Source organism: Corvus kubaryi, unplaced genomic scaffold, assembly GCF_017639235.1.
Source record: "Corvus kubaryi isolate FWS band 111438036 unplaced genomic scaffold, C.kubaryi_AGA036_p1.0 37398, whole genome shotgun sequence".
NCBI classification, from domain to species: Eukaryota; Metazoa; Chordata; class Aves; order Passeriformes; family Corvidae; genus Corvus; species Corvus kubaryi.
Genome location: NW_024581137.1, coordinates 16,196,863 through 16,341,041, shown reverse-complemented (window position 1 = coordinate 16,341,041; position 144,179 = coordinate 16,196,863). Strand labels below are relative to the sequence as shown.

The 144,179-nt window shown below is 39.1% G+C and overlaps 4 protein-coding genes across 7 annotated transcripts in view; 2 read left to right on the top strand and 2 right to left on the bottom strand.

The window, feature by feature from the left end:
- CAPN7 (calpain 7) overlaps window positions 1-16,669 on the bottom strand; it is a 33,174-nt gene extending 16,505 nt beyond the window's left edge. The window contains exons 1-11 of one of the 3 annotated variants that reach the window (XM_042043893.1): window positions 16,473-16,669; window positions 12,412-12,520; window positions 10,620-10,777; window positions 8,332-8,399; window positions 7,032-7,232; window positions 6,549-6,635; window positions 5,733-5,859; window positions 5,313-5,398; window positions 3,535-3,628; window positions 1,827-1,973; window positions 71-177 (exon numbers count right to left, since the gene is read on the bottom strand). In XM_042043893.1, the coding sequence (XP_041899827.1) occupies window positions 71-177; window positions 1,827-1,973; window positions 3,535-3,628; window positions 5,313-5,398; window positions 5,733-5,859; window positions 6,549-6,635; window positions 7,032-7,232; window positions 8,332-8,399; window positions 10,620-10,777; window positions 12,412-12,520; window positions 16,473-16,574 (1,286 nt within the window). In that variant the 5' untranslated portion in view covers window positions 16,575-16,669. Of the gene's footprint in view, window positions 1-70; window positions 178-1,826; window positions 1,974-3,534; window positions 3,629-5,312; window positions 5,399-5,732; window positions 5,860-6,548; window positions 6,636-7,031; window positions 7,233-8,331; window positions 8,400-10,578; window positions 10,778-12,411; window positions 12,521-16,472 lie in introns of those variants that run through there. The other 2 variants (XM_042043891.1, XM_042043892.1) reach the window with 2 other exon arrangements.
- A 33,030-nt stretch (window positions 16,670-49,699) lies between these two features.
- LOC121671928 (collagen alpha-4(VI) chain-like) lies at window positions 49,700-61,176 on the top strand. The gene is made up of 7 exons (XM_042044258.1): window positions 49,700-49,767; window positions 54,808-55,151; window positions 58,169-58,247; window positions 58,832-58,977; window positions 59,080-59,172; window positions 60,512-60,565; window positions 61,055-61,176. Exons 1-7 carry the CDS (start codon window positions 49,701-49,703, stop codon window positions 61,136-61,138), a joined length of 867 nt encoding a protein of 288 aa, XP_041900192.1. The 5' UTR covers window position 49,700; the 3' UTR covers window positions 61,139-61,176.
- Window positions 61,177-61,220: 44 nt separating this feature from the next.
- Window positions 61,221-93,261, top strand: LOC121671952 (collagen alpha-4(VI) chain-like). The gene is made up of 25 exons (XM_042044299.1): window positions 61,221-61,244; window positions 61,604-61,630; window positions 63,969-64,013; window positions 64,246-64,299; window positions 64,531-64,593; window positions 65,732-65,797; window positions 66,885-66,938; window positions 67,902-67,937; window positions 72,305-72,367; window positions 73,114-73,176; window positions 73,862-73,924; window positions 75,519-75,581; window positions 76,021-76,071; window positions 77,614-77,649; window positions 77,777-77,839; window positions 78,149-78,211; window positions 80,191-80,226; window positions 83,350-83,386; window positions 83,981-83,992; window positions 84,104-84,591; window positions 86,459-86,549; window positions 88,785-89,456; window positions 90,292-90,385; window positions 90,593-90,864; window positions 92,540-93,261. The coding sequence occupies exons 1-25, from the start codon at window positions 61,221-61,223 to the stop codon at window positions 92,710-92,712; spliced, it is 2,709 nt and encodes a 902-aa protein (XP_041900233.1). The 3' UTR covers window positions 92,713-93,261.
- A 31,156-nt stretch (window positions 93,262-124,417) lies between these two features.
- The window catches only part of PIK3R4 (phosphoinositide-3-kinase regulatory subunit 4), a 21,848-nt gene continuing 2,086 nt past the window's right edge, over window positions 124,418-144,179 (bottom strand). The window contains exons 2-19 of one of the 2 annotated variants that reach the window (XM_042044108.1): window positions 144,100-144,179; window positions 143,348-143,930; window positions 141,852-141,986; window positions 139,715-139,936; window positions 138,333-138,506; window positions 136,999-137,144; window positions 135,666-135,869; window positions 134,670-134,871; window positions 132,901-133,100; window positions 131,751-131,961; window positions 131,267-131,432; window positions 130,653-130,817; window positions 129,364-129,575; window positions 128,948-129,079; window positions 127,620-127,720; window positions 126,545-126,633; window positions 125,977-126,085; window positions 124,418-125,032 (exon numbers count right to left, since the gene is read on the bottom strand). The exon at window positions 144,100-144,179 is cut by the window's right edge and continues 54 nt beyond it. In XM_042044108.1, the coding sequence (XP_041900042.1) occupies window positions 124,862-125,032; window positions 125,977-126,085; window positions 126,545-126,633; window positions 127,620-127,720; window positions 128,948-129,079; window positions 129,364-129,575; window positions 130,653-130,817; window positions 131,267-131,432; window positions 131,751-131,961; window positions 132,901-133,100; window positions 134,670-134,871; window positions 135,666-135,869; window positions 136,999-137,144; window positions 138,333-138,506; window positions 139,715-139,936; window positions 141,852-141,986; window positions 143,348-143,930; window positions 144,100-144,179 (3,302 nt within the window). In that variant the 3' untranslated portion in view covers window positions 124,418-124,861. Of the gene's footprint in view, window positions 125,033-125,976; window positions 126,086-126,544; window positions 126,634-127,619; window positions 127,721-128,947; window positions 129,080-129,102; window positions 129,253-129,363; window positions 129,576-130,652; window positions 130,818-131,266; window positions 131,433-131,750; window positions 131,962-132,900; window positions 133,101-134,669; window positions 134,872-135,665; window positions 135,870-136,998; window positions 137,145-138,332; window positions 138,507-139,714; window positions 139,937-141,851; window positions 141,987-143,347; window positions 143,931-144,099 lie in introns of those variants that run through there. The other variant, XM_042044109.1, reaches the window with a different exon arrangement.

The window sequence follows — 144,179 nt, the reverse complement described above, 5'->3', positions numbered from 1 at the left end:
GCTTTTAGAGTGGTAACACAGCTACTACACAGCAAGCATTTTAATTACTTAGGAAAGAACAAGTGTTTACCTCTGATAAAGCATTCTGAAAGTGCTATCTTTATTGAAGGCTTGATTGTCAGAGTGCATAGCAATTCTTTCAGGTATCCAACCAGTCAGTGCATGGAGATCAATATTCTGAAATGCAAGTATTCAAAAGAAATCAGAACAGATAATCCATATATAAACATACGATGTCTGTACACAACTTATAACTCCTTGAAAGGAATCAAGCACACATAAATTACAATACAGCTCTATGCATAAAAGGGTCAAGATTAAGACTAACAAACAAAAACTCCTTTGATTAGATAAGGACAAGATGTCCAAGTAGCTTAAAAAAAAAAAAAAAAAGCTGGAAAATGAACTGATGAAATAAACTGGAATTCCAGAGCAATGGAAGCATATCAGGATCATCAGTCATGCTCAGCTGTGTGATGTGTTCTATTTATTTCACAGATTTACAGACTTTTAAAGCATACGTCAGAAGCACTATTTGGAACCATGCTACTATATATGCATTTTAAATAATTTATATTTTATTTCTAAAGCTCAGGGTTTGGGCTTTTTTTCTTTTTGATAAAGCTGACACTGACATGTATTTCCATAAAAAGATGCTTTAATCTCCCCACTCCTTGAAATATTGCTTATTTCCTATTCTTGTGCTTTGTACTCCTCAAAGCAAAAGCAGAGACTGTAAATGCTTGAAGTGTCAATAACCAGCACTGCTGGGTGGGAACTTGAGGAATTACAAGTACAAGATAGCCTGATTGTAAGTAACCCTGATTACAGAACGAAGCTGGAATACAGTGGAAAGTGGAGGGAACAGGAAGGGTGGAGATTAAATGTCACCAGTCAAGCTGGTTTTCCAGAAAGCAAGTTAGAGGATGACAATGGGAATAAGACACAGTTATTCTCACCAGCTTCTGTCCTTCAAAACAAAGCAGCTTGACACTGACACACATAAAAATGTGTGCTACATTTACCCCTTACACAAAGCCACATTTGTCTCCATAATAATTTGAGAGGTGATGATTACCAAGTATACCCACCAAGAATGTGATTGTCAAGACACCAATTAGCACCATGAAATAAAAAAAAAAAATTTTGACAAGTTTAATAGTTTTAAGTTAAAGTCAGAAAGGCTTCCTAAGTAAGAAATTATGTGGGCTACTCATTTCAGCAAAGTGTCCTTCTTTAAAGAATAACGTGCATGTCAGTTTAGCTGCAGTATGATGACTATTTCTTCAGTAACCACATTATAGAAACCCAATGCGTATTTACGGAGATGAGTGGAACAATCTGATAAACAAACTTGCACAGATCAAAGTACTTGTTCCCTCTATATAGACCTTCTAAATGACTAGACTGTTCCTTTCCTAGCTGACTCCATTACCTAATGAGGGAGAACTGCCCTATTTATTGAAAGGGTTAGAAACCAAAACCAGCAGTATTGATATGGGCAAAGAGAATGTATGATTTCACCCAACACTTCCATCTAGACTCTATATAAACACCTCCCCTCCACAAGCATCAATACTGAAGTCTGAGAACTAAGATTAACTCTGACCATCAAGATGTTTTGCTCATTCTATTTCGATGGCATAATTTAATTAAGTACAGCTAAGAATATCTGTGAAAGAAAGAAACAGAAAAAAATTTAAGAAAATGTCAAACTAAATACCTGTCTCCCCAAGCTGTTCACTTTGATTTCACTAGAAGGAAATTATTTTACCCATTATTATCTATGTGAAACTTTTTCCTCTTAGAAATAATCTCATACTTACAGAATTTGATCCAGGAAAATCATATCCTCCCATGACCTTCATGTAAGCCTTTTCTATTAGTGACACCCATAATTCATTTTTATTATTGGAATACGAGCAGAGAAGTTCCCCACTATGATCAACAGGTAATTGGTCATCTATGATTACCTGTGTGAAATGAATGAAAAATCATCATAAAGCTAATAAAGTATTTTGAAAGTAATTAGAAAATAAACCAAGACCCTCATTAATACAAAGCTTCTCAGACACAGCCAGACCTGACCATTATTCTCACATATGGACACCTCTATCAATCCTGCAGCGGCCTGCCCAAGTGAACAAGAAATTCTGTTGCCAGCTCTTACTTGCACTGGTCTAACTGGGTGACATGTAAATGGCTGCCTTGACTGATGGGGACAGTACAATCTTATACAGTGTGTAGTACTTTACAAAAGGCACTTGCAGAAAAGTTCAGTGCAATTATAAGCATAAAAAGTAAAGAAAGCCTAACAATATTCCTCATCTAAACAGGAATCAGAACATGGATGATGCTTGGTAGCCAGCAGAGAAATAAATATTTATTTATCTTTAAGGAAACAAATTGTGTCGTATCACTTTCACAGCCTCTTGTTCCACATTTAAGCTTCTTCTCTCTGAAAAGGAAAAACAACTCAAAACAGCAGCCGTGACAGTATTAACATTTCTTCTTTAAATTAGGTAGTATATATTCATCATCATTACAGTTTCTTACTGCATATCTGCAGTGGTCTGAAACAGTTTCCCTGAATAGATGTTTCAGTTCCCTGTGGGCACTAGTCCATTACAAATACAGGCTACCAACACAGCACATTCTCTGGTCAAATCCTATCTGTGCAGGAATGAATGGACCTTTTCATAGGAGAGCAAATGGCCATTCATCCTAACAAAAGGCAGCCATTAGGAGATATTTTGGGAAGATTTTTAAGAGCAAGGCAGACACAAAAATGATACTTTCCTGAAACATTCAGACTCTGGAATTTTGTAGCTCAAGGACTTCCTGACCCAGAGGTTATATCTGAAAAATTAAGGGCCTTTGAGGAGTTTCCCCCTACTTCTCCACACCATGAACTTCTGAACTCTCATAAACATTCATCAGTCACTACGATCTGTGCTACAGTTACGTATTATGAGAAGAAATAAATTTTTTATGTTCTTACTTATTGCACTGAAAAGAAAATAAAGTAGTTTGTGAGTTTGCAAAGTTTTATCTTCAGGTATTTCCTCTTCTTACTAAAAATCTGTAGTCAACCAAGGCCTTGCTTGAGTTATCAGTTGAGTGATTCCTCTACAGTCATTCAGTATCTATACTCTTCCTGACACCCCCCTCTGCATTCTTTAATTCTCTCTAAGATGGAGTGGAATACTGTACATCTAATTCATAAATAGGGCATACACTGTTTTGTTCCTGTTTGGTTTTCACAATTCTGCTAAGTAATATAAGGCATTTTTAACATGAATTTGATGTAAGGCTATTTTTATGAACATCTACAGAAGTACAGACAGAAGTAGTATATGGTTGCATAGTTCAAAACCAAAAATTAATCTCAAAAAGGTTTGACCATTAAAAACTACTTTCCAAAAACACCTGCCTAAAGTTTTTGCTATGCAAGCACTTCATAGTGAAGCAGATCAAGCCTTAAAATACATGACTTATGCAATAACAATACTAAGGTTCCCCAAAAACATTTACCTTTCTAGGAACACCATTGATATGAAGCTTCACCATGTATTTACCACATGGATTATATTCTGGTTCTCCTTTCTTATTCTGAGGGTAGATTATACTGTTAACAGTAAAAAAAAAAAGGAAAAGGAGGAAATTATGACATAAATTACTTGGCTATACACTTACAACAATAAAAGATGGATTAACACAGTCTGTTTCAGAATTTACACTGAAGACAAATATGGAATTTTTAATGAAGAGCAACTCACATTTAGTAAAAATAATGATGCTTAAATAGGTTTTATTTTTCAGGTCCTGCTCTTGCTGCAGCTTTCTACTTAATATAGTAGCAAAAAGAATGTAAGTAACCTAATTGTTTCTCAAACAGAAGCAAGGCAAACAAATTCATGTTAGTATTAAGCAAACAGTACTTACACATCTATAATATAAATACAGTATTTGCCTGAATGACAAGTCAAACTTTTGAAGGAGAAGGCAGTGCAGAACTCGCTGCTGTTGAAAAGACTACAAACTCACTTCTCACAAGAATAGGTTAAAACAAAACAATCCAAGAACAGTCACACACTGGTCTGGCAAGAGCCTCCCAGAAAAGTCCAGAAAACCTATGGTACATTTATCATGGGATGCCAGTTGAGTGGAGATGAGATAGTGTTGCTAACATTAATTCCACAGCAAGTTGTAAAATGGATCACCTGTTGCACAGCAGCTAACAAAGTAGGAAAATGAAACTACAGAGCATTATAAATAAAATTTATATTTTAAAAATCCCCAAAAAATAAAGAATCCTTCCAAACTATTTATTACTCCTCAAAGCACATCTGAAGTTAGACTCCAGTGTCTGTATACATATGTATATTGACAGTGAGTTATATCTTAGTTAGCCAGGAGTTTTGTGATTTTTAAAAAATTTTGCAATGAACTATGTTTAATTAGTTAAGGAATGTTTGACTGTGATTTTAGCTGGTTTTGATTTAGATCTGTGTTGGCTGAGTATCAGTAGAAAACTCTGAGAAATTACCTCATTGCACCTGCAGAAAGCAACTCCATGAACCCGTACCCCTTAGAGAACTTAACCAACAGTTGAAGAACAAAATTCAATAAAGAGTTGTTTAATGGTTATCATATAACTAGAGATGAATAAGATATCATAGAAAAAGAAAGCTATCTTGAGCAAGTTAAGGAGTCAAAGGCCCATACACTCCAGAAAACCTGATTAATACACTGCAGGTACAGTAAAGGAGCAACTTCATAGGCTTGTACACCCCAGAAAATTCATCAATTCATCAATTATCTAACCAGGACAGCGAATTTAATAAAGCCCTGTCTAGCTGGATGAAACTTGGGTTATCCATTAAACAAAGACAGATGAGATGTTCTGGTAGTAAAAAAAGAAACAAAACACCTATACCATGATGCAATAAATTGGGCAGGCTTTTGAGAGCATCTATAAAAAGTCTTGGATATTGGAGTGTGTATAAATGACTGAAAATTGTTTTTTCTTTGAACATGTCTATGGTGAATAAATTCCCAATCTGTTCCAAATTTTGACTTAAAATTGTTATTAGGAAGGTTTGTCTAACAGCTTTTTGCTGTTAGATTTAAAACCCTTTGTTTCAATATAAAGTTGGCTTCCAGCTTAGAAGTGCTGATACCACATGAGTCCCAGGGAGACGAAGGTGAAACAAATGCTGTTTTTTACTGTGTACAGCTGTCACAGAACATACTGCAAAAGCTTGGCAGTATTAAGTCTGAAAAGATCTTACAAAGCAACAGCTACTTACCTTGTGATCAATTTTTTGTTGTATCTTCTTTCATATGCTGCACTGATAGCTAGTGATGCCACAAAAGAACAATCTGACACTATTGTCTATAAAGAAAAGAAAACAAAACCAATGAGGACATTTACTAATAACTCAGATACTGAGAGATGAATGCAGTGTGTGAAGGGCAGGAAAACAGTCAGTCGGTAATTCCCTTCAAATGGGACGATTTAAACCAAAAGAAGCAAAGCTACTATTAAAGAGGCAGAAAATGTATGCTTTCTCAACATGAGGCCCCTACAGAGCAACATTTTTTCTATTTATTTAATCTCATGAGAGCCAAGGAAAGCCCTCTCACATCTGACAGGATTCCTTTTTGAACAAGAAAGTCCCCCATGATAAACCACTAACAGCATACATTTCTCCTTAGGAACAATTTACCTGCTTTATGCTGAAACTTGATACAGTATAGATCATTGTAGGGTTATTTGTTATGTCATCTGGTCGCACCCACTTGGCAAACATTGCTTTCTGTTTGGGGGATAATGGTAGCTTCCCACACTTATCACTAGATTTAAGATAGAAAAAAAGTAGAAATAAATCAATAGCAGTTTAGAAAAGCTTTCCATGGTATGTCCAGTCATATATATTTGATAGATGGTACAAAACATGCATAGAACAATTACAAAGCTTTAAAACAAGTTCAAAGAACACTGTTTCTAAGTTTGTGATTTTTGGGGGGGGGAAAAGGCAAAAATGTTAAAAAAAATTCAACCAACCCCAATGTCTTTGTCTATTATGGCTGTGTAATCTTAGCTTATTATTACTGCTTATGAATGAAGGTCTAGCTGCTACACACCACTCTTCCTTGGAATAGCCCTTTGCAGAGGAAACAGCTATCACCTGCATTTTACAAGCAACAGAGCTAACTCATTAGCATGGAGCAGCATCAGAAAACAGACTAAAGTTGCCAGTCCAGCCCAATAATCCAAAAAGCCAAATATAATATTGTCCTTGTAGGCTTGAAGACACAACTGCAAAAGCACTACAGAGCAGGATCAGCTTACAACAACATTTTAAGTTCAGAGTGGAAAAAGGAAGTGGTAGTATTTAAATATCTCCGCCTAAATTATGCTTAAAAGCCTATTTAAACAATTTTAAACTCTGGAAAAAAAATACAGAAATACCAAATATGGGAAAGTTTTGAAAAAGAAACAAAACTAAAAAAAAGAAGTTCAGTAATTGAAGCATACTTACGAAAAAGGCATAGGGAAGGCAAAACGTTCCCTCAGATCAACACTCATGAAAGGTACATATTCAATGCCGTTAATCTTTGAAGTCTTCCTGCAAGTCATAGGAAAGACAAACAAAAAAAGAGTTACAAACCTATCAATCATCTTCCAAAGACTAACTTGCAGAAGGTAATAACAAAATGAATTTTTAAAAACAAGACACAGTGCTTCTGAAAACAAGATAACTACCTCTTGAACATTATATATTTGATAGTTTTCAAAAGCCACAATTTAGGCTAATGATTTTATGGATTATTTAGCTTATTACACCTATAATAAAAATCAAAGTAAAAGGAACTGCATGCAACAGAAGGCAGAGGCTTATAAAATATTACACTCCCTCAATTTCAAGTGAAGTAGCAGTTGTATAATTGTAAAAACAACTTTGCACTTTGGTTTCTCCGAGCCAGATCTTTCATGAACTAATTTTGGAAAATCTTCAACTTACCTGAGTACTTCAATCTCCTCTGCAGTGTATCTCTGACCTTGAGATTCACTAGCTTGTACTGCTCTGATTGTCTGTGGTTTATCATTTAGAGAAAAATCAGGTCCCAATGGAAAGAATGTTCTGACTGGCTGATTTGGTTTAGCTGTAGTTGACTTTTCTTTCTGAGATGACTTTGACATGGATTCCTTCAGTGCTTCTGCTCTAAAGCAAATAAAAAATGCATTTTCTTTACAACAGTGATAAAAATATAATTACAGTTCAATTATTGATTTTCTTTGTTCATGTTCCCACATATGTTAAATGGACTGAGCAAATGCCCAAGTTGACCAACACCACATTTTCTTAAAAAAAAAAAAAAAAAAAAAAAAATCAATTTCTGATGCTGGTACTTCTTTACTCTTCTGTTCTCGAATCAATTAAAATATAGCATTTCCAAATCATACAAGCTACTTTTGACAGAACTCATTAGATTTTTATTGCCTCTAAATTATGCTAATGGGAGAATTTGTGTAAGTGTTCATTATGTGGAATCTCAGAACAAGATCACTGAAACACAGAGAGAAAACTGATTTGCTTCCTCTCATACCTTACAGATCTATTTTGCCTAGCAGGTATAATAGTAGTAAAACCCCATGGGCATTCTCACAACCCAGCATTTCAACTGATTGAACACCGTGTATGCAGGAGCCATATTTTGTTACTGCTGCATTAAGCTTCTGCATAGTCACACACATGCAAAATATTGGGATTTTTTTCTGAACACAGACTGAGAAGGGCTAAAACCCAGCTTATACTGAAACTTTGCCCAACATAGCCTGTGATTCACCATCACAGAGCTGATTTAAAAAGAGGTACATTGAACTTACGTAATTTGTTTCAGACAGAGATTTCACTACACATATACTGTGTAATTAGATTGCTGTCATCAAGGTAAGTTTCCCCGTTTCCAAGCTGTCTTCCTTATGAAGAGACACTGACACCTTGACTACATGCTAGCCTGAATTCAGCATCTCTATGGAGGCCAATAATTGCAGTACTCTGGATTATATCTCCGAAGTAGTGCATTTGTTCTAACAAGCACAGAGTCCTTTCCAAATTCTGCGTGTCCCAAGATTCCCAGAGGGTTGGAACAAGAGCTGCTACACTCAGCAGTGAAGCAGCTGGCAACCAGCTCCAAGGTGAACTCTACAGGAGCTTAGTCTACACAGAATCCACACAGACACATTAGACTGAGAATCCAGCTCAGAGAGTGCACTTAGACCTGACAGCAATTATGTTTACTAACATTAGCAGTACTCACCTATCTAGTGCTTGTCGGGCCAGCTGTTTCAGTTTGGACTGGAGGCCTGCTTCTGAAGTTTCAGTAGCCTAAAGCGCAAAATAAAAAGAAAATCTACACATCCAAAAACCACCAACACATTTTATAAGCTCAGTTGTCATACTTCTAGATTAGAGCAAAGAGTAACTACCTATTTCTTCCAATTCTCATTTTGAAATGAGCAAATGTTTTGCTTTGTTTGTTGTTGTTTCTTAAGCTCAGCATAAAAAAATACTATGTAAGCAAATACCATTTTGCTGTTCTAGTGAAATGTTGATAGAATGGAAGTTATGTCTAAAATTCTTCAGCATGGAAAACACTGCATACACAAAAAGAATTGCCAGTACAATTAATTGTATGAAAACACTATTGGCAGAAAGAAGACACAACCAAATGTTGCATATACTGCTGGGCTTGGATGTGTTCAAATTCTTTTCCCCAAATGTGTTATAATGATCATGGTAACTTAGGAACAAAAATTTAAAATGTTTACTTTCATAAAATACAAACAAACAAGATAGAGTTTCAAGAACCAAGTTTTTAACTTGCAATCAAAGGCATAAAATAATCTATGACAGGGCAACAAAGCAGATATCAAGAGTGTTAACTTCTGTTCCCATTTGGGAGGTCATTTATGACAGTTTATATTTTTGTCTTCCTTACAGATGAAGCATGGCTTCTGCAGCTAAACAATCTGCAGGAGGCACAACGTGAGGCGTGGCTTCTCCTGTGGCACCCACAAGCAGGTCTCAGGTGCTAGCTTTGTGCCTTGACTGATTATCCCAGATCAGGGAGGTTAACTGAGGATACAAAAAGCAAGCTACTTTCACCCCAAGAAACAAAACTAGAAACACCCTCTATAAGCAACTAATTTCATTTGCAAATAAATTACGCTCTGGAGTTCCTGGTTGGAAAAGACTTTTAAAGATTTATGAAGGTAAGTAGTGAGGACTGAACACCAGCACACTCATCTAGGAATCAGCCACAGAAGAGGAGTAATGGCTGCTCTCTGAATACTTCAAGGGTAAGGAAGAAACACATCTCTCCACCTGAATATACTGAGGAGAAAGACAGAACTAAAGCTTCAAGATAGCAGAGTTTCTTCACTCTCCTTTTATCCTGGGAAGAAGAAGGTACTTTTGGGTCATCCCTAGGGACAAAGCTTACCATCATGTCAGCAAAAGAATATGCTAGTCAAGATTAAAAGAAACTTCAGCAGTATCTTGTACCTAATGCAATACCCAATAAATGCAGCTGTTAATACGAGATATTTTCAGACTAACTTCAGTAATATTTGCATGCACTGACACAACAGAAGGAGGAACACAGCAGAGGAAAAGCAGCATGCTGCTGCAGTAAATGCTATGTAATAGACTGAAAACATTCTGCTCCAACAGCTCAAGTGGAAAAACTAGAGCAGTTCTACTAACTCTTGATCTGGTTACACTGTATCACCAGGGGGTTTTAGCCTAGGTAAAACCTGTTAACATAATGCAGAGGAAAGAATTACTCTAGTATGTAGCAACAGTATCACAACACCCTCAACAACCCACAAATATTTTTACATTATAACATTGAAAAGAAGAGAAAAAGAAAAACAAACTTGGTGGAGTTACATTATGATGGTGAGCTCTTCTTGTAATGAGTTAGTTAAGGCAACCGGACTTCAGGGAGAAAAGCAGTACCTGTAATTATATTCTTCATTGTTTATGTAATGGCCAATTCATCTTTATTAATTTCAGTGTGACTTGAATTGACTCATAATAGCTTTAATGTTGAACACTTGAGTAATCAAGTAGTATTTTTAATAGTTTTGGCATCAGTAGACTGTTACATCTTCAGAAAATGTTATACACACAAATTTCCCTTAAATGACTTCTTTAATGTAGTCAGAAAGTAATATTGCTGACACATTAGCAAGTCATCTTCATTTTTAACAGTTTTTAATTTCTGTTTGTGGCATTTGCTCCAAGGCAAAAATCAACATGAAAAAGGTTCCAGAATATTTCTAATTTTTAGTATAATCCAGTTCAGAGAAAAACCACATTAAAATCACAAGTCCCCATAAATTTACGATGCTCTGTAGTAACAAAGACTGGAAGAAACACTAAAAAAAAAAAACAACAGTGAGAAAAAAAAATTAAACGGTAGTTTTTACAAATACAGGTACTCCATTTTCAAGCCAGCCTTTTAGGGTCAGTCACTTGTGAGAGTGGAAGAATTTCTTACCATCACATAATTCCACCAAGTTAACCTGTAGCTTAACATACTGTTTTCAAACAGAGTTCCACTGCTTCTGTGTACAACTCTATAGCTTCTTCTGCATTGCCTTTATCATCTTCATCAAAAGCCTGTGTAACTAGGAAGTGAGCGCGCTCCAAGTCCAACTGTTGTTTTGACTTCAGAGGGTCTGTCTTCTGTGACTGAACTGAATGAAAAAGAAAGTATTTAGCTTTTTACAGCAGCAGACATGTAAAAACATCCTGAACATGCCACCAAAACACTAGCAGCTCTAATCAGATGGGTAATATCTATTTCTTGTCTGGAAACAAAATCCTTCTAAATTTTGCTAAAAACATCTATGCACGGACAAGAAAACACCATCACACTTCCCTGAAGCAGAGGTTAGCTTTCAGGATATTTCAGATGTGAAATAATGTAAATAAAATCTCTTTCATACTACACTGAGAACAAGGATGCTTAATTACGTAAAATATTGCATCATTTGTGAAAACACATCACTATGACAATATACAAGTTCTTTAGGCGTCCATATCACTTAATACCTTTATTAATGACCTGAAGGAGAAGACAGACTGCAGACCCCACCAAATCAATTCACTCAAGCACACAGCTGCTCCTCAAAGGGACACAGACAAGCTAAACTAATGATCTGACAGGAACCTCAGGAAATTCAACCAGGCCAAATGCTATGCCCTGTGCCTGGGACAGACTCACACCCTGCAGGGTACAGCTCGGTGGGGAAGGGCCTTGGGGACAGCTGGATGAGCCACAGCCAGCAAGCCCATGGCTGCAATGAAGGCTACCAGCACCCTGGGCTGTGTCAGCAGGAGCTCAGGCAGGAGATGCGGCAAGCGACCGCTACCCTCTACTCAGCAGACTCTGTCTGGAATACTGCATCTAATCTTGGGTCCCTAATGAGGCTGAGGGTGCAGGACCTGGCCTTTTCAGAAGAAGCTGAGGGAGCATGGCTTGTCCAGCCAGGAGGAAAGATGGTCTGGGGGGGATCCAATAGCAACCCAACATGAGTTACAAGGTTGTCAAGGAAATGAATTCAGGCTCTGCACTATGGTGTGAAGAAAGGGAATGAAAATCAGCAATTATGAATGGAAACCAGGGGAGATTACAACTACATATATATTAAAAAATAATCACTAGAAATACAATTGTACCCTGGGGTCCCAGAGGCATCAAGAAATTTCTATCCTTACGTGTTTTTAGGACTTGTCTGAACCTGAGCAACCATGAATGTCTACCCTGCCTTGAGCAGGCCACAGGTCTACATGCCTGCTGAAGTCCCTTTTTAGCCAAGTGATTCTATGATTCTGAGAATTGCAGGTATGCAAAAATTTGAGAATTTGGTCTAAGTACAAACATGGAAACTAGATCAAACAAGGAAACCTTTATGAGAGCTCCTTTGCCCTCTCAAAGCTAGTAATTCTACATGAATACCAGAACCCACTTGCTTCAAATCCATCATGCAGCTGAGGCTTAGATGCCAGTTTTGACTTGTTCCTGATCAATTTTTGGTGCATATTTAATTACTTTCTCATGTCTGCTCTGCAGATGTGGCTCCTCAGAATATTTAAAAGCAAAGAATACCCACACTCAAGTCCTTAGAAAGTCAGTCTCCACTTAATTTATGATGTATCAGAATTCAAAGCACTGATGTGCTCATTGTATTTGTGGTTCCTCACAAAGGACAAGAAAATTAGAATAATAAAAACAGAGCAAACACCATTGATGTGTATTTCACAGCAGCAAACAACTTTCCACTCAATTAATTTAAGCAGTGGTTTAATTAGAAAACTCCTTACCCACCTGCTGAATGGAGAGCTTGAACTCTCTCCAAATACTCATTTATTTTTTCTTGAATATTTTCCAAGTTGGACCCAGCCATTCCAGCATAAATCAAGGCTTGTGCAGCTTCCTGCATGGAGAAGAATTGAGACAAAGTTAATGTTTGCTGCCTAGAAAATTACTTACCATAAACAGAGGGTCTACAGCAGCCATGAGTCGCATGAAAGCAAGCCCTTTGCTTTCTGCAAAAATACTCAGTGGCTGCAGGGAAAATTCTGCTCAAAAGAAAATGTTTCAAGTTATAAGCTAGATCACGTTTAATTTCTCACATCTGGGACAACCTGTAAGACTATAAAAACATTCAGTTCTGTAAGACCAGATCTTAGGCCTGTTCATATCATAATGTATGAAATTAGGAGATTTTAAGTAAAACTTTTCAAGCATGCACTGAAATTAGTTTGGTTTTAAAGCTGAGGATTTAAGGTTACGAAAAAACAGTAGCTATTCCAGTCATTTGCATTTAATCTGGTAATAATGAAAGTAAACAAATATAAAAGCTTTTCAAAATCAGACACCAATAATTTTTGTTTAGAAAGTATTTTTTTTAGTTATTACTACTCAGATAAAGCTATCAAATCTGGAAAGTCTACAAATGTGAGGTTTCCTACCTTTTCAAACTTGTTTTTTTAAATGTTTGCATGTATACAAAATACTGCATGCAAGTCTCCTTCCAGGAGGGAGTGCAGGCCTCTGGCTCAGAAGCACAGTACATTACCCACATTAAGGCTTTTTCCATACTGTACAAATCTATTAAGAAAAAACGCCTTCAGCTGCATGCGCTGTATATCCCTCCACTGAATTTATGAAAGACGTGTAAGGTTTGGCAGGGTTGCAATAAATAGCCAGAGCTGACAGAGTCTCAGAACCATATGGAGAATCAACATTTGTCACCCCATAAAAATGAGGACAGAAACCTTGTTTTGTCCTCATTATTGACAAGGGAAAACCCCCCACTTTTGTAGCAGTGCTCGCCTTCCCAGCAGCAGAAGAGGAGAGGAGGTGGTCGTGTTGCAGGCAGGCTGGAATGCAGAAAGCAGAATAGTAACTAGAGAGCTGCTTCACAGAGATGGTGCTCAGAGGCTGCCCTGCATAGGGCAAGCACAGATCCATGGCCAGGGGTCCCTTGTATGTTTTATGGCCATTATTTTTGTCAAGCTTAGCAACTTGGTCGCATATTCATCTGTTTAGTTTGTCCAGGCTTAAAACTGATCCTGATAGAGCCTGTATTTGTTATCAGGATATATTTTCTCTGAGAAACATCACAGAACCAAGTACTGCATGCTCCCTGCCAGCATCCATCTCCATATTACATCACATAAAACATCCACAGCCACTGAAAGGTAAGCAGAAGTACCATTTATATATAGCAATTAACTACCACTAAGGTCTAGCACACAACTATTTTTTGCAGGGGAAAAAAGTGCACTACAGCTACGTGCTCAAGGGATGGGTATATTTGTCTGTGACATACTGCAAGTACAGACTGACGAAACAGGTGCTGTATTACAAAGGTATGTGGTCAACATATGATGCAAAGAACAAATGTGGATTTCCAAACCAGTGCTACAAAACCAGTGTATAATTGATGTTGTTTTTGTGATTTCAAGCACAATTGTTTTGCCTGGTTTTAAGATGTAAACATAACAGAAACAGTCTTCTATAAATCAAACCTGCAAAGACCGAGTGCCTGTGGAGCCAGCATGCCAGCTGTTTCCAGTGACCAGATGGATGTGACATTCAGACTTAGCATTTATGATCTCTCCAATGTCACTACTGTTCTTTGTCATGAGTAGCATCCCACAGTCACACTACTAACTACTGATCATCAGTCTGCAAGCTGCTAATGGCTGGTCAACAGCCAAACTTAGCAACAGCCTTCAGCAGTTTTTCTGAAGTCATTGGTGTCCAAATATGATCCTAACATTACTGCAGAGCAGCATTAATTACCAAGCTGCCCTAAGCTAGTTCACATACAGCACTCATGTCGGCATCTATCAAAGTTACACGGTAGCAGAAAGCAAAGAGCACTTGCTAGCCACAGGATCTCCATTCACACAGGTCTGTTCTGGAGTTGTCTATGGCAACAACTGTACCATTTTCCATATTTCATCCTTAAGGTCAAGTTCCTGCAGAAGCCAGTTCAGCACCCAAGCTTTCCCACATGCTTAGTAATTGCACCAGTGGGCTCTGAACTGCTTAGAGCGATTGATAAGACAGCTGGTGACAGGCCAGAGCTTGCACTGTGCTAAAAAAAAAAAAAAAGGCATAAAATATCCCTGAAATAATAAATGCCATTTTGTAACCATTTTGTTTAATCTAACATGGCAGTGATTCTTCAGGCAACATCTGGAAAGCCAATCATATCTAGGTTACACTCTTGTCTCATGTAGCTTCAAGTGCACCAAGACTGCCAGGGCTGCATTTTTCCACTTAGCAAGAATATCACCTGTATACAGTATGTGAAGAAGGTTTTCCATACACTGTTCAAAAGCATACAAGAGCGACTATTTGCACAAAAAGATGTTTCCATCCTGAATAGTACTGAATAATTTCTTCCAGATAAACACAGAAATACACAGTACTAAAGCAGAACTGCACATGGCTATCAGACCATGCACACATGCTGTTGATGAACGTAGAGCTTATCAGTGTTATTATGGGTAACTATAACTTTTGCATATATATGGTTTACATATATAAATTTAGCCCACACAAAATTAAAAACTGGGTTAAAAAAAAAAAATACTCTTCTAGACTTCTTCCTATTCTTTCACACTTACACGCATAGGTCACCATGATATTAACACTATGCTTTTTAAACATTTCACAGATACCTTGTACGTATGAAATAAAAGGCCAACTACAGATCCCTTAACAAGTTAATGGAAGAGAATGACTTTGTCAGGATAATGGAATTTGTGGAATGATTACTGTGATAAGGACAAACAGAGGCTTTAAAGAGATCCCTTCTCACAGGTGAGAAGTTAATGGGATATGGAACTTTAATGTAAATTTAAGACACATAAAACAACAAAATGAGACAATTTGCACAGGTGAAAAATGCCTAATGGTTGCACAAAAACCACTAGATACCAGTAGTAAGCCTACAGGTATTGAGCAAGACACTGAATCAACCTCATTATAGCCTTAGCTAAGCCAGCCTGAAACTGTACTGAAAAAATAAAATCTGATCCCTAACGGAAAGAATACTCACACGAGGTTAAAAACCTGTCACTGACAGCTTGTGAGCTGAAGCTGTCTTACTGCTGAGATCTTGTATTTCACCACAGACTTCTCTATTTACTTGATGACTGTACAACAGCGTTGCTCTCAGCTGCACACCCAGGAGCAGCACTATGCCCACTTGTGGTTCTCCAAAATGCCCAGCGCTTACACTGCCAGCATAAAACTGGTCAGTCTTTCTGGCCTGGCAGGGCCTGGGGAGAGGCCAGGAATGAAAGTGGAGAACCAGCGGGGCAGAGATGTATTTAGGTTACGATGAATCTTCCCAGAAGCACTGAAGGGGCTGTGTCTCCAGCAGCTGGAAGAAGCACCCGTTCCCGTTTTTCAAGCAGAGTACCTGCAGTGCTACCCCTAAGCCTGTCGGTAAACATCAGCGCACGGACAGCGCTCGTTCCCACCTAAAAACAGGACGCAGGGAAAAGGCGTTTCACAACCCGCCCTGAAGGACGCGGCTCCTCCGGAGACTGACAAACTTTCGACGCGCACGCACGGCCTTCCGCTCTCGTCTCGGCGGGCACCGCCTCACCTTCCCCGGGCCAAGCAGCTCGTCCCCGGGGCACACCCGCCGGGGGAGGGCGGGGGCGGCCGCGCTGACCCAGCGCGTCTCTCTCCGCCAGCAGGGCCGTGCCGGGCCGCGGGGGTGCTGAACACCCCTCTCCGGCCCTCCGGGGGCGAAGGAGGAAGCGCGAACCCTCCGGCAGCTCGAGAGCACCATGCGGCCCGCGGGGAAGGAAAGGGGACACCGGCGCCCCGAGGGAACCGGCGTGTCCGCGCCGTACCTTGTAGTAGAAGACCGCTTCCTGGTAGCGCCCGCTCTGGTCCCGCTGCACTGCCAGCTGCGCGAACTTCACCGCGTCCAGCTCCAGCGTGGTGGCGTCCATGACTGGCACCCTCCCGGTGCCGGCGGCAGCTCCCGTCGAAGCCCACCCTGTCCCCGTGCCCGCCTCCGCCGGCAGCCCCGCGCCCGCTCAGCCGCTTCCCCCGCCTCCCTGACCCCACCGCGCCCGTCGGCCGCGCCCCCCATGTCTGGCCACGCCCCCGTACCCTCCCCGCTGCGCATCTGGCCGCGCCCACCGGCTCCCACCGCGGCCGATCCGCCTTGTTTGGCCGCGCCCACCGCACGCCCACGCCCGCACGCCCTGACAGCGGCCGCCCCGCCCGGGGCCGCACTGCGCGTGCTCGGGCGCGCGGGGGCGGTGGAGCGGGCGGCGGGAGTGGCGCGCGGCTGCGTGCGGCGCTGTGAGGGGCGAGCGCGCGCGGGGCGGCGAATACAGCACTACGGAATTACAGAATCAGTTGGATTGGAGATCCTCGAGACCTCTGAGATCATCGAATCCAGCCCGTGACCGAACACCACCGTGTCAACCAGACTGTGGCACTAAGTGCCATGTCCAGTCTTTCCTTAAACACCTCCAGGGACGTTGATTCCACCACCTCCATGGGCAGCCCATTCCAATGTCAAATCATTCCTTCGTTTAAAGAAATTCCTCCTAATGTCCAACCGGAGCCTCTCCTGGAACACGTTAAGACTACGTCGTCTTGTCCTGTCACCGACAGGCCCGCCCGCCCCCCCCCCCCCGCTACACCCTCCTTTCAGGGAGTTGTAGAGAGCAGTAAGTTCTCTCCTGAGCCTCCATTTTTTAGGCTAAACACCTGCAGCTCCCTCAGCTGCTCCTCACAGGACTTGTGTTCCAGACCTTTCACCAGCTCCATCGCCCTTGTCTGTCTGGATTCACTCCAGCACCTCAATGTCCTTCCTGAACTGAGGGGCCCAGAACTGGACACAGCACTCGAGGTGTGGCCTCACCAATGCCGAGTACAGGTGAAGAATCACTTCCCTGGATTCTCTTCCATCCCTTCTCTCCCATCGTTGTCAGTCACGGGTGAAGGGAGCAGGTGCAGCCCAGGGGGGCTTCTGCGGTGTTTTAAAACAGAGTGGGTTGGGTTTTTTTCATTTCTCACTTTTTGATAGAGGTGGTCATGGTCAATCCGCTTGAGGCTGTGTTTTCTACCCTTAAGGAAAGCGTTTTCAGTGTGCACCTGTTTGTCATCTAGGTGTAAAGTGGAAAGCAAACAAAAAACCCAGGTGTATTGTACTGATCCTCGTTAAAACAAAAAAATCAGCCTAGCAGTTTTGTAACCTAGATTGCTTAGCTAGGATGTTCAGGATTTTTGGTTGTTTTTGTGGGTTTTTTTTTTTTTTTGTTTTTGTTTTTTTTTGTGTGTGTGTGTGGTTTTTTTTTTTTTTTTAACCGTAAGAGGAAGTTAGGGGAAATCTGAGGGGTGAGATTCTTGAGGGGGGCCCCTCCACAAGGAGCCACATGGCAAGGGGCAATGGGAACAAGTTGCACTGGGAGAGGTTTCATCTTGACATAAGAAAGAAAGTCTTTATGGAAGCATCGACCGCTCATTGGAACAGCCTCCCTGGGGACATTGCTGGAGGTTTTCAAGAGGGTCTAGACAGGGTGCTAGTCTCATCTATGCTCTTCTTCCCACAGAAGGTTGGACAAGGTTCCTTCTTACCTGGACAGTTTTGTGATTCTACAGGCTTTTATTTCTGCCTGAAAATACAGCTTATTGCAAGGCATTGTTTTCATGAGATATAAAAATACTGTCTGGCAAGTTATTATGCAGCTCTCTCTTATGAGTGTGTCTTTTCAGCCTGTTTTCTGATTATAGATTTAGTAAGAGATGCAGCTAAATGCAGGAGTACTAGTTCCTGAAATACTAAAAGGTATTATTTTTCCTATAATTTTCTTAAGTACAAAGTTAAGTGTTCCCATTCCATCTTCTTCTCTTCCTTATCCCTTTTGTGCTTTACTGACTGCATTTATATAAAATACAGTAAGGTTTAGTGCAGAAAGGAACTTGGGTCTTTTGATCTGCTATGTAGGGTGAAGTTCTTGTATTCTTCATAGCTTTGCTTTTTGGCTGTGCTCCTTATGAGGTTAGTTGCTTTGAGTTTTCTTCTTCTTTCAAAGTACATTTTGTGGTTTTTGTCTGAGCACAGGAAAGATCCACATTACACTAAGAGGTTTTACTGAATAAAGCTGTATTTGTTCCATATTTACCTAATGATACCATGAAAATGAAGGAATTCCAGTCAAGGTCTGCTTCAATTTGATGTTGAGACACAGTGGCGTAACATGTATAGCCTAAAATTAATTTTTGTATCATGGCTTCAGACTAAACTATTTATGGATCAAATACAAGTCTGAAGTATTCAGAGTGACACACATGATGAAAAGGAGGCTGAACTGGGCAGAACCATAGATAATGCTGTTCCTTACTTAAATCTACATGCCAAAACCACTTACTTTGTAATGTAAGCCAAGATCTCTTCTAGTTAAATGGATTCAAAAATGTCACTTAGAAGAATTATTTTTTCACTATTTGATAGTCACTGTGGTTGGTCCTCTTCAGATAATAAATGGCTTATGTGTTTCTGTTTCTTACTAATCTGTAAAATTCTACAAAAGGCGTTTAAATGTACAAAAAAAGTACAGTAAGTTAGTGAGGTCATGACTGCAGCTAAGACTTCATACATACCAATTTTTGCCATTTGCTTGTAGTGGCGTTTTACTTTTGGAGCCAGATATTAAAATTGGCCCATTTTCTTCCTAGATGAGGAAGAATAATTTCTTTCAATTGATGTTGATGTATCCCAGACATTTAAATTTTTGTACGGTTAACTCTTGCCTCCCAAGATATCGTGCAGAAAATCACTTCCACTAACTGAGATTGTTATATCCCTTTTTCCACTTTCACAAATCCCAGTTCCACATCCAGGTCCTCCTCTGCCTCAGTTTCTCTTACCTTTGGTGATATTTGCTCTGCGTATCCCTTACTTCCCACCTTTTGCATACCTTAAGTGCCTTCCTTCCTAATCTCATCTAATGCTTGCTTTCTTTCCTTCCTGCCTGCCTTTTGCAGTCAATATTCTCCGAGAAGATCATAGCTCCTGTATGTTATCTTAATATTATTCCCTCCAGCTCATGTGTTTTTGCAGAGGCAGTATCAGATGAAGAAATTCAGGTCTCTGTTTCTGTGTCATAGTTTCTCATTGCTAACAAGACAGAATCAGTTCATTCTCATTTTTCCTTGCTCTGAAGATGCTTTCATCCCTCTTTTCCTTTTGTCTTACATAATGCTGTAATTTGCTGTCTCCCAGCTCCTCTTCCTGCCTCCTGATTTTGATTCTTGCTTCTCTGCCACTTCTTCTCCTCATGTTTTCAAATATATGTTGTAGGGATAGGCATTTGCATGTTGGTCATGCTTCTTACCTAAATTTTGCTTATTGCCATACCTATTTTCATTTGACTATAGGCAGAGCTTTTAATGCTTTATAATCCTTTCTTTTTTTCCCCCAGGAAAAAACCCCAAAGATACAAACCTTTGATATGATCTGGTCTGTGAATTCCTCCATCGCTACTGTTATAAACATATCTCGTAATATTGGCTTCTCGCAAGTATTAAGGTAGAGATTATATAATGTTAGAAATGCTTTTGCTGTGTGGATGTAGTTTTCTTTCTTTTTAGCAAGAATATTAGCAAGTGTGAGCAAGTAAGATAACCTCCAAGCGAACAGAGGATGAGGCCCGAGAAGCTGCTGATCAACACTTTGTCCAGGGAACAAAAGGGCCCAAAGGCTACTCCGCCCGGAGAACTGGTGGCCAGGAGAGTCCGAGAGCCGTTATCACCGTTCTGCCCGGAGAGACGAAGAGGCCCAAAGCTGCAATCAGCCCTGACTGTCTGGGGAATTAAGAGGCCCACACTACTATCAAATCCCACCTGGTGAAGCCAAGCCCAAGAATCAAAAGAAATAAAACCGCAAGGCAGAAGACTACGCATGCTCTAAAAAGGCGGAACCAAGGAGGGGCCATGCAGAACAGCTCTTGGAAAAGTTTGAATATGCATAAAGAACAGACAGTAAAAATGGTATAAAAAAGGACTATCCCCGAGCATCAGGTGTGCTCTTGGCAGAGCGCCAAGGCACCCGGGCGTTACCTCTTTGCTTTATTTTATGTGTCTCTTATTGTCTTTATATTAAACTTTTTAAATTCTCACAGGAGAGTGAACCTCGTTTTTCACAGCAGGTTGGGAAGTAAATGTCCAAAAGGAGAAAGATGGATTTGTTTCACATATATTGTTGGGAATAAAGTCTCAAGCTTAGTAAAAGAACAACTAGTAAATTAAGAGGCAAAGCCAGCACAACAATCTAACTCTGTATCGACCCCAATTCAAGACATGTATGTGAAACTCAAACAAAAATTTAGAAAATGAAATCTCAAAATTGAGAAAAAAAACCTGTTTGTGGAATTAGGGGAAAGGATAGGTAAGGAATTGAATGTAACCAACTGCTGCGTCTGTGGAGGGCCTCTGATGACAGAGGAATGGCCATGGAAAGGCAGTAGCTTGAGCCCAATGGAACTCCTTAAGTGGAATCGGACAAGGATAAGGGGAGAACACAGACCAGCAGGGTGGGTACTGAGCTCAACAGCGATAGGAGAGGAGTGTCTCTGGCGCAGCGGGAACAATTTCCTCAACGAAGCAGGAAATACTCCCTGTAAGAGATAGAAAGTCAGTAATGGAACTTTTACCTGGTGGGTCCCCGAGAAACCAGCTCTGTATTGGACTCGGGAAAAAACAAAGGAAAAGACACTTTAAAAGTACATCGCTTTTTTTGTATTCATCACCATCATGCAGAATTCATTAATTCTTTGGAGTCGCTGAGTATCATCTTATCAGTCTTATCTTTTTCCTTGGCTCCATTCCGTCTGGTTTCGGGTTCTTTTCTTTTGATAAGATTTTCCAGGAATGAGAAGACCCTCCCCATCGTTCCCAAACTGACCACCCAAACTACAGACATTCTACAGCATTACATTACAGAACCCAGGCAAAGCTTTTCTAACATTAAGGAACATGAAAAAAACCAACATCACAATCCATTCATAACAATGACGTAACATGCGAAAAGCCAACATCACAATACCATTTATAACAGAGGGATCCGCCGGAGGCACCCGCGGTGCTGCGGTCTGGCCGCGGAGTGATCCGCCGGAGGGACTATTTGTGATGCGGTCCTGCCCGCGGAGGAATCAGCGCTGATGCGGCCCCGCCCGCCCAGCTGCTGTCGCTCCCTTTGCCCGCTCTCCCCTCTGCTCCCAGCGCTTCTCCTTGAAAGGGGACAGCTTTTCCTGGGGCTCTTTTCCTGCCGGGCTCCTAAAGGAGCAGGGGCAGCTTTGCTTGCAGCGGCACAGATTAAACAGAGCAGGCCCGGAACAATTCCTGCCTAGCAGGGTTTGTATCACATTCCTAAGCCAGCACGAGAGCAGCAAGTGAGGGAGCGGCAGATGAAGGAGGCTGCGGCTCTGGCCAGGCTGCGGAGGGCTTCATCTGTAAAATAAGAACATGGAGAGACAAAGTAACCAGAAAGGGCAGGGAAAAAAAGAAAAAGCCAAGATAAACGAAACTTTTTTAAAAAAATAATCCGGATACAGAGGGACTTCTGGCTGGAGAACTTGCTGGGGAGCAATCCTGCCCCTCTGTGAGGCAATGCCAGGGCAACTCCAGCTGAAACCTGCACACAAACACCACAAAGATTTCGGATATTTGCAGTAAGCATCCACTTAGCAACTGCTGGTTAATAATTTATTCACTTTCCCATTCAATGGTACATTCAGCCCACAAGACTTAAACACCTTTCTGGCAGTTTTATTTACAGTCTGGAGCGTGTTCTGTAAAACACAGGAGTGCTCACAGACAGACACACACAACATAGGGATTTTCAAACATTTAAACAAGTGCACTTTATTCCAAAGGAAGTCTACACACTACTTTTTCCAAAAAAATATAAAAAATACTCTAGTTACTGTATTTTACCTAAGCCAAGATACTTGAGAATTCTTCCACAAGTGATGCCCCCTTCCCCAAAAAGGGCACTCCGACAAGAAGGAATTCAGGAGACTGCATCACCAAATAAAATCCTAATGGCAACTGCTTCAATGCACCAGAAGAACAAAGAATTCCCACTCTGCATCCAGCAATCCCTGCTCTGCAGCCTGTTTGGATCTGCTTTTGTAGGGCTTGTGGGGCTTTTGCACTCACTTCCTTCTCCAGGGCAGTTCCCACAAAGAAAGAATGAATTTCTGCACACTGTCACTCGGCAATCCTGCATTTCACACACCCCTTGGGAAACACATCCAAAGGGAAACACTTTCCTTTGAGCCCTTTATTTCAAGGAGTCTCTTTTTTACTGAGCATCCAGTGAGAAGTAAACAAAAGAACACGGGCCTGCTACCCTATGGTTCCTAATCCTTACAGTCTTTTAAGCAAAATTCCACCTCAGCATCAGTGGTTTAGTGTGGTGGATCTTAAAGATGCCTTTTGGGCTTGCCCACTGGCAGAGGAAAGCCGGAATATTTTCGCCTTTGAATTGGAAGATCCAAACACGGGGAAAAAGAACCAATTAAGATGGACTAAACTACCACAGGGGTATTGTGAGGCCCCAAATTTATTTGGGCAAGCCTTGGGAGAAATACTACAAAACTTCCCCACTCCCCCAGGATTACAAATTATCCAATATGTGGATGATCTTCTAATATCAGGAGAAGTTGAAATTAAAGTTAAAGAAGCTACTATAAAACTTCTAAATTTTCTTGGGGAAAATGGACTAAGGGCATCAAAAAGGAAATTACAGTTTGTGGAATCAGAAGTAAAATATCTCGGCCACCTGATAAGCAAAGGTAGCCGAAAACTAAGTCCTGAAAGAATTACAGGGATTTTATCCCTCCCTCCTCCCTCTTCAAAGAAAGAGATTAGGAAACTGCTGGGGCTACTGGGATATTGCAGACTATGGATTAAAGGATATACACAAGCAGTAAAATTTTTATATGAAAAATTAACAGTAGGAGACAATATACAATGGACCAAAAACTGAAGTTGAAACTGGCCTCAGTACCATCCCTGAGCTTACCCTCACTAGAAAAGCCCTTTTATTTATATGTGAATGCAGAGAATGGAGTAGCTCATGGTGTTTTAGTCCAGGAATGGGGAGGGGTGAGAAGACCAATAGCTTATTTATCCAAGTTATTGGACCCAGTAAGCCGTAGCTGGCCAGTATGCATTCGAGCCATAGCAGCTACTGCTATTTTGGTAGAGGAGAGCCGTAAGCTCACCTTTGGAAGTAAACTGATTGTATACACACCCCATGCGGTCCGAAATGTCCTAAATCAAAGAGCTGAAAAATGGTTAACAGACTCCAGGATATTAAAATATGAAGCAATTCTGATTGACAGTAATGATTTAACCATAGAAATGAGCAAAAGCCTTAATCCGGCCCAATTCCTGTATGGGGAACCAAAAGATGACCTGGCACATGATTGCTTGGAAATTATTCAATACCAAACAAAAGTTCGGGAGGATCTAGCAGAACAAGCCCTCTTGGGAGGGGAAAGAATATATGTTGATGGTTCATCCAGATGCTTGCAAGGAAAAAGAATGTCAGGATATGCCTTAGTCGATGGGATAAATATGCAGACCATCGAAAAAGGAAAGCTACCTTCAAATTGGTCGGCGCAATCTTGTGAATTATACGCTCTAAAGAGAGCACTGGAGCATTTAGCACACAAAAAGGGGACCATCTATACTGATTCAAAGTATGCCTTTGGGGTAATACATACCTTTGGAAAGATCTGGGAAGAAAGGAGTTTACTAAATTCAAAAGGGAAGGAACTGATACATGAAGGCCTTGTTTCAGAAGTTTTGGAGGCATTAGAACTGCCTGAAGAAATAGCCGTAGTGCATATCAAAGGACACCAAAAAGGGATGACCCCAGAAATAAGAGAGAATAATCTGGCAGATCGAGAAGCCAAAGATGCAGCAGAAAATGGGACTAAATGAATTACGTTAATCTTGACCCCAGAGAGGGAAGAATTGGAAATCCCTAAATTTAGTGAAGAAGAAGAAAAGGAATTACCTAAGATAGGGGGAGAACAAGATCAGTCTGGAAAATGGAAACTCCCTGATGGGAGACAGTTACTTAATAAGCCACTCACTAGGAGAATATTAGAAGATATGCATCAAAAAACTCATTGGGGTACTCAAGCTTTGTGTGATCATTTTTTAAGAAATTATGGGTGTATTGGAATCTTTGGGGTAGCAAAACAAGTAACTGAGAACTGTATAACTTGCCAAAAAGTAAATAGGAAAATAATGAGAAAAACAACAGTAGGAGGCTGTGAGTTAGCTCTGCGACCATTCCAAAGTATCCAAGCAGATTTTACTGAATTTCCCCAAGTACAGAGATGGAAGTTCCTATTGGTAATAGTGGACCATTTAACGCATTGGGTAGAAGCAGTTCCTGCCACTAGAGCTACAGCTAATGTAGTATGCAAAACCCTTCTGGAACAAATTATTCCCAGATATGGAATGGTTAATAAAATAGACCCAGATAGAGGAACACATTTTACATCCAAAGTCTTACAACAAATAAGTCAAGCCTTAGGAATAAAATGGGAATTACATACCCCCTGGCACCCTCAAAGTTCAGGCCGGGTAGAAAGAATGAACCAGACTTTAAAAAGAACTTTGACAAAATTAATGATTGAAACTCAAATGTTGTGGATAAAGTGCTTACCTTTGGCTCTGTTGAGAGTCCGAACGCAGCCCAGGTCAGACCTGGGAGTATCACCTTATGAGATGATGTTCGGATTACCCTTCCTTACCACTCAACATGAAATAGCCACTTATGAAGTGGGAGAAGCAAGTGTCAGAAAATATGTCACCACAATTGCCAGAACACTTGAAAATTTGTGGATGAAAGGAATGATCCCTCAAACCACAACCTTGGAGTTCAAAATTTATACTATCCATCCAGGGGAATGGGTACAAACAAAAACATGGAAAGAACAATCTTCGACTCCACAATGGGAGGGTCCTTTTCAGGCACTGCTAACAACTGAGGCCGCAATCCGGACCAAGGAACGAGGGTGGATCCACACCAGCAGAGTCAAAGGACCTGTAAAAGAACCTGAAGAATGGACTGTAATATCCAAACCAGGTGATACCAAATTGACTCTTAAACGGAGACCAGGTGGCAATGAACTGGAACAATCTAAATAATCCAAAGGATGGGCAAAGAATCACACCTAACTGAGAAGTAAAGCCAAGTGCCCCCTAGACAAATTCTAAGACATCTTGGGGAGGAATATTCCCACTTCAAACGGGAGGGTTGGGGACTGTATCAAACAGGGGATTCTCATGTTCTGACTCCAGCCTGTGACTTGTATTTAGAAGGGGGAGAATCACAACTTCCATCAGTGCCACATCATATACCCTGTTTGAATCATTCTAACATGGGGCATGCCAGTTAGGTCAAATATAAGTGTTTAATCTGTGGGAAAATTGGCATTTCACACCATTGATGTTCTAGTTGTAAGGAGTGTCAAGCACAGAATTGACCCTCTATCCAGGCAGAATTACAAGTAACAGAAGTAATAACTTTGCTCTGCAGATGGGAATTACTAGTGCCTGTTGAATGGGAAATACCTGAGATACAGTGGGATACTACAGTTAAGAAGTGCCAGAAGCTACAAAAAGGGAAGTGACAAGGAAATAGAGGGCAAGACCGGGTTGGCCACTGTACTTGCCACCGAGAAGATCCAATACACCTGCTATGGGTTGCAACCTCATAGGCAAGAGAGGTGGGAGTATAAGCCATGCCGGACCTCTGTTATTCCTTCTTTTGTCACTTATCCTGGTCCCTTTCGGGACACCGGCAAGACTGTGTTACAAATGCTACCGAAAGCTTTACATGGAAAGACACCGGGGCTTCTTTCTTATTACTCATACCCATATCAACAGTCACTGTTATGACTCGTCCAAATTAGGTATTTGCATGCATAAAGGGGAAAAAGATTGGATTACAGAAAATTTGGGAACAAGTGGAAACAGACTAGGAAGTAATTGTCCAAAAGGAGAAAAATGGATTTGCTCCACAGCTGCCACCAGGGGAACAGTCCAAGATTTGGTAAAAGAACAAGTAGTAAGTAAAAATACAAAGCCAGCACAGCAACCTCGCCCTATACTCACCTCACGTCAAGACCTATATGCAAAGCTTAAACAACAATTAAAAGAGGAAAAAGATACCCCAACGTTGGGAAAGAACCTGTTTGTGGAATTGGGGGAGAGGTTAGGTAAGGAACTTAACATAACCAACTGTTGGGTCTGTGGAGGGCCTTTAATGACAGAAGAATGGCCATGGAAAGGTAGCAGCATAGGCCCAGTAGAACTCCTTAAATGGAACCGGACAAATATAAGAGGGGGGAACCAACCTGAGGGGTGGATTTTAAGTTCAACAGTGATAGGGGAAGAATGCCTCTGGTGAACTGGGAAAAATTTTCTTAATGAAGTAGGAAACACTCCCTGTAAAAGGTATAAAGTAAGTAATAAAACTTCGATGTGGTGGGTCCCAGAAAAACCAACTTGGTATTGGGCTCAGAAAAAAACAAAGGACTGTGTATATGATAATGAAATTGGACTCTTTCAATATAACGACACAGGGAAAAATCCCTATTTTGAAATCCCAGAAATATCCAAATTTTGGGAAAATATAAATCAACAAGAAGACAATTATTGGAAAGCACTGGATGGCTTATTTTGGATATGTGGGAGAAGGGCATACCCGAGACTCCCTTCACATTGGAAAGGGAGTTGTACCCTAGGAATCATTCAACCAGGGTTTTTCCTTTTGCCACAACCAGAGGGAGATAAATTAGGAATACCTGTCTATGAAGACTTCAAAAGAAATAAAAGAGATTTGATTGGAGGATTTCAAAAATGGAAAGATGAGGAATGGCCCCCTGAACGAATATTAGAAACATATGGGCCAGCTACCTGGGCACAAGATGGAAGTTGGGGATATTGAACCCCAATTTACATACTAAATTGTATCATCAGACTCCAAGCTCTTGTAGAGATCATAACCAATGAAACAGCTGGGGCTATGGAATTAAGAGTCAGTCAGCAACGCCAAACCAAAGCTGCAATATATCAAAATAAGCTGGCTTTAGACTATTTATTGGCTGAAGAAGGGGGTGTATGTGAGAAGTTTAATACATCAGATTGTTGTTTAAAAATCTATGACAATGGAGATGCCATTCTAGATATCGCCAACAATATCAGAAAAATAGCCCATGTACCAGTCCAAAAGTGAGAATCAATAATGACTGCTAACTGGTAAGATGGTGTATTAGAGAAAGAATGGTAGAAGAAGCTAGGTTTCTTCCTCTTATGTGCTACAGCTGGTCTAATATTTCTCCCTTGCTTGATCCCCTGCTTTATTCAGCTAATCACCAGCGTAGTTCAAGGCATGCAAGTTGTGGCAATGCCTACTGACCCAAAGTTGGCTATGTCTGGAACAGCACAAAAAATTATGGTATTAAAAAGACAAAGTGATATAAAAGACCCTCTCGAAGAAGCCAAATTGATCTATGAAAAGAATGAACGGGCATTAGAAGCCAAGAAAAAAAGAATTATTGCTCAAGCCAAATGATTTATGAAATAGAAAAAGGGGGGATTGTTATAAACATATCTCGTAATATTGGCTTCTCGCAAGTATTAAGGTAGAGATTATATAATGTTAGAAATGCTTTTGCTGTGTGGATGTAGTTTTCTTTCTTTTTAGCAAGAATATTAGCAAGTGTGAGCAAGTAAGATAACCTCCAAGCGAGCAGAGGATGAGGCCCGAGAAGCTGCAAATCAAATCAACACTTTGTCCAGAGAACAAAGGGGCCCAAAGGCTACTCCACCCGGAGAATGGGGGCCCAGGGAGGCCCAGAGCCGCTATCACCGCTCTGCCCAGGGGGGCAAAGAGGCCCAAAGCTGCAATCGACCCTGACTGTCTGGGGAATTAAGAGGCCCACACTACTATCAACTCCCACCTGGTGAAGCCAAGCCCAAGAATCAAAAGAAATAAAACCGCAAGGCAGAAGAATACGCGTGCTCTAAAAAGGCGGAACCAAGGAGGGGCCATGCAGAACAGCTCTTGGAAAAGTTTGAATATGCATAAAGAACAGACAGTAAAAATGGTATAAAAAAGGACTCACCTCGAGCATCAGGTGTGCTCTTGGCAGAGCGCCAAGGCACCCGGGTGTTACCTCTTTGCTTTATTTTATGTGTCTCTTATTGTCTTTATATTAAACTTTTTAAATTCTCACAGGAGAGTGAACCTCGTTTTTCACACTACTTTCACTCTGTTGCGGCAATACAGAGTCAGAACAGGAGTTAGTCCTTTCTTCCTCTGACTGGAGTATACTTGATGCCTGTTGAAAGAGTACAAGAATAGGATAAAGTCAAAGTAATGTTTTGTCTCAGCTTCCTGTGAGTTGAACTCATGTTATTGCCTCTGATACTACTTGCTGGGTTTCTTTTCAGTTAATTAGTCTAATTGTTGCTTTAGCACATTTTGATTTTGGCATTCAAAATATTTTGAGGGAATGTTTAAACTTGTTGTATAACATTCCATTAAAATAAAAAGCCCGAAAAAGAAACCAACCCCCATGCTGTTTCTTGGTGCATTTTTTCACACTTTCTCCCCTTCTTATATGATTAAATTATGATCCTATCACTCACATCTTTTATTTTGCCCATTAATTTGTGTTCTTTACTATCTCTTTCTACCAACATTTTGTTTGTCATACATTCTCTTTTCAATCTCACATTGTTTGCTTTGACATGGAGTGACTGGAATGATGTGCAGTATTAGAGTTGTCTTACTAATTTTGTATCCTTATGCATTGTTTTCTTCTGTTTCATAATGATTCCTAATGCTCTATTTGCATTTTTAACCACTGCTTAGCATTGACTGAAGTTCTGAGTACTCTCCAGAATGACTCGGCTTTTCTGAGAAAGGATAGACGGTTTAGCATCTGCCATTATGTACCTAATGTGGTGTTTTCCCCCTGTGATTTAACAGCATTTAATTTCACAGGCTGTTTACTATATACCCAGGAGAGATCCTTGCACAACTTTCTGTAGTAGGCTTTCACAAACCAGAGTATTTGTATCACTGGCTGTGGAAAATTGCCAGGCTTGCTGTGGAGAATTGTTGAGGCTGGTTGAGCCAATGTGAGATGAGGCACTTGCTTGTCTTGCACCTGGCTAGAGCAAGGCTTAATGACTCAATATGTGGGGTGAAGCACAGGCCCCACAGCCCACATGTTGTCTCAGTGAAGCACAGAAGAGCACTGACACCTCTGTACAGGGGTGTTGATTCTGGGATGGGAATCCCCCTTACCCAGGTGTAACAGGCCTTGATAGAAGTATGAATATGGTTGTTTGAGGAGACAATGATATATGGTTTTAACATGCTGGTGGGAGTAGACTAGCAGGCAGAGGTCAGACAGCCTTTCCTGCTGCTTTGACTTTTTGCGGGGTGGAAGCAATGCTGAAGTGTCAAGGTTCTATTCTGCCTTTGATTCATCTGTAAGTCCTATAGGTCAGCTTGACCAAAGGTAAGCAAATCCCTCATTATCCTTCCTTTATGTGTGAAAAAATATACCCATCAATATCAAAATGAGAAAGGGGCTGCCCCCCCCCCACCTATGACAGCAACAACATTTGACCAATTATATTTGACTATAGTCCCACCCCCATTTACCCAAAAATATAACACTGACATTTGGAATCCTCCATGTAGAGGATGACAATATGACCCCAGTTCACAGACAAGCTGATGGGCTTGCTCCTCTGTCCTCCCCAAAACAGGTAGGTGTTTTTTGGTAAGATTTGTGATTCTGACTGTGTCAGAGCATATCCCGGTGAAACCAAGCTAATTAACAGTGAAGTTAAGCTTAATGAAAAGCTGAATTTGTTACTTTAGCTTGAATTGTTAATTTAGTTTAATTAATCGCTAGCTAGCCTTGATATATTTATCACTAATACAGTAAGTGCATTTATCAATGGCTATTCCAAATCCTTTTTTTTCTTGCTTCAATAGACCAGACCAGTAATGAATCTATGATTGTGAAAGTTCTTATTGAACATGACTAGACTAATAGGGCCAAATTGCTTACAATCAGAAATTCAGCCTAGCCGCACCCAGCCCCTCTGATCTCTAAGGACTAGGTGAAATGCAAGGGGGATTATTTTCTCCCAAATTTCATACTCTAATGCAGCACTGGCTCTTCTCCTTATTATTTCTTGCCATTTTAAGGTTTTTTCTGAGTTTCTGCAGTAGGTGACCACTTCGTTCAGAAGCAGAAGTTGGATATGCTGTTTCATGTTTCATAGTGGCCTCGCCCTACACCATTTTAAGAACCAGGATCCCATATATTTTACCAATGGTTACTTTTTCCTCTACTTGTTAAAGAAGAGCTCTGTGTGGGAAACTTTAAGTACTGTATTGAACTGTCTTCCAGATTTCTACTCTCTTATGAGTGACATAAGAGACTATCCTTTCCCTAGTGCTCTCCTTTTACAAGTTGCTTTCCAAACCTTCTACATGAGATGCTGTTCATATTTTGACACTATTGCTTAGCCAGGACAGTGTTCTCTCATTGCTTCCATGGACTGTGCTGTTTCATGTCTAGTCAGACTATAGGTAATCTCTTGCTATTTTTAGTTCCAAGTACAGCAAGAATATGGTAATTATCACTACTGTAAAATAAATAAAACTAATCACTGTATTGGCCCCCTCCCCCTTCATGTCATTTATATTATTTTAGTCACTGAAGTACGTTGAATAATCTCTTCATTCTACATTAAAAATTTGTAGGTTTGTGTTTTCTAGTTTGATTCAGTACAGTAACTATCAGGTTAATTTCTTTTAGACATGTGATGGTTAGTATTTTAAAGACTTGGGGAGATCTGGGACTTAGAGGCAGGGAGCGAAGTGACAAGCTAAGGAAGGTAAAGTAGCTCTCTAAGGAATGGCTGCTGTTTGTTCAGAACATCACTGAATATCAATATCTGTTTCATCAATAACTTGTTGAACCTGTATACACAAGTGTTAGATGGATTTTGCAATAATTTAGGCAAATGTTGCCTATATTTTTCAGCTATGTAGGAGCAACTCCTTATATCTATATTTATGGGCCTGGTTTGCTTGGCTGTTCCAGAGCAAACCTGTTTATATTCTCTAGTGCATAAAATGTTTTCTTAAACAGACTAAATAATCTTGACTTATTTTTGTGCAAAGTACCACAAATTTGTTGTTACATGGGCTAAGTATTGTATTTTCAGGCCTGAACCCCTACTTATTGATTATATTAAACTCTTTTTGCTACAAAATTTAATTTTCCTTGATTAAAGGCTTCTGAATATGAACCCAGACCTCTGATTGCTGCGTGTTACTTTTATGAAAATAAGAAGGCAGGGAAAGCACAGGAGAAAATAAAGCCTTTAAGTTTGTATATAGTATTTTAATTTTTAATATGCTGGAAATCCCTTCTATTCATAGGGCTTGGATTTATGAAACTATTTCAAAAAAGGAATCAATTATATTTTACCACTAGGTGTCCATCTATGGTTAGATTGAAGCTAGAATTTTTTGCATGGTTAAAGGAACAGAAATTGAAAAAATACATTTTTAGGTTGGCTCTGGTTTAGCTACGAGTGTGTGTGTTGAAGTTGCTTGAGTTAATTTTGGTTTTGAAGTTTTCTTGACTCTGTCACAGAGATTTAGATTTGGTTTTTGCAGTCAAACATCCAGTCTGGTCCGAAATTTTGGGTCCCCCTACCCCCAAGCACTAGAGAAATAGTGGTATGAAATATAAAATCATGTTACTATAGATTTTGTAGATTTTTTTTTTAGTAAGTAACACAGTTTCAGCAGAGATTATTGCAGTCCTCTAAAATTCTTAGTTTCTTGCAAAAAGTAATAAAATTTTCTAAATGCAAAGTGTTCCTCCTCACACTTTTAAAACACTGGTTCTCAGCTTTTTAGGCTGTACTTAGTGGCATCTGTTTAGAAACAACAGTCATAGTGACAGGGACTGTAATCCTTACTATGGAAAGAGGTAAGAAAAGAGAGAAATATATCTTGATAACTATATATCAAAATATTTAGCATAGCCCTAGTTAATTTTCTCAGTTTCAAGGACAGAAAAGTTATATAATAGATGCTCAAGTGTGTCTCTGTCACCTGTTGAAAAACATTTTTGTAAAGAAAGCCTTATTCTCTATAGGATACCAAATTTGTTACCAGAAGCAACCCCTAAAGGGCTAGTATTGGCTGATTTTTAATTTCCTTTTGAAGAAAAATTAAAATTCAGACTCTATGGATTGGGTGAGAAGGGCCTTTTTTTAAAGTGTTCCTTTGGTGCTATTTATTTTCTCATTTCTGATGAAGGCATTTTAATTAGCATGAATGATGTTATTTGCAAGAAACTTGAATTTAATCAACCAAGTCCTTTACTGAAACAGCCTGTTATGCTGTCAAATCTGTACTGCCAGGTAATAAAACATTTAAAACTCTAGACACATTCCTCGTTGTGATGGGTTGGCTTCAGCTGGCAGCCAAGCTCTCACACTTCTACCTCCACATCAGGGCAGGGCTGGGGGAGGAACAGAGAAAACAGAAGAGCAGGAGTGAGAAGACTCATGAATCAAAATAAAGTCAAGGAAATCATTCACCACTCACTGTTTACAAACAGACTCCAGCTGGGGAATTTAAATTAATTTATTGTCCATTAACATAAACATTTAGTTAGTGATTTGGGCACTGGGAAACAAAGATAACAAGCATTTCAACACTTTGTGAAAACACTTCTTTTCCCCCGTTTCCAGGCTTCACTTCAGACACCTCTCCTCCCCTCTTGTTACTGGTACAAGTTAAGAGAGGGTGATGTATGATGCAGGAGTTAGGGGTCAGTATGTAGCAGTTTCTCTTTGCTGCTCCTTGTTTCTCTATTCTTCTGCTGCATTTACTTGTGTGCTTTGCTCAGGTGTGGGTTCTCCACTGATTATAGTCCCTTTGGGGTTGTACCTCCTCCAGCATGGAGTGCCTCCTACTGTGACCCTGTTGCTCTTTTGATACCATACGCTGGTCCTCTCAGTCTTCGTTTTTTTGCCCTTTCTTGCCCTTATTTTCAGAGACGTTTGACAAACTTTGGCTGGCTCAGCTTTAGGCTGTGGTGGGTCCATTGCTGGGTCAGCTGTGTTTGACACAGAGCAGCCCCAAACCTCTTTTCACTGAGGCCACTTCTGCAGCCCCACCACCACTACCACAACCCTGTTCTTCATACCCAGTGTACTCATAAAGGGATCAGCTTGAAGAGAAATAAGAGATCATTACAAATAAGGATTTTTCCTCCTCAGGTTTGTTAACAGGCAGCTCAGTAAAATTAAGGCAGTCAGTTGGACTGGATTAGTTACTGCTTGATATTACATATGTAAGGCACAACTGAAAACCTGTTGGAGGGTAACAAGACCCATATAGAGGATACATGGATTTCAAGTTCCCTTTCTAGGGTTACCCTCTTCTGTTTGCAGAGGGTGTACCCTGAAGTGCAGTTTATGAGCTGAACTAAAGCCACAGCTGCAGAAGGAAACAATCCCTGCTGCCTCAGCTGATATTGCTGAAGCTGGCAGGGAAGACCTTTGTTGAAGACCCTTGTTGGTGATCAAGGGGACATAGGTCAGAAACCGCTGATACCTCCTGTGGGTTGTCCTTCATGTACAGCTGGTATGTTCTTGTGGCTGCTGTTCTCATGAAGGTTTGGGTATTAGGAGTGTTGCCTTCTCCTGTTGGAAGGAGGTTCGTGTAAGAATGTATTTTTGCAATTTTCCAGCAAAACTAAGGTTCCAAACTTGATGTATATCAGCTGCACTGTGCCAAGTACTGTGTGAAAGCAATTCTAGATAGTGAGATCAGTGAGAAGGTAAAACTGCTTTGTGCATTTTGTCTTTTAGAAGGTAATGTACACAGGGCAACTGTTCATTGAGTTTGCACTTGACCTTCCCAAACAGGAATTTTGATTGCATATTGCACTCTTAATTGAGACTGTACCTTTCAGGTGCTTGATTGGTCGCTCTTGACTACCTTTTTCATGCCCTCCCCCACCCCCCCCCAAATCTCACATTTTACTCAGGTTCTGATTGCTCTCTCTGATTTGTTAGCAAGTTTAGCACTTCTAATAAATATAGATCTAAATGGGTTAAATTTCAACTTTTGTCTAAGTATGGAAATGGAATGGGGAAAGTTTGAAGAACATTCACATCAGTTGGACTTGATTAAAAAGGTCAGCTCAGTGGACTGTGGGGAGGCTGAGTTTTTTGGCAAATCCTTGGGATCGCAGTAATGGTTTCTGTGGATTATAACTAAGATGGTTTGATACAGGACTGGGTAGTTTATCCTCCTGCCAATACCACTAATAAAATTGGTCTGTAAACATTCTGATTATTTTGCTTGATGTGCTTACTCTAATTAAAAACTAAAATATTGTTTTAATTAAAGTAACGCTTCTCCATTAAAGTACATTCTTGCAGGATTTCATCAAATAACCACATTCTTTATAACTGTCTTCCAGGGTGAGCAAGATATTGGATGCTTGAAGAACCTTTTCCTTCACGAATGAACTTCATTACTGTACTAATGACATCTGACTGAATTTTGGAGATAGCTTTGTGGTAAAAATATTTTCATGTCCTTAAGCTATAAAATCTAGGTGAAAAGAACAAATGTTTATGAAGGAATGTGGAAATGTATATGAAAGGATGAGGAAAAACTGCTCAGAAGAATTGTAATGGGAGGATGGAGTGCAATTGCTCCAAGAGTGTTTAGACCCACCTTGGTAACTGTCACTTTTCTGAGAAAGTTTTTCCTCATGAATTGACACAGAGAACTAATCTGATAGCATTTGAAGTAGATACCAAGTGTTCAGCTTTCCCTATCTTTCCCTGTGTGCATAAATACACTTGTGCTCAGCCAAGCCAGTTTTTACTACAGATTTTTTCCATTTTTAAGTCAAATGACATGATTTCATCAATCATCAAATTACATGATTTGTTTTTGTTTTTGAAGGAGGCCAGACACATTATTGTAAGCAGTAAGTAGGCAGGCAGCAGACAGATTCCCCGATGAGTGCTAAAATAATGTCATTTATATTGCATAGGAATGCAGCAGGAAAAAAAGATGACATTGAAGTCCTGAGCACACCAATGTGTATGTAATGGTGGACCTCATTCAGTTATTGCAGATCCTAAACTTTTACTTTACCCTTGAAAATTTCACTAGGATTAAGTTGTTCATGGGCATAAGTGTTTGTACAGCTGGAACAAGAGAAATTATAGGTACACTACATTTGAATCCCTTAACCTAACCATAACTCTCCAGCTATTAATAAAAAAAAACCATGCAAAAAAAATCTAGTCCGTTTTTCAAATGAAAAACCAACTATTATTTTTTTCTCCTGCAAGTAACCAGAGTCTCCCTTTAGTCCTGTGGGATGGGACCATTATGCAGTATTTAACAGTGTGATAAAATAACACTGAATAAAGTCTAGTATGTAGTAGGTTTTGTAATCTGCATTGTTACAGCATGTCTGCTCTGAGCTAAATGGCCAAGTACAATCAGAAGGAATTAAGAACAGAAGACCATGACCTGGAAATGTCACTTCTGATCTGGCTGTCATATCCTACAACCTTTCCACATGGTAGTGGCTTTGCATGTGACGGTCTCATTTTCATTATGTTTTTACTTATACATTGAATGTTTTAAAGTTAAAAGGAAATAAGGCATTTGATTTTCAAAGAAATTGTGTCTGCCTCAGACAAGTAAACAGTATGATGATATGAAAATGTCCCTCAGAACTAAGACAATTCCTGTGCTTTGTTTATTTTTAAAGTACTGCAGGCAAGGAAGTTGGCAGTGAACATGGTCTGGAAAACAGAACTTGGACCTCCAACAGTATTGGTGAATGAACATTTCTTTGACTGTTTTGCTGCCTAAAAACAAAGAAGCAGTTTAGAACTGGAACTGGAGCAGCCTGGAAGTTATAACTGTTTTGGGCAAAAATCCCCAGTGTTTCTTGCAGGAAATAGTTTTTCTGCTGTGTTTTACAAGTGACATGTGCATATGCTTTTTTTAAAGCGGATCCTGTTGTTAGAGCTGAACTTCAGGCTCTCTGCAACAATCTTTAACTTGAGTTCTAAGAGGAATCCTTGTGTTCTGTATGATGATAAATTTTTCAGATCCTTGGTTTATCAAAATTTTTTCAAATAATTTTTCCACCCTCCCTGGAAGTCTGTGTGAGAGAAGAGTAAAAGGTCACAGCAGAAATGTAGTAATGCTCTAGGATCAGAGAGCTGGGAGCTAAAAGGTGGATTTTTAATGCCTTATGATTTATTTACTATCAATTCATTGCCTCTTTGTGCTTATCTCAAGTCTTAGCAATCCCAATACCCTGCTGCAAAGCTTTCCACAACTTAAGCACCCAATGCTTGAGCCTCCATTTTGCTTGCTGTGAATCTGCCAGCATCTAGCTTCAGTTGATATCCCATCCTTTTGTTTAAGAGCCATTGTCTCCAACTTGTTCATGGCTTTATAAACACCCATCATATCTTTACTTAGCCATCTATTTTTTTCCACTAGTCTGGGTAGTCACTTTATACTTAGATGTCTTTCCATACCTTTTATTTATCTTCTTTAGCCTGCTTTGTACTTGGATGAATCTGCAGAGTTATTGCTGATTTCTGAAATCACTATTACTTTACTTCAGTGGGGACATGGGAATTTGATCATATGAGGGAAAAAAGTGCAGGAAAAGAAACACATGGGCTTGAAGGATCTGAGTTGTCCAGTCAAATGCAAACATTGCTTCTTCTTTATGTGTCTCATGTGACACCCTGCAATAAAGTTATGCTCAAAATCTTCAAAATAAAACATTATGGCACAAGAACAGAAGTAAAAACCAAAGAAAATTAATGTTTAGGTGAGAGTAATATGTGTTATGAAGCAATAAAGGGAAATCAAGAGAAATAGTAAAGTTGTGCAACTGTGCGTGTTTTATTAACCTGATCTCATCTTTATGTAGCAGTCAAGTGGAAAGTATTCCAGTTTATAATAGATCTCAATAAACCCTCTATTCTTATGAACATAGCAAAGTTCACTTTGCCAGATGTTCTAATTTCCTTTCTTTTGTATGAAAACTGGTGATTGCCAGAGGAGGAAAGCATATTTCCGTAGAAGATGGGTGTGTCTTTGAGGATTTTCTTTATGCGTCGTCTAGTTGAAATCCCAGTAATTGTTGCTAAATATCAAAATTGCCACAGCAAGGTTTGACTTCAGCGATGACCTGTGTCAAAAGCCAGGAGTGTAGAGTTCATGCAGATGCATGAAAAACATGTAAAGTTTATACTATTTCTTTTCAGTGTTAAAGCTTTTGAGGTTTTACTTTTCGCATTTCCTGGTTTGAAATACTCAGACTTTTCAGTATCTGTAGTAGGAAACAAAATTAATCAGTTGGGAGTAGAGCCTATTTAGAGCTCACTGTGTGTTCTTCTAGACAGTGCATGCGTATTCAGATCAAGACCCTGAAGACATGATGAAGATTTAAGCCACTGGAGTAAAAAATTAATGATGCAAGGGTGGCATGCTGGGACAGTGGAATTTTTACCATAAGCCTGAGTTTGATCCCTTTAAAAATAATCACACAAAAAATGTATTGTGCTCAAAAACTACCCTCAGCTACAATGAGGTAAGCCTGCCTATTTCTTTCCCTCCATCTCCCCAGTTTGCTTCCATCTATGAAGTACCTTAATGTTCCCAGCAATGCGAAAATAAAACCAAAACAGGTTCCCAAGAGACCTAGCTTTGCTATTGATAATAAGAAAATAAATTATATAGTAGTTTTCTTTCGACCTGGAGAATTATATTGTGCTCTGAGTTTATTAAGGAATAAAGACTGATCTTGCGTTAAATTCTGAAAAGGTATAGTGATGCAGTGATTGGTTAGACTGGAATGGGTTTAGTCCTCAGTTTTGACTGAGCATTTTTGTTACAGCGGGGATTACTGTAACATGCATATATCAAACCAGGAGTCCTGTGGAAAAGAAATATATATGGATGGATTCTTGGTAGATGTTTCAGAGATGTTTATTTCTCCAGCCGCATGGCCGGAGCTCTGCTGAGGAACTGAGGCAATCACGCGACCCGAGGGTCCTTCCCCAGGCAGGGGAACATAAACCAACCAATGGGGAATGAGGCTGACCAGGGGCAGGGAAACCTCGTGTCTCCCCTCAGGGCCCCTCTCCCAGGTCTACACGGCGGGGGAGGAGACCCCAACACATTTTAATAGTTTTTCTTCATAAGAAAATCTCAACTTTATTAAGACATGGTATTATTTCACTTCTTGCTGGCTTCTGCAATGCAGGTGTAACGCTCCCTGAAAGGATATTCATGTGATGGCTCCAGGCTTCTTAACGTAAGAGACTGTCTGACTTTTTTTTTTTTGCTTGACACAGGTGGCTACCTAAGGCATCAACCTCTTGGCATGATAGCTTGTCTGTGTTAGGAAGGGTAGGAATCAATTTTTCCAGCAGCTGCTGCTGCTCCTCTGACCCCGCTCCTTAGCTTCACTAACCCCTGCCTAGTTTCTTGTTCTTTTATTCTCCACATCCATTCCATCCTTTTATTTAAAACTGGCATCCTTGACATGGGATGCCAACCTGTGTACAAACAGACATAGGTACCCTTGTTGCTTCCAAGGAGGCCGGGGGTAGACAACCCGGTGTGCCACGACCTTCCAATAGAGAGACAGGAGCCTTGTATAGCAGTTCCACAGAGGTAGCCTTCATTGTCCAGCAATCCCTGTGAAGGGGTGGCCAGGGACAAGGCTCCCTGCATCAGGGCCAGGGGGCAGAGGTTATATGGGGTAGGCAGGGGGTGGGGTAGAAACCAACTAGCCAACGGGTATTACCATATAGAAACAAGGCATGCTGGGGGGGGTTCACTTTCTCGACAAGACCCAGAGGAAGGTTGCTTATCTCTGGGGAAGATCGTCTTGCCCTCAGGCCTCTCTTCTCCAAGGGAGAGCAGAGGGCTCTTGTGTCAAGGGTTCCCAGCCCTCTACATGCCCTGTAACAAGCAGCATTTTGTATTAGCTTTATTTGGCAGGATAAATGAATCTGGTGTTACCAACTAATGGGGCTAGATCGTCCCACAGCAATGCCAGCTAGCCAGTTTTCTACATGTAGATACTTGTATTCCTCAGTGTTGTCTGTTTTCTTTGACAGCATGTGTTCGCTTCTGGAACTACCATGGAGCCATGAGATGTCACTGCAGGGTTGTAAACTGAGCCAAAGATATTTGTAAGAAGTTTAAAAAGTCAGGTTTTTAAAATGTGTTTTTATGAAGAATTCTCACCTTCCTAGGGTGTGAGGATTTTTTATCTGTACAGGGTTAAATACACTACCTGTGTACTGTCATCATGCGAATGTGCTACAGGATCAGGATGATCCAGAAACTTTTTCAGGTATTCTGAAAGTAGGTTTAGTCTGACTGTTGGATCAGGCAAACATTCAGCAGTGTCCATCTCATACTCTGACCAATGGGATCCCTAACCCCCAAATTCAGGAGAGACTAGCAAAACATTACAGTATTTGATGCCTGAAATCAGTTTTTCAATAAAAGGTACAACAAAATAGAATTAAAGCCACTACATCCCTGAAAGCATCCCAAACAGTGCAATTGCCCCATTAGTTGGTGTGATGCAGTCCATACTGTGTAGAGTGCCTTGTAATTGGAGCAGGGATAGATTTGCAGGAATCGTCACTCATGTTATCTCTGTTCCAGCATTAGCCTTGCTTATGGTGGCATTATTAGCTCATCCTTCTTTTAGCTTTTACACCTTTCTCAGTTACTGTATTCAGAAGGGATGGACTTTCCTACTAAATTTCTCTTTCACTGGAAATAAAGCAAAAGATCTCTCTTGTATCTTGAAGCAGTGTGACCTGCAGAGTCACTCTTGCAATAGCTGGTCATTGCCAGTGCTGGACAGTCTAAAGTTCAATAGCTTTCCCTTTTCCTTCTAAGGGAAGAGGGAGAGGTTGGAATGAAAGAGGTTGGAGATGAAAGCCCCATCTGTACACCAGATCCTTATCTACTCTAACCTGTGCTATTGAAGTTGTTGGTACTTTGCTATTTGTATCCCAAGGGATATGTTGAATAGGAAATAAATTGGAAAAAAAAGCAAAGTTGCTGCCTGTCTTTTCTGAGACAGCTGATTGCTATAAAACAGAACAAAAAGCGTGGGGTTTTTTGAGACTGTATGATACATAGAAGATGTTTCCTGGGGAAACAAAAAAAAAAAGGATGACACAGCTGTAGGTTAAAGTAAATTGAAGATAAAATGAAATACTGAAGAGAAAAAGTCAGGGTGCAGGGAGGGAATCAGGAAAGCCAAGGCTCACCTGGGGCTGAACCTGGCTAGAGAAATAAAAAATAACAAACAGGTTTTCTTCAGGTACTTAGGACAACAAAGGAAAAAACTGTACCCTCCCTGATCGGTGGGAAACGGGGGACCTGTCTGCGACTGACATGTACAAGACTGAGATACTCAACAACAATTTTTTGCTTTGGTCTTCACCAGCAAGTGCTCCAGTCATGTTGCCCAGTTCAGAGTCCAAAGGCAGGGACTGGGAAAATGCCCATTTAATACCCATTTAGAGAAGATCAGGTTCAAGACCACCTAAGGGACCTGAATGTGCACAAGTTCCAGCTTTCCCAGGTGTCCTTGCCTTCTGTCCCTACCTTCCCAGGTGCCCTTGCACAATAGGTGTGAGGCTCTGCAAGTGGAAGCAAACAATTACAAAGACGATGATTCATCTTGCATGGGGGTGTCACTGAGGTTAAGTCGCTCTACTCCCTGCATCAAAAGTGCTTCCATAAAGAAAAGAATATAGGTGAGACTCCCTTCTGAAGGGAACAGAAAACCCAATATCTCTGATATGGGCAAATGAACTTTCAGCATTTTCTTTCCCATTTAATTTTGAAACATCTCAAACATTTCTGCAGCATGAAGAAGCATTTTTCTTACCTACAATGACTCCAGATAAATTTGGTAACATAGTGGTTGCTGTCTCCCTTTCATTGAAGGGAACTTAACTGTCTGTTGAGGCCAGTGTCTCTGGGTGGTGCTTCGACCCACTTCTCAATTTTCAGACAATCCCAGGAGCTCTGCTTGCAGTGTTTGGAAATAATTAGCATGTTTTAAAAAAGGGACTGAACTGCAGTTAAATTATCTGTATGTCAGCATGTTGTGCAGGACGGCATGCAAGATTCAACTTCTTTTTAGCTTTCCTGACATCAGATGACATAAAAGCATTTGTTTAGAAGCCCTTTTACATCTGAACGGAACCTACAACCTTCCACAGCAAAATTAGAATGTAGAAACATAATGGCTCATGCAAGAATTCTAATCAGTAAATAATTAGAGGCATATGGTAGTCTTGAACTGAAACATTGTCCAGGAAATGTTAGTAGTGCTCAGGGAGAAAACATTGATACTATACTTGTTTTCTTTTGTATGGTCCTAGAAAAACAGAGGATTCTTTTTGTAGATGATGCTGTAGAGGCCAAATTCTATGAATATTATTAATTGTATATTATCTCAAAATACATTTTCTACATAGGCTATTCAGTGTGCATGAAGTAGATTTCAGTGTGCTTTGTCAGTATAAAAAAATGTGGTGGAGGAGTTTATGTGCACAATTCTTGCTGGATTGGAACATCAGGGACAAGGCTTTGAAGGAAGAGAATGCAACACTTTCAGCAGTAGTCTGGAGACCCTCAAGTGATATTCTTCCATCTGCCTAGATAGTCCTATGTAATAATGACTAATCATGTATGACAAAACCTCATTTTGGAGCTCATTTCAGTGTTTAAAAGCTTGGTATTATAGTATTAAAAAAAAAAAAAAAACAGAAAAATTTTTTTTTAGAAAATGCAGCACTTGAGAGATGCCAAATGGTATTCAAATTAATTTACCTTAAGGGAAAAATTGAAATTTTTGGCTTATTTTGGTTCAGTATAAAGCTACATTTTAAAGTTTCTTAGCTCCTCACAAAACTGTTTTTCAAGATCTGCTATAGTGGGATACCATTTCTGAGGATTATTGATGAATGCTTGCATATGCATTGACTTACATTTTACCTAGTGCATTGTGACTTTAGTGCATGGTGAGTGTCACAAAATGTGTTGTCTAAGCTACCTGCATAGGCACACAGACACCTGAGAAAGTGTCAGATTTCCACATGTACTTTCCAGAATTTATTCTGGATTCTTCTCACGATGTGGCAATATATAAAACATGCTGTTTAATTTTCATTGGTTTCACAACAACTGCAGTTGTAAACTTGATTGCCACAAAGTTACTCAGCTCTAATTCGCCTGCATACAATCATTTACATAATTCTTCCACACATTCAAATCCAAATACAGTATCATTCAGTCAAACAAATATCCTTCATGTCAATGAATAAGAAAAGAGCCTTTGGATAAACAAAATGTATTCCAAATGATTCAAAGTAAAATATGCACCTAGTAATAATATTAGGATGCTTCAGAAATGTGTATGTCTCTTTGTTTTGTTCATATTACAAAGATGTTTCATTTGACAAGACGAGGCTTGAACTAATTATGGGCGATACTGTAGTCTTGTGCAGATATTCACAAGCAAAAGTCTTGATTCTTCCTAGCCTCATATTTTCCTGACACCAAAAGTGATAGATTCTGGTAAAAATGCATGACTTTCAGCGCTTGAAATGAGAGGATAATTAGGTGGGGTTTTTTAAGCAAGTATGTTAGCAGAAGTTTTACTTCTATTGACTATTGCAAGGTAAGATTTTTCTAACATTAAGTTTTTATAAAGCAAGAATTTGCGTCTTGCCACCACCAGTGAGCTCATATTCTCAGTCTTATCTCAAAGGTATGTCTAGCATATGTTAGTGAATAATTGATGGTTTAAAATTTGTGTCCTCAGTTTTAAATTCCCCACTTTGTGGTAGTTCAACATGACGTGACTTACACTATTTTTATTCTAAACCAAGACTTTTTATAAAATTAATTTGTTCCAGATGAGTTTGAGTACTCCTGTGGACAGGATGATTTCCCACTCAATATTCCTGGAAGTAGGAGAGTCACATCTGCTGGTTTTCTTAAGAACTTTTGGCTTTGAGAAGCTGCTTTCATGAATGAAATGTTTGTGTTTAGTTCACTTAATATCCTTTACTGAATGAGTCAGTGAAGCACATGTGGGTAAGGTTTAGCCTTTATGCTGCTGACATTTGTCTACTTTCCAGTCAAAGGGACTGGCAAGGATATGAAAAATTACTTATATCATCCTCCAGGTTTAGCTGGCCCATTTTACAAGGTCTGTCAAATGGTTTTGGTTTCCTGCTTCAATGCTTTTTATTGATCACTTTTATACTGTTTTCTTCATGTAAACAAACTTGATCTGTGGCACTGCCATGATATTTCTTTGATACTGACATGATGCTACAGCAAAGTAGGTCTGAAGCCAGGACAGATAGGAAAGAGAGAGAGGAACAATAACAAATGCATCTCTAGTTCCGTAAGAACTTTCTGATGTGGGAAAACTGCTCCTCCGTATGAAGGATCTCTTTTGGCTTCCTCTACTCCTTCTTAACAAATCCCTTAGTAAAATACATATATACAGGTTATTGATTACAGTACCAAGTTGTCATATGAGGTCCCCTTCTGCTCTTCTTTTATTGAGGCCAAAGAACAGAGTGTTTAAGAGTTTGAAAGTGAACTAGTTCTGGGTCAAAATGAGTCATTGCTAGGTAAGAACTCATTTAACAAGTAGACTTACTTGTTAGACTCTTCAGTTTCACAGCTCCATTTACCAGGTTCGGTTTTAAAAATTCTTTCCCCCATATGCGATGAAAGGTGAAACGTAACCTTCACCTTGACTTCTTTTTTGAGGAAACTAAACCAGAAGTAAAGTCTAAAGCCATAGTAATGTGCATAGTTATGTTCATGTTTTAATGACAACATGAGATAGTCTAGTTGAATTCATACACATAGAGGAAGATTTAATTAATTTCAACAGAGTATAGCAGTTTAGATTAGGGTGTAATTAGTAAACAGCTAATTACAGAATGTGCAAAGTGAAGAAGTGAAAGCTTTTCAGGCTCTCAGAATAGCTAGCTGTGGTCTTCGGTAGATGTTGTAAGTATTCCAGTTAGATTTAATTTTCAACTAATGAGGTTTTCAGCTGTTTCTTTTATTTTATTCTGTGTTAGAAAATAGCTTTTTGAGGAAAAAACCCCAGACTTTACACTGAAGATTTCCTGAAAGCAAAGTATTGGGAGTTGGTGCAGGCAACAGAGCAGTGTCAGAAAATTTGTTACCTGAGTCCTATGGAATTTTTACTTCTGACACCTGGCAGGCAGCAAGGACAGCTCTGCTTGTCTTGCTACCATGCATTATGGAGTTGCAGGCTGGTCATGCTGAGCTAAGGGAAGGTATGTAAAACAGAGAACGTTTTTTAAAGGATGCTGAGAACTTCAGAAGGAATTGTCCTGATCCTGAGGGAATATACATATGTACTTGATACATTCAACACATTTCACTTCAAGAGAGGCTAAAAGGGTATGGTGACTTCAGATACAGAGATGTCATAAATAGTTGGGCTCTCTGACAGAAGATTGGTTTTTGAGGGATCTTCTGGACTGAAGAGAGAAACTACAATTTTTTTTATTAATTTCATGATAGGTTAAGAACTGTTTGTGGCTGCGAGGATACCAGGGTCCATTTATAATTTTTTTTAAATGTGTACTTATAGCTATTTGTGCTGTATAAGCCATCAGGAAGATAGAAGTGTGAATAGTAATGAATGTTTACTTACAGGATCATAACATGCTAATTATTAAGCTTTACTCAGAAATGGAAAACAGCCAATAAGCTTATAAAAGGTGCACCAAATACTGAAATGGAAAATCATTATGTCTCTTCATTCTTTAAAATGAAGTCAGCAAGTAAACATCCATCCATCCCATTTGCTCACAGGCGGGCAGACACCGATTTTAACAGTAAATGAAACTGATTTTTACTGTCAGTCAGTTTTTCCTTGTAAGACTGGGTGTAGACTCCTCATGGGCTGGTTGTGCGCTTGTATGTACTTAGGGCTGACTGTGGGGGTGTTCCTATCCTGGTGGCCACGCCCTTTCCAGCTGTGTCCGCATGCCGTCTAAACAAAACCACTCCTTAAAACATATTGAACCTCACGTTGATCACACTGACTTCGTAAGTCAGGTAAGTCATCCAGGGCCTCCTTGCTTGAATCAGTGCCTGGCCCTGTGATTACACCTGGAATCACTAGGAAACTCCTTTTTTCTCTGGGAAACCTGCAATGAGTAAAGCAGCAACTTTCTTCCTGAGACATTTCAGTGCTAACAAAAAGATAATGTAATTGTAGGAAAAAATAAGTGCCTGTAGAGAAGAGATAACTAACAAAAATATTCCTTCCTTTGTGTAAAGAGCTGACACCCAGAAAGTATTTTGCATTACTTTTACAGCAACATTTATCTCTCTTTTGGTACTCTGATTCTCAGTGTTTGAATTTCAATACATGGATGTATGAGTAGAGCGGTAAGGTGGGAGGGTGGGGATGGACTTCTTCTGTTTTACTGTTTGATGAAACCATAAAATTCCACAGTTGAAAACCAGGCTTTAACTTTGCTTTAGTGAGAGAAAAGGGGATGGTGGAGGAAAGGAATAACCAACTGCGGCATGTAAGCTGAAGCTTTGTGTCTGCTGTATTCCAGGACATGAGCTTATATCAGAAGGAATGAAATCAGCCTGTAGAAGCTGAAGTAATCTAACTGGGGTTCTTCAGTAGGTAGGAGAAAACTACGTGGTCACATTTATTTGCACTGGTAGAGATGGGATTTTAAGTTGTAACAAGAAAGATTGCGTTCCTTCTGTTAGTATATACCAACACGAGAAGGAAAATATCCCCAAATCAGGTGCGCAGGGAGATCCTGTATGCAAGATGGTTATAAATCATAGGTGAAAAAGAGATGTTGCTTCAAGATCTCTGAGCTTTTGACAGTGTGCTTAAGAAGTATATTATCATTTGAGAATGCATTTTGCTCTGGCAGCAAAAATCTACAGAATTACTTTTTTACCTACCTGAAACACTGAAGCAGCTGAAGATAAGATTGGGACATTAATTGGTTAAAAAAAGAAAAGCAGTGGCAAGTAGTTTTTGTCAAGCATTTAAAGGATTCAGGAGTACTGTTGATCTTTTTCTTCCTTTGAGATGTATATTCATATAGGTGTATCTCTGGGAACAGCCAGCATAAGTAAAAGTGCTGGCAGTAAAATCAGCTTTAAAAGATGTATTATTTTATACTGTTTTCTAAGGACTTCTAATAATTTTCATACTGTTGTCTCCTAAAATAGAATTAAAATGGAAAGATGTCTTAGATTTTTGAGAATTGCTGCTTTAGCATCTTGCATAATTATGCTTATATATATATATTTATATAAACAACTACAGATAGTAAGTACCTTATGCTAAGATCTTGTATATACTATTTTATGTTCAAATAAATTTTAGAATTAAGATATTGCTAGTGTAATGCTCTGTAGCACTGCATGTTTCTGAGTGAGTTTATTTAGGCTTTGGTAGTATCTAAGAGCTGCATGACATGAATTTTCCATTAAATTTCTTCTCATTTTGGGTTAGTAAATAATGAAGAATACACATAGAAGGCCTAAAGTACCTCTGTCTATGCAGCTTGTAGTGCATGATTGGAATTTTGTATGTGAAGGCAAAATAAATAGTACAAGTAGGAAAATTAGTCTGCACATATTTCTAAATTGCAGTGTTTCTGTGTATTTGAAGAAGCTGCCTGATGTCAGTACGGACTAATTAAGGGAAAATCAAAGCAAGTGGTAAATAGGTTCTCATCTACACTCATTGTTTAGGAAGAGTGGGAGAGATTTTTCAGGTCTCGGGTATCTGACCCGATGAGCAGGGAACATTCTTAGGGAATATTCTTGAGTCATGGGGCAGAAAGAAGCTAAAGGAGGCAAACAGAGACCACAGTTGTTAGGAGGCATGGAAATAGTTGCATAGCTAAACAGTCACAGATTATTTTTTATATTGTAACAGTAAGAGCTAGATTTTGGCATGAAATCTGAATATTTACATAATTGAGGAAAGTCTAGCCCCCTGCTAAAACACCAGCTGTATTTTACTCATCTGACTGTGGGCAGCTTGAAAGCTTGCTGCTATTGGCCTTGAGTTTTTCACATACTCAGTCATGGAAATTTCTAGAGTGAAACACTGATTAGAGGCTTTGGAAATACTGGCAGCAATCTACTTATCTGCCTTTGAATATGTACATGTCTAGCTGGGTCTATAGATCTGTGAGCAATTTATTAAAACAAGAGAGTTCAAGATGTTAATGCTGCTCTGGCATAATAACTGTGCTATCAAAGCAGAAACTGTGTAACACTGTAATGAAAATTAGTAATCATTATTATTTTTGGGGAGTACCATTAAAATACTTGTCTCTCAGTATAAAGTTTTAGCTTATTAACATCTAAAAAAGAGGCTCATATAATGAGGTATAAGAGTGAAAATAGATAACAAGATTAAGTCTCTGTCAAAGTGATCAAGGGGAACTCTTAAGAGATTCATTAACTCTCAGGAATATATGCAGAAAAATTAATTAAATCCAAGACAAAATTTAATTGTGAAGATGGCATGTAAAATGGTTGCAAAACAGTTTCCTTTATGTTAGTAATGCTTATTAAAGAAAACTGTTATGTGCAGAGGCATGAAGGAGGTTTCCTCAGTGCACCAACTCCAGCATTGCTTTCTGTCCTTGTTGAGGACTACATAACACCTGGAACCTCTTTGGTTGCATAGGGACCTCAGTTGCATCTGGAATTTTTGTGTTACTGCAGTTCTAATAAAAGTGAAAAGTACCTGTGTCTGATAAATGTCTTCAAATATAGAAAATGTGGTGCTTTTTCCCCCCAAAGAACTCTTCGAGAGCTTCAGTGCAGCTTGGTGTGGTGATACTTGGAAATGAAATTTTGCTGTTGCCTGAGGTTAGAACATAGATTCAATCAGATAATTTCTATTCACTGCCTTTTGTTACTCACAAGACCTAGGGTAATATTACATGGTGTTACCCTAAGAACCTGGAACTGAACCCTGTGCTATAATGTTAGACCAGCTGTAGCCTTTCTACTAAGTTGTCTTTGCCGATCCAAGATACAGAATAAACAGTGTAATGAGTTGTTAAAGGCAGCATCAAGGGTACTTGTGTCCTACAATAGAAAGTTATTCAAAACTGCTTTGTTCTCATTTGTTTAGTGTGCTTAAGCTCAATATGCCTTAATTTCATACTTTCTGAGAGATTTTCATTCTCATTATCCACAGCATTGAGTTTTGGCTTTTGGGAAATTTTTATACTTTATTCCATTTTTCTATGACAAGTGTCTTTATTACTGGCCCACTGGCATATTTCATTTGTAAATGAATGCTTGTTCTTATCCATGTGTATCACATATAGATACCACCACTAAACTTTTCTTTTAAATCGATGTGTAGGTGGGAAATTTCAAGGCTAGAAGGGAATCTTAAAAGCATAACTCCCAATAATCTTACACTGTGAATAGCTTGCTTTTAGCTGAATTTTAGATCATGGTAAATATAGCTGTATGAATCAGAATAAAGCATGATTGTGAGAGCAAAGCATTGTATAGTTCCTTTTGGTTATATCCTGTACATCAGTGTCAAACTCTAACAGCTCTGCGTTCAAAGCCTGTATGTTAAAAACTGAGGGAAAAAAATGAATTTAAAGTGCTGGTTTAAATTGCATGCGGCTAGAAAGCCTCCATGTTGTTAATAAAATGCACTTACCCAGTTCCCCCACAATTAAAAACCTCTTTTTTAGGGAATTATTCTCTGTATTTCTTATATATTTGGTTTTGATTTTTTTTCCCTAGGAAGGTTTTCAGCATGGTTGCCTGGAAACCACTTCTTCTTCTCTACATTTTCACCTTCTCTACAGAGGCACAGGAGACTGGTAATACACTAAAGAAATGACGCTTCAAGTTGATAGCAAAATTGGTTTTTTACATTTATACCCAATGTGAGAGAGAGATGAAGAATTGATGACATTTTTTTCTAACTAGGAATTATAATTAGGGATAATACAGTATGTTTTTATGAAACTTATATTTATAACTACAATAGGAGAGTTTTCCTAAAAAAATGCAAAATTTAATGCAGCAGCTCATTAAATTTGGGTTTGTTCATGCATTCTGAGGTTTCATATGTGCAAAAGGAACGTAAAGCTCTTAAAATTGTAAGACTGCCAAAAGCAAGGTAAGTTACAGTATTTAGCAGTTCCATTTTGGTAGTCAGGTCTTTTGGAAGATCTGTTTAAGAAGTGTTCTGCCCAGTTGCAGGCTATTTTCTGCATGACTGTTGATTTGAGAAAATAATAACTGTTCCATCCATGCTCTGCTAGCTTCTGGAATTTGTGGAAACACATATGTTTAATACTTATAACAGAGAAATATGCTTAGTACTCTTTAAGTTGGAACTGATTTTTTTTCCCCTCAGAAAATAAATATTAATTAGTAATCTATGCATGCAGAATGGAGCTCAAAGGGCATGACTAAATTTTCCTTTGCTCTCTTGAGAGCAGGCCAACACATTCCTATGGTTGTGTTTCACATACAGAAATGTTTAATATGCATTTACTACAGATAAGTTCTGAGCAGACTGTGAATGAAAATTGTGTTGTAGATTTCAGCATCTCTCATTTTCCTATGAATGGTGTTGCAGAAAGATGTATCTTCTGATCCTCTGTATGATAAACAGGGGAAAAGAAGGAACTAGTGGGTGATGACAATTTAGCAGGATAGATGGAAGGGATTTTCTGGAACAGGCCAATAGGTCTTGGATTCTGAAAAGCAATTAGGATTTAAAATTGCTTTTCTATTAGATTACACAACTTTTAGGGGAAAAGTTGCAACATATTCCTTCAGTCTGCAGGAAAGCTTCCATGACAGACATAGTTTTCCTGGTAGATGGATCCTGGAGTACAGGGACAAAGAACTTCAACATCATGCACAATGATCAATGGCAAGACAAAATCTCTGGGTTTTGTGATTCAGCACAACAATGTGACATACGCTGAATTCCTGTTGAACACTTGTTATAACAAGAATGACTCCTTACAGAAGATAGAAAAAATTACATTACAAAGAAGGAGGCACCAAAACAGGGCAGAGACTCCAGTTTATACTAGAGAATCACTTAGTAGCAAAAGAGGCTTGTCCAGAGCCTTTTTCAGTGAGTACTCTGCTGACAGGGTACAGGATGTAGCAATGGCTTTGAGGAACAATGGGATCCATGTCTTTGAAGCTGACATAGGGATGACAAAATCCCCTTTGAGAGCTGTTTTTAATAGCTGATGACACAGGGAGAGTTCACAGTGGAAACCTTGATGCACTGAAAATCATCAAAAAGAATGTCAATCGGGTCTGTTAATCCAAACATCTCCCTGGTCAGGGTAAGGAACAAACTTTTTGTTGAGTGTATAATGACAAATATCCACATGGCTTTCTGCAGTCGCTGATAAAAGTACCTGAGCTGGCTGGACTGCAGTGCAATTGTTTTACTAGAGAATACTGCCCATGTTACTCAGTTTGTGACTCACAATTTGTACTTTGCTTCAGTCAAGAGCCACTACAGTCTTTGCTATGGTAAATAGCTTCTGAGGTAAGACAATGCTTCACATCAAGCCTTCATATGCGTAGTTCCTCAGTGTCTGAAAGGAACCACAGCAGATACTCCATCAGGTATCTTAATAAAAAGAGGGAAACAGACAACTCAGTGATATTTTAAAAAGAACCTCCTAGAAACATAACTTTGCCATCTCCAGCTGACCATTCTGCTTCAGTGGGACTGTCAGCACCCACTGTCTGTCAACAAGACTGAAGAGTCACAGAGGCACTGTGCAGAGGGGGGGTGTAAGGAAATCCATCCTTGGATATGTGGGAGGTATTGGCAAGATGTGAACAGCAATTCTGAAGTAATTCTGAAGTGCTACCCAGAAGCTTTTCCTAGATGAGAAACAGAAAGTGCTATCCCTTACTATATCTTTTGGATGCCAACAGTGGCTTGAATGCCACACAGCCTGAGAGGCTGCCAACCCCAAAGAAAATAAACATTCAGTAATGCTTTTAGTTAGCATAGCAACTTTTATCGGATGTCACGTGCTGGTTTTGGGTCTGTTTTTTCTGACTTGATGCTGCATTATCAGTTGCCTTATCATGGGGGAATAGCGACGTACAGAGCATACACAGTTGCTCTTTAACATTGCGCATTCATGCCAGCTATGCATTTAGGTAATACTGTAGATGTGGTTCTTAAGTTGCAAAAAGAAAAATGGAGTGCATGACAAATCAAAAAGCTGATATCTTCTGACTGTGGTGTAAGTGCGTGGCATTGATTGGGGATGGCAGGAAGAGACGGTTCTGGAGCATTTCTTCTCTCTGTGCTTATCCTTATAGGGACTGTGACTGTCCTTTAAAGCTCCTTGTTGTCTTCCTGGTGTTTTCACCATAGAGGTGGTATTTTACATGTGTTGGATACATGCTCTTTGTTCTGCCATAAAACTGATCCAATGCAGTTCTCCAGGGTTCATTCCCTTTGTGATCAGAAACCTTCTGAGAGAAAGGAACACCAGGATGACCACACTGCTTTTTGTAACAACCGCTGAGCCTCTCATGCATCCTAGGCTAGTGAGATCTTGAACACCCCAAAACTGGCTGGTGTTTGCCAGGGTGTTGGGGGCCAAAATGAAGAGCTGAGCCTTTCTTCCCTGAGACAGAAGCAATTCTGTGTGAATTATATCCGCTCAGGTAATTTGCAGGGAGAACAGCTGGGCCTGATTCAGTATGAGCTCTGCACTCCCACCCACTCTTTTTCCCATCAAGAGCTGAGCAGAGTCCCAGATGAAAAAGCATTCCTCGGCTTCTGCAAGCAGGGAGAGAGGGCTGCTGTGGAAGTGGAGTGCACTGCCATGGAGCAGTGTGACCATGGCTGATGCAGTAGCACCTCCTGGTGTTTTATGGCAGGGAACAGGGAGATGTAGTGGAAGATACAGCAGTGACCTTTATATATATACCTACAGGCACACTTGTTTAGAGAGAGAGAAGTCAAGGAAAGCATATTTGTTTTCATCTCAGTGATGCATATATTTATTACTAAGCTCTGCATAAATTTGTCTCATAAAATGAATATCAATTTTCTGCGAAGCCTGTTTTATCTTGTCCTGTCATCTTTTTTTATATATACACTGACCTTCTTTCCTGTAATAAATCTATTATTTCCCTTTACTCCAGTAACCTTCTCTTAAACTGCCAGATTTTTCAATTTAAAAAATTTTATTTCAGGGACAGCATGTTGACAGGAGAAAAAAGTACCCTTACAGCAGTAAGATAGGGCAGTTTAACAATGTGGATGTTTGTAGGACAACAGCTGGTGAGAAAGAGTTTGGCAACACAGAGGTGTTTGCTCCTGCAAATAAATAGAGATTAACAACAGGGTATAGAATACCTACCAGTAAATGTTTTACACATTCTCATGCACAACATAGTAGCACAAAAAGTGAACTATTTACTGCTGTTCTGTTATTATTGCTGGTACACTGAGGACTTGACAGAGAACATTTTAAGAGCTGAACAGTGTGGATGACCAACTGTCAGGGCAAAATTTCTGAGTTCATGCTTACCCTTCACACTGCCTCCAAACTATTAAAAGACCCAGGTCTTAGAAGAATCTCATTGTGAACACATACTTTCTGTATGCTCTACAAGAACACATACTGGAAGAAACATCCATTAGATTTTGTGTTCACATGTGTGTAGACATGCATGCATATAAGGATATATTTAACTGATTGCTTTTTGTGAGCTAAAAAGATAAGTGGCATAGATTTTTGATGTTGCTCTGAGGTCTGAATGTCAGATTTTTTTAGCCATATAATCTCATTCAATGTGACCTTTTACATTCAAAGATTTTCATGCTACTTTCCAGCAGATCATACCCTCTAGGGGGCAGTTTGTACCACAAGTGAAAATATTAAACCATAATGATGGTCCCTCTGAGATGAAATTATTTCTAGAAGTTTTTGACTAAAGAACTGAACACATTTATCTCTTCCGTGAGAGAAGGAAAACTCAGGAAACTTATGTGGAATAATGGGAACAAGCCCAAACTAGCAAACACAGAAAACAATCTTGTGATTGCTAAGTGTTTCAGAGTCAATGAGTGAAAAGAGAATAAAATTAGGTAGAGTGCTGTTTTACAGCTAAAATTGCACGCCTCTGACTTCCTTGCAGAGGTACAATAACGAGTAATAATGCATCTAGGATCACAGAATAAAATTCAAAGTGAGAAATGAATAATCAAGGTAGAGAAGAAACAAACATGTTTAATGAGGGCGAGATGATTGGGGAGGGAGAAGGAATTAACCACATCACACTATTTGTTATTATTACAAGGAGCGATGCAAGCACTTCCATCACTGAGGTAGCCATCACCTTACAACAGCTGTTTTTCACAATGGTTATGACATTTCATGTAGGCAGTGCTGCCTCTTTCTCATGTTTGTTTCTTTGGCCTGTTGTTCTGCATTTATATGTATCACCTGGTCTTGTGACAAAGTGACAAAGTCAGTCATCAGGGTTCCCTTTGCAATCGGAATTTGTGTTGTACATTCTCAGTTGGCAGCAAAGCCTATGGAGACATTTTCAAGATTAGGCCCTTTGAGGATACTGGGCAGCTGGAGAACAGACATGTTTTGCAGTTTGGGTATGTGCAGATGTCGAGTAATTTAGTTCTTAGTATTTGCAAGTTCACATGGCCACACTGAAACCTGTGGACTGAGGTATTTTATGTTTATGGAAAACCAAACTTACTGATTCTTACTTCTGGCTTTAAATCTACCATGTTGAATTTTGTTCCACTCCCATGATTCTGACAAAAACCAGGATCACAGAGTGTATGCTCATAGTTTCCTGTTTCCTAGATATATTTTTTTTTTCAGAATGCAACATAGATCTTTCTATAGCAATTGATATTTCAAGGCGCACGCAGCCAGTACCCACAATGCTTCTGAAACAGAGACTGCAAGCATTCCTCCCCAGACTTCTACTACAGATGAAATCACTGCCAAATACCAGCTGTAATGCTCCAGTTGACATTGGGTTCAAGTTCCAAGTATTGGCACAGAACAAACAATTAATCTTTGACTCTGGTTTTGAAGACTATAATGAAGAGATCATCCAGAAGTTCTTAGAGGCACAGACCACTGTGGACACCTACCTGAATGCAGACTTCTTGCAGGCGCTTGAGGAGAACTTCTTTAATGTGACCTCTGCTAAAGTTAAGGTAACTTAATGGTATGATCTTGGAAAAATTAGACAGTTTGGTATTTACAGACTCTGATGCTGAGTACTCCAGGAAGACAAATAAGTAGCTCAGGAATAGATGATGCTAGTAAACAGAATCACAGAATGGTAGAGATTAGAAGGAATCCCTGGAAGTCACCTTCTTCAACCCATCTGCTCAAGGAGGGTCAACTAGAGCAGGCCATCCAGGGCCATGTCCAGATGGCTTTTGTGTATCTCCAGGAATGGAGACTCCTCAGCATCTCCAGGCAACCGGTGCCAGTGCTCAGTCACCCTTGTGTTTTCTTAAGTTTATATAGAACTTCCTGTTTTTCGTTGACCTAATATAACCTGATATATCAGTTCCAATTTTCTAGGCACTCCTGTAGTGAGGTGGTACCCAGAACACTTGGCTTAATACATGTGATGATGAGTATTCACACAGACAACCTTCTTAGATCTACCATGGAATGATTTTACTTTGGGTAGTGGAAAGTAGTTTTCTTTCAGGGACTCCTATTCCTGAAAGGAAACTGCTTTCTTATTCCTGAATCTGCATCTTAGTCCAGAATAGTGACAGCTCGAAGCAGAAGTCACAGAAAAAGGTCATCTGACAAATTTGTTTACAGAAGTTTGTTCATGTCATTAACTTGTCAAATAATTTCAAATAACAAAGCTGAGTTCTACTTACAGATAACAGATGATCAAGAAAATCTGCCTAGGTGCTGCAGTTAATTCATCCATCTTGAAGTGAGGTGAAGGAAAAAGCATAAAGCTTCATCTAATCTGTTCGGAAATGAATAGGGATTCTTTCAACCTGGGTTCAAGAAATTCAGATCTCATTGAAGTGTTTCAGAATCAGTGCCTTGACAATTTATTCTAAATGAGGCACTGACTCTGTAAAACACTGAGCAAGTCCTGTAGTAGCTGTTTGAATATTAGCGCTTACTAAGGTCTCCATGCAGGAAGACCTTCCTACTAAGGAAGGACTGGTTAGTTCTTGCAAAATACATAAGGGGTTTCCTCTTCCAAATTTATTTTCACTTTTGTAAAACACCGATTTTAATCTGACATGGAGTGAGGAAGCCATATTACAAATTCCCCTGCTTTCAGATGAAAGTTGGCATTCTATTTTTTACAGTATTTGCATAGGTATGTGTGTCTTATCAATTTAAGTTGTCATTTGGTGTATATTTAATGGAGTTTTTTTCCAAAGATTGCTTAAAATGTCTGAACAGGGAACATGACCACACAAGATTTTGCTGCTTCTGAGTCTCAGAGAAAGAATTTGTTTGACATAAAAGTAAAAGCAGTGCTTTTTCCCTCCTAATTGCCAATTCTGGAGATCAGCATCAAGCAAGGCTTCTTTCTGCTTAGGCATTATTACTATAAATAAATATGCTGCATATCTCAGCATTTTACCAGTGGATTAATATTCCTCCCTGAAACTGCTTAGGTACAAATTGAGAGTACAAGGCTTTAGAATGCACATGAAATCACAATTTAATCTTCCTAGGATCCTGAGCAATAACATGCTTATTCTGTAAAGATTATTAGTTATAAACCTCATCAGGGACCATGATTCTCTGTTGGTTGAATTTCTTCTTTTCTTTGTTATTTGTTTGCTTAGCAGCAAAAAATCTGGACCTAGTTCCAGCATTTTTAACAAAACATGACTTGGATGTGTTCCAACAAGAGCTTGATGTAAACAAATGTTTTGTAAACATAATAATATATCTTTACATATATTTACATATAATGCCCAAAGTAACACCCCACATTCCCTCTTCCCCATGTTTTTAAACTGGAGATCGTAGGAAAAACAATCAAACCCAGGCCTACAGTGTTGTCTCTAACAACCTGGGATGTGTTTGCCCATCCATGGTCCAGGTGTCCGCTGCTATCACACAGTGCTTGAACAAGTGTAGTATTTGTACCAGTGCCTCCATAGTGTATGCTTGGGAACTTACCAGTTAGGTCTAGCTTAAATTCTTGTCTCCTAGCTGCTTTAGTACAGAAGTGGGATGTTTGGTGTGGCAGTCACTTCATTTGCTTTTGTCATCTGTGGAAAAATTTACCTTAACAAAAGTAACGGAGTTTGCATTGGTAAAAGCTGTGCCTTGCATAGGGAATGTAAAATATGAAGGGTGGGAGGGAAGAAGCTCTAACTGTGCTTGTCCACTTGTTGGTCAGAGAGCTTAGGAGGATTTTAAGTCATTACCATTGGGGGAAGGACACAGTTTACCTGTGCAGCTTCTTTTTGGGCAAACGAACCCACTCTGTGAGTGGGACCTGAGAAGTCTTCTGTTGAAGAGGGAGGAGAGAAATGAGAAAAGACTGATAGGTTGAAGGGGAACGGTAAGAAGTTGTGCTTTCCTCCATCCTGGAAGAGACTTAGTTATAGTTGTTTGGCCTGAAAAGATGGAAATGTAGACAATACAAATTATTAGCATCCTGAGGTGAGTGAAACCTCATGTCTTAAGAAGGAAACACAGGGCAGAGAATGGAGCAGGGTGATGTACTGCCTGTGTGGAAAGGGCAAAAGGACATAAATATCTGCATGGGGTGAGGATTAGACCCAGAGAGGATGCACTTCCTGGTGTTGCTCAGTTGACAGCCAACGGGAGCTGCTCTTGCAGATACAGGAAAATTTGTTCACTCTAAATTCTTCTCCACATTCACATGTATGAGAACTCTTCAGACATAAGAGAAAGTTTTTCAGTAGGTAAGTTGTAAAAGAATTTTTCTTTTACCTCGCATGCTAAGAAGATGACACATATAATAGCCATTCTATGTTCAGCAAGAAAAATCCCTCAAATGGAGGTGCTATCAGGGAAGAGCAGCTTTTGTGTTTTGTTCTAGTTGTTCCTCACTACCATTTTCTAGCACACATTTCAGATCTACCACAGTGTAGTGCAATTTGACCATCTCATAGCCATTTCTCCATGTGAACTGTATTTTTTACAAAGACTGAACTTTCAGTCCCTTTGCAATTGACTTGGCATTACTCCCTGACAGGTTCTGTTAGTATTTTCAGATGGGCTGGATGATTCACTGGAAGACCTGAAGAAAGCAGCAGACTCACTTCGCTTTAGAGGTATTATTACAGTACTACGTTGATGCTCCAGCCTCCTACTACCAAAGGCCTGATTTACAGCTCCCTCATTGCAACTTTTCCATGTCACACTGCCTCTCCATGCTCATGTGGCATTGCCCAGGAGTCCCTGGCAGAGTATTCCCTTCTCCATGTGAAGCAGTGTACATGATGATATGTCACTATTTGGCAGATGACACCAGAAACATGCCTAGGGGGCAGAGGTTCTAGTTTCTGGAGTCCAGCTCCAACAGCTGGAGCAATTCAGGACAGACCCCTTTCACTGGTGGGAACAGCACCAGAGGTTAGATACAACTCTGACTTCTCTAGGAAAAAGCAGGTTTAAGCTTGTGTTTGGGCACTGAGTAGCAGGCTGGTCTGACAGCTAGGGAGAGAAGTCAGTTGGAAAATTACTGGTCTGGATTTTTCTCTTACACATTTTTCTCAAGAGATTGCTTTCTTTTAACATACTGTGTTGAAGTCACGAAGTGTAAGTCCTTTAGGGAATTGCTGTTATTCAAGTTTATATTGTTAGTTAATAGTGTGTTTCAGGTATTCACTAATTTAAATCTGTGCTTATGTCGAAGGTCTTGATGCACTTCTATTAGTTGGCCTGGACAATACACAGAACTTGACTGAATTTTGGGAAATAGAGTTTGGCAGAGGGTTTGGATACAACGAACCTCTGAGTGTTGGGTTTGCAGATATTGCAAACATCTTGCAGAGAAACCTTGTAAGTCCTTCTGTGATATTAAAAAAAGGGGGGGGGGGGGAGGAATCAGTCTTTGTTTTATTATTAATATATGTAAACAAAATGTTTCTTGTAATTTTTCAGGATACTGTTGCAGAAAGAAAATGCTGTAAGGTTATTTGTAAGTGTCTTGGAGAAAATGGTGATCATGGTGTCCGGGGAAGTCCTGGAAGGAAGGTAGGAGGTCTAAGATAGACATTACATAAGAATTGCTTCATTTTTCAAAGTGTTTCTGTTTTTTGTAGTATTTCAGAGCATGCATGCATGTCTCCATAACATTTAATGTTAGGACAGATAAAGGAGTAACATGAAATGGGAACCTTTCTCTGCTGCATGCTTCTATGCGAAAGTATTTTTGTAATGAAAATTATTTGTGCATATAAAAATCATTAAGCACTCCTCTGCACGAATTCATCAGAAAATGAGGGGGATTAAAAAAATTAAGTGTAACTAATCAAGAGGCTTATTATCTATTGGGAACGAGTGACTTCCAAATGACAAGCTGAGAGTAGAAAATAATCCTTTTTCACTAGGTATGTGCCTTATCCTTTTGTGACTGGTTATTCCAAATATCTTTTTCTGTAAGTCTGTTTTCATCCAAAAGGATTGCTTCTTTTAAGATTTTAAATTGTTTAAGTATTTTTGAATATTACAGATATCACTTCTTCTACAGCATGCTAGTAGAATTCCTTATTAAGGTTTTTAATATGTGTAATCTCTATTTGACTGCTATTCATTCCATTCTTTCTACTTATTTCAGGAGCATGTGAGATAAATGATATCTGTAGTTCGCACTCTTCAGTTATGTGGTTGCAGTTAAATGAAGTTTTGGTTATCTCTTAACAAAAGTATAGTTTTCTAATACTTCTTCATAAACCAATTTACCAATTTCTTCCATTACTCTTGTTGATTTTCTTACACCTTTCTGTTTAACTAAAAGGCTAGATTAAGGTGCTTAGACAGTGTTCAGAATGTAGACATAGTTGTTTTGCAACTAGAAATTCCCTTTGTTCCAGTTTCTCTCTGCTCAAGTTTTTGCCCTAAAGGTATGATATTTGCATGACTTCCAACACAAAGTTGAAACGTTCCTATGTGTTTGCAAAGCATTGCAATAACTTTGTCCTAACAAGTTTCCAACTCCTTATGTTTTTCATTTCACCTTAGAATTTCATTACTGTGTAATGCTTCCTTTTCCAAATCACTACAAAGATGTTTAATTTGACCAAGTATCCCAATGAGCTTTGTTAAGCTATCAGAGAGTTTCCTGAAATAAAAACCTGACATTTTATATTAAACACTGTTGTTTCCTTGGGTTTGGGGTTTTTTTCACAGCCGTGTCAAATACATAGGACTGTACAGAGTGTCTGTGTAAATGCAGGGAGCCTGCCCTCCTCGGCATAACCACATCTAATATTCAGGGAATGTTTCTATCTCTAAGTGCAGAATAATCTGATAGAGATGAACCCAGTGTGTTTGGAGAACAGTGTTACTTATCTTTTAAATTTTCGTTTTTCAGGGAAGTACAGGTTATAGAGGATCTCCTGGCCATCCTGGTGAGGAAGGTGGGATTGTAAGTAAACATTTATCTCTTCCTTCTATGATGATGTTAGTTGGTGCCTGAACCTGTCTACGCTTATTCACTGAGTACCCATCAATGTTAACCCAAAATGTGTTAAAGGAGCAGGTAAATACACAGATCTGTTTCTCTGTGACTCTGCACCTCACCACACATAGTTACTCACTTAAAAAAACAACTCACCAAATGTGGGCCAGTTATTCAGTTAAAAAAACTAACCCACCTTCAAGTACAGACATTTTAGCTGGAGATTGGTAATGCAGTATAAACATGGCATGATAGTGAGAGTGAAGAACCAGGTGCAACTCAAATTAGTAACTGATGTTCTCTTATGGCCTATATGAAAATTTCCATGTGACTTGTATTTGTGTCCTTAGTGCACTGAATGGTGATATAGGTCTGTCTTTCTTTAGTCTTATGTGATGAATTAACCATTAATTATCATTGTATGGATGACATTGAACATTTTCTTTTGTTTCTTAGGGGGAGAGAGGCCCAGCTGGTTTCAGTGGGACTCAAGGAGACAGGGGATGTCCAGGTGTCAGGGGCCGTAAGGCAAGTATTTAACTTTGAAACATTTCCTGATGTTGTTTCCCACAAACCTGTTTTTCTGTGCTGGGAACAAATCCCTGTGCTGTCTTCCTGAAGCATGGATGGACAGCAAGGTCCAGCTGTAAGAGTGGCAGACTTTGTTTGCTGTCTCATTTTGAAAGGTATTTTGTGTAACCCAGGCGTGGTTGAGTGGTTCAGGATTTTGCTGACTAAGCAACTTGATGGTGATTTTTCACCACCAGCTCCCAGCTGGCCTTAGTTAAAGCTATAAAGCTTTATGGAATGGGAATGAAAATGAAGCCTGTACTGTCTTCCCAGAGGAAAGGAGTAAATCCTATATGTGGCAGTAGAGGGTTTTACAGTAGGGACTACCAATACTGAGCCCAGCATACCTCTGCACATCAAGCTATTTTGCCCTGCTTCTCAAGCTCAATAAAAATACTTTTACCAAATTTCATCTGTATTTATTTTCAATTCCAGGGGGCAAGAGGCTATAGAGGAAGTCAGGTATGTGTTTTTGTGTGTGATCAATTTTCTTTGGGAGCAATGTTCTGCTTCCTTTTAAGTCCATGTTACTCTGTAAAAGGAAATTATCAACAAAGAAGGAAAATAGTGTAAAAATTTCACAGCACTTAATATACTTTTGCTATGGTTCTGTAAGAATGGATTTAAGATTCCTATCACATTAATCAAAATCAGCAGTCATAATTGTATTTTTATATGACTGCAGTCATAATTGATTTAGTCTAACTGATGGGAAAAGGATTTATTTACTGACTAGTTTGATAATCTGTTAAGGTGGTAATTCTGGTCAGCTGAATTTCATTCTAATTGTTGAGGAAGAGGAGCAGAGGGAAAAAAAGGTTGTGAATAATATTTATTGGGGATCAGACAGCATTTTCACTAGATCATTACTGACATATTTTCAATATCCAAACTTCTCTTCAAACTGTTTTTCATCTCATCTGCTAATATTGCAAGTCTGCTTGTTTAACCTTTCAAACATACCTGTTCATCAAGGAGATATGGTCACCAACTCGTTAATAAAATGTGAAGCCTGGAAGACAATGATCTATAACAGTAATCCTTTCCAAGCTACAGTGATTAAAATGAAATTAACATGTATTGAATGCTTTGATACAAAACCACTTCTGAAAAAGACTTGTGAGCCTCCAACACTCAGAAGATGTTTGCCTCCATAACTGAGCAGCTGCGAGAAAGTTCAGAGAGTGTTTCTGAAACCTCAGCTCTATTTAAAGTACTGTTCTGTACTAACTTTTTAATCTTCTCATGTATTTCTCTTTCCTTTTCAATTTTCTCCTGTGTTCTCTGAAGTAATTTGCCCTCCTTCAAATATCCAAAACATCTGATTATAGAAGAGGGAGACTACTTGCTGATGATTTCGATCTGTCGAAGTTAAAAAGTGCAGTAGGAGATACCAGGCACACAAACCATACTGAAATCCAGTGAATATGTGAATATCTTCATTGTTGTGTCATTATTTCCACAAACTTTATTTTAGCTAAAAGTGTGAAACTTTCAACACACAAAAAATGTGATTCAATTGTGCTAACTCAGTAAGGCTGAGGCAGTTTATTGAAGTTATTGAAGTCTGCAAGGCATTTTACTATAGCTATTTGGAGAAAAGGCAATACTGAATATTTAATGGTATGAAGTTTGGCTCAGGTTTTCTGAGGTAGGAAATGACTGATGGAAAAAATAACACTTCAATAAAAGTCATCATTACTTAGTGTTCAAAATTTTTCTGGAATGCTTATTCAAGAAATTCTTGTTTGTGATGTATTAATCTTATCGAAGTGTACAGCCAGCTGTTTTTTCTTGTAGTAGATATAGAACTGTTTTAAATGAAAGAAGTTCTTCCTCAGGAATTTTAGCTTGGTAGTTTTGCAAAGTCAATTTACAATCAAAACCTACAAAGCAATTGTATCTGTTGCCTCTATCAGAGTGAGACTCCTGATGTTTTTAACTTGTTCTTGTGCCACTTACAGTATTTATTGAATATTATTTCAGCTTTCTGACTAGTTGTCTCTGCTAAGTTAATTTCTTACTACAAATCAAAACACCACAGTTAATTCCTTAATTTCTGTCCTAAAAAAGAAAAATGGAAGAAATTTCAAAATATCCTTTAAAAATTGAATGTGTTATTTGGCTGGGTCTGAAACATTGAGGAGCATACATAAATGAAATAAAATTCTCACAGTTATAACTTTATTTAGATGCCTCACACAAGCTAACACTGCAAACTCCTTAAATATTTATTAATTTTATTATAATTTTTTAATCATGGTTATTCTTCCTGGTTTTTCAATCCACTGTTCATGTTATAAAACTATGCAAAAAAGAAAAAAAGCACAAAACAAACACATATAATGGTTCAAATCAGCATTACAAGGTTATCAGCAGGTTAGATCAAATACTAGTAGTTATATTTTGGAATATATTTGGATTTTGAAGGTGCTGCAGTTGGGAAAAGATCTGAAAGCTAAAAGAAGGAAAAGCAGAATTTAAATCTATATAAATAGATTCTATATAATAGATTTCTATATAGAAATCTATAATTTAGATTTCTATTTAGGTTTCTCTTTTTATTTCTAATTTAGGTTTCTCTTATTAAGGGTCCTTAACCATTAGTTGTTTTATACATTCTTAATTCATTAAAATATGAATTATTAATTCAAATTTATAGTTATTATTCTTAATTATTCTTGCTAACTGTTAAAGACCACAGATCTTCAAGTTTCCAAATGCAGGGTGAGCACTTCTTTCCTCAAAGAGACAAGTGGACTAATGCTAACTGTTTTTTTTTTTTTCCTTATTACTACAGGGTGAACATGGTGAGAGTGGATTTGATGGCACTGATGGAGAGCAGGTAACCATTAGTTTAAATGTGCAGTGCTATTAAAGACACCAGCTCAGGGTTCAAAGGTACAGATTTTGTGCCTTGAATGGGTTTTAATGCTGAACAGAAATTCTGTTGTTGGGTGTTTAGAATTCCATATCTGATTGAAGCGGGATTCTGCCAGACAAAACTTGAGAACCCGATTTAGCAGAAAGAACAACCATTAATTTTTTTCTTCTTTCTTTCCTCTTTCTGAGTATAGGGAGAACATGGATTTCCTGGACCTTCTGGAGACAAAGGCAGCAGAGGAAAATGGGTGAAGTACCGTTTACAGTAATGCTTACATTTTATTGAAACATCTTTTCAAAGTGTAATGCTGTCTGTAAAGCCTGTGAGTTGTTTTTAATAGCTGCCTGTTCTCTAATAAGCTGTCACTCCTGCTCTAAATCAGCATAGCTCCACTGACTTCAACAGATCTGGCCCTCCACCGCCACAGATACTATTTAGACTTGTACCTGAATTGTTTGTGCTCTTTTTATGAATTTAGGGCATAAAAGGCCCCAGAGGAGAACCAGGTGAACGAGGAGAATCTGGTCTAAGAGGAGATCATGTAAGTGCATTCCTTTATTTTTGTTATATTTCACTGATTTGCACCTCGATTTTGGGATGGAGATGTCTGAAATGTGATTTGAAGAGTTTTTCACAGTCCTAGACAATGCAGTACTCTGCAAGGAGAATGGTGTATTCTAGGAGTTCTGAACTTTTTAGATGTAGGTGGACTGATGTGTTTTGATATGTTGCTTGGAAGGAGGTTTTTAAGCCTCAGGTCCCACGCTTGTTTCATGAATTTTTGGTTGGTTGGTTTGTTTGTTTGTTTTTACCAGAGGCAACATAACTCCTTCTGAGGCTATTTATCATCGAATCATAGAATGGTTTGGGCTGAAAGGGACCTTAAAGATCATCTAGTTCCACACCCCTGCCATGGGCAGGGACACCTCACACTAGACTAGATTATCTGGTGAAAAGACCAGGTGGACTAGGTCAGTCTTCCCTGTTGGTTCCCACCCTGCAGAGGAATTTTAGATCACTTGAAAACCCTGTGCACTGACTCTTGGTTAGCAATTTATAATGATGCAAAGGCAAGTTACTTCTTCATGTTCACATTTTTTCCTTGCATGCTCAAGAGACCTATATAAATGCACTCCCTGAGGACTAAAATTCCAGTGCAGACAGCACACTTCTTGTGTCACAACTTTGTCTTTTCACATATATTTCAAAGACTTTGTTCCAAACAATCATACACTGTGCTAACTCCTGTCTTTAATGCTTATATTGAAATGTTCAGGTGTCATGGTAATTTGCCTCTTTGAGAGATAGAATTTCACCTGATCTAGTATTAAGTGGCTAAATGGAACTCCATTCTAGTGTAACCCCCCATCTGAAATTCATGAGTTATTATCTTAACTCTATTAACTATATTGAATCAACCAGAACAGTTTCACATTTTCAGTTTAATTTGTTGCCCATTAGTAATTTTGCTTTTAATTTCTGAGGAAAAGAACTTTGTGGACTTTGCAGAACTTCCTATATAGTGTTCTTACAAGCAGCTTCATTTAAAATAGCCTTTTTAGTTCTTGCTGTCTGCAATTACAAATCTAATTAATTCTATTTCTGTATCCTGCCTCTGTAGTCAAAGTAATAAAGGTGTGGTAACTGAAAATGCTGAGGTTTCCGTTGATCTTTTTCAGGGAGATCCTGGAGCTAACAATAATGTTACTGGTCCAAAGGGTGAAAAGGGAAACCTAGCACCACAGGTAAGCATGTTGTTCTATTTTGTGGGGAGAGGATTTGCATAATTGCTAATTTCTATTGGCTGTCCAGTGACCCAGGAGGTTTTTGTTTGTTTGCATTTTGCCTTTAGTGTTTGTCTGCAACACAGAAAGCCTCAGGAACTGCTTGATACAGTAAAAAAAGAAAAAAAAAATTTAAAATGTTTACAAAGACTATGGAAATATTCTCATAATGTAGAGCTAAGGGAAAATATAAATTTCGTATAAATATATTATTCTACCACAAATTTACATCAGTAACCTGAGAAGCTTCAAGATATGGGTTGTAAGGATACTGTTGAGAATCATGCTGGGAAAAATGCACAGGGTACTAACAGGCTGTACTCATTTTGTTACAGAACTGCTATTGCCTCAGGGTGGTGGGTAAACTTCATTTTGATCTGTAAATAGAGTGTAAGAGCTGGGATATGTCCTTTTATAGTCATGTTTGAGTTTTTAGCAGGTGTTTGAGCAAAACTGCAAGAAAAGAAGCATAAGAGAAAAGTGCAGCTTGCGTTGCCATTACACTTTGTTTGGAAAGAATAAGAAAACCTGATAAGTATTTGGACAGTAGTACATAAATGGTGGTGAATGAGAGCTTAAGTGGGTGGCAAACATATGAGAAAAATCCCCTATTTTAGAAGTCTGATTCTCTCTGAAAAAGTAGGGTTGTACGCACACATGTATGTCTATGTAGAGTGTGCTGAAAGCAGTAGAAAAACTCTGAGGGTTACTTTTTGGAGAGTAATTGGGTTTTGATGACTCTTTGGAAGCAAATCTCATCTTATGTAGTCCAGCTGAAAGGCTGAAGTCAACAAAAATGATTTCAAGGAAGCCTTGACTTAATATTGGCTGTTAGTAATTGGAAATCCAAAGCAGACATGATCTGTGTGGTTTATAATTTTTGAATGGAAATGATTTGCAGAAAGCAAGAATCAGCATTAGTATGACACAATTGATTGCAATGAAAATACTTAGAAGAAGAAACAAAGAAGGAATGTATAAAGAAGAATGTGTATGTACAAGAAAAAGGAAAGTGTTTAAAGAGCTTGGTAATTACTTTGTTTTGCAGGGAGACCCAGGCCCACATGGAGTCCAAGGAGAGCAGGGTGATGCTGGCCTAGATGTAAGAATAGTAATCAATATGGGGTGAAAATAACTGATAAAAGATACAGTGGGGTTCCCACTGTAAAACCCATTTTTGTCTTCTTCCTGTTATCCCACCCTTCAAACTCCTGCATGGAGAGGGAACAAAAATCCTCTTAAGTTTTCATAGTGAAACATATTTGGCTTCAAGTTTAGTAGCTTATATATATTGCAATGTGTTTTCTTCTCTTTAAAATCAGGAATTTGCATTCCTGTTAATTTCAGGTCTGATTCGTATGAAGTCACAAGACTTAAACTCCATTTCTTTTTCAGTGAACCTTAATTGCTTCGTGATTCCACCCTAGATAAATATATCTCTTCTTTCTGCCCATGACTACAAGTTTTCTGTGTCTGTTCAAGCATACAGATAAGCTCACTGGCAGCTGAGCTGCTCATTTTTAGTTCACTGGAGACTAGAAATTGTGAAGGCCCCTCTTCTAGGCTGTCAGAACGGTTGCCTAATGCCAAAGTCTGGCATGATCACTCCTCAGTCAGGCTGCAAAAACATCCTAAAGGCCTGCGGTGATGTGAGGTTTAGCAGTAGCATTCACTAGAGCTGCTGAGCAGTGTGCAGCAGGAAGTGGTGCAAACCTCTGGTCTCACAGGGAGAGAAGAGGGCTTTTGTTCTCTTCTTACAGAAAAAAAGCCAAAGGGCAGCTGACTAGGAAGATGTTTTCCAGAATTTTGTTGAAATGTCTTCCCTCTGCACTCATTAAGGATCTAAAATCTTTTTGCATTTTGGAAAGACTTACTCGTGTAAGAATTTCTGTCCCAAATCCACCCTTTTCTCATTTTTTTACCTTAAATCTTTCTGTGAAAATAATCTCTTCTTTCTTTAAGCTGTATTTGATTTTATTGTATATATAATGTGTTTTATGATAAACAGCTGTTTTACATATTGCTCAGTATTCTGGATGTAATCTCTCATGCCACTCCTTCCTAGGGTGCAGCAGGTCGAAGAGGCCCTCCAGGTATAAAGGTGAGTGGCTGACACTGCAGCTACCTCTTTATATGCAGCTACATGGCCAGCCAGAGTGTTTGTTCCTCTTAAAGGAAAAATTTCATTGTGAGCCAACGCACAAGTGTTTAACAATCAAAAGTCTATTTCAAGCCAAGACAGCCTTTGACTCTAAGGTGGATATATTAGAGGCTCTCCTGACTTGAAGGATTTAGAATTGGAAAGGAGTTTTCATCAAAATAAAAGGACAGTTACTTTTACTATTAGGGCAAGTATGGGAACGTAGCTAGAGAAAAGACTTTCACTAAACATGACAGGAATGAGTAGTCAGGCTGCAAAGTCTGACAGTTTATTCCTCCTTTGCTGCATGCACACAGAGATATGCATGATACACACATTCAGCACAGATAAAATTAGGGCAAGTTCTACATGATGCTTTGCTCAAAGTAAACTTAACAGTGTTAACTGCAGCTCTGAAAGTTGGCTCAAAGCATATAATGTAATCAAGATTTTAGAAATAATAAGTCAATATCTAAAAGAATATAGGATGTACAGAATGGGTCAAACCCACTGCATGCTGACTGATCATTCCAGGAAGATCCTCTGGTGGAAAAAGGTCTCATGTCATTGAGAGATGACAATCTCTCTCTCACTGTTACGTAGTAGCCTTGGTTCTCCTAGGCTTATACCCCACAGAGTCACAATGAAAGAAAACTTTCCTGAGACGTACTTAGTAAAGACATCCCTGCAATTCTCTTAAATGATGATTCAAATAATGTTCTTGGAAAAGAAAACTTGTTTGTTCCAGAGTATGAATTACAAAATACAGTTATCAAAGCAAATCTAAAGGCAGCTATATTCAAGGGCAGGTTAGTGCAAGTAAAAATTAAATGCTGGGTATTCTCAAGTATAGATTACATGATCATTCTAGAAAATCTTGCTTTAGCACAAGTGGTTCGCATTTACCCAATCTCTCTGCAAAGTTGTTGACACAGATAAAGAAGATGGTATATGCCATGGTATAGCATTTCCCCTTTATCTTAGTGCATATAAACCCAAGGAAACATTACAATTTTGTGTATAACACTGTCAGTACCAGCAGGATGGAATATATCTTGAAGTCCTACCCTGTGTTGGAGTCTGGGGAATAGGTAGAGTTGTAGCTTCTGAATGAAACTGCAAACCAGCATTTTGAGTAGGCCAAGTGTGAAATGTTAATAAATAATAGAAAGAACAACCGCAGTGGTGCAATATAGAACATAAATTTCAGCAAAGGAAAAAGACTACTGGGAGGGGGTAGTCTCTTTTATGGCAGTAGTATTTCTTCAGCAGCACAATGTTTGATTTGTCTCTAATTTCTGGTCTTCCTGTTCCTCTCCTGTTGAGAGGTTTTGCTATACCTTTATTACTTTTTTCCTGTGTTTGGCAGCCAGGTAACACAGATTTTTTTACATTTAGAATTATTCAAATTAATATTTCACTGAGAAATGTCAATCAGAAGTGAGAGTTCTGCAAGTTCCCTAAACTACAGTCTGGTCACTTCTCAGATTTTTGCAATGCACATGTATGTCTCGTGCCAAAACCCCTGTCTCCACCTGGTTTCTGAAAGCCCCAATTTGGATTTCACTTTGAGAATCCAGAATTTTCACTGAGGCATTGCAGATGGGAATATACTGGAAGATTTTGATACTGTCTGCCAGCAGGGAGAAAGCACCATGCTTTGCCTATTTCCAGAATCAGCATAACTTGAAAGAATATGAGCTTTTTACAGTTGTTTCCTATTTCTATCTCAGAAATTCTTTATAGGGTTTATGAAGATGTTTTAAATTAAAATATTGAAGAATCTTCAGCAATTCTGCCTCTTAATTATTCCAATCCTTGCTTGATCACTCAGAAATTCATTTCTTAGGTAGTTATGAAACTTGGTGCCTTTTTTTCTTCTCCCCATTGGATTGCAGCTGAACTCTGATGAATGTTTGCATTTTTCTGTCAGGTTACAATAAAAAGAAATAATCCAAGTAACCTATGGGTGTTACAGGACCAAAACTGAAGTCAGTGGAAATCGATCTGTACCATATCTTGGTTGTACTGACAAGCACAAGAACTCTCATGTGGCTAGAAAATAAGAATGTTTAAATTGTTTAGTAAATTCACAGAGTACAGAATTAGTTGAACCTTTTCAACTAATTGAATGTTAGTTGAGACAACCCTCTTCATCTCACTGGAAGCCCCCTCAGCCAATGGTGAAGCCACCCTTTTGTAAAATGGCAGGGAACAAGAGAAATGACTGAAACTCAGAGCAACAGAGAACTTTTAAACTGTTTTCATTCAGGTACTTGATGATGAGCTTTGAATTCCAAAAGCATAATAAAAAAATATTTTTCTGGGTCAGTAGGCATTGAAAGGTAGGTCTCAACTAATGATCAAATGCATGTAAATGTCCTTCACTGAAAAGGTGTAAGAAAGGAATGGCAAAGAGAATTGCACACTTCTGTCTTCCACATCCCCTGGAGAAGCAAGATGGAACAGGAAACCCTGCAATATGACAGTGGCATCCATCCTTGGGTGAGATTGTGGGTGTTGTGTCTTCCCACTGAGATCTCTTGCATGGCAGGATGTTACAAAGCTGCCACAGGGCACAGCTCTATCAGCAGAAGTTATGAGAGCTTCACTGTGAATCTTCCCTGATGTCTCTGGGCCAGGAAGCAGAACTATTTAGTCCTGATGTTTGTGGGGTCTTCAAGGACCCTTCCGTGGACCACAGCATCCTGCTTTGTAAGGAAATATGATATGGCCAGTCCCTCTGGAAGAGGAAGATTTTGTGCTGAAATGGAATAAAGAGGAATCTCTCAGGTAGATAGATATTGGTGGTGATGTACTTAGGGACAAATAATCAAATTAGAGACAGTGAGACAGATTTACCCACCTAACACATAAGGGCTTGTTTTGGGTTTAGCTCTTAATAAAAGGCACTGAAATAATACCCTCATCAACAAAGTCATTAACTTCCCTTGCAGTCTGCATGGACACACTGCTGTTCACCATATCCTGAGAAGGACTCCTCCCAGGACTTGTAGTTCCAATTATCTGTACCTTTTTGTAATAAAAGGAGGGTACCTTTTTCAATTAGTTGAAACAACATAAAGAAGCACAGCTAGCCATACTTAACAGTCAGAAGTAGTCAGCGGGCAGAAGGAACAGGTGTGGTGTGGTATCAGAGACGTGTTTGTCACAGACAAGAACAACACTGCAGTCTGTGTGCTGGAAACAAAGCAAAATAGTGAAGAGCAAAAGGAGAATAAATTAAAGGAAGGCAAGAGAGAGAAGAAAAGAGAGAGGAGAAAAAAGGGCAACCACTTTTCTGAGTTTTGATTCAAAGTAAATTTAAGTAGCTGAAAACTTTATATTGGTTTTGGATTCTAGTAGAGTGTGCCTAAGTAATGTATCCATTTTCATTATAGTAAAAATGATTTTTGTGGAAATCTATTGCTACATGATTTTTTTTGCATCTGGAAGTAACATTTACTTACTGGTGTTCCATTTTAGAGTGTTCTTACTCTGGCTATAAATTAGCTTTCTTTTTTGCTTTTGGCTTTTTTTTTTTTCCTGTTGTTATCTTTTGTTTCATTCATATGGTGGAGAATGAAAGTTCAGCCTTTAAATTCATTTTTGCTCAGAAGATTCTTTCCAGAACCATCTGTTTCCCAAGAATCTTCAGACACATGTTTATGATTTCTCCAGTGAAAGGGGTTCTGCAAGGCCTGGAATATCTTGGTGCTAGTTGTCACCATTTTACTCAATCCAGAAGACAGTGAGTATTTCTTATGGATGTCAGCTAAACTGACTCATCCTCAGATGGCAGCCTTATGGAGATAGGAGCTGGAAGAGGTTTTTTCCCATCATCAAGGCAGATTTGATTTGCCTCACTGAATAACCAGAGTGAAAGATGGGGAGTAAAAATGGGTCTAATTCTAGTGTGATTATGAAGTCACGATTCCCCCTCAGAGCCATTCTCCATGGGTAATGGGAAAGAAGATCTGCCCTTGTGGCTTGGCTTTATGACTTCTGGTCTTTGCAGTGGACAACAGTAATGCACAAATATTGCTGACACATGGTGTAAAATATATTCAGCAAAATAAAACTGACCTCTTCTGCTGCAGCTTTTATATTCATCACACCCCCTAGAAAACCAAGGAAAAGCTACTCTTCTGCTTTTTGAGTTTTCTTCAACAGGAATTTGAAGCTGTTGGAAAGCTGTTTGAGAGCATTGGAAAAGTTTCTATCAACTGATACTCTGTACAGAGATGAAATTATTATATTTTGATGTGCAAATGACAAGTACTAATTTGTCTGGGTTTGTTGTTGTTTTCTTGGGTTTTGTTTGGCAGGGTGAGCAAGGAGATCCGGGGGAAACAGGTTACTCAGGAGAAACTGGTCTTCCAGGCCCACAGGTAATTAACAGAATTTCTGAGTTGTTTTTATGTTAGTTATGGAGAAAATAAATTGTCAGTCTTGGTATTTTGTTTGTATTTTGGAAAGCTTTGTTGACTTCGGCTAATGAATATTATGAGTAAGACTTCTCCTTGGTAAATCTCTTCTGTAACCCCGAGGAATTAAATGTGGCAAGTTACATGGGTGCAACTTCTAGTGAAACTAGAAGAGGAACATGAGTAGCAAAAATAAGTAATTTAGCCAACACATCTCCAATTTACATGATATTATCAAGCAGATATCTTCAAAATGAATTAATTAGAAATTGCTAGCAATAAATACATAAAATCTATTGCATTGACAAAACCAGTGAGAAAAGCTTTGTTTAAAAACTTTTCTAGGTGGAGTCATTTTGAAGAGAATTATCATGGTAGACTTACAGTAGCTTCTAGCTTAAAGATGCTCTTAAATTCTCTAGAGATGCTTTTAACTTTACATTTTAGGATGGAGAAGGCATGCCTACTTGATAGTAGGCTGCTTGGTATCTTAGACACCTCAGTGAGTCTCTGAATCAGGCTGGCAGGCAGTGACTGTCTCAGCTGCTTAACCCAGGCAAATTCATACAATGAAACAGCCAGAAGTTTCACCTGTAAAATAAGGCTTGTGAAACAGGCACTGGGATTCCGATTGTTGCAGCAATCTGATTGTCTTTGAAAGGCTGTTAACACTGAACTGACTTCTTGTTTCAATGGCTTCTTTACATCAGGGCCCAAGAGGACCACAAGGCATCAGAGGACCTCCAGGACCACAAGGCATGTCAGGCCCTCTGGTTAGCATTAAATAATATATTCCAGCTGTGCACGTTAGGCCTTTTCATTCTCGGTGTTGATGTTGTTCTTATAAAGAGTTTTCAAAAAGCTCATAAAAAGTAGAAACCAAGGGCTTTTTGGTGTAATACTTAAGGAAACTGATTTGCAGTCTCATATGATAAAATAACAGCCCTGAAAATAGATTTAGGTGCGTGAATAGCAAGTGCCAGAGTGTAATGAGGTTGTAACTATTGAGCACTGTCTGCTGAACTTCTCACTTGTGTGATGCTGTTGATTTTGTGGATTCGTGTTCTGGAATTACACCATTGTAACTCAAGACTGGAATGTCCTATGTCGTCAGCCTTGGTCATCTGTTTCAGTCAAGTAATGATGCTCATGCTTACATACCCAATTATATATGTGCATTAATATATCTGTGCATATATGCATGTATTAACTAGGTATCTATGTAGATGGAAAATAACATTTATGTCATACTTGATAACATTTTGAGAATTTTATGGCAGTTGTACAGATGGCAGGAAATAAGTGGAATGATAGCTTGACCAGTAACTTACTTGTGGCCCTCAAAAGCCTATTATTTTTACTGATTCCATAGTAATTTCAAGCGGCAATGAATCTTTGAGTGCAGTGAGCCCTTGATTTTGTCATTGTGCACCTTTTAACTGATTCTTCTTATTACAGGGTAGTCTGGGAACTCCAGGTTCACCTGGCTCTGTTGGAAAGTTAGGTGCAAGAGGAGCAAAGGTAAAAATTTTTAAAGTATCTAATTGCAGCAATCTAACAGTGTCATTCATTCAAGAATCTGACCAAAGAAGCATGGACTAACAAGGGGCAGTTCCGTACTGTGAAACGTGCAGAATGTTAAGTTTTTAAGATGTTTTTAGCTTGCATGGCAAGACAAGTGATGTGCTCAAGGTAATCTTACACATACCAGTGCTATACTAAGAAGGTTTTAGTGTTGCCACGACCACTGTTGTAATTGCTCTTGAGGTAATGGTTCTGAATGGGACCTGGCTTCTCACAAAATGGAGCAGAAGGCAGTACTGACCCTTGAATTTGTTTTATGATTCCTAGAATTTGCCCAATCCATTGAAAATACTCACCAGTGAATCGTAGAATATCTTGTAGATAATGGTTGGAGGGGATCCATGAGAATCATCAAGTCCAACTCCCTGCTTCTTGCGGGACTACTTAAAACTAAACCATAAAGAGCATCATTCATGCTGCTTGAACTCTGACAGGCTTTGTGCCATGATCACTTTTTTGGGGAGCCTGTTCCAGTGATTAACACTGGATCAGTGACTTCACCCTTGGGCGAAGAACTTTTTCCTAACCTCCAATCTGACCTTCCCAGTTCAAAGAAGCTGCTTATGTTAACCTTGTTTTTCTAAAGATTCCAAACAAGTCCAAGGAAGCTTGACTGTTATGATGTCTATTTTAGAGGAATGCGCATGTTGAGATGAACTGCATAAGCATGAAGTCAAACAGAAAGGCTAATACTAACAGCTTGTTCACGTTAGAGTTTACTTACTTATAATAAATGTTATCCTTACTTTCCTTTCGTTTATGTGTGTTGATATGTGAGATTTTATTTAATAAAAATAACTCAATTTAGGTGTCGTTGCATCTTTGAATCTAAAAATCACAAATAACACCAGTTAGCTAAGCCTTTCAGCCTCTTTGAAGGGTTGTAGCATTTAGTGACAGAGAGGTACCAGAAGGTCAAAGTGCTACTATGAAAAACATCACTGTGTGGAAACATATTAAAACAGTGACAAAAATTGGGAAGATATATAGGAATCTCCATCATACATTCCATTTTCTCAGTCTGGTTTTGTGCTGTTTAATATTAAGGTCTTTGTTAGAAGAATGTTCAATAAGAAAGTGAAAACAAAAATGGAATTGAAGAAAAGAAACCTTGCAAGAGGACTAAGAACACAATGCAGACAGCCTGCCTGGGAAATATAATTTGCTATCAACAGATGCTTCAGGCTGGTAGAATTCCAGAATATATCCTGCTACCATTAATATATATTTTTTCAAACTCCACTTTTTTTCGCTTGTAATTCTTTATAACAATGGGAGTTGTATTGAACAAAGGCCTTTGGGGTTTAGCCGCATGAGTGCTCAGCATGTTCTGATTTGCCAAGTCCGTTCCAGTTCCACCACCAGGAACAGTCCATGAAACATGGTCTGTAATGGAAGGCTTTTGCCCAGCATCAAGTAATCTATAAAATGTATAGGCACACTTCAGTTTAAGAGACAAGTTTGTGTTTCAGAGAGAAGAACTCTCCTGAATGAGCCAAACCTAATGGCTTTTGTGTTTCAATTATAACAGGGTGAACCTGGTGACCCTGGAGAGAAGGGCCTAGTTGGACCACCTGGACAGAGAGGCATTCCTGTGAGTCTTTCTGCCATAATTTGGGACTCTTGTATTTTAATACCTATCCATCTGAATCAGTACCGTTCATTCCCTTCTATTTTCTCTATTTGATACCATTAAAATTATTTCACCTTTGGTTCTCAGTTTCCTTATGGACACCAGATTTCTTGTGGGCTAGAGAGAATATCTTTCCCCTCAAATTCTCTAGAAGTGAGACAGTATGATAAATGTAGGGCACACAGTGGAAAGGAACTATGACCTCTGTCCTTGTTTTCCCTCTACAGTTTTTGCCATCATTTGCTAGGTTTTAGATTGTGTTTTGGTAGCTTGTCCTACTTCATCAGTCTTAACGGCATGGGCACCTCATTGTAATGGGACATCTTTTTTCCAAAATGAAATTGGATATAAACCTAATCCTCTATTAAAAGCTAACTCATAGTATATTTAACCTACACAGGGCATGGATGGCAGAGATGCCTATGGTCCTGAAGGAAGCAAAGGAGCAAAGGTGGGTGCTTCAAGTCAGAGAGTCAGTCTCCATTCTACTGTGCCATCAAACATGACCATCCATATTTAATTAAAAAGAATGCCAGGTGCATTTCTATGGTTCGGTGAGAGGCTCAGGATTACCACAATCCTTGTGAGATATTTTTCCATAGGATATTGTTTTGAGGACCACTCACTCTTACTCTTTCCCTGATGTGTGTATGTATATGTGGAGGATTGTACTTCTTGGAGTACACAGTCCTTTCTTCACACTTCAGCCTGCCTGACCAGACACTGTTATTGGCAAGTATTGGTAGGCCAGCCGCTAAGGGATTTTTTAATTTTTCTTCTTTCAGAGGAGGGATTCCTCAACTACGAAGTTGGGGATGATACGCTTCAAACACCCTTGCTGTTTTAATGTGAAATATTCTTCTTTGTTCTCCTAAGGTCAGCAGTAAAATCTGAGGATTAACTTCTGGATTGCTAAGAAATTTTTATCATTCCACTCACAGTGCTGAAAAAAAAAAGTAATTAAATGGCTACTTCCCTAAAATTGTGTAAGAATTCAGCTAAAATAAAAAGTATACAGAAAGTATGAGGTCAAAATCACGGCACCAGTGGATCAGTGCATGAACAAAGTGGTCAGGATGTTGGAAACAGCTGCAGTTCTCCTTTCAAAGAGTTTGTGCAGTATTGCAACTAGTCCTTTCTTGTTGCTTGTGAAACAGAAAGGGTCCAGTGAATCTCACTGGTAGGCCCATCTGTTCACTCTCTCTTTTTGTGGGAGAGCCAGAGTGTTGCAGAAAGCTGCAGAAAAGATATGAAAGGCCTTCTAGGAGCCTCTGCAATAGATAAACTCCTTTTTCAAAAATGGCTTTTTGGTAAAATGACTCTTGATATTTCTTATTTTCCAATCTCTTTTCTTACTGTCTTAGCTCTACCAATTTCCTTTGATGGCAGGGTTTCGTGGGTTACACATACTTTGTATGCAAGAGGACAAGGACATATATAGGTAGTGTGAATTCTGGTGTTTAGGAAAGGTACACTTCACTTCTGATTGGTTTTTGTGAGAGCTTCTGTATTTCTCATGGACGAACAAAGAACACACTAAAAACTGAAGTAACTGAGAACAGCTGATGACTTGACTTCTAGTAAGCCAAGAAAATATTATGGTATCATTTTTTAGTCTGGGTGGTACAAAATTTTGAAACTACATTCAAACACTGAGTTCTGAATGTTATACTTTACTGATAATTGCTCCACATGAATTCCTCTACATGTTATTAGGAGGCATGAATAAGTTTTGATAAAACACTTACTTGAGAAATGGAATATTCTCAAAAATTTAGAAACTATTGGAAATTCTTAAAATGCTCTTGTTTTAGATGAGCAAGGTATTAATCTAAAATGGTGTCATTTGAGACCAGACTAGCAGCCACTATTACTCGGATGGGTTCTAAAGCTGAGAATAATTTTGAAATTGTTTCTGGTTTAATGACATCAAACTCTAAGCAGATTACGACATTCCAGATTCTTATGAAATCTTTGTCCTTTCTTTTCATAGGGAGAGTCTGGATTCATAGGACATCCTGGTCCACAGGTATGATTACATGGGCGTGTTTGTGTGCTTTTTGTCTTGTTTTACATTATTCTTATTTGGAAGAAGTTGCCTGTGTTTCTATCTGTCTTCTCCTTTCCAACAAATTCTGGATTTCATTAATTTTCAGGGAGAAGAAGGAGATCCGGGCATTCCAGGAGCTGAAGGACCCAAAGGAATTAGGGGTAGAAGAGTAAGAATGATAAATCTGCTAACTCTGTGAGAGTTCTAAAAGTAAAACCCTTACACCCAAAGTGTTTCTTACCAAAAGTTTTTTAAATTGGTTCCCACACTAATCTTTTATTGCCATAAGTTGGGCAAGAGGTCTTCAGAGAATGCAGGTCTAAATCTTCATAAGTGATAGTTGCTTATAATTCTTAGGAGTGGTAGTCTATGAAAATGCAGGATCCAACTCACAGTATTATTACAGTTTATCTGCCTGATAAAATTTGGTACTAGTGCATGCAATTATAAAGAATAAAACTTGGATTTCTATTTTTAGGGTAATGCTGGCACACCAGGTTCCCTGGGAGATCCAGGTGACCAAGGGCCATCAGGACCTATGGTAATTTTATTTTATTTTTTTTTAAATAAAATTTTTATTTTTAAAAATCACCCTTGAATTGCTCTTGAACTTACTATTAGATCGATGGAATATCTAATAGTGTTTCACATGGTAAACTATGCTTAATCGGCCTGGCAGTTGCACAGAGTTATGTCTTGCTTGTGGGTGTGTGTGCGCAGGAGCACCCGGTGGAAATGGAACTGCAACAATACAATGCTGGCCCGAATTTCTTCCACAGTACCTGGTATTGTCTTTAGGCTGGGTAAATATCTAATTAAAAGAACAGAAAATACTGAAATATAGAACTGAATAGATCTGCTGAAAGCCAATGCATTTTTTTTTAATTTAAAAAGAAAAGCCATTTAAAATCAAACTTGAAGTTAAAGGCACTTACTTAAAGCTTAAATTGACTATAACCTGTTAATCCATAATACAAGTAGATGCCTTGATGTACTTTTCCAGTGTCTGTGTTCTGCATTTTATACAACAAAATGTTTTATTCTCTATCTAAGCAGATGAAAGGATTGTGGATTTCAGTAGGATTTAGGACTAGCCCTTTAGGTAGTTAGGAAAATCTCTGTATGTGTCTGTCTTTACCCTGTGGCAATTCTGAAAATCAGCTCCACAGTGACCAGAGACAATCCCTAGTGTTAGTGACTTTCTTGTTTATTTTCTTAAGCTTACTCTTTCAGTTTAAATGTGGAACATTACTGGTAACAGTATCTTTACCTGTAAAACATGGCCCACAGGATGTGTGCAACTTAGAAAACATTTTTTTTCCCTTCTCATTCCACTGTGTTGGTTAATGAATGTACCTGTCCCACTTTATTCTATGATGCTGGGCACAGAATGGCTAAGAGTGCCTGCTGGAGTACATTGCTCTCTCTGCTGCTTGGCCACTCACAAAATTCACAGATAGACAGATCTTGTGAGCTGATGATCCACAGCTGTAGGCCTTGCCAGTCCATGGTACAAGAAGTCTTCAGAGATATTTCAAGTTCAAGATCATCTCTTCAAGTGTAGAAATGAGAATAGAGCTTGGGATGTATGGGTTTGGTGGGATTACTGCAGTAGCAGTGAATCAGTGAAATGAGAAAGTGGGAACACTATAAGAAGTGGAAGAGATAGGAATGCAGGAAGAGGTACAGGTAGTAGGCAGGGCCAGCCAAGACAGGCTTGTTTCACCCATCCTTGGTGATTTGATTATCCAATGTGTCAAGTCTGCACAGCTCAGTCACCACCACTGTAGTGGTACGGTAGAGAGAGGGTAAGGAAAAGGAAGTGCGATGTGGAGTTCAAATTGTTTGCTGTATCTCAGTGCAGCTCCCTGGGACTAAGTGAAATTTTTCAGTAGTCTTCTTACGTATCTGAAATGCACACATGATGAATACTCTCAGACTCCCTTGAAAATTAGTTATTTTTCCTGTATTTTATTCCTGTTATGAAGATTAAACAATACTTTTATTTTGAAAAAAAGATGCTTGGAGTGCTGTTATTTTCCCAAAGCTCCCAAGGAGAAGGTTGCAGAGTAGGCAAAGCTGTCATGATGTGTATATGGTCTGCACGATCTTCCAGGGTAGAACTGTGGGGTTTGTACTGTACAAGAGGAGAGGGAAAGCTTGTCATGCACCAGATGTTGGAAAGTATGTGAAGTGCAAATAACAGAACCATAGCAGAGAAACTGCTGTTTATAAAGGAACCCAGTTCTGAATTATGCTGGTCCTCAAGGGCAACAAGTATTGAAAATTTAAAAACCATTAAGGAAAATGGACTGAGAAATAAATATTAAAGAAATAAAGTAGACTGCAACTCCAAGCAGGTCCACAGAAATCTATGCTGGGAACCACTGTCTCCTCGTATTTCAAATTCATAAACAGTTGTTGGGAAACACTGTTTGCCTGCATTTTCTTTGGGCTACAGAGTAATGGAAATGCATTATCAGGGTCTGATTTCTTCGACCTGTGTTTAATTTGTTTCAGGGTGCCAAGGGACCAGTGGGCACCATTTTAATGGAAGTAAGTAATCACCTTACAGCTAACTGTATACTACATGGAATTATCTTTAGTCCTCCGTTTGTAATCACTGACAGCAATGAGCACAATTAGCTGTTTTGAACCAGTATCTTTTCCATGTGCTTGTCAGAGTGTGCAGTGGGTTCTTCCATTCTGCAAGCAACCAAGGAATGAGAAACAATTATGCGTGTGGATTAAAACCATGTGCTAGCTTTTGCAAACTGTTGGACCATTAATATTCATTTATCAGTTTCTTCATATCAGTTGACATACCAGCTCATGTTAGGGTTGCTTTTTCCCCTCTTGTAAAGGAAGGCATTTCTTCAGCAACAGTTATTTTCACTGGGAATAGAAGTGCAGAATTTCTTCACAGTCTTAATCCCACATAAAATGAACACTTCTGAGTAAAGGCTTCATTAATCCTTGCATGGGTGACTACCTGCAGGCAATACTGTTGAAGGTATGTTCTATGTCCGGATGGCATCCTCCTCTCCTTCATGGACCTCTCTCTTCCTATGTGAGTCGCTACTGGAATGCCCATTGTTTATGGAAGTGCCATTGACTGGTGACATCCTAGATCAATTTATTAAACAAAATGAAGAATGGATAGATGTTGGGGTCCCTCCCCTGCCATGGAGCCCTGGGAGAGGGGCCCTGAGGGCACAGACACGGGGTTTCCCTGCCCCTGCTCAGCCTCGTTCCCATTGGTTGGTTTGTGTTCCCTGCACGGGCAGAAGGACCCTTGGTCCCGTGACTGGAACAGTTCCTCGGCAGAGCCTCGGCCATGCGGCTGGAGAAATAAACATCTCTCTGAAACAGCTATCAAGAATCTGTCTGTCCGTATATATTTCCTTTCCACGGGACTCCTGGTTTGATATATGCGTGTTGCAGGATCCCCACTGCAACATAATGGTGGAGAATTGTGAGCAGAACGATCCCCGATCCCTAAGCGACTGATTTGTGTGAGTAAACCCTGGAAACTTTGGATTCCTCTTCTTGGTTTTGTTTTGCTGTTCCATATCTAAACCATGGAGGAACTGTGGGAAGACTCTTGGCTCTCAGAGCCGCATATGGACATTTATCTTAAACTTAAAATGATTCTTGAACAACGATTTGTAAATTTTAGCTTGATTCAAGCTCATAAAGAACTGAGACACTTCCTGGCATGGTTGTTTAAGAACTTTTTCTATGTTTCTTGGGATTTAATTCTTACCAAGGGCTTTTGGAAAACCGTTTGGACACAGTTAATATTGGAGTCAAAATATATGCCGATGGAAGAATATTTTCGTGAATATTATTCAATTACCGAGACTGTTGAGCAATGTCAGCTGTGTCCTGGCGAAGGGAAGCCTGGCGCAGGGACCGTGCGGCCCAGGCCACGTGCACCGAGCGCTCTGCGAGCAGCAACGAGGCAGTTCCCGCGCGCGGGCGGAGCCACGCGAGCCGCAGTGTCAGTGGCGGAGCGAGGCGCGGCGAGAGCGGCGGGACCCGGCGGTGCCCGCCCGGCCCCGCGCAGCGCGTGGTGGAGCGAGCCCCGGGAACGCCCGGCCGAGAGGGGCGGCGCGCGGGCGGCGGTGGCGGTGGAGCGGAGCCGCGCCCAGCCGAGACGTGCGCTGGAGCGGGGCGCGGGGGAGTCGTTGCTTGGGGGCCTGGCCGAGACGTGGGTGCAGCGCCTGGCAGCGGCAGCGAAACAGCGACCAGAGGAGGCGACGCACGGAGAACTGAGCGGCGCGGCCCGGCCCGGCCCGCGCAGCCCCGAACGCGACCCCGGGAAAAGCACGCAGGCACCAGCAGCCCCGACAATTCCAACACGGGAGCGACCGAAGGAGAGAGCAAAGACGCAGCGAGACAGAAATCAGCAGCCACTCGGAAAAAGGAAAAGATCATAGTAACTAAGATCTTAGGGATAGTAAAATGGTATAATGTTAAGCAAAATTATGGTTTTATAACAAGGTGTGACAACCAGCAAGACATATTCGTGCATAGAACTGCTATTAAAAAGAATAACCCTGAAAAATGCATCCCAAGCTTGGGAGATGGAGAGGTAGTGGAATTCAAAATTATACGAGGTAGAAAAGGGTTACAAGCATCGCAGGTCACTGGGCCTGCTGGTGTTCCTGTAAAAGGCAGTATATATGTTAAAAATTGTAGTCATGTTAGACAATATCTCCATTGTAAACCCCCCCTACAGTCTCCCTTTCCTAATCCCACCTTTCCCTTTTACCCTATGTCTTATTACCTCCAGTGTATTCCCAATCCGTTTTTTCATCCATGGTTTCCCTCACAAAACCATGCTTTTGCCAATTGTTTCCCCAAAAATCCCTTTCCAATGCCGAGTGGGGGATGAAAAAGGGGAGGGAAGAAGTTAAACCCTCTCCTGCCTCAGTTTCCCCATAAAGCATGCTCAGAGAGTTCTGTCTCCCTTCTGTCAGCCCTAAGATGTTCCACAGAATCTGTTTGGGCATTTAAAGACTCAGGAGGGTGGCTTGTTTTGTTTTGAAACTGTTCTTGTTATGTTTATCCAGTTGTTTTCATTCTCCTTTTATTAAAATAAAACGGGTGAGGTGTTGGGGTCCCTCCCCTGCCATGGAGCCCTGGGAGAGGGGCCCTGAGGGCACAGACACGGGGCTTCCCTGCCCCTGCTCAGCCTCGTTCCCATTGGTTGGTTTGTGTTCCCTGTGCGGGCAGAAGGACCCTTGGTCCCGTGACTGGAACAGTTCCTCGGCAGAGCCCCGGCCATGCGGCTGGAGAAATAAACATCTCTCTGAAACAGCAATCAAGAATCTGTCTGTCCGTATATATTTCCTTTCCACGGGACTCCTGGTTTGATATATGCGTGTTGCAGTATCCCCACTGCAACAGATAGATGATTTCTTAATACTTCAGAACATCATTAAATGCCAACAGAATATGTCTAAAAAATGTGCCTAGTTTCTTCAGCAAGAGGGGAGAGTCCCTGTACTACCTATTATTAAAAGGAACTGGACTCTGTGATTCTGGATTTACTGTAATGAAAATTATTTTAGGACCTGGGATACAACCTTCAGCTCAAACCAATAGTGAGTTTCCCAGTCTGGGCTGGTCTGGGGTTTGCCATTAATTCCTTTTTTCATTTTGATCCTGCAGCCTTGTGAACTTGTGAATTTTACCCGAAAAAACTGCCGTAAGTGGGGAACTTCTTTTACCTCTGATTCTGCCTAGTCACTCTTCTTAAATGGAATAGCCTTCACTGAGAACCCTAAAACTGGTAATTTGTATCTGGGTTCAGTTTGACTGGTAGTTGTTAATTGTGAAGGGGTTTCAGCAGGTGTATGAAGCAGATATACATTTCTTGCTCATTTTTCCTATGTGTTTATTACAAAAACACTAACAAATATCTCTTTTCCTCATTAAAGAGTAAATTAATCTTTGGCATTGTGCCAATACCCTTTGGGGAGTTCTCTTAGCGAAGACAGTATTTGTATATCAGCTGTCCTCCAGATTACGTGTGTGCATTCTCAGACATGTGTGCTCAGCAGAACCCAGGACAATTTTTAAAAATTCTTATCCAGTAAAATTGCACTGTTTCATGTATTTGATTGTAAAAGAGGAATGTGGTCTTGCACTGACAGACTCTGTCAGTTGTCTGAACTTTTAGTCAGGCTCTTTATTGAAAGCAAATGAATATTTGAAATTATTTTAATATGAAATTATATGAAATTATTTTAATGCATATGAGTCCAAAATAATTTAATTGCTCTCCCTCTCTTCCTTCCAGCATGCGCATCAGGTAAGCCCACCTGGTCTCTGCACATCCATTCTTTTATAGACTTGAAGAAAAAACTAACAATGTTTGAGTTGTGGAAAGGTTCTCACACAACTTTCCTGCTTCGATATACAGACGCATGTCCAGCTTATCCAACTGAAGTGGTATTTGCCTTGGATATGTCTGATGACGTTACACCAGCTGCATTTGAAAGAATGAGGAACATTGTTACCTTATTGCTGAAGACTGTTAAGATCAGTGAAAGCAATTGCCCAACAGGCGCTCGTGTCTCTGTTGTTTCTTTCAATACCAACATGCACTACCTCATCCGATTCTCAGAATTCCAAAAAAGCAACTTGCTGCTACAAGCAGTCCAGAGAATCCCTCTAGAGAGATCCACTGGAAAACGAAATATTGGGGCGGCCATGAGATTTGTTGCAAGAAATGTCTTCAAACGTGTTCGTCAGGGCATCCTCACAAGGAAAGTTGCCCTGTTTTTTACCAATGGTCCATCACAGGATGATGTTGCCATCAGCACAGCTGTGCTTGAGTTGAGTGCCTTGGATATCACTCCAGTGGTTATTGCCTTCAGTGAAGTGCCAAATGTCAGACGTGCCTTCTCTGTAAGTATTGGAAACTGAGTCCGTCACCCGTTTGCTGAGTATCTGCTTGATATTTGAGCGAATCCTGTTCTCAAGCCACAAAGTTCTACAGGAACTATCCAATCACTTATTAGAAAGGTATACAGTAAATGTTACTGTTTTAACAAAGAAACAGTGTTTCACTGCACTATAATGATCACCATCTGACCTCTTTCTGCACATGAATTATAAATCACTTGTGCTTTTAGGGCAAATCAGAGAATTTTCATAATGCTGTGTTAATTTCACTTACTTACCTATGCCATTATACTCCTGAAGTTGTGACACGTAATAACTATGTAACTAACAAACTCTGGCCCTAGTTTCTAGAAAAAGTAGTAGAAGGCTTCAAGCACACTAGGTTCTTTCAAAAGAACATTAAGTTAGCAAAGCTCCTTTTGATGTCTTTAGTGCCATTAGTACAGGAGAAAATGATGAAATTTTGTTTTAAAATATGACTTCCTATGAAAGATAGCAAACAAAAATAAGCAGTCTATTTTACAAGGTACAAAAGGAAGGCAATTCTGAATTTATTTAAGGTTTCATAATATAGATTCTATGTTCTCTGTCTTTTCAATTTGTTTAATATCATCTGTGCTCAGTTTTAATTTTAAATAAAATCCTTTCCAGCTGTTATTTCCTCAAAATTTTCCTTCTAAAAGGAAATATGTTCACTTGTACATGATGAAAAGTGCAAAACTTGGAGTCTAAGTTCTGATCTAGCAACATCCAAGTCAGCCCTTTATTATTCATATTATATTTGTTCTCATGCAGCCTCATATTTCTTAGTTGATTCTTGTATTTTTCTGGCTGAATGATAATTTAGCAGAATAAAAAATTTCTGCTGACATATGAGAAGGAAGCTTATAGTTTATTGCCTGGGTTGCTTCACAGGATAAGCAGGAGCAAGAATCAGTATTTTCTTTACTTAGTATAAACAGATTGAAACTCTGAATGCATGTGATGGCATCTGGTGACTTTACATAAATCAGCCTTCAGAGTAGAAAAGTTTAAAAGAGCTGCTTAGCAGGGGGAAAGGCAAAATATTCTCTGCCCAGCACTCCCTTAAATTTGAAATGATGGCAAGGCAATCAGCCTCACCACCACCCCCCAAGTAAATACAACTTCCCTTTTTCTTTCAGATGGATTTCTGCCCTTGCAGTTGAGAGTTGGTGTAATCTTTATGATCCTACAAGTCTGTAGCCACAGATACTTATTGGCTTTACTTTGCTTTAGGAACTTCAGTTTAGAGATCACTCACACAGTCATTGCCAATTCTAATTCTTTTGAAGAGTTCTATGTATAACATTCTTTACAGATGTTAATAAGAATTTGTGTTGTGTATAACACACAAAGCTGAAGTTTAATGCAAAGAAGTAATTATTTCTTTGCTCACCATTATATCCTGTAATACTGTGATATCTTAGAGCCATTTTTATTTATCTTAGTCCACAAGGAAATGTTTTTCCATTGGACCACATTTGGATGAGGTTGGGTGGTGGTCAGTGAAATTGTAGAATTCTGGAGCTTCTTCAGGGTTCCTCAAGCAATTCTGTGTTCAAATCTTCTACTGTAAAGATTGTCTTTCTTCAGATGATCACAGGAAGCACATAGGTTGTTCTCATGCTAGAACTTTCTAATGCTAGAATTTTCTCTCCCAAGAAATCATCTTCACTCTTTGTCCCAGAAAGAGCTGAGATATCCTGCCCTTTTCTCTGTAGAAAAATAGCACCCATTAAGAAAAGGTGATAATCCTTCACTGGCAGAAAAAACAAAACGAAAAAAGAAAAAGTTTTAATACGTTTTGCCCATCTTCTAATGTTACTTTTGTGCCTGCTTTAAAACACAGATTGATGACACTAGAAGATTTCAATTATTTGTTTGGGAAAGACAAGAGGATGAAAATTTGGAGGGCATCACATATTGTACACTTTGCTTTGGTAAGACATTTTACTAATTGCATCCGTTGTATTGGTCTATTTACCATTTCAATGACAAATTCTATAGCTTTTATTTTGCAAAGTAGTGATGGGGATTTTTTATGGTACACCTTAAACATGCCTGTGCTGAAATATAAAAGAAAAATATTAATGAACAACACATTGGTCAGAATCCTACTGCCATAAATGGTTCTACAAGGAGTTTGCAGAGATGTGTTAAGAACAGTATAGTTGGTTGCATGGAGCAACTCAGCCCATGGAGGTGTCTGAGTGTTCCCATTACAGGTTGGCTACAAGACAGTGCTGTGGCTGTTTCTTGTCATCTCCAAGAGAAACTTCACTCCTTTACAGTGGAAACTTCACTCCCTTTTCTGTCTCTGACATTCCAGCCAGTTGAACCCTTCTGCAGCTGGGCCTTCTTGCCCTCTGTGACAGATCATTTTGTGTTTACAGAATACCACTGCTGAGGAGTTACAATTCTAACTTCCTCTTCAGTGGATGGTAAGAATTAGAATCTCAAAACCACAAAAGCTGTATAATTAATTTCTGTCTCAGCCATGTGAAATGAATTACTGTGTTTAGCATTTCCTTTTTAACAGAAATGCACTTAAAATAGCAGTATGATTTTGGGAAACCAGGCTCATTTGCTATAAATTCTACACTGTGAGAGGGGAAGAAGCTACTAAATGATAATATGTCAAAATGTTAAACAATGACCTGAGATGAAAAATAGAGTTTGATTCTGTGTCCTTTACAATGTTTAGATTTGAACAGAAGAAAATTTCTCCTGGGAACTGTTATCCATGAAGTTTTACCTTATGAATCTTTTTCTGCTCTTAGGCATGAATAATTTCCCATGGTATCTCAAAAACTTCTTCATCTGTCGTTCCTTGCTAGAACAAAAAAATTTCAAGCTCCCATGTTGTTGGCTGGTGGTTTTTTGTTTGTTGTTTGTTTGGGGTTTTTTTTGTTGTTTGGTTTTTCTGGATCAAAGTTTAAGAATAATAAAAAAGATTCTTTTGTAGTGGGCTGACCCTGTCTGGATGCCAGGCACTCACCAAAGCCTCTCTATCTTTCCCCTCAACAGCTGGGCAGGGGATAGAAAATATAATGAAGGGTTGATGAGTTGAGATAAGGACAGAGAGAGATCACTCATCAAATACTGCCATGGGCAAAACAAACTCTAATTAGAAATATTAATTGAATTTATTACTAACAAAATCAGAGCAGGATAATTAAAAGTAAAATTAGACCTTAAAAGCACCTTCCCCCCACCCCTCCCTCCTTCCCAGTTCTACCTTCTCCCCACCAGCAGCACATGGAGATGGGGAATGGGGGTCATGGTCAGTTCATCACACTTTGTTTCTGCCATTGCTCAGGGAGAGTGTGGGGTCCCACCCATGGGACATAGTTCTTCATGAACTTCTCCAACACGAGATGGGAGTCCATCCCACAAGTAACAGTTTTCTGCAAACTGCTGCAATGTGAGTTCATCCCACGGGCAACAGTCCTCCCCAGACTGCTGCAGCATGGGTCACTCTTCCATGGGGTGCAGTCTTTCAGGCACAGGGTCACAAGTCTTGCCAGAAAACCTGCTCCAGCCTGGGCTCCTCTCTCCATGGGTCTGCAGGTCCCTGCCAGGAACCTATTCCAGCATGCGCTTCCCACAGGTTCACAGTCTCCTCTCAGGCATCCACCTGCTCCAGCATGGGGTTCAGCCATAGGCTGCAGCTGGATCTCTGCATCCCCATGGATCTCCATGGGCTGCAGAGGCACAGCTGCCTCACCATGGTCTTCACCACAGGCTGAAGGGGAATGTCTGCTCTGGTACTTGGAGCACCTCCTCCCCCTCCTTCTCCGCTAACCTTAATGTCTGCAGAGTTGCTCCTGTCACATATTTCCACTCTGATTTTCTCTGGCCACAATTAAATCTGCACAATAGCTTTTTTCCTTCTTCTTGTTCTTAAATATGTTATCACAGAGGCATTTCCACCATTTCTAATTGGCCTTGGCCAGTGGCATGTCTCTCTTGGAGCTGGCTGGCATTGGCTCTGCGGGACATGGAGGAAGCTTCCATCAGCTTCTTACAGAAGCCACCCCTGTAGCCCCCCCACTACCAAAACCTGGCCACACAAATGTTATACAGATCTACAGGACTGTGTGAATTTTTTTTATAAATCATTGGTTTTGTTGTATTGCTAAATAATTCAATGCCTATTGGCTCTTCCTCTCTAGATAAATGCAATCCAAGAACCAACTGTGAGGTGCCTTTTTCTCCCCTGGTTCAGATGGATATGGATATCACTTACATCATGGACAGCTCTCGCAGCATTAGCAGTGAAGAGTTTCAGAGAGCCAAAGACTTTGTGAGCAACATGTTGGATCAGTTTGTCGTTTCCTCACAGCCAAATGAATCATATGGAGGCATCAGAGTGGCACTGGTGCAGCAGGCTCCCAGGGGCTTCCTGCCTGACAGAAACCAGACACCTGTGGCCTTGGAGTTTGATCTAGTCACATACAGCAATAAAGATTTGATGAAGAAACACATCCAAGAGTCTGTTCACCAACTGGAAGGGCCATCAGCCATTGCTTCTGCTCTACAGTGGACAGTTGAAAACGTGTTCTTTAAAGCCCCCAGACAAAGAACTCACAGGGTCATATTTACAATAGTTGGAAGCAAAACAAGCACATGGGACAGAGAAAAGCTGAGAGAGATTTCACTCGGAGCCAAGTGCCAAGGATTCACCTTGTTCACTCTTGCACTTGGCAGAGATGTGAGTGACAATCAGCTGGTGGAGATGTCAAGCTCCCCCACAGACCAGCACTTACTGACAGTGGGCAGGCTTTCCACACCAGAGATGGTGTATGCTCAGAGGTTTAGCCGGGCATTCCTAAATCTTCTACAACGTAAGTATCACACAGTGGCATTTGCTTAAGTTATGGAATGAAAGACAAATGCTGTGTAGAAAAAGGTAGTCAGTATGTATATGTTACCATTCAGTTCCTGGTCATACTTAGCTGCTTATCTTTCATGATTAGTTTACCTTAGATGCTGGACATTAATGATAGTGCCAGTAATGACAGAACAGCATTCTATTCTAGTCTTAAGTAGTCTTTTCCCCTTAAGGTTTTATTTAATGTGTGGCTTTGTGGACTCCACTTTCACTAAAGATGGACCATTCTTCAGCTAAGAGAACATCATATTCCTGATTTAGGCCCACATTTCTCCTCAGACCATTGGCAAATCCAGATTTACTGAGCTGTTTATGCCTATTTAGGCTTTTGGACAGGTACAGGATAAATATTTAGCACATTTGACCTTAACCTCTATACGGAACAGAGAGAGGACTCACTTTTCAAGACACATTTATGAAGATTAGAAGGTCTTAGATGCTTTGACATGGAAACAAGAGAATATCAAAAAGGAAATCGCCATTTATTTAAAATCCTCATCAGGAGCATATGCTTGGAGATGTCAAATTTTCTATAGAAGGATAAATAGTGTATTACAGAGCAAGACAAAAGTACAAAAGACTGGTTTAGGAGTCATTCTCATCTAGCTGATCTCTATTATAATTTTCATTTTCCTGGACATGGTGTCTGTCACTCGGGATGTAGTGTGTTACTTAATGAAAGATGCAAATTCCGGTTCACAAAAACAGCCATGTAGTGGTTTTTTATTAACGGTATTGGGGTTTCATGGACTTTAAAACTCACCTATGTTACCTGTGCTTTCTCACAGAAGAAATGAACAGTTATCCTTCACCTGAACTTCAAGAAGAGTGTGAAAACTTAGATCGGGGAGATGTACAACAGGAGGCATCTACGACAGAAAGGTTGGAAATCGCCTATTTAACTTCTTGAGTGTGTACCTCTGAATGTAAGATTTCTCCCTTTGGGTTAGTAGTTACATTCAAAGTAGTTATAATAGAAATGGGATCGGGGTCAAAATTTTTTCACGTTTTTCAGAAGGAATGAACCAGATGCATTTTTCAAGGTCATATTGGTGCTTAAATATATTTTTCCCCCCCTATCCCTGGAAGGATGCCTTTTCCTGGAATGGCTGAAACTGGTTCCAGTCAAGTTTTGGAAGACGTGGAAAAAAATAAAAGTAGAGTCATGAAGAGTATGAAAGAGAATGCCAAAGAACCTGTATACACAATGCCAGAAATGAGAGATGATTTTGTGGAGAATGAACATTTCACAGAGGAAGATCCTAAAAGAGAAAAGCCTCAAGAGTGTGGAAAAGCTCAGGAGAAGAACAAGAAAAACTTAAAGACAACAGTAGAAACTAGAGGTGCCTGTAATGATTATGGTATGATTCGAGAATATGAAAATCTCTTTTAATTCAGTAAAAAGACTAAATTGTGAAGGACTCAATTGAATATTTTTACAAGAGGAAGAATTCCAAATTACATTTTTCCAAAGCTTTTAGTCACCATATATTAGTATTCAGTCCAAATCTATATAGTAATTAAAGACTGAATTACAGGTGTCATTATAACTTCAGTTTCGATTTATAACTTTTTGTAATAATATCATATAAAGTTCTAATCCACCTTACTAAAACAGTCAATCATTTTAAAATCCCTAAGTTGCACTGCAATTAGTGAGTTACTCCTGCTGTTAATTTAGCTGAACGTGGAGGAGCTAAATATATCTCTGCTACAGTCTGTTCCTGTAGGAAGAACAGGATCCATCAGCAGAGGTATCAAAATATATATACTTCATGGTTTTGACTTTGTTTCCTAATGATGCATTTTTCATTGCAGATTTGCCATTAGATATAGGTATGGGAAGCTGATTGTGAGATTATTTGTCACTGATATTCTTTTAACACTATTGAGTGTTTTTCTTTTTTAAACTACAATTAGAGAGAATTTATGTGAAAATAAATGAAAAGGTATCTGGACAGTTTGGGGTGTGGTTGCTCATTTTTACAGCTGTTATCCATTTGTTTTTCATCTCTCTCCACTCAAGAATGGTTCTGGAAATGTCTGGTAGCCTCATTCATGATGAGAGAGGATTAGTAACAGGAAGATATAAATGAATATATAAATAAAATATTTCCTTTGAGGAAGTAGTCATGGTCACTGCATTTAAGTGAGAAATGACCCAAGTCAGTTATGAGAGATGTATGAACTGCCTTTCCCAATCCCGTGCTGTAGTTAGTGACCCAACAGTTTACTTCTAAAAACATGTTCCAGAACTTGCCTTTTGAGAGATGTACTTTGTGCTCATCTCTTGCTTGAAATTTTTGCTTTTCAGTTGGTTAGGAGAAGGTTATGTCATTTTAAATCTTTAAAATGTATTGTTATTGGTATATTTCTTTATTTCTCAGTTCTTCCTCTTTAGTGTTGTACTGGCACCAAAGTCTAGAGCTGCCTTTCTGTCTTCTTTTGAGTAACTCCAAATTTACATCGATGAAAGATGATTTGATCTGTTCTTACTGAATACCAGATTGCTACAAACTATGCTTCTCTCACCTGCTTTGCTAATTTATGCAGTTTGAATCTGTAATACTCTTGGATTTGGCTAAGAGACTATCATGGATAGTTTAACAACCTATGTATATTAATTTACGAAATTTTATTGATGGATACCAGTATAAGAAGTTGGAATAAAGAAGAGGGGAATTATTAAAAAGTTTATTCTACTAATCCCTATGGACCAGGTATAGTTATTTTAGAATCATTTAAATAAAAATTTTATGTTAGAAAAGTAAACACCTTTTAGCATTCCTTCTGTTTATGGCAATGAAAATCTTCTTGTTTCAGAAATTCTTTCTGGGTAAAGATATCATGAAAAGAGGGTGTTCACGCTGACACTGTGGGGTTATAGATGAATACTTAGTGAATCTTTATAAGACCTTGAAGACTGGCTACTTTTGTCTGACAGTTTGCACTGAACATTGCTTTTCCCTGAATTTACAATTCTGAGAAGGGTAGACTTTTCTTTCATTAAATCTGTCTCTTATTTCCCTTTTCCAGATGCATGTGACCTTGTTCAAGATAGCGGAGAATGTCAGAATTACATTTTGAAGTGGTACTACGACAAAGAGCAGAAAATGTGTGGTCAGTTCTGGTATGGGGGCTGTGGAGGCAATAAAAATAGATTTGAAACACAAGAAGAATGTGGATTCTTGTGTATAGAGTCTTCCTAGTGCAGAGACACTTAAATTACATTAATTTGTCAGTTAGACTATCAGGTTGATGTGGAAAAGGCATTCAAAGAGGAAGCTTTACATAACCACTTGGCTCCCATATTTCAGTTGAAAGAAATACTTGATTATAAAGTTATTATCTGGTAACGTAACTGTGAAAATAAAATTTAGGCTATTTCTCCATTGATCTAACATGTTGAGTATTGAGAAACTCTTGTTAGCCAACAGTGCATTGTTTAAAAGGCATAAGAGTATTGAAACTTGACTTTCTTCCATAAATACAAAAATATGCACTTTCTGAATATACTGCATAAAATAAAGCAGTGCCTCAGAGAATTACACAAAATAATATCAGATGCAAGACACTAACATCAAAATATTTTGATGTGTTTGCTTACATTTATCCTCCTTATAGAAAATACCAGAAAGCATTTAGATCTCAAATGACAGAATTCCTACAACTTAATTCACTTAACAGGGTTTAAGAGATTTATTACCATAGAGTCATTCTTGGCTTCTTTTTTTTTTTTTTTTTCCTTCGGAATAATCCAATATGTGAATAAAATCAATCATTCTCAAATGTTTTACTTCTGTTGTTAGTTCTTGAAACAGGTGTAAGCATATTCTCATGGTGTGGCTTTCCATTGGTAAATAAGCATTGGTCCCCTTTCCTAGTTACCAGATGTTAGACAAGTGCTTTTATTTTAGAACATTAGATTTTCATGGCTGCTCTCGAGTGAAAGAAAAAATCCTGAGGACATCTGATTGAGGACAGTAAATGCAGTGCCCTGCAGAAGGGTAGGACTTAGCTGAAATCTCATACTCTGATGACTTACCCAAACTCTGTTGTTGCCCACTTTATGGCTGTAGATGTCACGGTGCATTTAACTTTGTCACCACAGGCCATTCTGCAGAGGTGGCTGTACTCACCTGGAATTTTATTCTTCTCTGGATTCACTTACAAGATACAAGAATAGATCTAGCAGCATCTTTCTATATGCTCCCTTGAAAGAAAGAAAAAAGATTAAACTGGAAGAAGAGCTGTAAAAATTTTGCAGAAAATGTTTCTTACTTAAGAAATAAAGTGAAATAATGACATATATTCCATACATGAAGATGGATGTCACTGGATATAAAACAATATGTGCCAGCTTTCCTTGTACAAAATTTTAACACTCCCTTTAAAAATACTGGGTTTGCTCTGATTCAGAGAAATCCCATGCATGACAGTGAGCTCTTCTTAGCAGAATGGGAGGGCTGGTTACACTACTGACTCTATGGAAAGAAGTTCTTGTCCGCTTGCAGAAGAAGCTAGCAGGGAATTCTATGATCAGTATTAGAGGGGCCCTGCTTCCAGCCGCGTGAAGGAGAGGGATAACTGGGTTTGCTGAACTGTGTGGATTTGATGGCCTGACATATCAGACCCACAGGAGTACAAGGCTTTAGTAGACACTGGTGCACAGTGTGTCCTAATGCCATCAAGCTATGGAGGAGCACAAGTCATTTGTGTTCCTGGAGAGACGGGAGGATCCCAGCAGCTGACTCTGTTGGAGTCTGAGATTAGCCTTAGACTGGGAATGAGTGGTGAAAGCATCCCATTGTGACTAGACCAGTGGGTCCATACATCCCTGGCATAGACTGTCTCAGGAGAGGGTATTCCAAGGACCCAAGAAGGTATTGGTGAGCTTTCAGTGTAGCTGTCCTGGAGACAGAGGAAATTAAACAGCTGTCTGCCTTACCTGGTCTCTTAGACGGCACATGTCATGTTGCTGAAGGCTGGAGAACAATAGGTGCCAATCACTACCACAGCAGTGCACCAGAAGCAATATTGCATCAACTAAGACTCCATGATTTCCACCGATAAACTGATTTGTTGACTGAAGAGCCCAGGAGTGATCAGCAGGACCTGCTCGCCCTTTAACAGCCCCATGTGTCCAGTGAGAAAGCTTAATGGAGGATGGAGGCTGACAGCAGACTACTGTGGCTTGAATAAAGTCATGCCACTGCTCAGCACCACTGGATCAGACATGCTGAACTTCCATATGAACTGCAGTCAAAGGCAGCCAAGTGCTGTGCCAAAATTAACATTTGCTAATGCCTTTTTTTCAGTCCCTTTGGCGGCAGAGTGCAGGGCACACTTTGCTTTCACTTGGAGGTATTATTGTATACCTGAAATCAGCTGCCCCGGGGTAGAAAAAGGCCCTACTCCCATGGACTGATGCAGACTGCCCTGGAGCAGGGTGAAGATCCAGAACACCTGCAGTACATTGATGATACCATTGTGTGGGGCAATACAGCAGAAAAAGTTTTTGCGAAAGGGAAGAAAATAGTCCAAATCCTTTCGAAATCCAGTTTTGCCATAAAACAAAGTAGAGTGAAGGGACCTGCACAGGAGATCCAGATTTTTAGGTGCTTCTCCTGACACCCTGATTACCCATGTTGGATTGGATGTTCTGAGGGAGGCTTTCCTGGGCACATCATGCAACTAATGCTACATGGAGTAAGCGGGTCACATTGATCACATAATGAGTTCAAATAAGGAACCCCAGTCATCCAGGAATTTTGGAAGTGATCATGGACTGGCCAGAAGGCAAAGATTTTGGAATGTCACCTGAGGAGGTAATACATGCTGAAAAGGCCTCACTATAGAATAAGTTAGCAGAATATGAGAAGCAATATGCCTTCTTTACTGGGTGGAACCTGCCATCCTGTGAGAAGGCATCAGATATGGAAAGCCACTGCATGGAGTCCCTTACTACAAGTCACAGAAACTGCTGAAGGAGAAGGTGAATCGAGTCAATTTGCAGAGGTCAAAGCCGTCCAGCTGGATTTAGACTCTGCTGAATAGGAAAAGTGGTCAATCCTTTATACTGATTCCTGGATGCTGGCAAGTGCCCTGTGGGCCTGGCTGCAGCAGTGGAAGCAAAATAACTGGCACTATAGGGCTAAGCCCATCTGGGCTGCCATATTGTGGCAAAGTACTGCTGCCTGGGTGGAGAATCTGGTTGTGCAGGTACATCATGTAGATGCTCATGCACCCAAGAGTCGGGCCACTGAAAAACGTAAGAACAACCAGCAGCTGCCAAGACTGAAGTGTGTCTCAGGTGGATTTGGATTGGCAGGATAAGCGTGAATTATTTCTATCTCAGTGGGCCCATGACACCTCGGGACATCAAGGAAGAGATAGGTGGGGTTGTGACTGAGGAGTGGACTTAGCCATAGACATTATCCATGGATGTGAAAAATGCAATTAAGCAAGCCAGGCTGTTAAAACCTCTTTGGTACAGAGGACAATGACTGAAATACAAGTATGGGGAGGCCTGGCAGATTGACTATGTCACTCTCCCTAACCCATGACGGCAAGTGCCATGTGCTTACAATGGTAGAAACAACCACCAGATGGCTGGAAACATACCCTGTGCCCCATGCCACTGCCCAGGACGCTATCATGGGCCTTGAAAAGCAAATCTTAGGGCAACACAGTACTCCAGAAAGAAATGAATCATTGGAACTCATTTCCAAAACCATCTCATAGATACTTGGGCCTAAGAACATGGCATTTGAGTGGGTGTATCACATTCCCTATTGTACAGCAACCCCTAGAAAGATCAAACAATGTAATGGACTGTTAAAGACTGCACGGAGAGCAGTGGGTGGTGGGACCTTCAAATACTGGCATTTAGCATTTAGTGAAGGCTGCCTGGTTAGTGAACACCAGGGAATCTGCCAATCAGACTGGCCCTGACCAGTCAAAAATTTACATACTGTAGAAGGGGATAGAATTCCTGTAGTGCACATTAAAAATGTGATGAGGAAAACTGAGTTATTCGTACCTTAGGCAAGGCAAACCCTTTCTACACTAGTCCCAGCAGCTAGAAAGGACTGCCATGGTTTAACCCCAGCCAGCAACTAAGCCCCACGCAGCCAAGGAAGAGAACTGAGAATGTAAAAGGGAGAAAACTCAAGGGTTGGAACAAAGGCAGTTTAATAGGTGAAGCAAAAGCCATGCACGCAAGGAAAGCAAAACAAGGCATTCATTCAACACTTCTCATGAGCAGGCAGGTGTTCAGCCATCCTCAGGAAGGCAGAACTACCTCATGTGTAATGGTTACTTGGGAAGATAAATGCCATCACTCTGAACATCTCCCTTTTTGTTCTTCCCCAGCTTTAGATGCTGAGCATGTTGCCATGTGGTATAGAATATCCCTTGGATCAGTGTGGATTGGCTGTCCCAGCTGTGTCCCCTCCCAACTTCTTGTGCTTCTCCAGCTTTCTTTATGGCGCGGTGGGGTGAGAAACAGAAAAGGCCTTGTGTAGGTTACGGACGGGAGATCTCTGTAAGCAGATCTTGGAACACATGCGGTTTATTGCAAAGGGCGTGGGTATAGGGGCACTGCTCAGAGCTGCAGCTGGCAGCTCTGAGCAGGCCCAAGAGAGCAAGAGAGTAAGCGAGTAAGTAAGGAGAGAGAGAGAGAGAGAGAGTGTAAGAGTGTGCGAAGAGTAAGAGAGGAATGGAATGGAATAGAATGGAATCTTGGTTACAATACAATAAATCATCTTCTGTACTGAATATTCTAATTGTCACTAACCAATCTAATACAAGATACAAATCCTATAGCATTTACATACACCCTGTAAGAGTTCTTATATTACCATAGAGTGTTACATCTTAACTTCTAAAAACTACTCTTTGGACCCCTTCTGCTGAGCTAGTAGGGTCTGCTCTGACCCTTGGACCTGCCTGCAAGCAGAGGGTATTGTTCAATCAAGAGGGGATTACCTTCAGTTGGCCATACCATTGTTTTCCAGTTGTTCAGTAACTAAGACTTGGTATTTCAAAAGTGGCTTTCATTTCGATGTTGCCTGTAGTTTTCATATTCCCAAAATCTTTTGTCAGGCAATCATATTTATAAGGCTTTCCTGTTTCATCTTCCCCAACAGCCTTGACTCTGTGCAAGCACTGTTCTGCAATAACCAAAACATCCCTGACTTATCAACAGTGTTTTCATCACAAACCCAAAACCAACCTCTATACCAGCTACTGTGAAGAAAATCAGCTTTACCCCAGCCAACAAACACCAGCACATGCTCCACCCCTATAAGCACTGGGTTGACCATGGCTGGATATCAGGTGACGACCAAAGCCACTCTTCATACTCTTTCCCTGCTCCAGTGTGGGGTCCCTCCCACGGGGTGCAGTCCTTTGGAAAGAGGCTGCTCCAGCATGGGACCCCTACAGAGTCACCAGTCCTGCCAGCAAATCTGCTCCAGCATGGACTCTTCTCTCCAAGGGACCAGCTTTCTAGATGTTCAAATTTTTGGTCTATTTCTAGACCAAATAAAGTCTCTGTGCCCTTTTTATAGCCCTACATAAAACTGCACTTCTCTAGATGAATTATGTTATAGTTGTCATCGGCCATTCTTGCCTGTCTCACCTCTTCCCCTCAACAAGGCCAAATCCCTGAGCAAAGCTTTAGTTACTGTAGAATTCTAGTAGCAGTCTTTGATAAGAGTTTTGTAACAGCTGATCATTTCATGCCTGGATAGTTACAGTCCAGATGTCTGTCAGGCCTGTCAGCTGAAGAAACTGTCCAAGCGCTTGAAGGTGTTTTTAATGTTGTATCAGTCTGTCCATCAATGAAAAATCCAAGAGTTTACACAAGCCAAGAAACTAATTTGTCAGAGTAACACCACTCTGGGGTCTTTAGTCAAAGGAGGTTTCTCTGAGGATATGAGTTCTTCTAGGTGACACCTTCTGCTCATTTGTATCACCTTTGCTTTGTCAAGGTCAATGTTCCCTGACTGTTTTACCCTCACAGAGTGGTCTTTGTGCTCTTTTCCACACGGTATGTCTTCTGCTCTTGGGACCTGGCCTTTTTCAGGAGGTGAAAGAAGAGAGAAAGAAGTTTCCAACAGTCTCTGAACCTCTGGGGCAATTATTCTGCAGCCTCGTGACAGTGCTCCTCTCCAACAACTCTGCAGGACAGCCTGTTAGCAGGTGTACATCACTATGTCTCTCACAGGAAGCAAGAAAAAATGATTCAAATGACTTCAGAGGCAACTGGCATAAGTCCAACTCCCATCAAATATGAATGCACCTTCTGGACAATAGACAATTCTGCCACGTCCATCTACTGTTTCCCGAGTCAAGCAGTGTAGTGAAGCATTTTGTATGACCCATTTCTGCCCAGATTGCTTTCTTTCTGGGTGAGTGCATGTTTCATGTTCCAGGGATGTCTGTCTGCAGATTTGAAGATCTTAGGGGAAATCTTTTTACTTCCAAATCCCCTTCTTGCTTTTTGAAAAAAATAAAGTAAATAAATAAGAAATATAAAAATCTTATTGTTAGCTCTTAAGTGTGTCTAATGGAAGATCATATCAGTTTCATCTGAGAAACATGGTATTTGATTGTGAAAACCAGGGACTGCTTGATGATTTCTTCAAATTAAAACACTTGTTAGGAGGAAGCTGTGTATTACGTCTTTCCAGATATTTATTGCTAACCCGTAGAAATAGCTGAGAACACAGCTATTGGGAAACCAATTAACTGTGATCTACAGCAAGGGAGGTCAAGGGTTTACTGTAACAGAGTTGTGAAGGACAATGTTCTCTAGTGGGATCTAAGTGGGAAATACCATATAATTTCTCTTCTTTAATTAGTTTTCTTGTCTAATTTAATCCACAGCTTTAAGTTCTGAGATTCTCTTATCTTTACACTTTTTGTGACAAGAAATCTCTGAGTTGCTACAGAATTCCCAAGGCAAGGCAGTGCTAGCAGCCACAGCCCCAGGAAAGGGCACATCTGAAGGGCCCTCAGGAGCCAAATCTGTAACTGCTAAAACTGAAATTGCAAGTCAGAACTGCCAGCACTGGTAAAAAAATAAAAATATTCTAGTAGTTGAAGACCATGTTGCAATTATCTTATCCCTGTTCTGTTCCTGCCTCCCTATCTCAGCTGTGCCTAGATAACCCCCAGTATCTGTAATGGAGTGCAGGAGACTCTTCCAGAGTCCTTAGATCAGCAGAGCCTGAGCTCATGAGGAAGTTAAGTCCTTGGCTGTAGCCTTGCTGAGGTTTTAAAAGAGCTATCAGCTTTATGTCCAGAAATATTGCGTTGCAGTAGTTTCCACTGACAATTGTTTCCTAATGACTTGGATACACATATATGTGTTTTATACACATATCTTTATGAAATATTATACTAATAATCCTGCAAAATAAATGTTTTGTTGTAGCAAGTGTCCTGTCATCAGTAGACTCATAGGAATCGATTCTTCTCAACTAAAATAAATTCACATAAATCAAACCTCAGAGCACAGTCTTGCCCACTAAAATTAGTGGAACTAAAATCACCACTCAATATTTTGTAAAAAGATTTTCACCACATATTACTTTAAAAAACAAGATGAAAACCTTTTATGGAAAATAGTGGTATATCAATATAAGATACCCAACCTTCTTGAAATCACAAACATGCCCGTTTATTAAGGATTAATAACTGTTCAAAACACTTTTTTTCTTAAATAGTTACCATTTGATTAATAGGTGGCTAGTTAAGTGTTTTCCACTTTCCTCCAAATTGGAAAAAAAAAAAAGCAGGATGCATCTGGAGTTCAACAGAGCCAGCTTTTCCTGGTACACATGCATGTTAAAATCCAGCTTCTTCAACTTTCTGACTGTGGCCATTCTTTTCACCTCCCTCAGAGAGAACCAAAAGGAAGACAAGGGAACATGGGATAACCAGTTAAAAACGGTTTAAAGGTTAAACAAAAATTCTGAAAATACTATGTAATTATGATTTAAAATAATTCTTCAGTGTTTTTATGACATGTTTTTCTAACTTTTGCCATCATTTTTCTTTTCATGGGTGTAAGGATTTTTTGGGAAAAGGGTACAGTGTTACTCTAGATAGTCTAAATTTGTCCATGCAATATTTTTTAGGGTTTTCTCTTGCAATAATTGAAGATTTTGAGAGTTTTGCAGAGATGTCAGTGAGTGTTAAGTCAATGTTACTTTTTTAAAGCTGTGTGCAGATATCTGCTGCAGTGCCCACTTTGTGGTTTTGCCTAGGAAACACATGGGAAATCTAACTGCAAGCATTAATTCCTGTGTTTAGGGTTTTTTTCTTCCTTTTTTTTCTGGTTGGTAGGTTGGTTGGTTATGTGAAAAATTCATGCACATTTTTATTATTTCAGGAACAATGGGGAGGATGGGAGTGATGGAATTAGAGGAGAAGAGATACATTATTGTCTTTCTTTTGCCTTCTTGACCTCAAAGTTACTGAGTGGTAAAAATGAAATAATGTACTATATTTTGTCTCTAAGAGATCTCTTGGGGTTCCTGGAAAGAAAGGAGAAAAGGGTGACTTTGTATATCAGTAACACTTAGTCATCTTTTATTGGTTAGGATTTGGATTTAAGAACAACAGTATGGCTATTTCATGAAACTGTCCCTGTGAGAAATGTCTTTAATAAACTCTCAAGCACAAGGCACAACTTTTTACCACGAAGTTATTTGCGCTTCCTTTTGTTTGAATTTCTATCAGAAGAGATATTACAGGACCTAAAATACTTTTTTGCTCTTCTGAAAAAGGGCGAACTACTGATGAATAGCCAGTGGGTAGTTTTGAAAACAGGGTATATATTCAGTAGAAGAGGACAGTGTAGGACGGGGGAAAAAACAGACAAGATTGTCGCAGTAGACTTTATCAGAAGGTGATTATTAACACATGTGCAATGCTCTATAATAACCACTTGGTACCTCACTTCCAGATAAAACTTTTGTGCCCTTTCTGTCCTTACAGAGGTGCTGAAGGATACACAGAGCTATATATGTTCCAAATATTGCACAGATAAAACTGCAAGTTTTAGGTATTTATAGCTTGCATGTAAGTATTGTTAGATATATAACATTTCTTTTTTAATTTATTTGTGTCATCTTCCACCACCAGGCCTAGTGCTCAGCAAGTCTTTCCCAGTGATTATAGTAGTAAATGATTTTTTAGTGTCCATACACAAGATTTTATTCCAAGACCATTACCACTGCATGGTTTCAGGAGGACTGTCTTTGAGTTGTTTTTGCTGTGTTGATTGCTAGTTCTTTCTCTGTCTGCAGTGTTCGATGATGAAATCAGACTGAATAGATAGTTCCTCTGGAATCTTCATTGCCATCTGTAAATGCAAGGAAGTATGATATACATAAGAGGAAGACGTAAAGAAAAAGTTAAACCTTTTCGATAACATGAACTGCTGAACAGCATGGCTTGGTGACACTGTGGGCAGACCTCTGACCCAAAGCTTTCTAGTAACTTGTCATTTGTATATTGAGTAAAGAAGAGTAAGAAGTACTTCATGTTCCCACAGTTTAGTGACTGATATACATTCCCCCATAGATGTAGAAAATCTGCCAGAGGCTTGTTCTTGTTGATATCACTGGACATTTTCAATGTTCTGTGCACAGAAATTGCCTTTAATATTTTCTCCAATATTTTTACTTACACAGAAATTAAGGAGCAATTAGAAGTTTTGTTAAATAAATTGAACTGACAGCTCTTCCCTGTTCTCATGGGAAATCAGTGTGCGCTTCAGTAAACAAGTAGATAAATCACACTTTGGAAGCAGCCCACTTCTGCCACAGACAATATTACTTGGAGAAAATACACCACAGTCAAAAGGATAGTTGAGCAGATTAAAAAGAGGAGTACTTTCAGTTGTATGAAACAAGATGTTGCAAGTCTTTTGTTATCTTATGATGCTGCAGCAAAGGAACAGCTGCACCTCATTTTCCTTTTTTGCAGTAAAAAATTGTTGACTGGTCATTGTGCAAGTTTGATTTGGGGTTTTTATGCAAATCTATGACTAATATTTTGTGTTCCATATCCTTGTGTTTCTGGGGGAAAATGCTGTCATAATTTCTTGAGAAGCTTGCATTTTTTATCAGAAGAACTTCTTGTCACATTTTAATTGCATTTTTTCCAACTAATTAGGGTAAACCTGGAGACAAGGGGCTTGCAGGAGAACGTGCACTAAAAATATATAGAGGCAGAATGACAAGTACATCATCATTGATATTCTTTAATGGATTTTTTTTTAACAGGTTCCTCCTTTATGTGTGCTGATTGCACATTTGTATTGATTTTTAAATGTTATGTCTGTCATTTGCAAAAGCTATTAATGCTCTGTCCCTGTGTAAGTCACACTAAGCAGAAGCAATGACCATCTCTGGATATCCTACTATATGTGTTCCAGTTCACCTTCCTTTTTTGCCTTGGATAAAAAACTGCTGTAGAAGAAATTATCTGGTTTAAGAGCAGTGTGATGGTCACTTTCATTCCCCATTAACTTCTTCGTCCTTTTTTTTTCTAGCTTCATTTCTCTCTCCTTTTTCTTCACAAGCTTTTCCACGGCTGAATAGTAACTTCAGATGTTCTCTGCTATGACAGGGGCTGACAAGGGCTGGCTGCTCCCTGCTGAAGCATGTGCTAATATTATTTTAGGGACTGTATTTTTAAATGGACTTGAACATATTGGATGAATAACTCAGTTAACAAAAATGAGCTGAACTACTAGAAGAAAATTGGTGCTTTGATGTTATCCATCCAGGTTGTTCATCTCTTAAAAGTGAAAATGGTGTCAGACCTGATGCTCTTCTTTCTTATTTCTCATTTACAATTAATTCAGTGGAACTTAAGCATGTAGCAAATAAGGGAAGAAGAAAAGAAATCTGTTAATTTCCAATTAAAAAAAAAATCATGTCACCTCTGTATGTTGTTTGAATACCACATATGTAACATGCCACTATTCATAGGGCTATTCCAGGACCTGCTGCTCTGCAAGACAGTTGAAGTGACAGGGGATCTCCAGGATGCAGGGCAAGACCTAGACTCCAAATATTTTCCCATTAGTGGAACCTATGCTTGTTCTTTTTCATTTTTAAGGGAAAATAAGGAATGAAACAAAATGTTTTCTTCCTGTTGTGGTGGTCTGGAGTGGTAATTTGTGCAATGTCCTGACAACTTCCAATGATGCAAATTGTAAATTGTAATTTACAATATTGTAAATTGCATGATTGTGTTACACTGTGAACTTCAATATTTTATTAAATAAAGAAGGCTGTGAATCCATCTTTATGTAAGCACAAATCAGGTTCTTCTGAATGCAAGTGGGTAATTGTATACCTATAAATGTAATTTTCAGAAGTCACCAGCTAAATGCATGATTTGTGTGTATTTGAAAAGTGTACCTGACTCAGAGCCTTTCCTTTTCACTGATGCAAAGGAGAATGATTACTGTAATTTTTGATTGTCAGTAGCACAGTAAATTTTGCAATTATGTGTTCCTAACAAACACTTTAGGAGTACCATTGTGGGAATTCAACATATGCATGTATCTTTAGTCTCAAATGAAAGAGGCTCACTTTAGAAAGGTTTATTTCCTCTTTGACTTTCACTTTGCAAGTTCAACACAGTATAAAAGACAGATTGGGTTCATTTTTCTCTCATTAATTGTTACCATTGCTAAGAAGTCTGCAGCTCTTGCTAAGGTAGTATTTTCCCTGTACATCTTTATACAGATGATATACGGTGAATTTCTTACAGCTTCGAAATAAGACTAAAGGTGAAATGAATTGCAACAGTCATGTTCAAAAATTTCTGTAAGTACTAGAAGTCTGTCCTCACAAACAAAAACCCATATGTTTTCTCAACCTAAATGAAATTAACATATATATGTATGCATATACATATATATGTATGTATATGTGTGTATATATATATATATAAACAAAAAATTAAAATAACAAATAACAGGTAGTGAAACCTTCAGTTCTACTGTAGAATTTCAATATCCCCAAATCATAGTAGACATTAAATAAAATATATAAAAATGTATAATTATAAATGTGTAATTAGCTTTTGGCTTTGATTGGTTTTTTTCACCCATGATTAGTAAAATATCTGAGCAGTTGAGAGAGGTGAAGAGAACATAACTATAAATTTTTTCTTTTTTTTTTTTTTAAGGGGAATAAATGACTGAATGGACAAGCCTGATTTTCTGCACGTATCTCAAGCAATGTCCATGTTACAAACACAGACAATGCACCACCTCCCTAAGTAATCATGTGCTGATGTATGGCTTTTTTGTCCACAGCCATGTGAACTCATTACCTACATCTACAAACACAGGTGTAAGAATTCAATCCTGTTTTATATTGTAAACCTGAGTAATCACTTGCTTTCTTCCCTGATTTATTAATATCACATTGATTCTGTGTTCAGCCCACCTGTGAATTTATGGTCTTAGCAGGCAGGTGTTTGAAAAATGATGTTAGGGCTGAATATTTTATTGAAGTTACTGTAGCATAATTTATTAGAAATGTTAAATGTCTTGGTATCCAGTGGTTCCAGTTGCCATGAGGTAAGTTTGCATTATTTTTCCTAGTCTATCTCTCTTAATTCCTTAGGAGCTGATTTTGCTAAATACTGTGAGTTTCTACAACAAGAAGTATACTTATATTTTTAAACTCTGAGAGAAACCTCTAAATGAAAATGTTTAATGTGGAGTAGGCCCAGGTCCTACTGGTCCTTTTACTCCGTTCTCCAATAAAACCAAAAGGAATTTAGCAAGCATACATAGCAGTGGAATTCAATAATGCATCTTAAGTCACTGAAAGCTTTATAATCTGTAGAACTATGGAAAATAAATTCAGTGTATGTTCCAACAGTGATTTCAGCTTTTGTTTTGAAAACTCTTTGGATGCAACATTTTTCAATTAAAGTTTCCTTTTCTCTTTTTTAACTTCCTGGGATGGTAAGTACTTCTTACTCCTATGTTACTGATACTAATGGTACTGTTTATTTGTCAAATTGACCTAGCAGGATCTGACAAGCTGTGAACTACTTTGCCTGTATAACGGTAGGCCCCACTTAACCAAACATTCTGAGATAGGTGTTTCCTTCACAGGGGTAAAATCCTTCATTGAGTCAGGTGTTTACCGAGCTGCAGGTTCAGTTTGCTCATCCATGTGTAGGTAGGAGAAAATGAAGTGAAAAACAACATTTTAAACTGGATGTAGTTTCTTCAAATCTTTTATGTATCACAAATTTCTATTTACAAGAAAGACTATGGGTCTTCTTAGAGGCTTGTATCTTTTTGTTTCAGTGATAATTTATTTAACCCCATTGGTAAGGGTATTGTTGGCAATAATGAAATAGTACGAGTTCCTCCTTTGTAATTTCCCCCTGTTCTCTATGTTCCTGTGCTTATTATTTTTTATAATTTCTTTCCGCTTGTCCGTGAGAGATACAGCTTGAGTTATCCTTCTCTGACCTTTCATAATTCTAATTGACTTGCGGCTTCAGCACTGCAGATTGTCTTCCTTGTCCCTTCTCTGACCTTCTTTTCTGTTTAACTTCACTCCCACCAGTTCCTCCACTGCTTCACACTGAGCTGACAAATAATTTTATCACACCTATCATTTAAAACTTTCTCCTCTTTATTTGTTCTGATTTCAATACTGCTCTCCTTTGTTTTGCTTTGTGGGTTTTTTGTTGTTGTTTTTTTTCCCCTAACTATACTCAGTACTTGGTGTGTTCCATGCCCGAATGTGTCTGATACCAGTTATGTATAGGAAAAGATAATGGAACCCCGGTCCTACACTGAATTTGGCTGGAATGGTGAGTCAGTAATCTCTTCCCTTCATGAGTGCTAGATAAATGATCTTATTGTTACTGTAGTTATGATGCCTGCTGTAGCCTGTGATTTTTTGAATTACATTTTTCTTCATGATGCAGCACAGTATTTTCTTCAACACTATTTCTGCTTATAGATGTAATATAATGGCTGGAGTAATTACAAGATGAAATGTGTTTTACTACAGAAATGTCACATTCATTATAAAGCCTGAACAGTTCTCTTAGTAATAATGCAGTAAGATTAGCATCAAATCAGTATCTGAGCCACACAGCAGTACTTGAATTAGTGTAGGCCTGCACTGTGCCACAGAGGAGCTTTAAAAGGGAGTATTGTGTGATGAAATTGCAGGGCACAGCCATACACCCCAATGCAGACAGTTGCAAGCTCCCTCTGAGCTCAGCAGGGCAGATCCTTCCTCTGCAGGCACACTCAGCTAGGGGGCACAGGCTGCAGCAGGTTTGCATTACCAGAGGTTGAGTGCAGGTGAATGTGAGCCTGCCAGAAGTTGGACAAAACCAAGATAATTTCTACCCCTGTTGTTGTCCTGTGCTTAGTGGTGCTGGAAAAGCAACTTCTTTTCTCTACTGCAGCTCATCCATCTGTAAATAGTGCTAATATAATTTAGCGCTATTTTTCAAATATCTTTGTAAAACATTTTCACAGAAAAAAAGCAATTTTTACTCTTCTGTGCTTCACTTCAGTATACGTTGGGCAGATTTTTGTCTAGCTCCCCATGTTTCTCTGTGCTTGTATCCAGTGTGGGATGTAGTTTAGCATTGTGTTATATGGCTTTCATGTGCATTACTCTCTGTGTCTGAGATGCAAGAGAACAAAATAATTTGGGGGTGTTTTTTGTTTCCTGCTACTCTGTTACCACCACCTTATCTACTGCTTGGAGTTTCACAACAAGAATACGCTACTCAGTGCACTAAAAAATATTTCTCATCAGAGATCCTCCAGTGAACAGGACACTGGATGCGTGATGAGATTCATTCCCATTAATGTTTTCAGGAAAACTCTACAAGGTACTAAAGTGAGAAAAATAGCTGTGATTTACAGCCATGGACCAGGTTCTTCTGTTAAAAGAAGCTGTTATGGAGAGCTGTTATGGAGATGAGTGCAGTAGAAGTCATTCCAGTAGTTATTATGAAGTCTCTTGTTTTGAGGGACTGCATGAAGAAGGGATGGGTGTGGAGCTTCTGCTTCATGAGAAAAACTGCAAAATGCCTCTACTTGCCTGTTCTGGTGCAGAGCCATCTTCTCACATGTAGATGTTCTGACCTACTTTTACCTATGAGTGAATGCAGATTCACTTTACAAAATGAGTTCTCAGAAAGGAGTAGCACTCTGCCACCTGATGTGCTTTCCTCTTGTGGTCTTAGTTCCCATTCTCTGTCATTTATTTTAAGGAAAATGGATGAGAGGCTGATAACTGGGCTTCTTCCATCTTGCTTTAGGAGCACAAGTCAGGGAAGATATGCCAGGAGAAGGGACCCTGTAAGGCAGTGAGACTGACACAGTTCATGAACTGTTTTCACAAAAGAGAAACTGAAACAGCATGAGCATAGGAAGTCTTTGAAGCTGGAAGACATGGACCAGCTGAGCAGCCTGGCTACTTAGTTGGATGTTGTCATCCACATTGCAAATCTCTCCTATCCATTGTTGCAAAAACTGCATTAGTTGTATTGTTAAGTTAGGTGGCTTTTATCACTGATGACTTCAAAATCCTCAAGCCAAAGAACTTTTTCTCTTGCAAAGTTTGAGCTGAAATCAATAGTGCCCATAGAGCAGCTAATGAAAATACAAAACCTCTTCTGAGGTGTTTTCTACCTTTTTCTTATATTTTAAGTAATAAAGCTCGAAATTGTTAGTAGTCATGTTGCTCTTAACAGGGTATTTTGTAGAATTACTATAGGTAGACTCTATTTCTAAAGTAAATTGCTACATGCAGGAAGTTCACTAAAGTATGGATTTTATGTTTTATTATTTTGCTGTTTAGTTTCTGGAAGGATTTTATACTCTTGTCACATGCTGTAAAAAAAAATGTTAGAAAGGAGTTCACAACTGTAGTGGTTCATTTGACACTGCCAAGTGGCCCTACAGGGAAATATGATCCGTATATTATAAATGTCCTAGGAAATCATGTAATTTCATTCTAGCTGAAAAAGACCAAATATCATAACATATAGTTGACATTAAAGAACATGTTGTGGAATGAGGGTGTATTTCTATGAAAAAATGCAAAAAAGAATGTACAATAACTATAAAGTTTGTATTGAGAGTAAACTATTTTTCTGTCTGATTAGGAATGAGTAAAAGGATATATGAAAAAATAACAGTAAGAAGGACATGGAAGATTTTTACATTAAGAAAATTGAGGTAGTGATTTAGATTTTGTTAATGCTCACCAAAAATAATATGTGATCTTGCAGAAATTATAATAATACTGCTACATAGGAAGGATTTTAGGAATTTAAAGGGTCTATTCTTCCTTTCTGCCCTATATCATAAAGAAAAACACTTGTTTTAAAATGTATTAGGTAGTATTTCTCTAGCACACAGTTGAAACTCATGGAGCAATGTCCAAGATTATTAGGTTTTCATTCTGACTGGCATAATTAAATAATATTATCTGGGAAAAAGACTTCCATGACTTTCATAGTCTATGAAAAGTCTATGTTAGGTACAGTGTAACTCGTGTGAAAAACCCCAAAGGATAACTGTGTTTCTCATTAAGACTGAATTATTTAGTCCCATTCTGGTGGTTTCTATTGCAGATGAGTTATTTGAAATGGAAACCTCTTCCTTTTCCTCAAGTGTCATGCTCAGCTTAGAGGTTAACAGGTGAGAGACTGAAGTTGACTGAGTATTTCTGTTCCTGTTCATATGCCTCAGGCCTCCTCATGAGAGCAAGTCCAGCAGGAGCTGACCTGCCACTTCTTTCACATTCACTAGATTTTACTTATTTTCTAAAGCACTTTTTGTCTTCATCCAAAAAGGTGTGACTTTTATCTAAAACCAATGCATTAAAAAAAAAAAAAAGTTTTAAAATACCACCACAAAAGATTATGTAATTTGCTAAAGTTTTGTGTACTCTGGCATCCAGCACAGTCTTAAACTTTGTTCACCTTGCAAAATCATTACACGGTGCCAGTGGTCACTGCTGCTGCTTCCTCTGTGTCACATCCTGGGCCGATAGGGAGTTCACTGTCTTTCTTTTTCTTGTAAAAATGTGAGGAAGTTCATTTCAAGCTGCATCTGTTAGAGCAGTGGTGTGAGAGCAGACACAGACAGGGTATGGCAGAACTAGTTTGGCTGTTTCAAATCTTTCCATAAGGATAAACAGCAGTTGTCTGGAGACAAAGTTCATAAGCAAGAGTGAAAGTGATCCAAAAAGCTGCTACCAAATGACCTGGAAGCCTCACAGGGGTTCTGTGATATTCTGGCCATTACATTCCCTGTATATATGATAATGAACTCAAAAATCCTGCCTTTGTTTATTCTGAAGAGAAGAGTTATTGGAGTAACTCCTGAAAATTGTTCTGTCAGATATTAGGGATCATATATTTTATCGATCATGTATTTTATATTCATTATATAGCTAGAGAGGAAATTCAGCCATCATCAGGGTTGCTTAAATACAGAAAATGCAAATGGAACTGAGTTCAGAATTCATTCTAACACCTAATTTTCTTACTACTGTAAAAATATAAACTCTGCCTGTCAAATGAGAATGAGAACAGTCTTGTGATTGTCTGTATCCATTACAAAGTGTGTTAAATTGGGAATATAGACCATATTAAAAGACATTGAGCAAAAAATCAGAACACCTTACTAAGGAAATAAATAAGTAAGGTATGAATATAATCCTCACATTCATCTAAATGTTTATTTAGGTCCTTCATTTTTTTCATTCAAGTCTTCCTATTGATCAGTGCAGAATCAGACCACCATAGCATTCATATATACATATATATATATATATATGTATATGTATGTATGGTGTTTCTTATAACTGTATAAAATCAACCCAGTCACTTAATTTGCTGCTGCTCTTGGATAAAGGCCAAAACTTTGCCAAAATCTTCCAAATTCCACAAAACTAATGAATTTTATTACTGTTTTCTGAACAGGAGAGGACAACTACACTCCAGAAGAGCCCAAGGAAAAGTGTAATAGACTCCACTTTCAGAATAGAAGAGCTGTGTAAGTCCATTAAATAATTATTCGGACATCAGGGGTTAATAGTGGACGAGATTTGCTCTCAGGGCACTGTCCTTATTGGGTATTTTCAGCAAGCTTTTTGTTTGATTGGTAAAATTCTGCTTGATTTGCAAAGAGAAAGAGTGGAACTGGACTATAAAAAACACATTAGAAATTGACATCATACCATGTTTGAAAATGTCTAAAATTGTTGTGCATAATTAATGACATCCCTTGTGTTATTTCTGTGTTTATTCTGAGCTTTACAGTCGCATGAAACTAGTCATTGTGCCCCTCTGAAGATTTCCAAATGCCATAGCATTTTAATATTAAAGTGCTACTTTCTTTTGTTGTTGTTGTTACACGAAGGCATACATACAATGAGAAAAGAGAAGTCAAAACTGAGGAAATCAGTCACTGCTGGCGTCCAGTTTTGTGATTCCTCCTGCCAAAGGCATTGGTTGGTTCTGAAACTGAATCAAAGTGGAAAGGGCTCACTTTCAATGCAGAGATTCACTAGGGAACTGCCCACTAGGACACATACTGGAAAGTGCTGCAAAAGGACTGCAGAGCCAGAGATCTGATCAGCAAAAAAAACATGAAGGCGTTATGAATCATGAAGTTTCCAAGCCATTGTCTTCACAACTAAGAACAGTGTGAAAGTTCCTAACACTTTCGTGGTTCCCATTACTACTGTATAGAAGGATCTCTGTTATGTGGGCAAGCACATTGTCTTCTTACAGCTACTTGTTAGGGCAGCTTTAGCACAAACCTGGAGAAGAATTTGAATTCTTGCATTAGAAAGAATAGTGGTAATAATAGGCAAAACAAAAGATTTTGAAAGCCTGCTCTTGGAGGAAAATAGCTGGAACAGCTGGTTGAGAGTTCTTGTTTCCATTTTCTTGTGTTTAGAAGCACCATCTCTTATTTGCAGTTACCCCGTTTTGAGTTTTCTCTAGCAGCAGTTCACATTACAATGGATCATGGCTGATAATAGCAGTATTATTGACTTGTAAAAATCGACTTTGGCTTTGCTCCTGTTTCAAGCTGTTCTTTTCATTACTTTTCTCCTTCTCTATTTGCAAGTGAATGATTCACATAAACCTCCATCCATTTTCTGAGTGTATCCTCTCTAAGGGGGACAAAAAACCTGAGCTTTTCCACTCACCTGCTGTGAGCTAGCCTTTTAAAGTACAAGTTGTGGTTTGGTTTCTCTCAGCTCCATGCTGTTTCCAAGACTTAGGTGAATAAAAACTGAACTGCAGAGTAGGTATCAAAATAGTCAATAGCTGCTTAGCTAAAAGGAGCGGATCGTCTTCAAGAAAAAGTCCTACAAATCATTCTTAGCTTTTTCTTGAATTGCATTTCCTGAGAATGGGTTTTGGGTTTGCAATCAAATGTTAAAACATGCTTTGTAACTTTTATTCTGAATTCTTTATAGCTTTCATGCCTTTCCCAAGGTGTGAATTCCAACCACAGATACTACATTATAAGAAGAAAATTGCTAGCACTATAAAGAGATGAAATGGCTTTTCCTTGCAATTTTCTGCTATTCATTGTCCCTTCAGAATGCATCAGCAATGTTTGCTGAAATCATGATCTGATGATGGCTCTTCTAAAAACTTGCAGATGAGAAGTCATTTTTAGCAGTTCTGCTATGAAAGAGGAGACCAGAAGGCAGGGATTTCAGGTCCTTCAGACAGAGAGTTGGAGAGGTATATCAAATTAATTGCAGGTGGAGTACATGGATTCTCCAGTTTCCATATCTTTAGTTTTTCATTTTTTTTCTCATGCATTCTTAAGAGAAGAAAGGGGATTATGTTTTGCTGTTAGGGACTACAGTGCTCCACAGTGATGAGAAATGTTTTATTCCCATCTATTTCCATCACAGGCTCCTATAGGAGCACTCTTTAAATCTGCAAGCTCGACCAAGCATGTGAATTGGGAAGAGATTCCCTTAATGAAATATTTGGTATCTTGAAAACAAAGAGAATGCAGAAGATGGGGAGAAATAACCAAAGAAATAAGTTTCTGTCTTCATAAGCCTAGGTTTGTGTTTGTTTTGCTTGTCAGATGTCTGGGAAGGGGAGAAGGAATGTGCTCTCCTTAAAGGGCACACAGTAACCCTAAGACAGGCAGAAGCCATTCATGATTTTACTCTGAAAGTACACTGCATTCCAGAGATGTCTGTTTCTCTTCAATGTTTCCAAGAGTTACAGAGACCAAGGTCACTAGAAAGATACTTTGTTTTGAAATTACAGTACCTGTTCCTCATGCTTCAGACAAATAAAGTATCTCCATTACTTTCAGAAACCTGAAAATACACTTGAGCTCTTATGTTAATATGTAGCCTCTATACTGCACAGGTGAGGCTATTGAGAAGCTGCATCCTACCACAGTCCATCTGGGTTCTATACTGGTGTTAATTGGTTTGCGAAGTGCTGTGAAGTTTGCGTTTTTGTTTTGTTTTTGTTGTTGTTGTTGTTAATAAACTACATTTCAGGGTTTCCATTTATCCTGATGGCTCTGCTATAACATGTATATCCTTCCTTATTAAAATGTTCTGCACAAAAATCATCCACAGGACAATTTCTTTCAGATGAAAGAGAATTGTGAAGTAAAAATTAAATTTGTCATATTTGTGAGACAGCATGTGCGTATCCCCTTTGCAATTTACAGCCTTGTCTATATCTCACAATATGGAATTGTCCCCCAGAGGTATAGGAATCTGGAATAGTGAGGATAAAGAGGATAAATATTCTTTGTCTTCCAAGAAACTTTGTGAAGAGCTGGGCTGTAATGGAGTTCTGATACAGAAAAACAGAAGAGATTTGTAGGGAGACAACACTGTAGTTTTATTTGAGTTATGTAATTTCAAGTCATCATAAAAATGGAAAATGTTGGCTGCTCAATAAATTAACAGCAAGAAATGAGCATGTGCCATAACTCTTTATAGCTTATTAATTGTAATACATTCAACACAGAATATTAGCTTCTTTCTATAGATGAGTCAATTCTGATATCATTTAAATTACCAACTACTTCATTTATTAAACTTTTTAATGTGGAATTTTGCTGTACCCAAGATGACATGGAAGAATTGTAGTACAAAACAAAAAAAACTAACAATCAGAATTGCCAGTAAAAATACTTTAGATATGTCGTATAATACTGGGTTTCTTGCTGATCTAAACTTCTCTTAAATATAGGCTACTGAACCTATTTTACAGAAGGAGACTAACATTAACTTTGTAGAATAGATTCATTTTCTTATAATTACTGTAAAAGAAGAATTGGATCTGGATATTCTTAAAGGACTGGTTACTGTTGCCTTCATTAAGTTATAAGGTGAGTATGGGGGAATAAGGAAACTGCACATTCTCCATTCTACAGTTACAAGAAGTCTTTTCTAAAGTATTCGTTATTTGTTCATTCAAATGGAGGGGAAAAAGGTTCATACTCTGATTGGAATAATTGTGTCCTTAGCCAGGCTGGGCAAGTAAGGAGGAAAAGGATAGAAAGTGGGGCTCTCCCACTCTGTTCTCTGCCATCACCCCAACTGTCCTGATTCTGCTTATAATGGTATTCTCAGCATCTTTTCCTCTTCTCTCTCCTTGCTCTTCCACAGCACAGTTAAATATTGAAATCCATTCTTAGTTCTACCAGTTCTTGTTCTTTCAAACCATTCTCTTTTCTATCCCAGTCAAAATATTTCAAAAAAATGATCATTTATAGAAAGAAATTTGCATCTATTTTAACTATTTCACAAAAACCAAAACCAAACAAAAAATCATCAAACTACTTGAAGACATCTTAATTCCGTGTCGCAGCTGAAGTTGTTTGATCCCTGTGCCCCTGTCTTCGTGAAGTTGACCATTGGTTCTTACTTCACACATCTTAGCATGTCTAGCACAGAAGTACTTGGACTTTCTTGGTAATGATTGCAGTGTAAGACGTAAGGAAACTCTAAAATGAAATGGATGCATAGAATTATCCATGGCCATGGCTGGGTATATGTGATGTGTCTCTTGGACAGTGCACGTTGCATCTGAACTCACACTGTGCTTTTCCTCTTAACAGACCATTAAATTTGTCTCTAACCTCTGTATTGCTGTCATCTCTGTAAATTCTGCAGGAAATTCACAACTTTGAGACCTCTACCTTTCTGTCACGTTTAGTTGAAATTGGCCAACATGTTCACAGTTCTACTGTGGCAAGAATAAACAGACAGACGCTTGTAACAGTATCAACCTCATTTTCATTGGAAAGAAGGCTAGAAAAGAACTGTAGAAAAGCAGGATTGGTACACTCCACCCTTCCTTCTCAAAATGGTCAGATTTTCATTGTACATGTGGAAAACTTGCTTTTAAAGACTTTCTTTTTAAAGCTAGCCCAGGTTATGAGATTGTGAAGAATTTTACAGGATGTTGTATTTTTAAACTGAAAATGAAACATGGACTGAAGCAAGAAGTAGATTTCCAGCTAAATAGATTTCCTTCTCTGACTAAACTGTCAAATAAAAGCTGGCCCAGAAATTTATTTCATAATTTATGTCCTACATGATTCAACCCGTGGTTCTGGATCCTGAGTCCTTTTTGCTTGCTGTGAAGGTAAACCACAGGACTACTTATGACTGTATGATTTCCTGTGGCTGGTTTGTACTAACTCACTCTGGCTTTTTCATTCTTTTTTTTCCCTCTTTTGAGAAAACATTCACAAAATACAATACAGTATAAAATACTCATTTTCTCCAAGCAAAACAGAAAAACCAATAGGTGTTCCAGCATAGCCTGTTTTGTATGATACTTGGATATGCATGGACTTCCAAAGCATGTGTTACTTTTCAGTATGAGGAGTGAACTGGGCTCCTGTGTGATGGAAAAGTGTCATTGAATGCCAGGGGCTTTTTCTTTCACTCAGTCTTTTTACAGCTTAGGACATAATGGCCTTTTCTTGCCTCAATCTGAGATTAAAATTTTGGCTTGTGCTAGTTAATACAAAGCTATACATTTATGCATGTTACATTTTTATTGCAAGATGAGGATTTATGAATTTTAAAAGTCATGTGTTCTGTCTCCCTTGGCAATACCCTTTTCATTCTGCCCTGCATAGTTAACTCAGCTGGCATTTAGAAATAGATTCTTTTCAAAATTTGCTTTGCATCCAGGAGAATTTCCTGACTTTACACATTATTTCTGTTTTCACTTTTGCTACCTTTTATTCTTGGGTTTTTTTCATTTTCAGATGCTAAGGCACTCTTGCAATTTTTGTTTGAGAAATCATTCTTTTAAAACCATGCACAAGTGAGAGATCAAAAAGAAGGATTTAAAAAAATGTTGTTTGAAATAGATGCCTTAACTCATGCACCCCAAAACTCCAAGAAGTAGTAATAAAAATGGGTACGTCCAAACCTGGTTTGTAATATACTCAGGAGATGAAGCAGAGAAGAATAAACTGCATTCTGGTGGCTGCTGCTGGCAGATGGTTATGGCTTGACTTTCATTTCCAACCTTTTCCTAAACATTCTGCTTTTGACTCAAGCACAGATTCCACTGAGATCATGTAAACTGTGCCAGAAGTGGACCCTCTAAACTGCATCTCACAGGCAGATGTGATATTTACATGGAACTGCCAAGGTAGATCTCATCTTGAAGAGATTAGTGGGAAGCCCAAGCTCCTATTTTTTGAACGAAAAATTTTGACATTCTGAAAACAATAGAAGATGATTTTGTCCTTGCCATAACTCCTCCTGAGTATGGCAAGTTCTATAATTTACAGTAACTCATGTTAATTCATCTATTCATTAATTCATTTCAGATTCAGTGGTGATTATTTTAATGAGGTAAATAACAAAGAGGTGTTTTCTTCTTGCAAAGTCACCTTTTCATACAGTGTGTACCTGGATGAAGTTGATTTCATTTGCAGATTAGCCCATCTGACCCCATTGCCTTCAAAGATGTAATATTCTCCTTCTGATCATCTGCAACACTAACATCAACCATCCTTGATTCGGGATTTGAGAGCGAGTTCTTTCTGTTACTCAGCTTGCTTGCATAATTTTCAGGTCTTTGTCTCCCCTGTGATTTTTAGACATACTGTCCTTGCCCTTCCTTTCCACAAATCCTTGAAAGATCACTTTCTTTGGCAGTGCCTTTCTTTTCCGTGTATCTAAGAATTTTAACTTCTTTCTCCTAATTATGCTAGCAAGGCCTCTTGTGATACAGTCTCTTCCCAAGAGACTATACTTGGTATCTCTTATCAAATCACTTCTATGTAATACCAATGTAATGTATTGTAATAATATTCTATTTCAGTTTCTTCTAGTCTCTGATTCACTCATTCAAAACCCAGCTTTTACAGATATATGTAGATGATGATTTTATGCATAATTATCTCCTTTGAAGCTGACACTTTGAAGAAATCAATGAGCTATGGAAATAATAAGGTGAGAAAACAGGCTTCATTTCAGTTGTTATCCCTATCCTGCATTCTAGGAGATGACTGCCAAAGTAGTGTCAGCTGGAAGAGAAGAGTCTCTTGGAGGCTCCAACCAGCACAGCACAAACTCATTACAGTGCAGGATGAAAACCAGTGATTTTTAACACTTTATTTTTCCCTCTCCTTGCAGGAGAAGAAAATCTGGACTGTTATTTCCACAGGTAGAAATAGAACTTTTCCTTCTCATTTCAGAGCTGTTGCCAGCTTTACTTTACTGGTAGTGCTAACGGTTTTCTTCCTCCCAGAATCCATGGCACCTTGGTGCCTTATGGAAGCTGGTCTAATTTTGACAAGAAGTAAATTACCTGAGCAAAGCCAAGTCTTTGCTTTTTCTGTGGTGAGGATATACTAGCCCATGAGTATTTAAAGTTGGAAGGAAAGGGGATTTGTGATTCTGGCTGAATTTTTACGGTCTCAGCCAGGTAACTCATAACAGTATTGCTAACATCAAACTGCTTCTGTTTTCATGGAAACTGAATTCCATTCAGGAAGTTGTTTTAATAAAAATACAATTTTCACTCCCATTTTACAGAAACCTGTGTGCACACAAATAAAATTTCATTATTTTTTTCACAGGCCACCCATGTCAGAAAATTCATGCAGGACATATTGCAAAAATCACAACTTTAATTTTAAATATGGCATTTTTGTGTATAGCAGTTTTGTGACCAGTTGCCCTTAATGGATTCTTTTTTGCTCTGAATGTACTTAAGTATTATTTGAACACAGGCAAACCTTGGTGTTCACAACAGCCCAAAAGTATGAGTTTCATCACTTAATTACATGCTTTATGAAATAGTACATTCTTTTGTACTTGTTTATCTCATCTTTTATGTGATACTCTGTAGTTCTTGCATTAAGAGCATGAGCAAACAGTTATTTCCTATTCAGTGTTTCCTGCCATTGCTTATTTACAGATCTGTTATATCTTTCTTCTGTTTTCCAGATGCTGACTCTGAGTCTGGTTAACTGTTCTTTATATGGAAACCATTCTTTACCCACAATAGGCCTCTCTCTCTGTGCCTCCCACAGTTGTATTATATATATTTTCATTATTAAGGGGAAGCACTACACACATTATTCACAGTAAGAGGGCACCATGGATTTGTTTGCTGGTGTATTATCCTGTTCTTTCCCTTATAATGTCTAACATTTGCTGTAACTTCTGGATCAATACTGAGTATTTAGTTAATCTTTTTCTAGGACTGTCTGTTATAACTCCAACATTTTTTCCCAGAACAGGACTATGTATGCAGGACTCATTCAGGACTGCTCATTATGTACACAAAGTTAAGGGTGGGCTGTGTTTACCATGTACACCATTTTTACCTGCAAATAATTTAATTTTACATGGGATCGTTCAGCCATCCACTGTAATGAAATCCTTATGTAAAATTTTTGCAGTCAGTTTTCATTCCTACTGCTTCAAGTAACTTCCTGTCTTCAGTGACTTTGGGCATATTGCTGTTCCTTTCTCTTTTCTAAGTCACTGATAAACATTATGAATGACTGACAGCTTTACTGGGAAAACGGATCTATTCATGATATCACATATTGTGTCTTAACTAGTATTAAATAGTATTTAATTTACCAACCATCTTTAACAATGTTAGTCTGCGGGAATATTTTGTATAAGATGACAACATTAATTATTTTTGGATGGCATTCCTTGGGGAACTTGTCAAAAGCCTTCTGAAAAAGCCAGATGTGTATTGTTCACATGGCTAGCAATTCTTTCAAAGATAAGCTTATGATAAAAGACTCTACCTTACATGTTGGCTCTTCCTTGATAGAGCACATTTATTGATGTCTTTACCACCTCTGCTCTTTTATATAATTCATAGTAGTTTGCCTACTGCATACATTAGGCTGGTCTCAAAACTCCTCAGGATTTTTCTTTAAGATCTGGTGTGAATTCTGACAGTTTTGACTTTTTTAATACTAGAGCAGTTTTAAGCAAGAGGCTCCAAACCATAGTTAGCAGTTTGGCTGTTTCATTCCTGATGCCCTTTAAAACATATAATCTTTTGGATGAGAATTATTTGCTCTTGGCAATTTACTCCTGGTTGAAACCTCTCCTACCAACCTGGCAGATGTTTCAGGCAGAGAGATGCTGTGGCACATCACATACATGGGCAGAAAAGGGACAGGATTCTAGTATAGGAACCCCCTGAAATCCTCCAAGGTGAGCACAGAGGCAAAGTACCCATCTAATTATCTGCCGTGGCCTTGTTTTGTTTGAAATCTTCTTTTACACCTTACTCAATTATTGGCCAAACAGAAACTGTCAGATTCTCATTCCCAATATATTTGGAAAGAAGTTTATTATTTGCTTTTATATTTTTCAGAATGCTTTCCTGAGAATATATTTTGCCTTGCTATATTGTATTTTACATATGGTTTCCAAAGTCTATTTTTCTGTGATTTCCATTTTAGTGTGACTTATGACTTTTGAAAGGTTTCCTTTACCTAATACTGGTCTTTAATATGTTACGGTGAACAGTTATCTGAAAATATTATCCTTGTTTAAATGTCACACAGAAGTAGGATGTCATCATCATCATGGCAGTTAAATGGAGTCTTTCGTGATTGTGTTTTCCACCTTTGCAGCCTCTGTAATTTCCTTTAGCACAGATGGAATTGCCTTTCTGGTAGAAAAATCTATGCCTTCTTTTGATGGGATTCTGCTGCTTCAGCCTCCCTTTTGAGTTTTGCCAAGCTCTGCTCCAGGCCTAATCTGAGGATAAAAAGCTTCTATTGACATGAACCCAGAAGAAACGTCACTGCAAATATCATGCCCTTTCACATCCGTTCTCCTCTCCCCTTGTCTTTCCTTTAAATATTTCATCAAAACCAGTCTAACTGTAACTGTCAGCAGTGTGGTATAATTTTAGTTTAAGACCATCTTTCCTGAAGGAGCTACAAATGATTCCCCCGTACTCACTGAATCTCAGTTCTGCCTCCATACACTGCTTCCCTGGCCAGACATTGTCTCTTTTGGGGAGTGTACGTGATTCTGGAAAGCTATTTTGGAAAATAATATTGTGACAGTACTGGGCCTTTACCTCCTTGTTAAAAGCTCAATTTTTGACTCCGTAACATGTTTCCCATTGTTTTGTCTGTGATACCTGCCCACACAATGATTACCTGCCCCAATGAACTGGGCCTCCTTCAGATTTCCTAAGAGTCCATCTGAATATCCTGCTCCGTGTTTGCACAGCAACCAGACAAGCCACCCTCTATTATTCCGTGGCATTACAAACCTGGCTATCACCTGTCAAATGCTATCAGCAGGGAGCCCCATTCCCTGTTTCATTCCCTGCTTCAATCCTGCTTCATTTGGATTGGTTTGTCTTTTTGCTTTCCAGACCTGTCTGAATTTTCTTGTTTTGACTTAACTCTGCTCCTAAGGATGGTGACAACACCAGCCTGTTGCCCTTGCAGTTAAACTGCCCTTTACCCACTTGAAGGCCTTACCTGGCTCACCCTATGCTCTGCCTGCACCATGGGAATTTTCCGGCTCACACATTTACCTATGTGGCAAGACTCCTATACCAAAGATAACCTAACAAGGCTGCCTTCCTTGATGAGCCATGAACTGCTTCTATTTAGTTAAGCATGGTTAGTTTTGCTGTCACAATGTCCTGTATCTTTGTGCAAAATTCCTAAGACAGTTTTGCACTTCAGGCTTTGGGATTGGTTTAGCCAGCTACTTGAAATGTGTTTTGAACTATGGTTGAAGCACCAAGCTCCTGAGCTCTAAGATGCTTTTGATGAAATATTGATGAAATCTGCTGAGTTTTATCTGCTGCTTCTCTAGCTTTGGGAGGGAGAACAGGGACTGAACCAATGTTGCTACTCTGAGAAATATTAAAGACAGGTCCTGAAATATTGGGTAAATCAGCAATTCCACTTAAGCCAGAAGCCTTCCTTGTTACAGGAAACAGTAAATTAGTAGTTGAAAAATCCTTGTTACTAATAGAGTAGTATTCTATAAGATGTAAGAGTTTTTTAAAATATTATTGAATATAATTTTGTTTTCTTTTTCCCGCTTGGCATCTGTCTACAGTGCAGCAGTGCCCCGCATGCATGGTTGTCTGTTCCTAACCCTGATCTAAAAGGTGCTCCTGAGTTTAAATAATCTGATTTTAAAAGTTTGGGACTACAGGCAACACCAGAGAAGACCTTACTGTCTTCCTGGACTGTGACCCAGCAACTTTTTTCCATGTGATCAGTCTTGGTGCAGTTTTTTGTGGGTCTGTGGGTCAAAATGGTATTAGACATGAGAGAAAAACACCTACTTCTATTAATCCTTGTGGTCTGTGACACTTTGCTCTTGGTTTAGGTATGCCAGCATGTCCTGTGCCTCCCACAGATTGGCACTGTTTTCCCTGGACTTTCACTCAGAAGCTACACCTCAAATATTTAAAATAATGAAAGAAATTATAATTCTAGTAGGCAATGTCACCGAACTCAGATACAACAACCTCCCTGTAGGAACCAGTCATTGTTGTCGCCTACACCTTGGCTGTCTACAGCCTGGTCTGCTTCTCAGAGTCCTGCAACAGCAATAAACACCTCAAAGGTCATAAAAACCCCGAACTACCAGAGATCCTCAAGTGGACATAATATTGGCAATGCAGTGAGGACACTGACAGGAACTTTTTCAAGTGAATGATGCAGGGTCCTAACAGAAGAAAGAGCTGTGTATTTCAGCCAGATCCCAACACAAATATAATATTAAATACTGCAATCCTGAAGTACTGCAAATTGGACATTTGTAAGTGTATTTTTGCAAGTCATGCCTTTAATCGTCCTGCCTTTTCTTACAGGGTTGTATAAACTCCTGTGTCCTCTGACTCCCTCATAATTTGGATTACTCCCTTGAATTGCTGGCTGTGCTGAGTCCTGAAGGGATTCATGGCTCGTCACCAGGTGAGTGTATTTCTGACTTTTACTACATTTGTTTCTCTTTCAACCTTGAGCTATGCACCCATGGAGTAATTCCACCTTGCTACTGCTTTCTATTCCATTTGGTATCCATGTATCTATGGTATCAGTGTAAGCTCCTGTGAAAGGCTGTCTAATATCAGGTGAGAATGCTGTATTTTAAGTTAAAATTTATAAACTTTGGGGAATATATTCCTCCTAGATGTGACTGGGTAAACATGGAATTCACCTTAAGATTAAATGGGTGCATATTGTGGGGTTTGGATCAGAATTTGTTAGGTAAAAAATTGTATACAATAATCCCCCAAACGTATGATTCACAAAGATCACCAAATAAGGTTGAAACTGAGCAGAAGACATAGTATTTTTCTACGAAGACATGCAGAAACTGTTTTCTCTAGAACAACTGAACTGTTCCAAGCTGCTACCAGCTCTGGCAGCTCTAGGACATAGTTTCTAGCTGCACCAGACGAGGTTGAGGCTGGACATAGCAGGGAATTTCTTCACAGAAAGAGTGATTAGACATTGGAATGGGCTGCCCAGAGAAGTGGTAGAGTCACTTCCCTGGAGGTGTTCAAGAAAAGATTGGACATGGCACTCAGTGCCATGGTCTTGTTGACAAAGTGGTGACTGGTCAAAGGTTGGACTTGATGATCTGAGATATTTTCCAACCTAATTGATTCTGTGGTTCTAGCAGCTCACTTACATAAATTCAATTACATCAGGCATTCAAATCAACAATGTCTACGCTCACCTAAAATATATTAAAAACCCCCTTCATATTTGATCTAGATATTATTAACATACTGCCATCTCTTAAGCAAAATGCTTCTGAACTGTCTATAAACACCAAGAGTAAAAAGAATCAAAAGTCAACAAAGGTGTATTATAACACCAGATAGAGGAGCTACTGAAACTGTAACTGCTGTGCTGCTTGAAAATACTGACATTTCTTAAGGCTGGGGCAAATCTCATTTCCCTACAAGTGGTCCCACTGAAGCCCAACGAGATTTCTTGTAAAAATTGACATCCTTATTTTTTTCCTCCACAACATTACTATATATGTGCAAAAGCCTCACTCAGACATAGTTTACTGGTTATGATGGTTCATTGCTTTTCCTGGTTTATGACCTTTTAAATGATCACTAGAAATCATTTTAACATTGTGGAGATAAGGTTATATTGCAAATTCTTTTTAATACTCTACCCACCATTCAAGAGTCCTGTGTTTCATACTACTTAAAATGTCTTGTAAGCTTCATATGGTGTCGGTGGATGAAACCTGATCTGCTTCTTTCATCAAACTATTTTGTCAATGGACAAAACCATTAACCAAGCAATGCAGCCAAAGAGGTGGTTCCCTTCACCATGTGTATAAGGACCTGTTCAGAGCTGCACACCCAATGGATACAGCAGCAGAACAAGCTTGACTTACTCTTCCTTGCTACTCTGCGATACAAGTGGACTGAGAAAACCTTCCTTATTCCCGAATTCATACAACATAAAGGGACAGCACCAACTCCTCTATACAAAGCAAAGAAAAGACTTTTTCCAGCATAACAGTGAGCAGAAATTACAAGGTCTGCAAAGAAATGTCACACTGTTCTTGAGCTCACTTCCTCTTCTGAACTTGTTACACTTCGGGCAATGTCTACCTACTACACTAAATTATCCAAGTAATGCACTCTCTAATGAAAAGTAGGCAGAGTCTTTTTCCACTGAATTCTGAGACTTTTTAAACAAGTCATTATTTCATGTGTTGTCTCTTCAAAGAACCCAGTTCACAAGTTAAGAGCATTCCCTGCTTCCATCAGAAACTCTGTAGAGAAGTAGGCTTCCATTTTTCTCCAGCTACACCCAAACACCTATCAAATTAGTGCTGTTTGTTGTCAGTGGCCTTCTGAGTCCATCCATGCAGACGGGGTCAATCACCTTGTTTTAGCAGGAAAAGTAGAGTCTGAAAATGCAGGTGGGGAATGTTAGTTAAGTTTGAAAAGGATTTGGGTATCTGAAAAACTGGATCAGAGAGAGTGGTGGGAGAGTGGTGAGAACATTTACTGCCCCTGTCAGACATTCAGGACTTCCTCTCACATGAACATTCCATGACAAAAAGTACTTCCTGCTGAAAGCCATATTTTGTCTATATTTGATATCCGTACTGAATGACAGAGAACATCGTCCTGGTGGTGAGGTTAGCCTTAGACTCAAGTTTAATGCAAGCTGGATGCAAAACACAGTTGAGGATTGACACAAGGCTAAGCTGATCTCAAATGACAAGGAACAGCCCAATGGCTCTGGCAGCTGAGACTGCGGAATCACTGCAGAGGAACCATGGATGTAAAGAAACCCAAGCACCAAACAGGGAAGCTCAAGTGGACTTTATTATAGTTATTAGAATGTACAGGGACATTAGTGCACTGGTTCTTATTTAATTTCTCAGATTCAACATAGGAGCAGCTAGACACCAGCTCTTTGCTTGGTGCACATTTAGAATGTGTCATTTGGGATGTCCTTAAATAATTTCCTGAAAGATTCTTGAAGAACAATGCAGTCAAAACCAGGCTAAGTGATTTCTTCATAGATTCCTTGGTATCTCAAGGAAATGCAATGGATATGAAAAAGCTTTAATATAAGAAGTGATTAGGAAGTGCCAACAGGGTGGTAGGATACAGGTAACTGATTTTATCATCACTTCTATAGTTTTTAAAGTCCATTCCATTCCATTAAGTGGAAACAGTCCTTGAAAACTTCATTATAACACTATTTCTTTATTACAAATATTTACATACCATATATTAATACAACTTTTATTTCCACACTTTAACAATCCCATCCCTTGACGCAGTTACTATAAACCCTTGTGTGGTCTGGAAAGTTGCGATATCTGTGATAATATCATGATGTCCAACTGGGAGAGACTCTGGACCCTTCCGAGGGGTCTCATCAGTGGGCCCCAGCTTTTGTTTGTTCTGAATTTCCTGTATAAAAACAAAGTGAGAAATACTATTTACAGAAGAGTGAGCATTTGCAAGAGTAACTGTCGCCCATATTAGGTTATCAGTGTAAGAAGACCACAAAACCTCTTCAAACAAAAAACCAATCAAATGAAAATGCCCAACCATACAACCTCACACCCTTTGACAGTTCTATCAGGATTACTCCTTGGTTCATTTCTTTTCATCAAACACAACCTAAGTCTTAATCTGAACTGACATTATAGCTCTTCGATTAGGTAAACAATGGGGTTTTTTCTCATATTTATTTCAATGACACTAAGATTTGATATTCCAGTAGGGGGAAAAAGTTATACAAACAGATACATCTTGGTTCCCCAAAGTTTTTATAAAAACTGGTTCAATAGCATGAATGTAATTCAGAAGTTTGAGAAGAAGCACTAAAAAACCAGTACACTGGGTAGACCCCTACTGACTTTTTTTAGTCACCTTTGAAGTATTTGTCAAACTGAAACAATACATTGTGCTATTTAACAACTAGCAACACTGCCAGTTCCAAAAGTCTCTCTGAAAGATGTAACAAAAACTGCAGCATTTAGCTACTGTATTTTCCTGGTGCCAGTACATCTCACATTGCCTTGCTAAGATTCTACACTCAAAAGACATTTCAAACACTGATCAAAACCAGAAGTGCTAGAAAACTAAATTTCAATATCCCAAAAGAAACATATGACTCTGGCTTCTGCATGCAAGTAGTGCTTGGTGAGTCCAACCCTGTCAAAAACAGATTATGTTTTTCTTGTAAAGTAACTTCTTCCAAGCTGCCTGAAAATGCAATGCTGACACCATCCACAAAAAGTAAAAGTGAGGGAGTTATAATTAAAGACATCATGCAATTAATATAATCCATAGGGTAGGGTCATCCAAAAGGCAAGCAGAATAGGTGTCTATCAAACAAAGCAAAATACCTGAACCACCTCTGTGCCCTCAATTATCTTCCTGTAGTAGGAAACAGACGGGCAATTAGAACTTCCAGCAACAACATATGATCTCTCAGGGTAGGCTAGATCCCAAAACCTAAACATGAAGAAACAAAATCAAGGTGAGATGTTCTATTTTATCAGCTTAAAATAGCTGCTTAGAAGTGGTCATGCTCTTATGATGAAAGAGTGGGCACAAATGCTATCTGCTTTCTACACTTAGTGGAAGGGAGTGCTGCAGAGAAATCTACACTCATATCAAGCTCACACATGAGCTATATTTCAGTTTTTGTCATGCAGCCCGTTAAGAATTTTACAGAAGGATACACATTGTGTTTCAGAGTCCACATTGTGTTTCACACAAGCACCAAGTTCTGCAGCATTTTTGCTGAGAACAAGTTCCTCAGCTCAGTGATGTTTACTAATGAACACATGTTCAGTATTATTGTTTTGGCTTCTTAGAGATTACTTAAGCAATGCTTGGCAAAATTTAGTACAAAATTTAGCAGGGGTGGAGGGGAGGGTGACAAACAGGGAAGTTGTTTAGTTTCGTTACCTTATTTTCATGTCCGAGCCTGCTGTCAGTAATATGGGATTACCAGAAGCTGGACTACAGTATATTCCATGGATGCTGTGAGGAGAAGGCTAGCAGGGAAAAGGGATATATAAAAATAACTTATCACCAATAGCTGTCATCATGCTTCAGAAAGGGAATGTATTCCTTGCCACATTCATCCACCCAATTACCAAATCTTTCTGGCAAATGCCAAGTCACTTTAATGGGCCACATCTTAATATATCAATGTAAATTGCTCCCTTACACTTTACAGAGCAATGCAACAGTTAACCCTCCGTAATGGTTTCTTTTTGAATCTTGGAAATTACATTCTCAATGATGAGAAATCATTCTTAAAAGAATCAGGCAGGCAAATCCTACTGAAAAGCACCTGGACACTTAAATTTTTAGGCTATGAAGGCATTAAGGTACAGATATAGAACACTTAGATCACAGAGCTCCCTGTGTGAAAAGGGCAGCACTAAAATGAACTCAACCTGCAATCTTTGTAGCATGTACAAATTTAAGTAGATTCCAGATATGCATTTACAACGTTTATGGAAGCAGCTGTAGTTATTTTTGTCTATGTATTTGTGAACGATATTACAGATTGCTCCTTCCCCACTTAACTCCTTGAAGAAGAGCCACTTCATGCTTTCAACTAGCAGTTAAGTGTAGTAGTGGCATTATATTACAGAAAGAATGTGTAACAGAGCAGATGCTTACAGAAGTATGCATAGTCCCAGGAACAGCAAGTAAAAATAAGTACAAGATGCCACACCATGAATTTTGGCTTTCTCATAATCTTTACAGGCTTGACAGCTCACTGGTTTTCTAAGAACATGAGTGGGTATAACAAGTGAGGGTTACAAGTACATTCCATAGACAGTGGAAGGTACCAATGAGGATTCAGGTTACACTGATGTTTTACAAAGGGGATTTAATTCTGACAAGTAAAACAAATATAGTGCCAAAATGAATGCCAGGGCAAGTTCTGTACTGATGCACAGCATGGAGTCTAAGGTTGTTCTAACTCTGGCTACACAACAGAAACTGGAAAAGAAAGAGACCAGACCTGCAGTTCTGAAAGAGGTGGTGCACTGCTGGCCCACAGAGTGAAGCGTCGATCACCAGTTTCCATATCCCACATGGAGACTTCATTATTGCCTTGAACAGCTACAGGAAAGATAAAGCCAATGCAAAAAGTACAAAACAGGTTGTGTGGCTCTTGCTATTTGCTCTAGTGACATCACATAGAGGGTATGACATAGAGACACTCTCCGTTTGCTCCCTGCAGCATTTGTGCCAGTCTTGCTTTAGTACTTTGGTTTTACTGCTTGAAAGCAGCTTCACTATAATTAAAAGTGCCTGATTAAAGATCAAAGGGTTTAAAGGGAACCTGATTTAATCCCCAACCCTTTAAAAAAAATTTATAAAACCCTCACTTTCCTCCCTAGATAACTTCTCAGCCTTCTTTGAGAAGGATTGATGGTTTGTTCAGCATAGTCATCAGGGACTTCGGAGAATACTTCTATGCAGGTAAGAAAACAATCCAAAGTGACAGAGTTTAGTAGCTAAAATGAAGTTCCACACTCATGTGGACAGATAAAGAATTCAGTTCAAGGGATTGTTTACAAGCCTGGCAGCAACCTAGCAGGCAAGGACTTTTTAATAATAATCCAAAATTATGAACTTTGTCACTCATTTAGCCTTTAGCTGGAAGGAAAAAAACTAGAAAGCATGGTGAAGCTTGCTTTATTTGCATGTTTTTTCAAGAAATTTGTTTTATCTCCCAGGGTGGTTAAGAACTCAAAATAGGAAGTGAAGCCTAAGAAGAAAGTAAAATATGAAACTCAAATTACTCTTATTTTACAGCAACTTAATACATTTTGTTTTTGTAGGATTAGTTTAAGCTACTTGTCCATTTCAGAATGTGTTCCTGACACAAAAATATAAAAGTCTATGACAGTGCCACATGCAGTGAGGATGAAGCAGCTGTGAGCACATCAGATGAGGAATCTTGGAGATTTCCAGAAGTTCTAACCCATGACACAGCTGGCTTAGATTGAAGGGGGAACTGGAATGGGAAACCTTCAGTCTTTGCTCTATAGAAGGTGGTGGCAGATTTCCCATCAACTTAATACATGTCATGAGTTTGAGTTTTATCTTTTACAACATTTTGTCCTTAAAAAGGGATGGGGTAGACAGCACACAGGGAGGGCCACTCATGAGAGTTGTGATGCTCAGAAGACGAGAATTGTCTGTCATTCTGACAATTTAGTAGGCTAAACCCTACTGTTTTTCTTTTCAACTCCCCACCAGGGCTTGAAGCAGAAGCTGAAAGAAAAGCTGCTTTAATCACAACCTCTGACAGTTGTGAGGTAAATTTAAGACATCTTTTACCTGCAATTACCCAGGACTGATAGACAGGATGCATGAGCAGGCGTCTGATTCGGGCCTTGGAAGGATGAGAGTGGCTGGAGATAGGTAACTGAAACCTCATGTCCCAGCACGCCATGGTACCATTGCTTGTTCCTGGCGAGAAAAAGCTCTCCTTAGTCAGAGGGATAAATATATGAGTTTTTGTCCTTATCTTTGTGCGCTGTTCCTAGTGAGATGGCCTTCAGCCTCAAGTACTTAGCAGGCAGAGTGCTTCCCAAAAATAGGTGAGAAGGTATTTCTCTCCTCTTGTTTGAGAAAAGCATATGCTAGTAAAATCAGATCAAGAAAAAGCTTGAGCTGTAGTTACTGTAAGAGAAAACCATAAGGAAGAGGGGGTAGGGAAGAGAGAGTGAAACTAACAAGAAATACAGGCTTACCAATACACAGCCAGCATTGGTGTATGTCCACAGCAAATGAAGTTATGAGGCCTAACTTCAAATCGTGTTTCAGTGTCCAAGCATTGCTGCTAGATCGCAAATCCCATCCAACCAGAGATCCATTAACTGTCCCATAAGCCAGTACTGACTGGGCTCCTGAATTGAAGTGATGCATATCTACCACACAGCCATCATCCTTCAGATCTAATGACCTGGGTTAAAAGAATAAACTTAATTTAGACACACGTATGACTCCCTCCAAGTTTAAGACTCCTTCCCATAGCTTATGCTGAGCAGCTTTTTTCTCTTTGTGTCACTTCTCAAGGCATCTGCCAGAAACAACTTTCTGATTTTAGTACAATGGATGCTTATGCTCTCTCAAATCTCTCTGCTGATAGGACCTGCAAGGCTGTCAGCAGCTCTTTGCAAACATAAACACAGCTCTGTGCTCTGGGTCAGGGCAATCCCAAGCACAAATACAGGCTGGGTGGAGAATACACTGAGACCAGCCCTGAGCAAAAAAGTTTGGGGATGTTGGCTGAGGAGGAGCTCAGCATGATCCAGCAATGTGTGCTCACAGCCAAAAAAGTCACCCGCAACAAACGAATCAAAACTGTGGGCAGCAGGTTGTGGGAGGTGATTCTCCCTCTCTGCTCCACACTTGTGAGACCCCACCAGCAGTACTGTGAGTTCTTTCTGAGGCCTGGACATATCTCTCACTCAAACTGGAAGATTAAGCTGTAGCATCAGTGCCAAATATTCAAACACTGCTCATAAGGAGGTAAGAAAGAGCTAAACCAAGCCCAAGGACTCCCCTAAATAGTATCTCATTACCCCTATCTCTACCACCTTATCACATTAAGAGCCTGAGAGGAAAAACTGCAGGTCTGAGGCCAAATCACATGCTGTACAACTGTAAACATTTATCTAATGACCTGCAAAAGAACCTTCAAAATTACTTCGTAAGTATTAAGGTTATAACAAAGGAACTAACAAATCCCAGTACATAAATAAAACAATTGAGAACTACTCAGAAGGGCTGTTTCAAGTTCATAATGCCTTCAGTGACATAGGAGGTACAAATATCCTAGAGCTAAGAATTGTCAGCTCTGCACAGTTGCCTTTCAACCCTTCTTTATGAAGCAGGATAAGAACATGGATTACAGCCTTCCAGTACAGTCTGGGCTCAGCCAGCAAGAAGCCTAGAGCAAATTAAAGGATCTATCTGAGGAATATACTAACAGCTTGAGCTCTGTGTGTGGTAAGATTTAACTGCTTTAAAGGCATACCTGCTTTGTATCGGATGAATTTTAGGAGATTTAGGGAGCTTTGAGGCTTCAATACCAAGAAGCTGGATGGCACCATTATCTGAAGCTATAGCCAAGTAATGCGAGCCTTGGCAAAAAGTAAGTGTCTTTACATGTCCTCCAATCCGAGAGTATGTCAAAATTGATCTAAACAGGACAGAGAGAAATAGGGGGAGAGAAAAAAAGAGATTATTTTTGATGGTACTTAAAAAAAAATTACTTCTCAAACACCTACTTAAAACCAATGGCTCTTGAGAGAGCTCTGAAAATAACATTTTCTAGCTGTTCCAAAATGAGAAAGCAAAAAAGCCAGTGTTGACTTTAAACAACAACACCAGAATACATTTATATATGTACAGAAATGAAATCAAAAGGCCTGTAATTATTATTGCTACAGAGCAGTCCCTTTGCATTTTTTCTTTTATTAACTAATTGAAACAGCATCTAGTATTATAGATGCAAGCCAAGAGGAACACCAATATATCTCCTTATTGATATTTCCAGCACATCCACAAGTAATTAATATTTTGCTCCCTGCTCTACTTTATTTTTCACTCTAAAAGTGCAGCCCCAAACACCATGGGTTTTTAAAGTACCTGGTTGTAGTGGTTTTTCCTTCCATTTTTTGGCTGTTCCAGACCTTCACAGTGCCATCATTTGAGCAAGTGGCAAAAATGGAGTGTTCATCAGAGACTCGAATGCGATTCACCGCAGACTTGTGTTCGTGAAGGTGAGCTACCAACAACCCTTTGGGACGCCATCCTACAGGGAAAAAAAACCATAACCTAATTAGGAACATGCAAGTCCCCCTAGATCCATCCACTAACAGCTATAGCAGGATACAGTCATTACAGCTGCAAAGCACAGACAGCACTAAAAACAGTGTTAAGGCATTTTAAATATTAAAGACAAAAGCCTACTTGCTCAATTCTAAATTAGACAATAGGTCATAGCTGTTCTGCACAGTAAACACATTTCCTAAACTAAGAATTTCCTCTTTTCCTCATCCTTTGCACTCTCTCTCATCTCTCTCTATATATATAATTTTTTATCTAATAACCTCAGTGGCCTGTGATCTACCTGGAGGTGGGGGCTTGCTCTCCCACTCAGCATTCTCCATCATCTGTTTGGCAAGTCTCTCTGCATTACACTGCTCTCTCTTCTGCTGGATCAGCTGCTGCAGCTCAGTTTTGCAGGTAGTGATGCGCAGCTGGTGTGCAGATGGGGATGCTGTGCTGCTCAGGGCCTGCAGGGTTGGTTTCCTGGGCTGGACAACTGCTCCATCAGATGCCTGTAAGAAATCAGCCCTTAAAAATATATGCCTTACATTTTACACACAGATAAATCCCCCTTGTAAGATTTCTGGGTCACACACAGTGAATAAAAATGGAAAAATCTTTTTTATTGAATCAATTAGCAATGAATTAGCATTAAAAAAAATCATGCTTGCATGAAGACAATTAAAAATAGTGAAAATTATTACTTATATAAAAGATTAACAATTCTCTTATTCTACCCTGCTTACCTACTCTGTTCTGTATTTTATCTAAAGAAACTGTAATGTGCTGTGCACATCTCTTAACGTGAATATTACAGAGGCAGTTATTGCTCTCAAGACTAAGAGAATTAAAGGTTAGCTCTCAAATTTGTTTATACTGGGCTTTAAAAACCAAAGTGTGAAGTGTTTCCCTCAGAGTTCAGAGCAGTCACACTCATTTAAAGCTAGCAGAAGTTAATCTCCAACTAGAACCCAAACAGAAAAGTGTTCAGTGTCAACAGACACCCGCAGCCCATTCTTCTCTAGCCAGTACTAAGTACTGCAGGTACAGGATGTCTAAATGCAGCTGTAATTTCCAAGTTAAAATCATGATATCTCTTCCTCACAACATGTATCAGGGCGTGCAACTTGAGGAAACGTCTTTCCTGCCAGAAAAGTTTACATAATAATTGTCTAATCCACAAAGCCCCATCTCTTTGTGCAAAGCATCTATTTATTAATGAAGCTCTTCTGTTCAAGAGACTAAACTTACTTCAAACCTCTCTCAGCTCCTATTTTAAAAATAAGAACTTGAAAGTCAGCAAATTTGCTGAAGACATCAGGCAATAGCATGGCCAGTGTCAAATAACCTCCAAACAAAACAAGAACACCACATCCCTATAGTCCCACTTGACTTTAAAACAATTGAATCATTGCAGTTTAAAATGAGAACATAGTATTTTTCAGGTATACCTGAGGAGAGGATGACAAAGTGGCACAAATGCCAGCTGAGGACTCTGAACGAAGTGGTTTCCCAGCTTGGATGGCTTCAGGATCTGTAGTTTGCCCATGTCCTTTGGATATTGGCTGGGAGATGTTTGTTGGTTCCAGGGACCCAAACATGCTTTTCCATTCTTCATTTACATTTGAATCTTGCTTTACATGCTTTCTAGCTATAAGTAGTTTGGAGGGAGGGAGGGAGAAGGTGGGAGGAGAAGAAAAAAAAAAAACAACCCGCCCAACATTATCATGACAACATTCACTCGGGATTGTCATTACTTTGAGACTACATGGAAGTCTAATGTTTACATGCCGGACTGTTATTTATGTACAGAGAAAACCCTACTGCTATGTTGTGGAGGTCAGCTGACAAGCATTTATGAGGGAAACAAAACAAAGCACCTGCCACATGTGTTCACATCTTCTTAATCCTACAGTTGACTCATGCAATAAATCATTTCACTAGAGGGAAAGCTTACATCTAGAGGACTGCAGGATTAGGCTCCACCATATAACAAATTTTTCTTATAGAAGCATGGAGGGTTTGGGTTGGAAGGGGCCTGCAAAGGTCATTTAGTCCAACCACGCTGCAATGAGCAGGGATATCAAGAATAAATTTGTAACAGCACAGTATGCAAATCATTGCTAGTGTCAAATACAATCAGTTTTCCATCACAATTGCGACATCACCTGTAGATTTAAGTATGTTACCGCTTTAAATAGGAAATTTATTTATTTTCAGCATTCCTTTAGAGTCACTTAGAACTGTAAAATATAGACAGAAAAATAAAAACATGGGGCAAATTAAATTTGGACAAAGTGAAGAAAAGTTAAAGGCATGAAGACTTTGAGGGTAACAGCTTTGAGTGAAACAAATTAGTTCAAATATAGACTTCATATACACCAAGTTTTAAATCATGTTGGCTCCTGATTCAAGGATATGCAAAAAAATGTAAAATCCTATAGTTCTGTACTTTCTTTTAAAATTATATGCAAATCAGCCTAACTCTGGAAATAAGATGGCAATAGCTATCGGCTTTACAGATATTTCTGTATTTTTATATGTAAAAACACAGAACCTACCAGTGATGTAATAGAGGAGGAAACTACAAGCTTAAGAGAGTAAAGAGGAAGCTCAAACTGTCTGGTAAAGAAGAATTTTGAGGATGCAGAGAACTGGAATAGTTAGCAGCAGGTGGTTTTCAAATCTGAACAAGGAAATGAAAGAGGTTTTTTGAGCTGAAAGAGGAGCGAGCAAAAAGGTAAAAATGGGAATGGATGAAACGACGAAGAACCCTAGGGCCAAAAAGCGTGTACTTAGGTGAGCAACAGCTGGCAACTCTGTTGCCAGAGGAAACTTTCAGTTTTTTTCTCAGGCTACCTCAAGAAAACACCCAGGATTTTCACAGTTAAAGAGCTTAGCACTTGCTGAAAGGAAAAAGAGAGAGAATTGTATCCTTCAACATTTACACTGTTGCCATGAGTCACTAGAGTCCTATTTGTCACAACCAGCTGAACAACTGCACAGGCAGTCAAAATAATTTAAAGTATTCTCAGGGGAAAAAATAATCCCCATCTTTCAATGATCAGAGAACATTCCACCACCTCACATTTCAAACAGAAGCAGTAATTTTCCTATTGCAAACTTAGTGAGGATGGTGATAGTTATGTAGGCTGATTTACTGAAAACACCCTGAAAGAAAGGCTATACTTCATCTATATAGATCACAAAATATACTAACCACGTTTGTCATCAGACTCCTGCTTTGTTTTAACAAGATCCACTTGTCTTCCAGTTATTCCCAGAGCTGACAAGTCAATCACCCCTTTCTGACTGCTGTCATGCAGGTGGCTCTGATCCACAATATTGGCTTTAGCTTTATTAGATTTTAACATAAAGTCCTTCAGTGCTAACAGTTTGTCTTCTTCCTCCTCAGTCATCCCCTACAGAGTAAAAGAAAAGGTAATATTACTCACTTTTAACAATAACATGCATCAAGGCATGAAGATTTAAGAAGCAATAAAATTAATGACTGGCTCAGAAGTGGTAGGAGAGAGCACATCCTCAGAATTCAAAGCATCGGCCCATTACTCATACAAAACATAAGGCAAGCTGCTGCAGTGTAAGAGTATTTTCCCTCCTAAGGAATGGGGCTAGGAATAGTGAAAGGGCAGAATAGAATTTAATGCTGGATCACTATCTGGTACAATCTGCTTAGCTGCCACCTAGACCATGCTTACAGCCCACAAGCCATAGGGGAAAAAAACCTACGCAGGCACAGTCCTTTTTCTTCCCAGTTCTCACCTTGGGTGGGTGATTCTTTATGTTTCCCTCTTCACACATAAGCCTCAAGACTTTCCAGCTCCATTTGCTTTTGGCACCACATGTCTAGCACTTTGACCAATACATACTCCTTTATGCAGCACAATGCACAGCAATGCTCTGTAATGCTGCCGCATCACAGATGCATCAGAACTTTGAGACTTACAGACATTTTTTAAAGACTTGGGTTGTATTTGTATTTCTCTATATGTGGCAGATCTTCTAAAAATCTTTAAGTTCTGAACAACTTGTCCCACAAGCATATACTGAAATCAGTGAAGTTAATGGCTTGGAGGATCAGAACCTCAGACTGGGAGTCCCTCACAGCAGCAGCTGCAAGGTCAGGGTTTGTGGAGGTGTACAGAGCTCAATTGTCTCAAGCCTGACTTTTAAAGTACAAATAAAATGCAATTACTTGTGAAAGAAGCTTCTTCAACAGCTGTGCAATGGCAGGGTCCTCTGGGGGCGGGCACTCAGAGAGAGCTCCACTTCTCTTCTTTTGACGCAAGTGAAGGTGTCGGAAGAGGCTTGTGATATCCTTTGATCTTAAGACATAATCAAATATGGAACGACTGACAGGCTCCTTAAGTACACTTAACAGGACTATTTCTTTGTCTACCTGCAATTCAAAACAACAGAGCAGTCAACATGATGACATCCACATAAATTGTACAAACCATCTAGATTCAACTGGTCTCCTTTCTTGAAAATAAGATCTGTGTTGGTCATATCAGACTTTCTCCATTCTCTTTCCCTCTTTCCTATAAAGTGCTTCTCATAGCTTGCTGTCCACATGAGAAACAACTTCAAAATGAGAGTAAGGACTTCATTACAATCCAACTTAATGTTACCCAGTACTTGCCTGCTAAATATAGTGTTGTATAGCGAAGAAAAGATTTATATACTAAAATGAAGCAGAAAAGATTTATATACTAAAATGAAACATGAAGTGAGTAAGACAGATTTATCAATCAATGCCTAAAACACAGCACAAAGAACATGTAAACAAGGAAAAATGTTATTATAGAACAAGGAAAAATGTTATTACAGTGAAGTTCCCATCTGCAAGGTTTACAACAAAACGTTAAACACAGGATGCATTCCTCAATGTAAGTACTGCAACTATTTCTTATCTATTTAAACACCTGAGAGGTGCAGTCTACAGGTCCTGAAGTTGTATGCCAAGATGCCTATATGATCATATTACCAGCATCAGGCAGGTCATTCCTGGACATGCACTGATATGAAATGGCTTCATTGATTCATGCTGAGCATTGTGCCCTGACCCTTGGCAAAACACTGAAACACAGGAGCAGTGCTGGTGATATCACAAGCACAGCGATCACTACCTAACTGACTGGTCTTGTAGAAGAAAGCACAGAACAAAAACCCACTTGTTTCACAGCCAGCTTTTCATGCCTTTCAGACTCCTATAAACTAGCACAATATTGCTGGAGTTTGACTATAAACAAGACAGAAGAGGCTTGAATCAAAAACATACCTGTTGATTTTGGGCTTTGTAAAATGTTTTGCATTTTGCAACAAATTTGAGACAACAGTCTTTAAAACATGGAAAACAATGGCCATTCTATCAATCTGCCAGCAGAGACCAAAAATCTGTAATTGCCTGTAATCTTAACTGAAGAAAAAGTAATCTAATATTCTTATAGCCAGGACCATGGCCAAGACAAACTTAAGAATCATGGCTAGTCAAGATATATTCCCATTAATACTATTTGAAGTATTACCTGGATTATTGGTTGTGTGATAAAAGGATGGAGGTATGGCATTAGCTTGCAGTAGACATCAGCAATATTCAAATACTGTGCTACCACAGTGATAAATCCAACTGCACCATAACATATCCAAAGATTAGGGTGACACAGGAACGGTGCTGAAAGAAAAATAGGCTGTTAAAATACATCATTCATATAGCAGAGAGGAGATCATCCTGCATATGGCAGCCTGTGATGTAATTTGCTTCTGATAGAATTACTCCCAAACTGAGCCTTCCCTCCTCCACAGCACCAAGGTGAAAACATTCATACAAAGGAAATTATTTCATGGATTTCACTGTGCTCATGCTGCTCAGTTTCCTTGCTCTGGCCACAAAGCATATTTTCCCTATTTATTCATTTCAATCCCTAATTGTCAACTACAGATTTGCAATGGAGACAAATCCAAAAACAAATATCAACCACATTCTGACAATTACAGTGAATCCTAATACTGGTGGGGTTTTTTTTCTTTTTAAGTGAATACTTTATTCCTTCCTGCTTTCCCTCTCTTCCTTGAAGAGTCTTATTATATTCTGAAGAGTATAGTATAGTATAGTATAGTACAGTATAGTATAGTATAGTATAGACTCTGAAGAGTCTACTTATATTCTAAGATTATGAGACTCAGAAGTCCCTCTAACTTTGTGGGCTTTAAGAAGTTGTTGTCAAGCCATTGTATCTAGTCATGAGACATAATCACAGATCATCTGCCCCAAACTCTGAGTGCATTTGAAAAACTGTAACACTAAGAAGAAGCAGACTACATCTCAAAAGATCATTTGGTATGTTTTTTTCCATAAATAGCTGGTAAATCTTGGGCACATCTAAATTAAATGGATAAGCCTGATAAGGAAGGAGAGACCAACTCTGCAGCCAAGAGTGTATTGAGTTAATGGGTTTTTATGGTGTTAAGAGTAAGAAAGGATCATGATTGTCTGAATTCTCTCATCTTCATATGCTAATCTGTAAGCATTTGCAAGTTATGTGCCTGATGGACTACCAGAAGCAACCAGGATTTTTTCTTTATAGGAGGTTGTCATGTAGAACAAGGAAAGCTCTTAAAGCAGAAAGTTTTTGGACTAATCCGAGAAGATACTTCCGATTTGTTCCACCAAAACAATTATTTTAGATTCCTGAGCACTAACATGGTTCAACTAGCAGTAGTTCCTTACCACAATTTTGTTTAGATTCTAAAACAGCACTGCACATTTGCATTCTGGACAGCTAAACTGACAGTGTAGCTTTATGTAGCACTGAGATTTCTTTACTAAGAAAACAGGGTATTCTCCAGTATTCCAACTTACCAATATCACAAGCAAACTCATAAATATGGGGCTTTTGCAAGAGCCCCAGCTGGCACATACAAGTAAGAGCATTGAGGGCTTTATAAATGACAAATTCTTCAGCATCACTGAGACCTTGCTGAAGCAGAGGTTTGAGTATTGATGAGCTTTGCCAGCCAACATAAGCAGCAACACCTGAAACATAAAAAGAACACATAAGAATCCAAAGCAAATTGATAAACACCAGAAAACACTATGTCTTCCCATCAGAATTGAGAGCAAACATAAAATAACTATCATATCTAATCTAATAGGGTAATAATTAATATACTTGTTCAGGTCTTAAAGCTGGACTTTGCAACCTTTTGCTAAAAGGAAGGGAGGAAGAAGAGAGAAATCCCCTCAGTGCCACTGTTACAGAAGGGCATCTGCTCCCAGCTACAGGCAGCAGTGCCTGCACTTACTTAAACACCAGTTAGAGAGATCAGTTTTAAAGATGTGCAAAAGCTTGAAATAAAGTAAAAATATAATCGTAGAACTTTATCTTAATTCTTCTGTGGATGTTTTGAACAGATACTAGGAGAGGAGTTAAAAATACAGGTTACATGTCTTCACTTTTAATTGCTTCACATCTCTCTCTATGTCTTTTGCAAGAAGCCAGGACACTCTGACCTGTGCTTTGGCTTCTCCATTGCTCCTTCTAAACAATTTCTGATAAGTTATCAACATCACCTCTTGGCAGTTGGGAAAGTTTTCTTGACCCACAAATCCTGAGCACTGACTGTCAGCAACAGTCATGTGGAATCATTTCCAACACACATGAAGCATTAGATATACTCAACAGCTGATGTCATTACTGGTAAAATATTTTTTTAACTGCTATGAAGTTTTCTGAAGTGACGGGAATCTTTAGATGAGGTTTTAAGGCACTAAAAAAACTTTTCCAGTTATATGTTTAGCATATGCTAATGCATAGTTTTCATCATATGAACAGATTTACTGAAGTTAATGGGACCATGTACACATGTGAAGTGATGCATCTACGATAGAGCTTGCAGAAATCCTAGTATTCACTTGCCATAATTTAGCTTTTCAAGCTAGTGGCTGTAGCAGAGATTCAAAGACAAAAAAAAGGATTTAAATTCCAATTTTTTAATGTTAACCTACCCTAGACTTAAATGCCTCAGCCTCATATGTATTAAATATTTGTATCTACATTGTTTCATCTTCATTCCCTAAAAAAACATTTCCACCCAATAATTCAAAAAAAGTCTTTTCTTATAAATTCTAGAAATCTTTATTAAAAATGACTTTTATATGACTTATTTTTTCATATCCTGGAAACTGTTAATTTATTTATGTTATTTTCTTTCTACTCTATTTAGCTGAAACCAAATACTTACCAACAATGCTGTCAAAGAAAGCTCCTCGAAGATGCCAGTCATTCTTGTCATTTAAGAAAGTGATCATATGAGACAGAAGAACATCATTGGCTTTTTGACGTCCAAAGAACACACACAGACGTGTTATTCCATTTTCCATCAGTGTTTGTTTCACAATATTCTCTGGGTCACTTAGCAAAGTCACAACTTTCTGCTGAACCATTTCATGCAAGGCTTGCAACTCTGCAAGGGGCAACAGGATGAACATTTTGGCTGATGAGAAACAGCATGTGCATGTGTGCCACCTGCTGCTAAAGGAGTTAGAGTGACAGGTCATCCTGAAGAACACCAGACTCAGTAAGATGGGCAATGCAACAGAACCTCAACAGTTCCAACAAGGGCTTACCAAAGACTTCAGGCTAAGAATGAGGCAGTGACAAAGACAAAGAGTAGAGAAATGTGAGACATTTTTACCCAGATCAATTTATTCTAAACTTGTTGCAACTTCCACTAAGATGATTCTGCTCATTTTATACATACAGGTGATATGCAAATGTGAAGAAGCATCAGAATGAGTCAGCAGCAACGTTACCACAGTAAGCAAAATGCTCTGAGGCAATTTTGGTTTGATATGTTTGACTATGAGTTTCAAAATTTGTGAACTGACAACAGATCAAGAGTATGTTTTTAGTTAGGCAGATAGATTCACTTCCTTAAGCATACAGAGCGGAATATAAGAACATTTGAAAAAGTGAGTGCTTCCCGTTTCATTAAATTTCTGCCGTTACCCTAACAATACCGATGAAAAATTTGATGGCCTTGCCTGTGGCATCTACTCCATGACACAATTAAAAAAATATTTCTGCTAAATGGAAATAACAGATTGTTAATGCACTGGCTATTATTGAAAACTGTACCAGACAGGATCTCAAACAAGTAACACAAAAATTTCAGCTACTGCTGCACCAGGTTTGAGGGGTGATTATCATTTGCCTGCAGTCAGAAGTCCAGCTAATTTGCTTTCTATCATGACCCTGTCTATCAGTCACATGAAAAATCTGCCTCCTGGGTTCAAATTTCTCATGCTTGGTTTCTGAAAGGGTGAAAATAACAGAACTACTCAAGTTTCTTTCTTCCTTGTGTTACTTCCTTCATCTCCAAGCTATCTCAAGGGATAGGGGACAGCATTTCCTGGAAATAGAGCCCATACTATGGAGCTTCCTCTCTCACTCCTCAGCAATTCTAAGCACCCCATGGCTTATGTGAAGGAACTTGAAGAGGATCTTTTATATTTCATTTTAGTAGGTTCATTGCTGTTTTATTTTGAAGTATCATCCTGCAACTAGTTAAGAGACAATTGTCTTTTCCCCAAATGGAATATGTGCAGGATGTTTACCAGCTCTGATTAGTCACAGATGGATCTACTTAGCCCAGAAGAGAAACGACAGTTTTTAACCACAAACTCTTCCCAGTTTAGAAGACTTGCCCAGCGTTCTTCTGGGAATTTATGCAACACTAAAAGGCACTGGAGATGACACACAGGTCACTTATTACTATATGTCTTTCTGAAGGGAAAGGAAAGGAAAACCCATCCTTAGGATTTTAACTCATTCTCTGCGTTAGTTATAATACAAAGTTACAGTAATGTTCCTGCCAAATGGAATCCAGCCATTTAGTTTGGCCAGGCAAAAAGACAAGAATTGTGAGGTGTAGGGACAGAAAACGAAGAATGACTAAAAAATACAGCACTATGACTATGCTAGAATTTGACAGGTTTTCCAAAACTAACAGTGCTTCCCACACCAACAGAAGCAGTATTTGGAACACAGGAGTGTTTTTGCAGCTGACTTGTTTACAAGACAAGCTGGAAGTGAAGCTGGACATGCAACCAGGCAGTCAGCATCACAGTCAAATACCTTGAGGACCATTGGAGAACAAGAATATGCTCATTTTTATACTTTTTTGTCTCTCACAACATTAAGAGCAGAGGTGTCTGTCTCTGCATGAAGCTGTAACACACACACTTAGATACTGGTCAAGGCAAAACATTCTTCCCATTTAATAGGAAGGCTAAGATTTGAGAGATGAGAAAGATCAGTGCTAGCTGGGAGCTTTGGCCCATGATTTGCTATTATAAGCAGGCAAAAAGTGACATTACCTGTGTCATAGTTATCACTAGGGTGAGATGTTTCATCCATTTCTTCACCATTTGGTTCATTTTCCATATTCAGATTTTTCAGCTGTACTAACTCCAGAAATCTCAGAGCTGTTTCTGCCAACAATGCTATGTTTTCTGCAATGGAAAACACTTTGGTTAAGAATTGTTCTACTTTCCCAATTTACATCAGTCTGATGATCCCCCTGAAGAGAGATTATAGCCATTGACAACACCAGTCATGATGGGCAAACAGGACTGAAACTACACAGCATGCTCTGGTCAACCCGCTTCTGTTGACTCCCAGCAAAGCTACCAATACATCAAATTACACAGTTCTTTTGTCATGTAAACAAGTGGAAAAATCCTAATGATATTAGGTGTAACAAAGACTAATTTAACACTTCTAAAACTGGCCCTAAATGCCACTTAATCTCAGTTTAGCGACTAAATAACTTGATAGAATGTAAAGGCCAAATAGCCTGAATTACCTAACATTGCCACATAGTAGAGTGCAGCAAAGTAACAACAAACCACCAGACCTGGATAAGTATCCTAGGGAATAACAACTTGTTACGCTGGAATCCATTTTTAGAACATCCGTCAGGGTATCTATCCAGACGATCTGGCACCGTTCTGCACCATTTGGAAGCTGCTGAAGCAACTCAGGCTGCATTATATGGGTCAGGCCACTGCTGGCACAGGAACAATGACATCAAGGCACAAGTCCCACTTAAGCAGCCGTTCTGAGTGTCATCCAAAACAACAGCAACATGCCAATGGAGCCTGTCCACAGCCCAGACTAAATTCTCTTAAGTCACAAGTCCAACCACTTCCAAAAGTGTACCATAGCAAGAGGGGTTACCTCAGCTAGACTACCTTTAAATACATCTATGTATTTGAAATTTAAATTGATCACGGTGACCACAAGCAATTGGTTCTATTCATTAAGTATACAAAGTATTCAATACAAGTTTTATCAGTTTACTTAGTAAACAAAAACATCACCTGAGGCATTTTCAACTGAAAACCACATTTACAACTAAAAAAATCCCCAAACTAAAACAACACACCTGAAAATGTGCTAGTCACAGAAAGTAAGGGTACATAGTAAATACCAAACATGGGCATGACTACAAAGCTTCTTCCTGAACTGTGCAGAACTCATATATCTGAATAACATCTGAAGAAAACATCTGTTACAGTGTAAGCCAGTTTATTACACAGCAAATAATCTAATTTCAGCCACTGCATTTCAAATTTCATTTTGTGGGAAAACAACTCTGCAGCCCAGCAACACATTGATGCTTTAAGTTAGTTTTGTATTTATTCAGTTCCACCAGGCCATTTTAGGTAAACAATCAGAGCTAATGCAATGTGAGTACAGGTGCCATTAGCTGCAGTCATTTCTGAGACTTCTGGTGAGTTTTACTGACAGAAACAGTTAAGAGAATACAGAAAAGCTCAAGATTTGGAGTTTTGACTGGATGTCCTCTTACCAGCATATGCAAGTCTGACGATGGTGGCTTCATCCTGGGCCAGGTGTGCAATGCCTGGCAGAATGTATTCTGGGTAAATGTTAATATCATTGCGTGGCACCTCTTTGACGAGAGCAAGAACTTTAGTTAGTGTCCTCACAGATTCTGCCCTCACCCTGGGCACAGAGTCGTTGCTGAAATGTAACAGATAAGGAGTAATACGATCCAGAAGAATCTCTACACTTAATCTTGGTGCTAAATGAAGAATCAGCTCCAAAGCAGCCAGTTTTGAATCACAGTATTTGAGAGTCTGTAAACAGGATGTTATCACAGACACTAGAATAACCAGCCCATTCTCTTTTGTCTCTCCCTCGGCCTTCTCTGTGCGATCGTGCCCACAGAGATTGTGAATGATGTTGTCCAGATCTTTACGTATGACCAATATACGCTCATCTGCTGACACAAATGTTTCCTTGGCAAACTGGGCCATGTAAGGCTGAAGGAAAGTGTAAAATATTTCGGGAAATGCATTGTTACGTTGCTGTTTCAAATAATCTTCGGCTGCTAAACGTTTATCTGGCTCTCGATGGATCATCTGAGTGACCTTGAGAAAGGCAGAAGTAGGAGGGAGCAGGAGAGAAAGATTAAAGGTTTAGACATTTGTAATACAAAAACATCAAAACCCAAACCTAACCAATAAGCAATCTGTCACAGAAGCAGGTGAACTACAAACAGAACATGCAGATGGTTCTAATTCTGTAGTCCATCCTTACCAGTTCTCTGATACTGCGGTCTTCAATTTTGTTTAGGACTTGATCGGGGGAAAAGAGGCCATTTCTGTAAGCCAAAAGCT

Excerpts from the sequence above, each read along its gene's own strand:
- LOC121671928 (XM_042044258.1), top strand. The coding sequence starts at position 49,701 with ATGGTTGCCTGGAAACCACTTCTTCTTCTCTACATTTTCACCTTCTCT. Across the intron at positions 55,152-58,168 it reads TGACCTCTGCTAAAGTTAAG|GTTCTGTTAGTATTTTCAGA; the intron begins GTAACTTAATGG and ends ACTCCCTGACAG. Across the intron at positions 58,978-59,079 it reads ACATCTTGCAGAGAAACCTT|GATACTGTTGCAGAAAGAAA; the intron begins GTAAGTCCTTCT and ends GTAATTTTTCAG.
- LOC121671952 (XM_042044299.1), top strand. The coding sequence starts at position 61,221 with ATGGATGGACAGCAAGGTCCAGCT. Across the intron at positions 75,582-76,020 it reads CTGGACAGAGAGGCATTCCT|GGCATGGATGGCAGAGATGC; the intron begins GTGAGTCTTTCT and ends TAACCTACACAG. Across the intron at positions 78,212-80,190 it reads AAGGGCCATCAGGACCTATG|GGTGCCAAGGGACCAGTGGG; the intron begins GTAATTTTATTT and ends AATTTGTTTCAG.